The 144,179-nt window shown below is 42.0% G+C and overlaps 1 protein-coding gene and 1 long non-coding RNA gene across 3 annotated transcripts; both read left to right on the forward strand.

Annotated features, from left to right (window-relative positions):
* Positions 1 to 28,373: 28,373 nt before the first annotated feature.
* CYYR1 (cysteine and tyrosine rich 1) lies at positions 28,374 to 85,851 on the forward strand. 2 transcript variants are annotated; one of them, XM_068689873.1, is made up of 4 exons: positions 28,374 to 28,656; positions 30,278 to 30,383; positions 78,124 to 78,281; positions 83,102 to 85,851. In XM_068689873.1, exons 1-4 carry the CDS (start codon positions 28,569 to 28,571, stop codon positions 83,233 to 83,235), a joined length of 486 nt encoding a protein of 161 aa, XP_068545974.1. In that variant the 5' UTR covers positions 28,374 to 28,568; the 3' UTR covers positions 83,236 to 85,851. The 2 variants fall into 2 exon arrangements, with proteins under 2 accessions (XP_068545974.1, XP_068545984.1); XM_068689883.1 differs by having other exon boundaries at positions 28,375 to 28,656; positions 30,281 to 30,383.
* A 20,943-nt stretch (positions 85,852 to 106,794) lies between these two features.
* Positions 106,795 to 141,214, forward strand: LOC137860078 (uncharacterized). The gene is made up of 4 exons (XR_011098737.1): positions 106,795 to 106,962; positions 128,729 to 128,882; positions 129,333 to 129,500; positions 139,938 to 141,214. It is a non-coding gene; the product is annotated as an uncharacterized lncRNA (long non-coding RNA).
* Positions 141,215 to 144,179: the final 2,965 nt, after the last annotated feature.

The following is a 144,179-nucleotide window of genomic DNA, read 5'->3' on the forward strand; positions in this document are numbered from 1 at the left end:
TCATATTGCATTCATGTCTGCCTGTCAGCATATTAGAAACTGATTTTATCATTATATTTTTGCTCATAATGGCTCCAGCAGAAAATTTCAGCAGTGTTCCTCAGTTGTTTAAACTGGGGGAAGGAAGGAGAGGCAGGGGACAAAAAAGATCAGAGGGAAGCTCGATGGTTTCCTGAGAAGTGACCCATCAAAAAATAAATGATGTTATAGCTGTGATAATACTAGTTGCTTCTACTTGTTGTTTGGCAAGTGATGGGTTATTGCTGTCGTATACTTTCAATAAAATAGTTCAAATACCATGTGTATTCATATTTAAGAACATATTTAGGACCAAATCCTAATACATTTTCTTCCTCTAAGTGTGACTTAAATACATGAATTCCCCAGGAATTCAGATAAATACTTGAGGAATGAGGTATGATTGTGAATGAAGGTAGCAGGATTGGGATTACACTTTTGAAAATAAAACCAAAATATCCCGCATTTTTCAGATGACCACTCTGTGCTTGGAATCTTAAATGCAAATATCTTGATAGGAATGTTGTCTTTAACCCACAACAGAAAAATGTGGTATTTTTGCTGTTTCTTTGAATTTTTGGTATAGCACATGAGCTTACACAGGTCTATTTCTTATTAAATATATATACTTTTAATAACATAATAAATATTGTTAATAACTAGAACATATGGAGGTAACGTATTGTTACCTTGTGCAATTTGCCTGACTGGATACTATTCTGTATTTTGGTCAAGAAATGAAAATGATTCAAACTCAACCTGGTATTCACTAAATGGATAAAAAATGGCCTAAGTGACATATCTCAAAATGTAATTGTAAAAATGGATGACTCGTGGGGTTGTAGGTTCTCTCTGAAAACCTCTCTATCAATGGCCTTGGCTTTGTGCTATTTAACATTTGAAATGTGACCTGCAGGGGTCTATTAAATCATTGCTAACAAAGTTTGCAGTGAGCACAAGTGCTAGGACAGCAGCCAACAGCAAAAAAAGACGAAGTCACTGATTCAGAGTCGCCTGGGTAAGTGGGAGGCAGGCTAGCAAACAACCTTCTCAGTACAGCCTAATGCAGTCACACATCTGTGAGACGAGACTGGAGGTCACGCCGCAGTGAGAGGAGACTACCAGGAAGATAGCAGCTGATCTGCTGAATGTGCAATCATGTCACTGATGTAGCAAATGTAATCTTTGAGTGTATCATCTGGGATAGGGGGGAGCAGGAGGCATACTTGAATTTTATTTTATTTTATTTTATTTTATTTTATTTTATTTTATTTTATTTTATTTTATTTTATTTTATTTTATTTTATTTTATTTTATTTTATTTTATTTTATTTTATTTTATTTTATTTTATTTTATTTTAATTTCTTTAATGCCAAGTTTCAGTGTCAATGGTGTCTGCCAAGGTGAGGTGATTTGGCGATTTCCCAGCACCACAGCAGCACCAGGTCAGAGCTGGGCAGAGCCTGCAGCAAAAGCAAGGAGAGGCTGCAGTTCTTGCTTGGGTGCTTGGGAGGGGCATCAGCATCCCCCAGGACAGAACTGACAAACACTGACAGCAATCGAAGGTGGGTATTTTCTGCTGTGGGGCATTTGCAGTGGTTAACAATTGTGCCAATTTTCCTTTTAAAAAGTCTGATCTGCCAAAATAGGGAATCATGCAAGAGAACCTAATCCAGGATTACATTTAAAGCAGAGATGATTTAGGTCTCACGAGCATGGTATAAACTACATAAGGAACAAAGCTGGACTTTGGGAAAGCCATGGTTTCTCTGCGGTCCTTCCTGATTCTGACTTCTCACATCAGTCTGTGTGGCAGTTTTGGTTTCTTGCTCTCAAAGTAAAATTTGGTGGCCAACATGGACTCTCTTTTAAAGTTCACTAGTATTATTTGGGCATTTGCAGTGTAATTGCCAACAGGCTACTTGTGTGCTGGAATGGTCATGCATTATCCATGTGGCAATGAGAGGCACAAACTCTTGTTTCTCCTTCCCATTAACTGCTGTAAGCCAACAACAACAACAAGAATGACTTGTACCACATAATAATCCATTCGCCCCCAGTTGAGCTCTCTACCTGCAATGTTTGGACAACAAATGCTGCTAATAGCCTTTCTGTTTAAATGCGTGACAAGATCTGCTTCTATTGGCAACTTTTTCCTGCAAGTGAAAATGAAATCTCAAAACTCTTGTCAGTAAAAGTCCCTCAGATAGGAAAGTCTGTCCTATCACTTATTCCATATGGATCATTGTAATTAGTCTCACTCGAGGTGCCAGACACTTTGTGGCTGGCTCTGGTTGTTTACCAGATCATTTTGTAACTTCCTCCTCTGCAGTCTAAGACAGAATGAACCTCAGAAATTAAACCAAAGATGATATGTAAATACAGGGTATGTACATTTTGTGAGAGACACTGGGTTATGACGGTCTGGGCAGGTTCTGGAAATATGAATCTGATGTTTTAAGATTCTTAATGGCTACTTCAGAAGAGCATCAAGAGCAAACACAAGATGTATGTTTGGTGTCAAATTATGGTTACCTCAACAGCACTCTAGTCACAGAGACACAGTCCTGGATGCAAAGACACTCCTCCCCTCTCTCTCACTTTCTCTCACTACCAAAGGGGTCCACAGAGAATGTAGCTATAACATTAGGGTCCAACACACCTGAATGCAGCCCTGTGTGGAGAGGTCTGACAGGACGTCTCCTAGAAAGATATTTTTCCAGGCTTTCGGTGCTCTTCCCATACCATTGTTGCAGCCAACACAGCGGTCCCATGCTGATGGCACGAGACACCCCACTGAGGCCACCTGGCTCACAAGAACCACTATAAAGTCATGGAGTAGCAACACGTGTGCCAGCCACATCATGTGGGCACATCCAATCCACTAATTTACCCATAATATCAGAGAGCAGGGTTTCAGTTAAATGAAGTGCTCCTCAAAGTCCAGAATGGAGGATTACTCTTTCAGTCTTAACAGACAGGCCGAACAAAAAGTTGAAAGCCAGAGGGTAAGAACAGACTCTGATGACAGAGAACTGCAGTCCAGAAAGCCTGGCACCAGTGTCTTCAAGGTCTTCAGGCACCTTTGTTCATTGGGCCCCTGGAAACTGAATATACGGGCCCCCAGATGCCTACAAGAAAGCCAGAAGTTGAGACTGCATCCTCTGTTTTTCAGTCCAGCCCCTACTCAAAAGGCTTCTGTTAGAAAGCCAACTTTTACAGAAGTGGTATGTCATCTCAAGGTACGTTTTTACTAATAGCCTCTTTGATGGGCTCTGCCCATGGCAGTGCTGTGGCTCGGTCTGGCCTCTCTTGTGGCCTGAAGTGCTAGAAGTGAGTGCTACTCCTGAAGTCTATTTCCTTCAAAGTTTATTTGATACAATTATTGCAGATGTAAAACTGGACCACATGTTGAAGGGAAAGCTGAGAATTGCTTACTCCAATTAGTCTCAAAAAAAATAAAGTTACAGGGATGGAGTGGCATGGCTTTTATCAGTAGCTATTTCTCCTGTATTTCCACTTCAAAAATAGCAGAGAAGATGGAAGTATACAAGCAAAAAAATAAATTTTGTGAATGCTGGAAGCTCTCCTGAATATCAGATAAAATATCAAAGAGTTTGAAAGGTGAGTTCTAAGTTTTTTACAGTTGTCCTTAAAGTCTGCCTGCTTTGTACCTTAGTTTATGTCTCCACCAGGAAAAAAGAGAACATTAAGTAAGTTCAGCATGAGAAGATTATCTTTCAGCATTTGAGCTGAGTTCATTAACATGAATTGAGAACATAAATTACTTTCTACTGACAGCATGCCCCCGAATATATAAAACCAGCAATAAAAGGGTTTTTGTCAGGAGACAGTCTAATGGCTGTTTATTTCAAATTCCTGAGTAAAATGCTAAGAGTGTATAAATTTTAACAGAACCTTGATGATTTATGCAGAACATGAGGTGCTGAAATTAAATAGGTGCTAACAAAACTGAAACAAAAATTACTTTTAAACAATTGTGTTGAAACCCTATTTCTTTGTAATATCTCTTTTTCTTGTGTCTTGTGCAGTCATGGTTTCATTAGTTCTGCAGCAAAAAGAATCATCCAGTCCAGGCAGGATCTGAATTCCTAATGATAGACGAGATGAAAAGAAAAAACACTAAATGGCCTTAATATCAGCAGCCTAACTTTGGTCCAGTCTTGGAGAGCATTTCAAATGTAAGTAAACAATCATCCAGAACAGCACAATAATTTTTCCTCTAACTTAAATTCAATATCCCTTTCTTCACCGAACAGTTCTTAAATATAAAGCATTAGCTTTTTTTTTTCAAAGCATTACATTGTCAATACAACATGTTGCTTTTGATGATAATATCAAAACAACACATTTTACTGATGTCATGTTAGGTAAAGGAAATTTTCCAGGTCAGATATTTGTAGGTTAGGTAACTATTAAGCTATCAATGAATCAATTAAAAAGACATTTTCATATCATATGGGACAAATTATTACAGATACTACAAGGAAAAGTGTGGGGAAGCTGCCATTTTGTGATTCATCCTGTTTCCAGCTTTCCTTCTGCTTTGTATGCATCCTACTGTAAGTAGCTGCAATTGTGTTGCTACTGATACATTTTTCATACAGGCTGTATCACGGTCTTTGCTTGCAGCAGTGAACACTCTATTTGTATATTTTCTGCATTGTTTCAGAGATCAGGAAACTTTGCAGATTTACATACCTTGCTCTGTTACACAAGGCGTGCATATTTACCAGAAAAAAAAAAAAAAAGAAAAGAAAAAGAAAGTCTACAAAAAAGAAGAGACTGTCTTGTAACTTTCATGCAGATAAAAGGAACTGAATTCTTCTACATTAATTACACCAGTATTCAAGGATGAGAAGTCTCCATGGCAACCTTATTGTCATATGGCACGCATAAGGCTCCAAGTATCCTATGAAACTAATATTTACCTTTTAAAAATATTGAAGTACAGGGGAAAAGACATATTAAAGTGTGCTTCAGTAAACATCATACATAGCTGTGTCCATAAATAACAGAACAAATCTGAAGCATTTGTTGTGTTGTTTGTTTGTTTGTTTTTTAATCAGTTTTCACATGTAAAAAACTTTTATCTGTGACAGTGCAGTTTTGGATCTGCTGGAAGACTCTGAAATCAGCCATGTCCTTGGATGAGGAGCCATCTCACTCTTTGTATTAACTACATCTCACATTACCATGGTAAGGGAGAATAGCTATTGTAGCACACTACCAAATATAACAGAAGGGATTAGATATACTGGGACAGAGAACTTATCAAAGATGAGTCAGAGCAGAAAACAAAATATGGCCACTTCTTTTCCCTAACTGCTTTTAGCAGCAGCATTTTTGTTGTTTTTTCTTTTTATGCTGGCAAATGAAGACCTGTAGGCCTGATAGCAGTGTAGGGGCAACTGACAGAAAATGTGTTAAAGAACCAAATTCATAAAAGCACTGCCAAATATAGCATTGGGGAAAACCATGTTATTTTATGTGGAGAGAAGTCATGCCTCACAAATCCATGAGTCCTCTGAAGTGGACTGGGCACACTGAGTACACAGATAAGCATTACAGACCCATGCCTGTCTGCTTCCTCTCTGGAAGGCTATCAGCAAGATTTTCTCTTCCCCAAGCAGAAAGCTCCTCAAGAAACTCAGTTGCTAAGGACTCAAAGGAGAAAGTCCCCTCATGGTTTTGTAATATGCTAAGAGGCATGAAACAAAAGGTAGGAACAAATGTAATTTTTGCAATCAGAAAGAGGTTACAGAAATTGGTGCTAGGACCTGCACCATCTAAAATAACCCTAAATGATCTAAAAATAAGTAGAGAGTGTAGTGAAAATTTGCAGATGATACTAACTTATTCATGGCAAAGGTCAAAAGAAAAGTAGTCAACTATGACAAGCTGCAGAAAGTTCTTAGAAGACTGATGGGTGAATAAAACAGCATATGAATTTCACTGTTTGTGAGGTGATTCACAAGAGGAAAAACAACCCTCACTTTGCATACAAATTGAGGGGCTCTGAACTAGCAATTACTGTTCAGAAAAGAGATCTTGGAATTATAATAAATAGTTCTGTGAAAATGTCAGCTCAAAGCTTGGCAGCGGTCAAAAAGGCAAATAGAACAGAGAACAAAAGAACAAACGTCACCAGGCTGTTGTATAGATCTGGATGGTAGCTGTATCCTTAGTAGGATGTATAACCCTCACCCTCTCCATCTCAAGAGAATACCATACTGTTAGGAAAGATGCAGCAAAAAGTAACAAAGGTGGTTAAGGTGTGGGGCTTCCATATTTTAAGAGATTAAGCAGACTAGAACCATTCAGCCTGGAAGATAAATAAACTTTATGATATTTATAAAGCCACGATAATACAGAGATAAATAAAGGATGATAACTCACAGCTTCCCAGTATAAGGACAAAGGGGCAGCAAATGATTCATGAAAGTAACAGGCTGAAAGCAAACAAAAGGAGTTATCACCTGATACAATGCATTGCTCAGGAGTGGAATCCCTTACTGCTGGAGGGTGTGAGTGCCATAAGCATTCTCAGGAGTTCAAGAAGAAATTCAGGCAAATTCATATACAAAAGGCTGTTCAAGGATTATCAAACAAAACAAGCCTGAGTCTCAGACTGGAGAAGCATTGCAGTGTGTTGTGTTTTTTTTTTTTTTTTTTTTCTCTTCCTTAGGCTCTGTTCTATGCATGCCTTGTTAGCCACAATCAGAGACATAGTACTGAGCAAAGCAGACCTCCAGCCCCACCTGGACCAGGTATTCTTATTTTACCATTTGGTACTCCACCACGTTAGAAGTGGAAAAATACACACATGCAGCAAGTTTTCTTCTGCACCATGAATCTGTACTTCCTATGCAGACAAGACAACCATCTGTATCTCAGTTTTCTGTATGCTTGCTCTTAAGAGATGTCAGCCTTCCCTAAAAGGTCTTAATCCTTGCACTGCAAATTCAGTCTATACTTCTCTGGTTGGTGAAGGATATTCCTAAGCTTCTGGTACAATTCTTTACCAAAAACAAGGGAAGAGGTATTCCCTTTCAACTTTGCATTCTCAACAACTTGATTGTGTGTAGAAGCTAATCATCCTCCATCCATTGCCTTTAGCCAGCTACTGTCAGTATTGTACATGTCATTCCATAGCAAACTCTTGTGAAAAAATAGTCAAAAGCCAGCTGCAAATATACACCTTCCATTGCCCAAATGTATCTTATACTTGGCACAATCTAGATTAGGACTTGAAAATGGATTTAAAAAAAAAAAAAAGATCTTAGGGTATACATTCCTGATGATAATGGGGGGCCATTATCATCTTCCTGAGCTTCTGTTCAGGAACTCACAGTCTCAGTCATGCAGTAGTTTTTCATCAGAGAAATGACATATGTCCAAGGGTGTGCACTTAGAGAAATGTACTGAATCCACAGGAAGGGTGGCATGCTACATTTTGCAATTGTGAATTGCTACAAGAATTCTTTCTTTCTTTCTTTCTCCTCACATTCAATATAAAATTGTGGTATAGACTCCGGCTCTGTTAATATGCCAAAAACATTTATAAATTTTTATCCTTATAATCAATTTGAAGAGTATGGACTGAGTGGATGGTCTATAAAATGGGTGAAAAAGCTAAGAATATTGGGATCAAATAATAGTAGTCTGTGGTTCAAAACCTAGCTAGCAGCTGATTACTGGTATTGATCGCCACTTGCCGAGGCGATTGGCTCCGGGTCAGACGCGTTCTGCAGCGGAGCGGGGGATCGGACAGGCAGGGCTGATTTTTCCAGCATCGAGCCCACTCGAGGGAGCCGCCAGGACCCGGCAGCCCTCGCGAGGGAGGTGAACGAGGCGGGAATGAGGTGTAGCGGAGCCAGCAGCGCCCCCTCCCCGGCCGTCAGAAGCTGCCCCTAGGTGACCAGGACGGGCACACAGCGCGTGGCGCCTCAGGAGGGAGAGGCGCGGCAGTTGGTGCGGGCAGGGCAGAGCGATCCCCCCGCCCATACCAACACCTCCTCTAAGGGCGGCTGCCCTAGCTAGGCTGCAATGGGGTACACCAGGCACAGTGCTCTCCTGGAAGTCTGCAGACCGACTGCCTGCTCAACACTGCGCCTGTTGCTACCACCTGCGGGGTCAGAGAGACTGTGTGCGTGAGGTGCAAGCAGGTGGACGACCTGGTCCGCCTGGTGGCAGAACTCAAGGAAAAGGTGGAGAGGTTGAGGGATATCAGGGAGTGTGAGCACGAGATAGACTGGTGGAGCAGTCCATCAAACGGGACTTTAGGGGACTGGGACGGTTAGTGGATGGAGCGGGAGTACAGGTGGTGATTTCATCCATCCCTACGGTGGCAGGGAGGGGAACAGAGAGGACACGGAAAGCCCACCTGATAAACACGTGGCTCAGAGGCTGATGCCAACACAGAAATTTTGTGGGTTTTTTTTGACCATGGGGTGCTGTACTCAGCACTTTACTGATGGCCACAGATGGGTCCCTATCTCTATGGCAAAAACAGATCCTAGGCCCAGAGCTGGCAGGGCTCATTGAGAGGGCTTTCAACTAGGTGAGAAGGGGGACGGGGCTGAAACAAGGCTTGTTGGAGCTGTGCCAGGGGGAACAATGGCAAGGCAGGGAGAGAAGGCAATGGCCCAACTGAAGCGCATCTACACTAATGCACATAGCATAGGCAACAAACAGGAGGAGCTGGAAGCCATCATGTGGCCGGCAGGCTATGACTTGGTTGCCATCACGGAAATGTGGTGGGACCACTCTCATGACTGGAGTGCTGCAATGTCTAGCTATAGACTCTTCAGAAGGGACAGCATGGAAGGGTGGTGGTGTGGCTCTCTATATCAGAGAGAGTTTTGATGTTGTGGAACTTGAGTCTGGGAATGATAAGGTTGAGTCCCTGCAGGCTAGGGTCAGCAGGAAGGCCAACAAGGCAAGCATCCTGGTGGGGGTCTGTTATAGACTTTGCACTGTTCAGGACACTGGTTGGTAGAGTCCCTTGGGAGGCAGTTCTGAAGGGCAGAGGAGTCCAGGAAGGCTGGGCGCTCTTCAGGAAGGAAATCTTAATGGCGCAGGAGCAGTCTGTCCCCACGTGCCCAAAGACGAGCCGGTGGGGAAGAAGAGCGGCCTGGCTGAACAGAGAATTGTGGCTTGAGCATAGCAGGAAAAAGAGGGTTTGCAATCTTTGGAAAAAAGGGCAGGCCACTCGGGAGGACTAGAAGGATGTTGCGAGGCAGTGCAGGGACAAAATTAGAAAGGCCACAGCTCATCTAGAGCTCAATCTGGCTACTGCCGTCAAAGACAACAAAAAATGTTTTTACAAATACATCAACGCAAAACGGAGGACTAAGGAGAATTTCCAGCCTTTACTGGATGCGGGGGGAAACTTAGTTACAAAAGATGAGGAAAAGGCGGACATGCTTAATGCCTTCTTTGCCTCAGTCTTTAGTGGCAAAACCAGTTGCTCTCTGGATACTCAGTACCCTGAACTGGTGGAAGGTGATAGGGAGCAGAATGTGGCCCTCACCATCCATAAGGAAATGGTTGGCGACCTGCTATGGCACTTGGGTGTACGCAAGTCGATGGGGCCAGATGGGATCCACCCGAGGATACTGAGAGAACTGTCAGAGGAGCTGGCCAAGCCGCTTACCATCATTTATCAGCAGTCCTGGCTATTGGGGGAGGTCCCAGATGACTGGCGGCTAGCAAACGTGACACCCAACTACAAGAAGGGCCAGAAGGCAGACCCGGGAAACTATAGGCCTGTCAGTTTGACCTCAGTGCCAGGGAAACTCATGGAGCAGATCCTCTTGGGAGTCATCATGCGGCACTTGAAGGGCAAGCAGGCAATCAGGCCCAGTCAGCATGGGTTTATGAAAGGCAGGTCCTACTTGACGAACCTGATCTCCTTCTATGACAAAGTGACGCACTTGGTGGATGAGGGAAAGGCTGTGGATGTGGTCTACCTTGACTTCAGCAAGGCTTTTGACACTATTTCCCACAGCATTCTCCTCAAGAAACTGGCTGCTCATGGCTTGGACTGGCGTACGCTTTGTTGGGTTTAAAACTGTCTGGGTAGCTGTGCTCAAAGAGTCATGGTGAATGGAGTCAAATCCAGTTGGAGGCCGGTCACTAGTGGCGTTCCCCAGGGGTCGGTACTGGGGCCAGTCCTCTTTAATATCTTTATTGATGATCTGGATGAGGGGATCAAGTGCACCCTCAGTAAGTTCACAGATGACACCAAGTTAGGTGAGTGTGTCTATCTTCTCAAGGGCAGGAAGGCTCTGCAGGAGGATCTGGATAGGCTGCACCGATGGGCTGAGGTCAACTGCATGAAGTTCAACAAGGCCAAGTGCCGGGTCCTGCACCTGTGGCGCAACAACCTCAAGCAGAGCTACAGGCTGGGAGATGAGTAGTTGGAAAGCTGCCAGGTGGAGAAAGACCGGGGAGTATTGGTGGATAGTTGGATATGAGCCAGCAGTGTGCTCAGGTGGCCAAGAAGGCCAACAGCATCCTGGCTTGCATAAGAAGCAGTGTGGCCAGCAGGTCTAGGGTAGTGATTGTCCCCCTGTACTCGGCTCTGGTGAGGCCGCACCTCGAGTACTGTGTTCAGTTTTGGGTCCCTCGCTACAAGAAGGACATGGAGGTGCTCAGAAGAGTCCAGGGAAGGGTGACGAAGCTGGTGAGGGGTCTGGAGAAGAAGTCCTACGAGGAGCGGCTGAGGGAGCTGGGTTTGTTCAGCCTGGAGAAAAGGAGGCTCAGGGACAACCTTATCACTCTCTATAAGTACCTTAAAGGAGGCTGTAGCGAGGTGGGGGTTGGTCTATTCTCCCACGTGCCTGGTGACAGGACGAGGCGGAACGGGCTAAAGTTGCGCCAGGGGTGTTTTAGGTTGGATGTTAGGAAGAACTTCTTTACTGAAAGGGTTGTGAGGCATTGAATGGGCTGCCCAGGGAAGTGGTGGAGTCACCATCCCTGGAGGTCTTTAAAAGATGTTTAGATGTTGAACTTAGCGATATGGTTTAGTGGAGGACTTGTTAGTGTTAGGTCAGAGGTTGGACTGGGTGATCTTGGAGGTCTCTTCCAACCTAGACTATTCTGTCATTCTGTGATTCTCTTCCTCAGGGTAGAATACAGATCCCAACTGTCTGACACTTTGCCAGTGCCCCAGACGATGTGACAGAATTCAGCTTTGTGTGTAACACCAAACCAAGGGCAAGTGGTTGAAGGTTAGAAGGCAGCACTACACATGGAGAGACCTCTACAGGCTGGAGAAAGTGGAAGGAAAAAAAAAATACTCCTAAAGTTCGACAAAGACAAATGTAGTCTTTTACCTGGGACTGAACAATCCCATGAAGCAGCATGGACTGAGAATTTACCAGCCAGAAGGCAGCTTTTCCATGGCTGAGAGGTCATGCTCAAAGGGTTATAGTAATGGGGTTACTTCAGGCTGGCAGCCAGGCATTAGTGGGGTTCCACAGGGCTCCATTTTAGGGCCAGTTCTCTTCAATGTTTTCATAAATAACCTAGACCCAACACAAATATGTACTAAGTTTTCAGATGACACCAATTTAGGAGGAGCTGGTTACTCCTGTGTGGGTAGAGGGGACTTGCAGAGAGATCTTGACAAATTAGAGGCTGGGCAGTCACCTGTAGCCTGAAGTTTAACAAGTAGCAGATTCTGCACCTAGGAATGGGCAGCTCCGGATATATGTGTAGACTGGGGGATAAGTGGCTGGAGAGCAGCCCTGCAGAAAGTGATCTGGGAGATGTGGTTGATGTTGAATTGAATACGAGTCAACAGTGAGCACTGACAGTCAAAATGGCTACCATACCCTCAGGTGTATCAGGCATGGTATTTCTAGGTGGTCAAGGGAAGTGATTGTCCCACTCTGCTCTGCGCTGGTGCAGCCTTAACTTAAGAGTACTATGTGCAGTTTTGGATGCTACAGTACAAAAAGGGCATAAAGCTATTAGAGACTGTCTAAAGGAGGGCTACAAAGATGGTGAAGGGTCTGGATGGCATGTTGTATGAAAAGTGGCTGCAGCAACTTGGTTTGTTCAGCCCAGAGCAGAGGAGACTGAGGGGAGGCCTCATGGCAGCCTGCAGCTTTGTCACGAGGGGAGCGGAGGGGCAGGCGCTGAGCTCTGCTCTCTGGGGACAGCGACAGGACCCGAGGGAACGGCATGGAGCTGGGACAGGGGAAGTTCGGGCTAGATATTAGGAAAAGGTTCTTCACCCAGAGGGTGGTCAGGCACTGGAACAGGTTCCCCAGAGAAGTGGTCAGAGCACTGAGCCTGACAGAGTTCAAGAAGCATTTGGGTAATGCTCTCAGACACATGGACTGATTTTTGGATGATCCTGTGTGAAGCCAGGAGTAGGACTTAATGATTCTTGTGGGTCCCCTTCGACTGAAGATATTCTATGATTCCGTGATTTGCACGGAAAGAGCTGGGGGTGCTGGTGGCCAACAGGTTGAACATGAGCAGCAATGCTCAGCAAAAGGACAGGAGGCAATGTTTACTAGTCACATCTAAGGAAATTCCAACTATAAGCTAAAAAGATCATAATAGCAGAGTTTACACAGTGGTACAGATTGCCCTGTGAGTTATCAGAACCTCCACCCTTGGAAATATTCAAAACTAGACAGTACAGTGCCTGATCAACCTGATCTGACTGTGAAGTTAGCCCCATTTGGAGCAGGGTGTTGAATTACACTTGTGGTACTTAGCTGTCTTGGGATGCAAAGGGATGCCAGGTACTTGGCTAGTGTATTCAAAGAGAATTCAGTGTACCTCCTGTGTGTGGAACAGGTTAGTGTGGAGCTGCTTATGCAGCTGCTCAGAGCATCTGGCAATACCATCTCCTCAAGTTGTCTCTTGATGTCTACCTGACCCCAGAGAAATAAATATCTCACATCTGGCAAGCCCATGTCTTCTGTGTAGCACAATTTGTCCTGTGAGGAAGGAAATTACTTTCTGGCTCTTGGAATGTAAAGGGGATTTCTTTCTCACCTGTGGATATTTATATCTAGAAGACTGTATTTGGGAAGAGCCTGGAAAAGTGTTATTTTAATGCTTTATTATCTGTGAAATCTTTTTAATGCTTTTATTTTTATTTTTATGTAGTTATTATAGTAGGTAAAAATACCTTATTTTGCCATTTTTTCTGTATTTTTATTTATTTTTATTATTATTCTTTCATGCCTAAGTAGAATGCAACAACTCTTACACTTCATTCAGGAGACTAGGAATGCTCCATCTTGGGTAAATACATATTTATTCATACTTAATAGAGCAAAATTACTCCCACTGGAGCTATTAGTCTATCAGCTAAGTATGTAATTAAGCTTTTTTAAAGCATATTATGTACTCAGCAGACCAGAATGACAATACAGAAGTTACTCTAGTCTATCTGGCAAATCGGCAATTATACCTTTTATTCAAATTTTTATTTACCATTTGCAAGAGCCATTCAAGTCCATTACATTCTCTACAGACAGTACTCCTGTTCATCTTTACATGTAACAACAGGTTTCATTTCTTCAACTGAAGCAACTGAAGTGGGGTGTGCCTGAAGAAAAATATATGTTACCGAATATGTCATGAAAGTCTTAGTCATATAAAAAGATTACATCGAGGGTGCAAAACTTAGTTTCTTTCTGTTGCTGTCTCTCTCTTGGGGCTTCTCCAGGTTTTCCAAATCCCTTCCAAGAAGCATATAACAACATTTTGAGAGTTATAAAAATCTTCCACAAAACCAACTTGCCTTAATATGAGAATGAGGTGTAAACCTATGGTATTCCTTTCCTGACTAATGATAGGATAAATATGCAATACCTAACAGCTAATAGGAGTTGGATGTGAATGTCTTACACTATAGGAAAAGAAACATACCTGCTATTCCTCTGAACTCTTCCATTTGTTTTCAGGACCATTTGGTAGAAGGTTTTATGAATTAAACTTATCCTTATTTAGCAAATACTTTCACACATTTTCTTCCTTTGAAATAAACCAACATTAAGCACGGGTTTTCTTAATGTAGTTTCTACAGTCATTTTATCTATAAGTGACTAGCCTGGTAAATGAAGGGTGTGCTGTGGATATTGTCTACCTGGACTTCAGTAAAACCTTTGACACTGTCTCCCATACAATTCCCATAGATAAGTTGCTGATTTATGGGATAGATGGACAGACAATGAGGTGTACTGAAAACTGGCTCGTCAGCTGGTCCCAGGGAAGGTCCTCTACTCAGCACTGATGAGGCTACAATGGGAGGGCTGTTCTGGGTTGCCCAGTACTAGAGAGGAATGGACCTACTGGACACAGACCAATGAAGGGCCACAAAGATGATGAAGGGACTGGAGCACCTCTCCTACGAGGAATGCCTGAGAGAGCTGGGAGTCTTCAGCCTAGAGAAAAGAAGGCTCTGGGGGGATCTTATTGATGTATATAAATACTTGAATTGAAGGTGCAAAGAATATGGAGACTCTTTTCAGTGGTGCCCAGTAACAGCAAAAATGGAAATAGACACAAATGGGAACACAGAAGCTTCAGTCTGAACATCAGAACGCACTTCTTTACTGTGGGGGTGACTGAGCAATGGAACAGGTTGCCTGGAGAGGTTGTGGAGTTTCCCTCCTTGGAGATACTCGAAAGCCATTTACGCAACCAGCCCTAAGTAGCCCCGCTTGAGCAGGGAATGGGCCAGAAAATTTCCAGAAGGCCCTTCCAGCCTCAACCATTATGTAATTCTGTGAATTTTGAAAACATCAGCACTGAAGAATAACCTCTTTTAAATCATTTCTAGAAACTTCTGAAAATGTATTAATTTTACTATTTTCTATATATATGCCTTTATATATAATAATATATATATAATTAAAATGCCTTTAAATGACACTTAAAATAGTGCAATTTTCTATAAAACATATAAGACCTCCATTATAAAAGGAATAGTTTATGAGCAACGTGTGAAAAAAGTAAATAATCTGGTAAAAGTTACAACATTTAAGTGTTGATCCAAGAATGCTTTTAAGCACAAGCTTAACTTTACCAAAGAACTATCCCACTCATACTACTGGAAGAGGTTGGACCACCCCTAGAAATATAAAAAATAAGGCTTCTTCATATTTTTAGTTTTGTAGAGTATGCTTAAATCAATGAATGCCTAGATTCATCATATTCCAGAGACCTGTAAATGGCTTACAATTAGATAAGGCATTTCCTGTGAAGAGTAAGAAAAGTGTTTTGTTTTGTTTTGTTTTGTTTTGTTTTGTTTTGTTTTTTGACAAGCAAGGGAAATATCATTATAGATTTTTGATATTGCCCTTTTTCAGCATAACCAGCTGCATTTTTATAGTTATTTTTGAGGGGTTTTGTGAAACCTTTGTGAAACAGAATTTAAACAGGAAGCATTTTCAAAACTAGGGTAGTGGTGGTTGTCTTTGTTGTAGAATTTAAAGAAGAGACTGAGCAGAAATCCCTGGGCTCAAAGTAATATTTTTTTTTCTTTACTCAACAGAGAGAATGGCAATAAAAATAAATAAATAAAATAAAAAAAAATTTAAAAAAAAGTTCTCCCAGGAAACAGACCTTTAAAATCCAAGGCTATTACAATCTGTAAAATGACCTCTGTTCTGGAAAAAGTAGATGGTGCTGATTCTCTTTCTTCCTTCAAACAACAAATGGCCTTGGACATACTCAGCTGCATTCCAGCCTTCAGACACGGATGCTATCATGAACTATGCATTCACTTGCACAGCATATTAGTACATACTTCTTTTATGCGGATATAATAATGGAACAAGCAATAAGAAAAGTTTTAGAATCCTCATTTTTACATTCTCTGTTGGCAGGCAACCAAAATTTTTCTTCTCTGGATTTTGGTTATGATGTTTCTTGCTATAGAACAAGTTAATCTGTGAATTTTGTGTTATCATAAAAGTTCTTTTTTCTTCTACTGTCATGCTGTCAATGCTAAAAGTGTTATACATTTAATTTTATTACTTACTGATTTATTATTCCTGTAGAATTTGAGTGATAACATATAACTCACCTACTATTGTAGATTCTATTGACAGTTTTCAATGGATCCTGCAAAACAACGGAGAACTAAGAACTCTGTGGGTAGCTATTGTCCAATTTAATTTATGGTTTGATAAACAAGGAATACAAAGGTTAGGGAGCTCATGAAGGAAATCCTTGCCATTTCTGAGAAGAGCTCTCATTTTTTGCGAACTTTCAGCCCTATTATTCTTTCAATTTCTCATTGTGGCTTCCAAAAAGTTATTGGTATTTGATCTTGTGGTTCAATACCTTCTCAGTTTATGAGTTTGCATTTGTGTTCTCTGGCAGATGTACCTTCTGCAAGCTTTGTGCATAAACATCATGAGCCAGATCCTTATTTGCTGTAGAGTGGTGTAATTGCTCAGATTTTAGTGGTGCTACAGCAGTTTACAACAGAAGAGGCTCTAGCCAAAAATTACAAATGTAAATGACATGTTTCAAATAACTTTCATTAATTCAGAGTTTGTTTTTTTTGTTTGTTTGTTTGTTTGTTTTTTATCTGAATGCTAAAGTAGGATTTACCTAACCCTCAAGAACACTACTTTTATAAACCATTTTCCATTTCTTTTTTGATTATCCCAAGTGCCATCAATTCCCTGTAAGGATATCTGTCAAACTGGAGCAAGAATATCACTGTTTCCTGAAGAGGTCACTCCTTGACTGCTTGGCATATGGATACAGATAATGTTGACCAATGGTATTACCTCTAGGAAGCCAAAACAGTATTTCTTTCAAGAGTTATGGTTATGAACGCATATGTATTAATTGTGCCAGCTTCCTTCTTATATGTTTTAGTAAAATTGTATTTGGCCAGCTCGTATAATGCAGTGGTTATAATTAAGATGTCATTTTCTATTTTTGTTATAGGTAACAATATTTTCTGCTCTGAATAGAGAAAATACTCATCTTTGTGTGATAACTGTCTACAAATCCTAATTTTCTTTGACAATCACTTTATTGTAACTAATGACATTAACTTATGCATAAGCTGTGAAACATCTTTGAGATTACTTATATTCATTGCTTCTTTTTTTTTTTTTTAATCAGTATTGTATTTGTAACTGAGTACTGAGTCTACAACTAAAAAATAAGAGACCTTTGGAGATTTTCAGAAGATGAATTGATTAAAAATGACCTTTTAAAGCTTGTGTTTTCCAGCTGATTTCCTTGAAGTGACCCTCATTGGTCATCAACCAGTTACAATAATTACCTCTGATCACCACAAACAAGTGAATGGAATTTTAAACTCATGCTTTATCACAGGAATGTCTGACAGGAAGAGAAATTATGAATACAGTATAGAGGGCCGGTATCTTAAACAGACAGAGACTCCAGATACAACAAAGGAAATGGATAAGGATATGGTCATTATATACGTTGTGCCTTGCATAGACATCTGACAACATTTTCCTCTCAGAAAATCACCCATCCAGAAAATTTAGAAGTACATACATAAATTAAAAAGAAAGCAGTGGTTAACTCATAGCAGTTTCCCAGCTCTATTCACCAGGCAATCTGACCAATTCCCAAGCCAGAACAAGTGAAAGGGATACAAGGAGCAGAACAGCAGCACAGGTGGATAAAGAAGTGCCTTCATTCGGAGGCAATTGTGGTGACAGGTGTCCACAGAACAGAGCTCAGTTACAGATGTCTGTGTTGACATAATGCCACTGTTTTTCACTGGAATTGTCCTGAGCTGCTAGGAAAGTCTAGGCAGTTCTCCTGCAAGTGAATTACATGACTGCATTGGTGTGTTCTTGGGAAAAACCATACCTCCTAGGTTTGGCACATGGGCAAGCTGGGTGCCTAATAGCTGTAGAGACACAATTTTCAACACATGAATACAGAGCTTCACAGTGTCCTTTCATCCTCCTTCTCCTACCTTCCTTGCACCCTAACTAAGTGGGACGACTGTTGCTCTGATGGCATAGGGAGGACAAAGCCCCAAACTGGAACAGTTTTCATGAACTGACCCATGCTGATATCTAACAGGAGCTTCAGACTGTCTCTAGGGGTGAGGGTTGAAGTAGTCGATAAAATGTTGCCCCTGCAGCACCCAGTGCATGTGGATTAGTACAGGGGGGAAAAGCTTGCGTTTTCTGTACCTTTTATAAAAAGTAGATACTAAGTGTATACCAGGTAATCCATTGTGTGATGCATTATAACAGGATAACTCTGGATAGATGCAATTAAATCAAAACGAGCACAGAGATGCCTTCTCTTTTGATTAAGTTAGTAATCTCTTGGCTTTACTCCTACAATCCATTTTACTAAGTATTTCATCACTCTGAAAAGATAATTTTTTGGTTCCTAAACTGAATGTATTTGGCTTGATTATAACTAGCCCCCTTATGATTATACTCCTGTGTTGTTCCAGCCCTTTGCTTTTCAGTTGCACATCTTGTGTCACCACATGACGAACTCTACAGAATACAATTAACAGCTGTTGTGCTGCTGGCAAGGGGGACATCACATGCAAGCTGCCTCTCAATTCAAAAGAAAAACTTTAAAAAAAAATGTCAAGAGATTGAAACCCCTCAAGTTAAAGTATAGCATGAAAAGTGTGACACTGCTTGAAAATGGATCACCTAAACTATTATGGTAACTGGCCATTAAATCTCTAGAAATTGTTTTCTGCTTCAGAAATTATTCTTTAAGCAAACGTATCCAAGGCTCAAACACTAGAGAAGAGAGCATGACCTCCAAAGACCCGGTGTGAGAAGAAAGTACATTTGTCATTGTTAGACATTTTGTTTTTAACAGTATTTTTTAATTGTGTTAACAGCTTTTTGATTCCAGTAAGTCCTTCTTATGGCAAGAAGTCATTGTGAGATGTCTGTGGGGCATTTCTCAGAAGGGTGAGCTTTAATCTCCCATTTATTAGTCCTTGGCACTTACTTCCAAATCCCTGGACTTAATCTGTGTCTCTAGCCCCAGGACTCGAGGCCTGTCAACTCCGTCAGATCTCAGGGTTTGAGAAGGAAGTCTTTGGCTGTCTCACATAAGGGTCAAAACACAGTGCCACCATGGAAGAGCATAGGGAAAGCCTTTGGCAACTGTAGTTTTCTCCTCTGAATCCCATGGATGTTGCCTTTTAGCCTTAGCTGGGAGCACCATGTCTCCACAACAAGCATCTTGTGCTGCTCTTTATCAGAACACAGGCTCATTGCCTACTGATGTATTTACATGTATGTGTGTGTATGTGTGAATGTAAATATATATAGTATATATTTAGTGTATTACCAGGAAAAAGAAAGACAAGCTTATAGTTTTTACGAGGAGTTACAAAATCTCTGCGTTTGGAACCACAACAGATCCATAGTTCTTGAAGCAGCTTTTAAACTTTGTGTGGCCAGAGTGTGATGTGAGGTGTGGCCAGGTTTGTCCTCAGTTTCTCACCAGAATCTGTTGATTAAACTCATGTACCTAGTATTTCTTATGCTGTATGCAGGGTATCATTTATGACTGCACTTGAAGGAGGGGCTCGCGATCATTTAGGTTCAAATCTTGACTCTGTCACTGACTTCTCACATTGGGTTAGGAAAGTCATGTAGTCTCTCTACCTCCGTTTCTTACAGACCAGGAAGCAGAACACCACTGTAAGAGTATTAACTATATTTTTATTATAATGTCCTATATGTCATGGAGATTAATACAAAGATGTTTGCATACAGCATGGAAAATAGAAGACACAAGTTGTTCAGCTGAGCTTTTTTGGGAAACTGAAAAAACATCTAGCAATTTTAAGGATGGCTTTTTGTATGAATACAAAGCACTTGTTTCCATTGCCAGTTCTGGTGAACTAGAAGGCTGCCAAGGTGCTAATGAGTGTGCAGTCTGAATAGTAATTCCAATGTCACTGGTGATGATGATTAGGAACATTACTGAAAATAGATGGTGCTGCCTTGACCCCTATCTCTGCCTCCGCTTTGAATGAGTTCTACCCTGCTCCAAAAGATTTTTCATCTTCTTTAACTGAAGAGTTTAGAACATTTTGTTTTGTTTTTCAATGAAAGCATGCTGCTGCTGCTGTCCCGCTTATCAATTTATGTGAGAATTTGAGGTGTGGCCATACAGGCCAAAAGAATTTTGAAAGGTAAGGCACTGAGTCCAGCTACTGAACTCAGGGACTGTTTTTTTTCTTGTGAAAGGGTTTAATAAGTGTTAATATTTTATGTTTTCAATATTATTCTCCTGCTTCAGTTTGTGGAATAGGATACCGAAGAGAATGACACAGGGGCCATTAGCATAGGGTGTCTGCTAGGATAAAGGCATTCCACCACCATTTCCACAAGCATGCCAGACTGCTCTCTTTTCAGTCCAGCAGGGTCTGTATTGCCCTAGGCTTCAAGTGGAAGAGTTATGTTTTGTCTAGTGTAATGGTTCCTCTCAAGTCAAGCCACACTGACAATGCAAAACAGAAATGTGTATTTTTGTAACCATGAGGATTAAAAGGATGCTATAGAAAAAATAGCACATTAAAAACAGAACATAGTTATGCCTGCCCAAGCAAATATGTAAGAACATAGTATTATAGAAGACTATCTGTTGAAGACTATCTGTTTCAATCCTAATAACTGTAGAACAAGGACTAAGGGATCAGCAGAATAACAATTTCCTCTCTCCTAAATACATGTACAACAAGCTACAGTTCCTAACTACTACACTCCTCTTCATGCGCTACCCATCTTTGCTGATTTCTGCTACCTGTTATTTCATTGTTAGTCAAGTAAATAAGTGTAGTTATTTGTAATCCAGTTTATCCACAAACTGAGATGGATAAACCACAGTCTGCCATTTGTTGGCTTTTGGTTTCTATAAAATGTTTTCCTACATAGATCTGTTTGGCAAGAAAAGTAGATTTAGTGACATTTTTCACAAAGTCAAAGTTCTCTGAAGGTCAAAAGTACCAGCCAAGCATCAATAATTATAACAGACACTGATAGGAGAACTTGAGGCTACTCACCCTGCGTGCTGGATGCTACAGGAAAAGGTGACATTTGGCTGTTTACACTGTACATTCCTTAGGAAAAATCATTTTAGTAAGTTCATTATATGAGTGGGAAGGGAACAGAAAAAAAAAAAGAAAAAAAAAAAAAAAAAAGCTTTTCCTAGCACCCCTTCAATTCTACTCTTATCATAGGTGGTAAATAAAGACAAACTGAGATAACACATGATGTGTTAGGTAAACACAAGACAGAGCAGACTTTGTAAGAGAAAGTGTACAATAGAAGACAGAGCTCTTCTTTAGATACCAATGCATCCTTCACCAGCAATTGCTGAACCAATGAGATTTTCATCTACCTATCTTCAACACAAGCTTTTAAAACCTCACTCGACTTTGAATGATAGAGGCATTGTGCATGTGCTCAGAATTATTCTGTTTAGAACAACAAAAAACAAACAAACAAAAAAAAAAAACATTCTCTTTGGAGCAGAAACTTGAAGTTCACTGAGCTCATTGTCCATCCTATTTCAGTGTTTTTCTGTTTAACCAGAGTTTTGCCTGATCTGTAGAAGGAATGTGAAAAATAACAGCAACTAGGCTGTTGAGAATAAATTTTGGTTTGGTAATCTCCAGCTGGTTGCTCATCCACTTACATATCTTCCTCACCTGCTGTCATCCTAAAACCAGATACTACTCACAAAAATTTAGCATTGTCCCCTAAAAGTATGTATGGGATAAAATTTGCAAATTAAAAATAGTAATAATAATAAAATAAAATAAAATCTGAAAAAATATTCAATTAATAGAAAAAAAAAAAAAAAAAAAAGGATTATTAGTCAGATGACAAACTTCTTCTCCTAACACCTTTTACTTCAAGTTAACTCACTTTATGTCATAGACCGGTGTTTAATGGCTAATGGAAATGAAAATCTAGTTTAGATCAACTAATTATATTTCTGATCTTGATCCAGTCAAATCATACATCCTCAAATGCTATATAATTATTTAAGAAAGACTATTTATTACCCAGATTCTGAATTTTCATACTGAATTATGAAAAAAAGAAAAAAAAAAAAAAGATTGTAGAGAGAGGGTGTTTAGAAAAAAAAATCATCAATCTTAATGGTAAAACCAAGACTTCTGCAGTTAGTGAATTTTCCCCAATGTTGTTACTGTTTGCTAAGCTTCACCAAGCACTACTGATTAGTTTATTAAATAAATGTTTCATTAAGGAAAGCAATAAAGCACACAAGTGCCTGTATTTTTAACTAGTGTTGTTCAAGTCTGAATGAGAGTTAGCCTTTCAGCAGATAGATGCTGCCTGCACAGACTTATAAATCACTACCTGGTGCTCTACCTGAAATGAAACAGCATTTTGGGGACACACCTTGTTCTTAGTAGAAATAATGCTGAAGATATTCCATTATTTCCCTTTCTTTAGGCAAAAACTTGAAGTGGCATAAGAGATGGCGTGAAGAAGGGAAATGTCTGATTTGTAAATATTAAAAAACAGCCACCTATTTTCTCTACTGCCTTGAGCTTTTCTGTGTGCAAAATGTAGGCAAGATTTCTCTAGCTTTCATTCATGCTTACAAAAATAAAGAATGCATTTATACCTGCAGAACAGTTCCATTCCATAGAATATGAATATACTCTGTAAAGTAGGGATTATATCTACCTTAACACGGTAGGTGTAACTGAAGAGCCAATGTGATGTGTTGCTGCATCTGAATTACAGCATTCCTGCACCGTGCTTTCTGTGCTTCACACAGCAACACGCAGGAGTGTTTGCACATCCATCATGTGACAGAGATTGGTAGTCTGTGTGGAGAAGAAAAACAGTCTAGTAGCCCAGTCTAGGAGCTTTGTGATAAATTCTCCAATGTCACAGATAGTGGCAGAAATCTGAAACCCTGAAAGAGATAATAAAGTGGCTTGTGTGGAGATAAGTAGCAACGTAATCATAGACAACACTTTTGAAAAAGAAAGCAAGCATGTACTTTTTGTGTTAGAGTCATTAATAGTGTGAGACTAACTATCTGCCAATACTGCAATAGACCTAATGCATGCTAATGGAGTGGTCAGGAAAAGACGTGGCACTTTGTCAGAGAAGGACAGAATTTGATATTGAAAATCCATTTAAATATTGCATTTAGTGTTCATGCCATCCTCAGAAAAAGATTTAGCAGAAATTGCATCCCAAAATGGCAATGAAACTGATTAGAAGTGTGAAAAGATTTCAATTTAAAGAAGGATAAAAGATTAAGACTTTTTGACCAGCAATGAGATAAGTACAGGGAAGCAGAACATAACCAGAAATTAAAAGCCAGGTCTGGCTAATGTGGAGTCACTGGGAGGCCTTTCATTAACTTCAGTGGAGGCTGGAGTTATGCCCTTTGTCAGCTAATCCTGGTTGTACTTTTGTGATGTAAGAAAAGAGAAGGTACTAAATGAAATGCATATTTGTAGTGGCAAGGTTTTGGTAGCAGGGGGTTGCAGGGGTGTCTTATGTGAGGAGAATCCAGCAGCAGCCCCATGTTAGGTAAGTGCCAGTTTCAGCTAGCTCCAAAGAGACCTGCTGCTGCCCAGAGCCGAGCCAATAAGTGATGTTGTTTGTGCCTCTGTGACAGCACATTTAAGAAAGGAAAAAAAAAAAAAATGCTTTGCCACAGCAGCTGGCACAGAGAAGAATGAGAAACACTCTGCAGCCCCCAAGGTGAGTGCAGCAGGAGGGCAGGAGGTGCTCCAGGCATGCAGCAGCAGTTCCCCTGCGGCCTGTGAAGGGGCCCCTGGTGGAGCAGGCTGTCCCCCTGCAGCACATGGGTCCCACATGGAGCAGATCTCCATGCTGCAGCCCCCCCGTGGGTGGAGGAACCCCCGGTGGAGCAGGTGGATGTGGCCTGGAGGAGGCTGCGGCCCATGGAGAGCCCCCGCAGGAGCAGGCCCCAGGCTGGAGCTGCAGCCTGTGGAGAGGAGTCCACGCAGGAGCAGGGGGTCTGGGGGGAGCTGCTGCCCAGCAGTGAGGGATCCATGCTGGAGCAGTTTGCTCCTGGGGGATGGATGGATGGATGCCGTGGTACGGAGCCGTGTGGGAGCAGTGCTTGAAGAGCTGCTGCCTGTGGGCAGCCCTGCAGGCTCAGTTCGGGAAGGACAGCATCCCGTGGGAGGGACCCCATGGGGAGCAGGGGCAGGGAGGGACCCTGAGGGAGCAGTGGAGACAAAGTGTCAAGGACTGACCACAGCCCCCATTGCCTGTTCCCCGGTGCTGCTCGAGGGGAGGAGGTGGAAAAGGGTGGATGGCAGGAATGTGTTTTTAGTTTGCTTTCTTTGTTTCTCGATTTTCTAGCTTGTTAGTAATAGGCAATACATTTCTCTAATCTCCCTCTGCTGAGTCTGTTTTGCCCATCACGATAACTGTTGAGTGATCTCCCTGTCCTTTTCTCAGTTCTTGAGCCCTTTTCATCATGTTTTTCTCCCCTTTCCCTTTGAGGTGAAGGAGTCATCATGCGGCACTTGAAGGGCAAGCAGGCGATCAGGCCCAGTCAGCATGGGTTTATGGAAGGCAGGTCCTGCTTGACGAACCTGATCTCCTTCTACGACAAAGTGACGCGCTGGGTGGACGAGGGAAAGGCTGTGGATGTGGTCTACCTTGACTTCAGCAAGGCTTTTGACACCGTCTCCCACAGCATTCTCCTCAAGAAACTGGCTGCTCTTGGCTTGGACTGGCGCAGGCTTCGTTGGGTTAGAAACTGGCTGGATAGCCGGGCCCAAAGAGTTGTGGTAAATGGAGCCAAGTCCAGTTGGAGGCCAGTCACTAGTGGTGTCCCCCAGGGCTCGGTGCTGGGGCCGGTCCTCTTTAACATCTTCATCAATGATCTGGATGAGGGCATTGAGTGCACCCTCAGTAAGTTTGCAGATGACACCAAGCTAGGTGCGTGTGTCGATCTGCTCGAGGGTAGGAAGGCTCTGCAGGAGGATCTGGATAGGCTGCACCGATGGGCTGAGGTCAACTGTATGAAGTTCAACAAGGCCAAGTGCCGGGTCCTGCACCTGGGGCGCAATAACCCCAAGCAGAGCTACAGGCTGGGAGAGGAATGGTTGGAGAGCTGCCAGGCAGAGAAGGACCTGGGAGTGATGGTGGACAGTCGGCTGAATATGAGCCAGCAGTGTGCTCAGGTGGCCAAGAAGGCCAACGGCATCCTGGCTTGTATCAGAAACAGTGTGACCAGCAGGGCTAGGGAGGTGATCGTCCCCCTGTACTCGGCTCTGGTGAGGCCGCACCTCGAGTACTGTGTTCAGTTTTGGGCCCCTCGCTACAAGAAGGACATCGAGGTGCTTGAGCGGGTCCAAAGAAGGGCGATGAAGCTGGTGAGGGGCCTGGAGAGCAAGTCCTATGAGGAGCGGCTGAAGGAGCTGGGCTTGTTCAGCCTAGAGAAGAGGAGGCTCAGGGGTGACCTTATTGCTCTGTATAAGTACATTAAAGGAGGCTGTAGCGAGGTGGGGGTTGGCCTGTTCTCCCATGTGCCTGGTGACAGGACGAGGGGGAATGGGCTAAAGTTACGCCAGGGGAGTTTTAGGTTAGATGTTAGGAAGAATTTCTTTACTGAAAGGGTTGTTAGGCACTGGAACGGGCTGCCCAGGGAGGTGGTGGAGTCACCATCCCTGGAAGTCTTCAAAAGACGTTTAGATGTAGAACTTAGGGATATGGTTTAGTGGGTACTGTTAGTGTTAGGTTAGAGGTTGGACTCAATGATCTTGAGGTCTCTTCCAACCTAGAGATTCTGTGATTCTGTGATTCTGTGAGTGAGAGAGTAGCTGTGGTAGAGCTCGGCTGCCCACCTGAGTAAAACCACCACAACAATGAAATCATATTTGCTCTCTGCAGTACATTGGCTAATCATCTGGTCCTTGAAACAAGGAACCTGCAGGAAAACAAAGGTGATAGTTATTCTTCTGATAGGTACCAAAGTGTATGCAGGCATCAACCATGACTGAGACCCAATCACTCAAATCTTGCAGAGCCAGGATGAGAAGGAGCTCAGAGGTGGCTAATACACAGAAGTTGAGACTACACCTCAGTATATAATAACATGGGGCAGAGCTCAACAGGAGCACTTCTGGCCTCCCCTCGTTTCGGAACCAGGAGTTTGGCCAAACCAACAGCTCCACTGCTGCCACAGGGAATGTCCAGGCTTTTCTGGAGGTGCTGAGAAGCTGCATGGCTGGTTACATGCTGGAGAACATCTAGAGGACTTGTCTTTCCTCATACTCAGCCTTGCTTCAACAAGAAACATCTTCAGTATGTATAAAAGATATGCTACTAAGTGTTCTTAAGTGATTTCTCTAGAGGTAGTCTAGAGGTAAAGAAGTCTAAACGCTTGCCTTAAGCATGTGACTTTTTCTCTATTAAGTTTCCTCTAGTGCTCTATGTGTGATAATTACTGTTTCTAAACTGCTAATTAAGCTTCTGGAGACAGAAATGCCCAATTATAGTGAGTTTCAAAACACTAGTGCACTGGGAACAAGATTTTCTCCTTGAATTGTGCCTGAAGATTGACATTTCAGGGCTTGTACATAACATCGTTTTATCAATCCCACGTGCTATTCAAAACTGTCTTCCGAAAAATATTTCTGATAAAAAATAAAAAATGATTTTGTCATCATGTATTGGTGAGTTTTGTAAGAAGTATCATCACGGCTAGGGCCTCAGTTCTCATCTTTTGCTGTTCTTTGCTATGAATCTGCCTTCCTTTAAAATCTCCTTCTGAGCACATGAAACGGTTTTTGGTCCCAGAAGGCCCTCACCTTATCCCAGCTGAAGCAGAAGATACTGCCTTGGCATCGTGCTTCCTCTTCTCAGCCTTCTCATAGTTTGTGCTGGGGAGCATTAGAGAGGCTCAAATGCTGACATAAACAAGTGGCAACTACAGAAAGTCCAGAAGCTTGTTATGTGCAAAGCAGTACTGAACTCAAACATGCTATGCGGGTCTATAAGCACTGGGCAATTTTACCCAGCATTTCTGGGTAACAGTGAAATGTGACTTGCTGTGAGATCTATGAATGGGAGGGGGTTACAAGGGAAGGAACCAAGAAATAACTGAAATTTCCTTTTATTCATTTAATTCAGGCTGTTACATAACTAAGGTATACACACTGCAGGGTAGTTAAAAACATAAAAAGTTGTTTCTCTTTGTTGATGATTAGATTCTGGCATATATTAAAAAAAATAGCTGTGTGCTGATAAACAAAACAACTGGCATTCAAGTGATTTGACTTGGTGCTTTGGGGGTTGCTTTTTGTTGCCGCAGTAGAATAGCTAAATCCTTTTAAAAAATGTCATTGTATGTTTTTGTGTCAGCCCTCCCTTCTAAGCTGCCAACAGCAGGAAGCCCTTTATGAGCAGAAACACCTGTGGATTTTTCTCATTTTTGCATGCATACTTCAGTGCTTCCAAGTGCATTCCTTGACTTGTAACTCTTTACACAAGGTCAGCGCTGGCCCTATTGTTTTGTGAGAACATGGGGAAAACATTCTGGCCTCTGGGCCCTGTCGATGGGAACTCTGGCACAGGCCTGATTGCTGCAGCATTTGAACAGTTATCAAAAATCTCTCGTGAAAAACACTCTAGAGAGTACAGCTCCAGCCGGGTCACGGAACAACTCTAACAGTGGACAATGCAGACAGGTTGGCTCGGGGTGGGGGTTGCAGGCTGCCAGCGGTGCTGTACTCTGCTCTGTGCCAGCTCGGCAAGAGCTGTGCTCCCTGGGGGCAGCAGGGGACCTCGCCACGCTTGGAGAGGTCCCATTCTGCTGTTGGAGAGGTCCCATTCTGCTGTCACTCGTGTAGATGGTATCTCGTGTTCACCAGGAGGTGCCATGCTTTGATGCCTCCCTCGCGGTTACAAACAGGGCATGGTTTTAACCCCAGAGGAGAGAGAGGAAGAAATGTAACAGCTCGGAAACTGTGCTTGCTGGAGGAAGAAGGAAAACATGCGCGGCCATCCAAACCCCGTTGGGGGAACGCAGACGAAAGATGCAGCTCCCAGCTCCCAGGCCAGAAGGCAAAACTCTGCAAAATCTTTGGGAAAGGGGCACGCACCCCTGGGACACCCATCGGCGTGCGAAGGGGGACGGGGTGCGGAGCCTCCCCTCAGCACGGGGGGCCGAGGGGCTCCCCCGAAGGAGCTCCCCCGAGCCCTCCTCACACCCCCGACGGCCGCAGGGCCCGGGGCAGACAAAGGCGGGGAAGGGCCAGGGGCCGGGCCGCGACGGGGCGGCCCCGCCGACACACAGACGGCGCCGCCGGCCCTGCCCGGGGGAGGCCCCGGCTCGGCGGGGGGCAGCGGGCCCGGACCGGCCCCGACGGCGCCGCCCGGCCCCGGCCCCGGCCCCGGCCCCGGCCCCGGCCCCGATCCCGATCCCGATCCCGGCCCCGGCCCCGGCCCCTGCCCGCCTCCGCCTCCACGACGGGGCGGGCGGCGGCGGCTCCGCTCCCGCTGCCGGCATGGAGGCAGCGCTGCGGGGCGGGCGGGCCCGGGGGGCGCTGCTGCCCTCCCTCCTCCTCCTCCTCCTCCTGCTCCTCTTCCTCGCAGGTCAGCGGGACGCGGGGCGGCGGGGCTGGGCGCCGCGGGGCGGGCTGGGGTTGAAGGCAAAATCTCCCGGAGGTTTTTTTCTTTGTGTCGCAGGGGCTGCGGTGTGCGGAGGGGGCTGGAGCCCGGCCGGGGGCTGTCGGGGCTGGGGGAGGCGGTGCGGGGCAGGGCAGGAGCCTGGCACTGGCTGTGCCATGCCGTCGTGCACATGCCCTCCTCCAGCATCGCACGGATTTAGGGTGCAGGTGGGCAGCTTCACCCGCGCCTTGGTGCTTGTTCTCACGGGACCAAGCCTGAGCAGGCTCAGGGAGCTGACCTGCTGAACCCCAACCAGCGGGGTTCAGGTGTTGAGCTGCGGGATGGACCAGCAGCACCAGCAGCTCGCCACACGCTCACACGCAGGGGAGCCTCAGAGCAAGGTGGCGGCTTGCAGCTGGGGATGGGGCAGGAGGTGGCCAAGGAAGCAGCTGGGGTGAGGTGGAGTTGCCTGGGCCCGGGCAAACAGGGCCGGTGCGGGTGAGAGTGGGAGTAAAACCCACAGGGAGAGTGGGACCCCCCCAGCAAGGTCTGCTGCCTGGGGAAGAGGAGCCGCAGCTGGTTGGGAATGCAGAAGCATGGTTAGGTGTCCTCGTGTCTAGGTCTCTGCTGTAGCAGCGAGCATCTTCAGGGCTGAGGCTCCATTTGTGGTCATAGGGGCTGCAGGTGAGCCCCTTGCAGTCAAGAAGGAGAGCCCAGAATGAGACGCAAGAAATACGGGACCCGTGTGGGTGCTTTTGCAGGACGGTGCCAGCACGCTGAGGCTGTACTGTAACATTTAGCTAGGGGGACCTGGCGTGGGGCTTCCAAAACACAGAGGAGCAACAGCTGTGCCGCAAACAAGCAATCAATAGCTTCAAAACAGCTCCTCGCTACAATAAAAGGATGTGTTCTTCCATACCTCTCACTTGTAAAGAGCTCCCTTACTGTTATTTTGCTGTTGGAGTTGCTCATCAATCCTGAGGAGCATCGCTGCTGAAGCTGCTCCTGGCCCCTGCTAGGCAGAAGAGCCCTTGGGGCAGCGGGCAGGGCAGTGCTGTGCCGTGCTGGCTGGGGCCCAGCTGCAGCCAGAGCCGGATCTGGAGGTGGCACAGCGCGAGGGCAGCGCTGCCAGCTGGCCAGGGCAGCTCTGAGCTCTGAACCCCGGTGGGCTGCGCCAGGCGGGGGGCCGGGGGGCAGCCAGCTTGCAGACAGCTTCATTCTCCTCTCCCTCTGCCCGACAGCACGGCACGGGAGGCAGCCTGGCCTCGAGTTTTAATCTGGACTCTTTGTTGGAGTGTAAAAAAAGATCATCCACCGTGACTTGACATTTTGAGATGCTCTTTTTTTATTTTAAGTGATTAAATATGAGAAGGAACTGATACAGCCAGCTACAAAGTACCTGTACACAAAGCACCTAAATCTGAACTTCTTACTGAAATTTTGAATGAGTGGGAATTGGCTGCCATTTGGATTACAGGGTCAGGTCAAGCCTCAAGTGAAGTCCTGTGATTGTATAAAACTGGTAGATTGCGTTTTCTTTAAAGCTGTGCTGTACAGATTTTTGTTGTTGCTGCTGTTTGACCGCATGAATGTTATTTTTATTCAGCAGAAGATTGTCTGGCTCAGTGTGATAATGACTGCAAGGCTTACTGCTGTGATGGGACTACTCCCTACTGCTGTTCATATTATGCCTACATTGGGAATGTCCTTTCGTAAGTATATTTGCTCTTCAGAAAAGCTGATGCACTGTGTTCATGGACTTGATGTAAACTCAGGTTGCTGGAAACTACATTTTGGCAAGAAACAGTGGCAGGGTTTGGGTTCTTGGGGTTTTAGTTCTTTTTTTTTTCCTTGCTAGTAACAAATATTGTTATTTCTGTAAAGTCTCACATTGCATACCTTTTTGAACCATGCTTATACCTAAAAAGCTTGCTAAAATTGAGGGTTACATCCTTAGATTATGTACTTTGATAGAGCCTTTTGAAGCAAGCTGTAGAGATACTGAGAACTTTGTTTCAAGCTCTTCAAGTGAAGAGGAACAGAAAGCTTGTTTTTTTTTTGTTTGTTTGTTTTTTTTTTTGTTGAAATGCTTTGTTACAATACCTGAGTCAAGCCACTATTCAAATGACTTGGATTTGAGATTTGGGTACTTTTTTTTTTTTTTCTTTTTACTTACTCGTTTGTTTTCATTAAATGGCATTTTGGCTTTTGGTGGAGTTCATTGAATGGATTCTAGGTGAGGGTAATCTGATCCCTTAATGCTGTGGTACAAGTAGCACCTTTCACAGTGCCTAAAAAAAACCACAGCAGGTGAAGTGGAATGGGTATTTTCTGTCTAGAGAAAAGTATAGAGGTGAGCTGTTGATAAAAACCAGTCTCCAGTTCAAGTGTTAGCTCTTCGATCTCTATCGATGAGGAAGAAGAGAAGCCTGTGCACTAGCAGACTTGACTCCAGGCTCTGGGCTTCATTTAAGTGACAGCCCATAAGTATTACATTTGTGCATGTGGATAAACCTAAACAAAACATAAAATGTTCTGAACACAGAACATTTATGTTCAGAACATAAAATATTCTGAAGGTAGGGCATCTTAAATGGTGTCTTGTCAACCCCATCAAGTAGTTTTCTTAATCTTTAGCATGCAGTCTGTGCTGTGGTTTTGGTTTGTATTCTTGGCTAAAACCAGAGAAGGAAGGTGAGGCGTGTGATATGAACTGCTCCGTGCTTAAGGAGGAGTGAGTGCAAAGGTGGTAGTTGCCTTTTCTAAAAGATTCATCTGTTGCAGGTTTTGTTTTAGCCATGGTACCTGGGGAACGTGGTAGTGTTCCCTTCAGCATATTATATAGCACTTTGAAGGAGTAGGCATAGTGACAGCATTTTAGTACAGAATTGATCCACAGCATTTATAGCAGATCAGAGCAGTTCTTGGTTTAAGGTAAATAAAATGGTGATAGAGCGCCAGAATACTTCATTCCTCTGGGAATAAGAAGGCATGCATTCAAGACAGATTACTGCTGGAGAATGACAAGTGATTTTGCTTTCTTCTCACTTAGGGAATGTCTGCTTTGATTTTTTTTTTTCTTTTCTCGTTCCAAGATTGCTTTCCTATTTAAATGCATGGAAGGAGGTGCTGCTTTTGAATAGCTGATTCCAGCTCATGTGCAGTTAGAAATGATGGACTCAGCAGAATGGGATATTGCATCGTACAGAGGCTTCCCACAGAGCAGCAAAGCAAGTGGGTTTCGTCACCCACTTGCACATGAACATCATTGGCATTGGTCTAGCCTGATGTCAGAGCTGTACTGTGGAAAGGATCGGCCAGGGGATTCTTTAGAGTGGTTGCTGAAATGTTCAAACCACGGCCTTAATACCAGGTTCACACTTGGTCTTTTGTATGCTTATTTAACCAAGGTAAACAGCTATTGAATTAGAGCTGAAATGGGAGTGACACTGGCATGTTGGAAAGGTTTGGGTGTATCTGGATGATTTTGAACACCGAAGTGGCTCTTACAAATACTGTTTGTCGCAGCATGACATGAAGGAGACATTTGATTCTTCTCATTTTTTTATGGTTAAGTACTCCAATTCATAAACTCGAAGACCAGTCAGGAGTCATTATACTCCTCTGACCTGACATTTTGCATGATTGAGCCACACCTTTTTTTCCTCTGAAATCTGTATGGGGTGTACCTTCTACAAACATATGGAATATCATACTGAAAACTTCAGTCATTAATGAGTTCACCGTCTGCCCTGGTAAACTCTTCTGTAGTTCATTTACTGATGTTGCTGGAAAATTTTGTTGGGAAATGAAGGCTGAAATTCCTAATGTCAGCTCTTCCCTTATCTGTGAGTTTGAAATGTGGTCCTAAATAGTCGTCATGACAGCCTTCAACCTTATCGGTAAGCTGGACGTACTCTGTCAGCCTCATATGTAGGATCTGCTTTGTTTTGCTTTGCCTTGCCCAGGGGTCAATTCTTTGGCCTTCCTTTGAGCACCCTCTAGTATTTTCACTTCCTTCTGAAAATGTGTCTATCGAAGCTGAGCACAAGGTTTTGACAGAAGCCTGACTAAGATTATTTTTTTCTATGTCTGAGTATCTAGGTTTGGGTACGTATTTTGAAGCACTTGTCTATAATGATCACCACCAAAGACATAAGTGAACTTAGTGGTTTGTTCCAGGTCTAAGTCCTTAAGTCACTGCCCTCAGAGCATGTCTGCTACTTTAAGCTTACAGATTGTTCTTTGCTAGGGGTTAGCAGCTTTAGTTTTATTACAGAAGAGTGACTTTAGATTGTATCTTCAGCTATGCTCCGTAACAATAACCATCGCTTTTCATTCTTTGGCACTATACTGGTCTTTGTTTCATGTGACAGCATTTTTCCACAAAGTTTCATGTTGCCTCACCCCCAAAGGACAAACCTGTGAAATTACACTGTGAGATCTGTGGACTCTGGAAATCACCACTGGTGACCTTTCTGCTCATGTCTTTCTGTGTGTTGAAATCTTTCAAAGACCTATTTGTAATCCAACAAATGATGTGCCCTGATAGTTCCACATAGCGATATCCTTTCAATATCCTTGTTTGCTTGTATCATCATTCTTGATCTTACTGCCTGCACCAAACACCAAGTGGACTCGATCTGCACGGCTGCTTTTAGAAGTGCCTTTTTACTGCCTGAAGCACTGTTAGTAGTCCTTAGTGTTTTATTGGCTCCTCTGCTTCTTCAGAGGTTCCCTATGCTTCTTCATTTGTTTACCACTCATTTTTCTTCTCTCTCTGTTTTTTATACACTGGCACATCTTTCTGAGGTTTCTGTTCTTTATCTTCTCCAGGATGTTTTTTTCACAAGCATAACTCTCCCTTGCAGTTTTGGAAAAGCCTTTCAGCGTGTGGTAGGTTCCTTTTAAACAGCTCTGTGTTTTGCTTTACGTCTCTCACTGTTCTCTTTCTAGACCCATATGCCAACGACTGTGCAAACAGAATATAAACTCCAGGCAATAATGCACATCCTAATTTTAAAACAGAGTCACTGTGACTAGATCGTGATCGTTGATACTTAGGCAGCTTTTAGCTTTTCAGTGATTAATTAAGTCTCTTCACTCATTAAAATTAGATTCAACTCTGAGATATTCCATGTAGGGTTCTAGAGTTATCTATTTTAAGAAGCCGTCATCTTTTTAGGACACCAGGGAATTTTTTCTTTAGTCAGATGAGGTTTTCAGCAAACATCCTCCAGGCTGTGTGCATCTGTGATTAGCCTGTTTTTCTTTCTGCATATGAAAAACAGATGCAGAGTTATCAGCTCACTCTAGTGTTAGGACTTTGGGGATTTTAAGAGGTGCTCCCATAACACCCTCTTTAGCTGGACCACAGGTATAATCTAAGTATTCAAGGTCTGTGACTGAGTCACTTGTTATCCCATGAGCATCTCTAATGTAAAGTAATGCATCCTTCCTCCTCCTTCTCCCCCTGCTTTTCATGATCCCCTTTCAGAGCAAGTTGTTACAGCATTAATGTTCCAGCTATATTTCCTTTCCCACTACCTTTCGGTATTTACAGCCTGTCATTATTTCCTCTGATGCATGTGCATTTCCTCCTGTTTATCCACTAGGCATCTAGTGCTCAATACTTTGCCCTTCTAAAAATGTTTTTTTCTTGAACAAATTATAGATTTATGTTTGGACTTGTGCTATGTAATGGAGCTGTTTCTGTGCAATGAATGAAAAGATTCAGGGATGCCTGAGTGGTCAAACTGATCCTCCTGCTCAGCTTTTCATTCCTTACCAAACAGTAGAGTGGAGGCACCCTTTCCAGCCAGCCTTCAGCACCATCCCAGCCCTTTGAGGCAAGAAACTCAAATTCCCCTCCTCCTCAGAAGCTAGTTTCTATGCCTGTTGAATCAATGGTGACTGACCTTTTATCAGTTTCCCTGTGTTGTGTCTACTTCTGCAACTTGCTGTCTGGCTGGGGACTGAGAGGACTGCAGTTGTGTTTCCTCTGTGACAGATGCTCCAGGTTTGCCCCCAGCAAAAGTATCTTCATAACCAACCAACGAGCAGCGTTTTGCCTTCTGTTACTCAGAGGATCTGGAGACATCTGGTTACTGCCTTCAGCTCCAGCCTCAAACCCCTGCACTCCTGAGAGGCTCCAAATTTGCATCCATGAGTGTTTCTGCCAGCGCCCTATGTATTTGCTTCTAAGGCCCCAAATTGTCTGGTCCACATGCTTGGCCTAGTGGCTGCTGGGTTTTCTGTGGGCTAATTTCACGCTTAGTTTTCTCCATCACCTTGTGCCTTGTGTTTACAGTGGCCCACATATACCTTTGGAGCCGCAAGGAGGTCCCTGGGAGGAGATGTCAGCAGTTGCATGCTGACAGGACACACTCGGGATGCTGCTTTGCCCTTTCACTCTTGCCAGCAGCCATCAGTCCCAGACTCCAGGTGAACAATGAGGCACAGAGGACAAATAAACCAGCTCTTCTTTCAGATGAATGTTGCTGGGCCAGTTGGTTTATTCGTTGGAAATGAAGGGGCTTGCGCCCAGATTTGGCCCACAGTATTTGTGAAAAGTCACTGCTAAAATATGCAGCCTTAGTGGTTCGTCCATATTTTCCTGTGTAAGGCTTGAAGGGGAATAAGCTGGAATATTAGCTAAAATGGAAGAAAGAAGCTAAGATGCGGTGGTGCTACACTAAGTCACAAAGTACACAAAGTTTCTTGGTAAATGTCTTCACAATGACTTACTCTAAGGGAACTTTTTTAGAAAAAAAAATGGTTCCAAGGACTTCAAAAATAACTGGGGGGAAAATTAAGTAAAAACTTTAGGGAACTGTGATCTCATTACAGGTAGTGGATGGCAATTTGCAAGAGAGTAGGTGGAACAAATCTTACCAGAGATAATGAGGAAGCAGCAGCCTATTCAGTGACTGCTGAAACAGGTGCTATTTACATGAACTTAAATGTATGTTGGAAAGCATGAGTTTTTTGCATGTTTTTTTGTTTTGTTTTAAGTCCGGGAGCTGCACAATGTGGCCAGGAAGGAAGGAAGGCAGACAGAGAGAATGGGAGGAAAAGAGGCAGAGAATATATTTAGCATAAAAGTCACATGCAGGCCTCAGCCTGTAAAACCGAAGAAAAAGACGTGCGTAGTGTATGCCAGTGTGGCATTTGACATGAAGTACATCATAGCCAGTAGCACTACGAGAAGTGCAGATGACCTCAGAGACCCCAGTTTTGTTTGTGGAAGAAAGAATGTCCCTTAAGCTGATTCACTTAATATGGCAGCTTGAGTTGGAGGGTGGGTATGGAAGAGGAGTGCACTGAAGGGCAGAATTAACATTTTAAGAGTTAGGCATAGAGAGATGTAGCCTCCAGGCTTCATAGTGAATAATAAAATAAAATTAAAAAAAAAAAATCAGGAAGCTTGGCGTTTACTGTATATTCCAAATAATTAAAATTAGATATTTTCAGGCATCCCACAGTAAATATGTGAGGCAGCATATGGGTTGGGAATGGTTCTGTGTCTGCACTTCAGCTGCTTGGTACTCTGCTTAAAATAAAACTGGGTTCCTCATTGTCAGTGCAGTGTTCAGAATTTTCCCCGACTGGAGCACTTTTGGACAATATGTAAAACTGCAGTTCACCTGACAATTACCATGGCGTGCCTCTGGCTCTGCGATTTCTGATGCGACGCCGGAAGGAGAGACAAAGGCCTGCTTCAGTAACTATTTTTTCCAATTGGCTTGACTTGTGGCTTCTGGTCAGGAAAGCCTCCCTGAATGAGCACACTGAGTGCAGCCTGAAGTGTGAGGTGACAAGGGCAGAGCCTGAGGACACTTGTGTTGAGCGCTGGGGGCTGGCTGTAAACACGTCATTGGTACGGGCAAGGCTCCAGGACTAAAACTATTTCCCTTTCATTCTGTGTGAGAGGAGGATAGCAGTTCAGCCCTTCAATCCCTGTCTTCAACATCTGCAGTACCTGTGGAAGTGTGCTGTTCATGCTTCAGCTTGGGAAAGCCTCCTCCAGAGAGGCATCCAGCTTGCTCTGTGCAGGGGGTTGATTAACTACAGCTCAGAGAAAGACCTAGGACCACGTTTTCATTGTAAGATCTGCTGGAGAGGGAGCTGATATTTGAAATGTGACCTTTGCTAAGCAGTTGAACTCCCAGTTGTTTTTTGTTCCATGCCTATTGTTCCAGCTCATATCCTTCAGTGGAGAATGTGCGATCAGATTTACGACCAGAGCAGTATCTGCTCCCGACGACGGATGCAGAGGAAACCCTTGTCAGCACCAGAATTAAAACATAGGGCGTCTCTTCTTTAGCCCTTTGTGTTTTTATTTCTGACCCTGTGTTGTGACAAGCAGCTCAAAATGGAAAAAAAAAAAACTATTTTACTTGCCAAACAGAAACTCTCAAAAGATAGCTCCCACTTCAAGTTTCCCACCCCTTTTTCTTTTTTTTTTTCCTTTTTATTTGCACAGGGCATCTGACTAACTGTTTTGAAATGTTTAAGGCCAATGGGACTGGGACTGGATTCTTTTGGCTGTTTGTTTGTTTTCAGAAGTTTTGTTGTTATTTATTTATTTATTATTCAGTAAGTAGCTGTAAGAACTAGAATACCTTTTTAATGAAAACTGGAAGCCTTTGTAAACATGAAAGATCTGCTGTTCATGAGAAAAAAGGATAGCATGGTTGTGTGACGCCCTGAGTTCTTGACATCTCTGTGGATCATCTGTTTTTCATCACTTGGAAGATTGCTAGAATTTGGCCTGCAAATGGATGCATTAAGGTATAAATCACTGAAGTGCTGCCTGTGGCTTACAGAAAACTCACTGGAGGGGGGGAAATAAACATTCTTAAGGAATTCAGTGCAATTAACTTGCCTTTACTGCACTGTTTGCTTTTAAAAGATTTATTCAGTGAAAAGGTGAGATAATTTTGTATTTATCACTTGCAATTGTCTGTTTTGGAAGCTTGTAGGATTTTCCCATAAGGTTTGGTCGTGTAAAAGATGATTCTTTCTTAGCACTTAGTAAAACTGGCATAAAGAACTGGGCCTGGGAATTCTGTTGATCACAAGAACCCTGTCTGTCCTTTGTAAGAATTTTATCTTCTGTCTGTTATTTTGTACCCCTCCCCGTTTTTTTTCCCCTTTTCCAGTATGAGAAAGGTACAGCCCTGAATTTTATATAAAATTGTAACTTTGTTAAGCCATCTGTACATCCAGAGCTTTCAAGATAATTCAGACAGACTGCTAGGCACCAGTTCAGCAACTAGTTAAACGCACATGTAACTTCAAGGCAGTGAGGAGATGCAGTGTATCATTCACCCTGTTGAAATCAATAAACTAATTACTTCAGTGGGGATTTCATACACTGGCTGTAATGGGACGAGTTGTAAGCTCAAGTACCTTGTTGAATCCAGCTGTTAGAAAAAAGACACTTTTCTTTCATTTTTTCCATCACCGTGGTACCTTCCATGCTCTCTGCCACTTCGTGTTCCCTTGCTCCTACTTCAAGTGGAGGGAGGTCAGGAGATACACAGGACAAACCCCACCTCCCTGCACTGCCTCCCTGCATTTCTCAGACACATGCACATGCATGCCTTCCCTACCCTCAGCTGGAGAATTGCTGTTTTATTGGCTAATTCTGAGATTTCACTGAGCTCACAGGATTCTCAGGGGGTTGGCCTGATGAATTTTGTACTGGTTCCTCTGGAGTAAGTAATATCAGACTGACTCAGGGTAGGGTTATTAATGAAGATACTTCTGGGTCAAAAGCTGTGCGAGAGGGCCATTTGATGCTGTGCACACTGTAATTGCAGCCAGTCCAAATAACACCTGTAGCACTGGTTCAATATTTGAACAATATTCTCCTAGAAAGACAAACTCTCCAATCTTACATGTGCCTCTTTAAGGGACAGAAAGAAAGTTTGGAGTATATAAGTGAGTTATTAAAAATTAAAGGAAATGAACTATTAATTCACAGGGCAGCCACAAGTTCCTTTGAGATTTATAACCACCACGTAGATGGAAATTCCACAGTTAATATGATCTTTAGAAATTCAGTGAAGGTTTCTTAATAATTTTTCTCTATTAAAAAAAAAAAAAAAAAAAAAAGTGGTGACATTTACTTTTGGAATATTCCTTTTTTTTTTTTTTTCTTTTTCCTTTAATGATTTATTTTAGTAAAATAAAAGATTTGTCCTGAGTCTTACTCTATATGTGAGTGTTTAGTATGGGATGGCAAGGCAGTAATACCACATGCTGGGCAGGCATGTTCCATCATCCTATCTCCCTCTGTTGGCTCATCCACACAGATAAGAGGTTTTTACTGCTGTCATTAAATGAAGTTATTCCTTTTGCTCTCAAGGGAGGCTTGGTTTAATGCTGAATGTTCCAGCTTCTCTCTCTTTATTGAGGACCATGGTACAGTTTGTGACAAGCACAAGAGGATCTACTGCTATTGTTGAAACATCTGTTCATCAGCCAAGATGCAGAGAACCTTATTTTTGGATACCTTGTGGACTTCCTACACTGCTTTTGAAACATAAAGAGACTGTATAAATTCTGTGTATTTCAGCCCTTCTTACAGTCCATAGTCAAGGTGATCTAATGAAGGCATAATCTGGGTACTGCTGACCTGCAGCTATTTCCAGCTGCTAAGCAGCCCTATGGGCTGCTTTGTGTTAGTAAACTAGGAATAAGATATAAAATGCAGTCCCAAATGCATGTGCCTATGCGATCCCATTAACTGCAGTTTTGATCTGCAATTCCCTAGTACTGCTTGCTCCTATGCTGCTTGTGCATTTGAGTTTTTTGTTTCAGGAGTGGGGTGAGAGAGGACCTGGAGATAAGTAGTGCCCTATCATTCCCTCTCTTCACCACTGGTGCTCCCTGCTCCTCCCCAGTAAAAGGAACAGAATAGATACAGTCGTTTGGGGCACCAGGAAAACAGCTTTGGAGAGCAGTGGGTCCTGCCGTGGAAGGTGAGGGACCAGCTTCACCAGTGGATGTCTTGCATCCAGAAGACAAAGACCCCCAGGAGCAGATTGCAAGCCTGTGGTTAAAGTAACAACAGCTGGGGAGAACAGGAAGGTTGGCAAGGGAGGACAGGGGCTTGCAACTGCTGTCTGTTATGTTTTTTACATTATATAAGTGTTTACATATATTATTTAATTTATAAATTAATTATAATATATATATGTTGTTATATATATATATAATTTTTATATATATTATAGGATCATTTAGGTTGGAAAAGACCTCTAAGAGTATCTGGTCCAACTGCTAACCTAGCACTGCCAAGTCCACCATTAAACCATGTCCCTAAGTTCTACATCTATATATTTTTTGAAGACCTCCAGGGATGGTGACTCAGGTACTTCTGTGTGCACCCTGTTCCTGCTTTCCTGTTTTCCAGCAACACTAAAACTATTTAGAGAAGCTGCTGGCATTACAGTCCTGTTTTGGTGTTTGTGTTGCTGAAGCACAAAATTGGTGGTGCCCATCATCTGTACTCGGCACTCAGAGTTCAAGGCTCTGTGACTTTGGTTGTGATTGAGTGGGGAGAAGGGAGAAACACTGCAGAGCTCATGTTCCCATATCGTGACACCTCTACAACAGACCCCTTGGCGTGGAGCAAATGAGAAACAGAAATACTTTGATAACATACTGAGGAGAATTCAGGGACAGAAGACAAACATTGGAAAGACCCTAAATTAATTACTCACTTAAAAGTAGTGCTTATAATATTATAGCATTTATATGATACATGACAGCAGCTCTTAATTCTGTTTTTTGGATTTTCCTTCAGCAAGTCCCTCGGCTTTAAGGCCTCTCCTCATCTGCTGCTTTGGAAATGTAAAACAACAGGAGAGAAAATAAGCAGCCAGCATAAATTTATCACTTACTTTTTATTGTTGGGACTAAAGCAGTGCTACTCATACTTTATACAAGACATTGGTGAAATATATCTCATGGAATATCTGAAGTTTTCCTGGAAGAGTAACAATAATTTTGTTAGTGCAGTTTTTTGTATAAAAGACTGCAGCTTTTTTGAAATCATCTTTGCTTTCCCCTTGTGTAGCATATGACCATCCAAAGGGTCCAAAATACTTACAGGCTTATCCTGTCAGGCGAAGAAACAGTGTCTGGGTATTGCTTGCCTGTAATCCACGTTGCAGTGGGCTGGTGATGGGCTAGTCAGTTCTGAATGATCTAGCAGTGTCAATGATCACAAATAAATGTAAATAATTTGGACTCTGGGCAGAATTTTGATTATTTGGAGCCAAAGTTTGACATCTAGATGTGGACACTGAGTATGTCATGGGTGAGCACATTGAGATGAAGACCTCCCTGGCCTTGCGTGTGAGGAGCCTTTTAGTGCTATGTCCAGCACAAAAGCTCTGCAGTTTTGAATGAGATTTCTTGGTGTTGATCTAATCAGAGGAATTAGTAACCTATTCTGTCAGAGCATCCGATGTACAAATGCTGTGTTTTTCTATGGCAGCTGTTATTTTTGTCTGCCTTTCTGTTTGCCGACAGCTCTGCTCCGGGGCACAGCTTCTCCTGCACTGTAGTGTGCCAGCCGCTTGCTATGCCGCGTAGTCCTCGTCCCCACAGACCTCAGTGAGGCTGTGTCCAACAATAGCTGATATATTGACATGGCTGAAAGCTAATAATGTCTGCTCAGCCCACTGTGGTAACCCTGTGTTTGGCTTGGCAATAGATGGCCTATTTGCATGAAGTGAAATGATGAAAATGGCTGACAGGATCGCCAGGCTGCTTACCTCGCATTGCTTTCCTCATGTGGCTCCTTGCAGAGATAATGCGATATTAAATTCTGGTGGAGGGCAAAAGGATAGAGTTTCAAGGGGGCGGGGGATGGATGAAAAGTTATGGCCCTCATTCTCCATTTAAAATTGTTTTAAGTACAGCGCAATGCATCTTTGTTCCTGAGCCTTCATACTGTTGAATGAAGCTCAATGATTGAATTAGCATATTTCCAGAAATGTAATAAAATGTCAGCTTGACAGTAACGCTTTCAAAATTGCTATATGACGGGTGCTGTAAACATAGCGGCATGTCTGGTGCATGTTTCAAGTACCACGCTACATCAAGATAATAAGATAATGCGCTGAAATTAAGAGGGAAGCTGTGGTATTTAACATTTGTATTTGGTACGTTTACATTGTTGCTACCTTCTAAAATAAGCCATTTTGCATTAAGATTCCATATCAAGAAGCAGGATTTTTCCTGCTCTCTCCCCACAGCCTCCCATCACCCTTCCTTTCCAGGAAGGTGTGTGAGGACATGCAGCCTGCTCACAAAATGGCTGGGATGGTCCGGCTGCCTGGCACAGCAGCAAATGGATCTGATGACCTAGGAAGGTCCCTTTGCATTAGCCACAGAAAGAGGAGGAATTTGGGGTCTGGACAGTTCATACCATTTGAAGCTCTAGGCAAGCTGCTAGATATGGGGACCCCTCTCTTTCTTTGAAGTCACAAGCTGACAGCAGCTATTTACAAGCCAGCCTCCAGGTTGATGTCTGCGGACAGGGCTGGTACTGTTTATCTAGCAGGCAGAATTGCCTCTGAGGGTGAACTGGCCTCTGCTCTGCTCCTGTAGCAGCCCTGGCTTGTGTCACTCCTATTTAGGAAGTCATAAAGCAATTTTGCTTTGTTTTTTCAGCAGTGCATCCTTCTTTAAAGAAGTTGTTGGCTTTTTCCTCTTACAAGGGAGGTTTTGTTCTGCATGTCAATGAATAATTACCCAGAAGGATGCCCAGGGGGCATCTGAAGAGCCCTTGGTGTGCTCTGAAGGGTTGGGAAAAGGTCCTGAAGGACCCTGTGCAGGCAGGGGGCAGTGGGAGGCTGCAGGGAGGCTGCTGCTATTGCAAGCCAAGGAGGGCTGAGTGTTCACTGGATTGTCAGGTATTTAAACAAGTTCAGGAAAGTAACGTCTGCAGCTTATCTCCATGTAATTTGAAATCTGTCTTAGGCTAAAGTGAGGTTATTTTGAGACAGCATCAATTAAGTTGCTGTATACTTCTGCTTTAGTTTTCTTCCAGAGAGGAGCTATCATTTGCAGAGCTACTTGAAATCCCAAATTACCCCAGGAACTTGCAATGACTAGGTTAGGCTCCCATTAAACATTAGCTCGTCTCTTTCTTGAAAAGTTGCGTTACTTGGAAGTTCTTAAGTACTTAATATGTTGGGAGGTTACTTCTCCATGGGGACACTTGGAGGCTCATCCAGAAAGTCACCACGGTACAGCTGGACTGGCACAGTCCTGCCCCTTGTGTCATGCTCCACGGCAGGCACCGTTCGAGGCCTGTGGGCCTAGCCTGGTGCTCGGCCTCTTGGCTGAGGTAAAGGTGGCCAAAGTGGTCCCCAGGGAGGCTGGGTCCTTGGCAGGGAGGACACAGAGGCCTTGGGGGTGGCAAGGACATGCTCTCACTCTACAGGTGCCTTCTTGCACCTTCCCAGTAGCCTCCCAAAGCCACTCTGTGAGGACACAGCCTTGGCCTGAGAGAAGGCGCAGTACCTCTTCTAGCCAATGTGAAAGCAATTACTTCTCTGCGAGACCGCTAACTGGAAAGCAAATTAGGAGTTAGTAGCCGCTGTTCAAACCTGAAGGAGCTATGCCTCCCATGATGGTTTTCACTTTGGCTTTGTTACGTGTCGGTAATTTAATCTATGTTTCAGGTGCCGATAAGGCTTTGTAATGAGATGTCATTGTTTTTCTAGGCTGCATATTTGCTGCGCTCACACACAAAAAAACGTGATGTGTGGATTTGTGAAACAAGCCCGATGATTTATTGCTGCTAGCTGTCACTTGCACCAAGTGGTTTTAATAACTGCCAGAACTAACAGCTCCTTCATAACCACCAGTAGCACTGCTATGGCTGCTGCCATATTTTTGTCACTCTCGTTGCTTTTTCAACTCATGTCAGGAGATGCAAACCATCAATAAATTAATCAAAGTCATCAAGTCACTTGATTTGCACTGACATGCACTGGCTGAAAATAAAGTCCGATGTGAGAGGTGCGACCACATTGTCTTCCCAGACTAGCCAGCAGCATTATTTGGGCCATCTCTCCATGACCATAAGGATTCCTGGTGCTCCACTGCCTGCACTTGGGCTTGAGAAGCACTTTTTTTTTTCCTGGTAGTGTCCGCAAAATCCTCATACTTCACAAGAGCAACAAAAGCCCATCCATCCAGGGGCCTAAGCCATAAAACAGAGATTGGAGGCCCTACTGCACCCTGTGAGTTCAAGTCTTAGGGTTTGGATTTTGTGGTCTAACCTACTTAAGAAGTTGCTTGAGGCTGAACTTCAAACTGGCCCCTGCTCAGTAGCCAAGTGTTTTCAGTCCTGTTTTATTCTGAGGATTTTAACTGCTTCTTCCTCACAAAATAGCCACCTTATTTTACTTTTATCTCTGTCCACTTGCCTGGCCTGCCAGTGGGCTTGGAAAGTTTTTGTGACAACTGCAGTGACACAAAAACCTCGGCAGCGAGCACGTTGCTTGGAAGAGCTCCCCTCACCAGGCTTTTGTTCTTCTGCTCTAGCAGTTCCACACAGGCCCAGAAGCCAAAATAAAAACAGTTTGGGCCCGACCATGCAACTGTTCCCCAGCAGCGACAATGCTGTGCCTCTTGTGCTGCAGGGATGCACGTGGCTGTCCCAAGGCACATCAGGCCATGGCCCCAGGTGGGAGCTGTTGCTGCCTCTGCCAGCAGATCTCTTCAGAGGAAATCCTGCACTGCAGCAGTGTTACTCCTCTGCCCCCAGTGCCTGCTGCTGCTTCTCCCAGCCTGAAAGCCCCATCCTCCCAGAAGGTGTTTGGCCAAGAGCTGTCCATCCCCGTGAGCAGGATCCGAGCCCGTTCCTCCCTGCCGTGTGCCAGGGAAGCGCTCTCCGGGGACAGATCGGTGACCTTCCGCGGGACGACGCCGTTGTGTAACTGCTCCTTCATTAAGAAGTTAAAAGGATTAAGAACTGGCTGACATGTCAGAAAGTGGAGGCAGCAAAGAATTACTGTGTAATAAGGGTTGTTTGCAGCAAAGTTCGTTGGGGATTAGCACTAGCACTGAAAATTTTCCGATGCCAGACAGAACCTAGGATGTAAATGCAAAATCCCTGCTCAAAAGTGTGTGTGCGTGTGTATGTGTGACAAAGATACATCTTAAATGAACGCACTTTGGAAGTTCTCAGATTGAAGGGCAGTTCTGTGACCTTAATTTGTTCCTTTTCAGTGTATTTTTGAGGTGCAGGCAATTACATAGTTTCCACAGAGCAGCAGGATTATAACATCTGCATGGCTTTTGCAGAGATATTTTCAATGTATAAGGGCATGGACTTCTCTATACAAAGTTAAACTTAGACCCTTAATGCATATTACTCGCAGTAGCATAAAAGAGCCCCTCTCTGATCTTGATATGGGAGATTTTGGAGCAGAAAGTGTCTCAAGCCACTCATAGCCAAAATTCTTTACCAGGCCTAATTAAAAACATAACAAACTGCTTTACAGCCTCTACGTTCAGAAGTTCTGTGGGATCCCAGATCCTGTTTTCGTGCATCCAGCAAGAGGTTCACTTCCAGACAAAAAGCATTGGGAAGTCTCAAAAAAAACAGGCTTTCTGCAGGTGGTCTCCTGTGGGTAGGGGCATCCAGAGTCCCCCCTGGCTTTTGGAGCACTCACTTTCCATGACCAAACTTCCCAGTGTTGGAAAACTGAATGTCTTTGTGTACGCTGACTTCATGGTGTGCTTCCTGACTTCATAGTCTTAGCAGCATGGCTCTTTCCTGTTCCTCTTTAAACAAATAAAAAGAAAATGCACTCACAAATATCTCAAAAAGTCCTTGTACTCTCTGCTTGCTCAATTACTCTGATTCTTGATCCCTCCAGACTTTCCACTAACATTGTTACATTATTTCTGTTAAACCATGAAATATAATAAATAAGCTCTTAATCAGATGTGACTGCATTTCTATTTCTGAAAGCTGTCCAAGATGGCAAATTAAATTGGGGGGCGGGGGAGAGGGCATTGCGCTGTGATCCCTGATAGTTGAATATAGGTTGAAAACTCCTTTGAATTAGTGCCATCAGATGCAATACAAAATATCTGGAGTTTCAGGGCATCTTCTCAAATAAAGGTCAAGAAGAGAGTGAAAATAAGCTCTATCCTGTTTGAAATAGATTTCAGTAACAATATATTCATTCTCTTAAGCTACTTAGCATATTTTTCATAGCAAGTGTTATATGTAATCTATGGAACAGGATTTTTTACTTGCATTTTTAGCAAGATATTTTCAAGACTCTTTAAAAAATGAATCTGCCTTTATATGTCTGTCTCAGGCTTAATTTCTACAGTCTGAAAACAGATTTGCAGTGGTCCTGAAAATGCCAATTTGATTTATCCTTAAGTCAGTGGGAGTGTTGTTGAGGCTATAGAACCGGACGGGTAATAAATGCTTCTGGTCTGTGTGCACAGCGATGGTTGATGCATGGTTCGCGCGTGCCATTTTAATCTCCAAAGTAAATAGGCAAGAGTGATGGTTGGAGCCCATTCGTCATAGCAGTGCAGTATCAGTGTAGTGTCTTTATGCCATTCTTTCTTCTCTTTCTGAAGCAGAAGGTTGTACAATCCAACTGAGTGCAGGGCAATGGGCTGTAGCAGGTTGTCCAATGTCCATCCGCTGGAGTTTGCTCCATGATGCAAAGGTGCTGGCAGGGTTCAACATGAAGGTATGAGAAATGAGGGGTGATGATGGCGCGTATCTGCCCCCTCCAGGGGTGCTTTGCATTCAAGGAGAGGCAGGAAAGGTGTGGTAGAAGTTGTCAGCCTCCAAGAAGAAGGAGCAGTTCGCAGGGATTTTCCTCCTATGTTGTGGAACAACCTGCAGAGTGTGGGAACCGAAAGGGGTGGCAGAGGAACATCATCTGCTAATCCCTCTCCTTCTGGAAGCCTGTTCTGTTTTGGGGATGTAAGAAAGTGGCCAGAGCTGTTTTATGAATCTCGTCCTGCCAGATGGCTGGCATGCTACCTGCACGAGCAGCACGTGGTGGCATACAGCAGGGGATGTTTCCTGATGGCCCCTTGGGGCAGCTCTTACAAGGAACGGGGTGTAAGGAAAAAGCATTCACTGCTAAATACATGGTGGTGTCTGGCTCTAAATGTTACCTTTCCAACGCCAGTACAGGCTTTTGAAAGAATCTGTGGTTAGTGGGAGCTGGAGCAGCTTTATACTAAGGAGTGTTGTAGCATTTTCTGAATCGTCTTACAAGGGCCAAAGTGCTGTTTACAGTAGTGTTTATTTTGTAAGTACAAGTGGTTATGCTGAGAGTGTATGGATTTGCTGCAAACCATGTAACTTTTTTTTTTTTCTTTTCGAAAAAAAAGCGTTTTTTCTTGAAAACCGCTTGTGTTGTAACCTGTGTCCCAGTCCAGGCCCCCAGGAATTCAGCAGAAAGTTTCACACTGTATTTCATGGGCTGTGATAGAGGAGACCAGAGGACCATCACCTCCTTGGTGGCAATGCTACCCTCTCCCCCTCCACCCGAACAGCAGTGCCATTTGCTTCTCAGTCTTGCTGCTGAGCTGGCCAGTCAGCCTCATGGCTGGCACCGGTTGTGGTGGCTTAATAGCCGGTTATGGCTATTGGGAGCTGGATCCCTTTCAATTCAGGAGCAGGCTGAAGCCATCAAGCAGTTTCGCTGCTGGTCTTACAGCAGTGGCTTCTGAACTGATCACGTAGAGGTATATTTTATTATAGCTCTCTTGGATGTCTCAAGCCTCCCTTAAGCAGCACATTTAAAAATCAGTGTAATCTCCATTTAGAACCTGAAGCAAAGTCATATGCTGAAAACAAGGCTGCGGAGTTTGGCTCCAAGAGAAGTGTTTTGATGTAAAGCAGATACATTTTGAATCTATTAGCTTAATGTCAGGAAGCAGGACAGTGAATATTGCAACGTATAGTCCATGTCTAGAAGTTTCCAGCAAATTAGTTATAGTGCCACAAAGAAGGCAATGTGTAACAAAGACAACGCTTGCAAAAATAGCTAATGTGCCGTCAGCTTTAGGGCTCCATTTAAAAGGCAGGGTGATAATGGAAGCACATAATGTTGCTCAGGCATGAATATCTACTGCTGTGATCTGTAGGTCATACTGTAGCTGCTCTCTAAATTTAAATAGGTACTTACTGTGTGCCTCTGCACCAGATGGCGTAGGTTTAGCACAGCCTGTACTGCACCGAGTGAAATGGAGCCTTTTGCGTTGTTGTTGGGAAGGATACGTCCAATAAGTTAGAAATACATGAAGTACAGGCTTTTATTCCCCACAAAATGCCCTTCGCTGCAGTGTCTGTCAGTCAAACAGACAATGCTCTAAAGGAATGAGTAACCAAAGGGGGGGTCCCAGGTGGGAAAAAAAGTTATCAACTTGCGCAAATGCTTGATTTCCTGAAAAATTCCTCCTATTGAGATACAGGGTTGTAGCCAGACCAGCTACCTTTAATAAAACATAATCTTTTTGGCAACTCACTGTAGTGGTCTCCCATTATCTCTTTGGAAGGGAGACGTATATGAGCAGTCTGTGGTGCATTTATCCTGATGTTCAAACAGAGAGTTACCAACCCAGGAATTTATAATTCCACAGGCGGTCCATGTAAGTAATTTTCAGCATTCTCACTGGACTTAAGCTCTTTTTGTAATCTGTTTTATCCGGGACGCTTAGGAATTGTCCATGCCCTCGGAAAGCTGTGCCCTTAGCTGGCAGAGGCTGTGTGGCATGCTCGGTTGCTCAGCTCAGCTTCGTGCATGTCTCTTGGCTCCTGGGCTGGATTCACAATGGTTCTGGCATTTATAAGTATCACTGCACACACAGTACCTCCACAGTAGTCTATTTATAGTGCAGGCTTGAAGGAAATATAAATTAAGGCATGCACACTAGCTAGTGACTGAGACAGGACATGTTCTAGGGCTGAATGGAAGGCAGGTCAGCTGACCTTTGCTTTGCCAAATAGGAAATATATTTAAAAAAATAAAAAGAAAAAGAAAGAAAACACGTTTCATTAAAATAAAAGTAGCTAGCTATTCTCTAATCAGATGCCTTCAGAAATGCTAGGCAGTAACAACCACCATTTTCCTGCTTGCAAGGTGCTACATAACCAGCATTATTTCCTGATGTTTCAAAGGAAGCAAAATTGGGTTTGTTCTCCTGAGAGTCAATTAGTTGTCTACTGGTAAATATTACTAAATCTGTAGGTAAAAAAGAGTAATGCTTCATCTGCACTACAGAGAACAGGTCAATTGTGTAACTGTTTCTGTAGAATTCATTAGTGAGTTACACGTCGAACAGGTTAATTTGCAGAGATTTGTGCTCTTCAGCCCCAGGTCCTCCAAGCAATGAAGCTGCTGCCCTTGCTGAGGACTCCGGTGCCCCAGGGTACCCATTTACCTGCTGCTTTTTTTAAGTCCCAGCTTCCGATTTCCAGCTAAAACAGGAGTTAAATTTTACAGGTGTAATCTAGTAGAGCGAGGGGATATCCCTGTCAGAGGCTTTTTCCACTGTCTGCTCTGCATTACGGGGATACTGGTTTGACGCTTGTGTTATCAGATCTGCCTCCATCACTTCTCTGTGGGCTTCCAAGGACCAGCTTTGTGACAGCGTGTCACTCTAGACTGTGGCCACCACTTTAATTACAGAATACGAACTGCTGCTAGGGGAAAGATAATTACAGTACAAATAGTGTTGTTTCTCTACGATAAGATATGCAAGTGTAGTGTTGAGAGCTAGTGTAAAGAAAAGCAAAATTAGCCCTAAAACATAAAATAACTGCTTATTCCAAGCTGAGTTTTTAAAGAGAAGTCATTTGCAAGATGAAATCTTAGCTCCTTTCGTATGGATAAGAAGTTGGGAATTGGCTGTTAAGCCAAGGATATCGTAAGTTGCTCTCATACATTTAAAAAAAATTCATTATACTTTTTGAAGAAGGAGCCTGCCCCTTCTCTCCCATTTATAAATATTTCATGCTGAAATAATGCATGAGGTAGCAGAGCTCACACCATGCTGCAGGGCTGGCATCTCTCTTTTCAGATTCTGATTGAAGTGGATCACTGGGGAACTGAGCTTGTGCTGAAGCCAGCGTACCCAAATCTGCCTCAGTAGCAGGCAGTTTGCTTCTCAGCAGAAGCGTATTAGGGAAACAATTTGGCTAACCAGGACTGAGTGCATTTGTGTTACTCATTCTTTAGGCCGGTATAGAAGTGGAGCTTTAAGAAAATAGGGGGAAAAAAAGGTTGCGTCTAATGTTATTCTTTAATGCAATTACAAATGCATTGGCCTTTTCACCAGGTAGCGGATAAATGAAATCAGTGCGTGAGTCATTAAGGAAAAAGCTGTCTTTTTTCATCTTCAATTCTTTTCTGGCCCAGAGGTTGAGATTTTGGGCTGCTAGTTAACCAGGGTAATTAAAGAAGCAGTCACAGGAGACAGCCATGGGAAAGAAGGAGAAAACCTCTTTTCCTCTTCGTGGCTTTGGGGAGGAAAGGTAGATTCCCTGAGCACCAAGTCGGGAGTGTTTCATGGAAATGGGGTTTGGCTGCACTGGCGTGTGGTGGTAGAAACCATGGGTGGGTGAGCAGCGAGGTGGTGAGGGTGCCCGACAGCCAGTGCTCCCTTCTCAGAGCAGATCCTCTCTCATTTCACTCTGTGAAATGGAGTCTGCCAGATCTAGGCAGGACGTGGGGAGAGGTGAAATGCAATTCTGGGGATGCTGTGTAATGAATGCATGAATGCCCAGTGCAGCTTGTTATTTATCATGTAAATAAAGTGTACAGGGCACGCTATATAGTGTAACTCAGTACTATTTATAAACCCAAAGTCAGCGCATTTTATCTATGTAAAACACTTAATTTCCTGTGCTCCATCTCTCCTAATGCTCTATTTTGTCATAAACTCCACAGAATATGGGTATTCCTGGAGGTCATATGTTTCCAGTTATCTATGAGGGAAAATGTAAAAGAACTTGAGCCGAAATAAACACCCTGCCAATTAAAATATAATATGCTTCCTTTTCTGAATCACTAGCAATTTGCATGATCTGGTCAGAACTACTGGGAAAAAGTCCTTGGAGAAATATTACAAAATGCCCAGATGATTTGCATATTTAAACAATTTATTCAGCAATCTGTTAAATCTTAAACGATCTGTTGAAATGGAAAACATAAATCATGCAGTATTTTAGCACAAAGGGGGTTTCTTCATCAAAAGATAAAACTTAATTGTACACTGCGTTTTTCTCTTAGCAGGATTTTTTATCCTGTTAAACCTTTATAAGGTCAGTAATTAATTGTTTTACCAAGCCAGTGGTTTGTAGGGGATTATCGGCATCATCCCTGTTTCTAATGCGTGGGAGAGAAACACATGTTCCAGCAATACTCTAGTTTTTGTGATTCATCAAAATTATCTCAGCTAATACTGGGATCTCCTTTTGGTTTATTTTGTGGAAGTATCAAGGACAAAATGAGGGTTGAATTGCTGGATTATTGACTAGTAAAAGTCATAGGTAAATTCTTGTCTCTGGTGCTGGTGTCCTGGGTAGCCTTGGGCAATCTGTCATCAGTTTGGCCTGTAAATGCCTTGCAGGAATCGAGTGTTCCCAATTCTGTGGGCATGTGTGTATTCTTTTTTTTTTTTTTTTTCAGGCTCAGTAAGTTAATAGCCTTGGTTGAAACCCTGTGGTACTGTTAGTCATAATAAAGCATATTCCCTATTTACTAGATGCACTTTGACAGAATTTAGGAGTGAAATTAAATCAGAATTACCTCCACATTTTATATAGCTCGCAATCCCAAAGCTGCAAGGAAACAGATACTACTTTACAGCTCCTTTTGGAGGTAACAGAAAATCATTTTTCCCCCCCTGTGTTTGCAGTAAGGCACCATGAGATGAAGTGAGTTGTCTAAATATTTTAAATGAGCAAGGAGTAGAATTATATCACCATGCATAATCCAGTTCTCCTCATATCTGGTCCCTTGCTGCAATAACTGCATCTCTGTGCAAATCTTTCCCAGATGCAAATTGGCAAGGTCTTGCTCAGCTAATGTACTCAGTCCCTGATCTTACCCTGCAGGCAGTTTGCCCCAAAGTTGGAATTTGGTTTCTTTAAAACTCATTCTCATTGTTTGAAAAGACACAGGCCATTCTAGCTGCTGACCCAGGAGACTTAGAAACTGATGGGCAAATCTGAATGCAGAAAACAGACACTGGTTAAAATCCAAGTGCATATGTGATACCAGTTGTTTTAACATTACTATAATCAAGTAATTTCTTGTGGATAATTAAGTACTTGGAATTCTTTTGTCTTGCATTAGCTGTTTCAAGCATCAGGAAGAGGGTGGTTGTTCTTCTGCAAAAAAAAGCAAACACATAATTAGGTTAAGTAAAAGTACTGACAGAGTGGCAAGGACGAATTACAAAATGCAAAACTGCATTGAAGGAAGAAGGATTGCATAGGTGCTGCTGTCTCAGCAACCTGAATTGTGCCAACATTTCTTGTGTTTCTGTGTTGGGGTGACCTTGGCTGGCAGCCAGATGCCCACCCAGCTGCTCTCTCACTGTTCCTCATCAACAGGACAGGGGGAGAAAGTGGGATGGAAAAGCTCATGGGTCGAGATAAGGACGGGGAGCTCACTTACCAGTTACCATCATGGGCAAAGCTAGACTTGACCTGGGGGAAAACTAATTTAATTTATTTCCAATTAAAAATAGAGTAGGATGGGGAGGAACAAAGATAAAATCTATAAACACCTTCCCTTTGACCTCCTTTTCTTTCCAGGCTGAATGTTGCTCATTCCTGAGTCCTCCTCCCATCTTCTCAAGGAACACAGGGGGGATGGGAAATGGGGACTGTGGTCAGTCCACCTCTTCTCTGCCATTCCTTGCTCTTCACGCTTTTCCCCTGTTCCTTTGGCACAGGCTGCAGCTTCCTTCACACCATATCCACCTGCTCTGGTGCGGGGTCCTCTACAGGCTGCACTGTGGGTATATATGCTCCACTGTTCTCTCTTTCTAGATCTGATGTGGTACCTGGGGCACCTCCTGCCCTCCTCCTGCTCTCTCCTTGCTGTCTGTGCAGGGCCACCCCTCACACCGCTCCCCTCACTGCCCCCTGCCCTGCGGTGTTTGCCCTCCCTTCCCCAGGCTGCCCCTGAGGTGAGGCGCCGCCATTTTGGTGCCCTGTGGTGGGGCCGTTGGGGCTGGCTGGGGCAGCCCCGGCATCACCTCACGCAGTGACCCCACAGCACCTGGCTATAAACACCTTCACACCTACAGCCAGTAGAGTTTCAAAATCTAAATCTGTTTATGTTCTAAATTAGTATGTATCCCCAAAATTAATTCTGCAGGGATAATGCACCGTAGCTACTCAACCTTGGATAAACTGGGGTTTCAAGGATTAATGGTGTCCAGGACCTTGGTCTCTCAGGTAGCAATAGACTTGAAGGTAGTGTCGTTACTCAAGCACAAACCTCTGGCATGAGGATGTGCCTGTGGGGACCAGTGCAGTGAATGCTGTGAGCTGAGCCGCCACTCTGTGTTTTGGGGTGCCCTGACCCTGACAGGGATAGATGCAGGAGAGGAGTCTAGCAGAGTTAAAGCTTTGGGAGGTATTATGGGGTTTGTCAGCCTGGAGACAGCCATTCACTGCAGACAGATGTCCCAAATTGTGGGTTGATCACCTACCAGATCCTTTCCATCCCTGGAAGCTGCTGCCCCCAAGGTCAGACAGCTGAGCCAGGATGTGGGGACACAGCTGGGTCCAAAGGAGGAAGTCTCCTTTCAGCCTCTTTGGGGCTAAAAGTGCCTCTGTTTCCCTTCTGTGGTCCCAGGAGAGATGGTGCTGAGCAAGCAGAGGAGGTACTGAGACAAAAGTTAAAGGCCTGTCTGCCATCAATGTTTCTTCTCCAGTACCCATGTGGCTGGAGGCCATGCTCCTTCTCACCTGTCTGCATTGTAGGTAGGTGAGGCTTTTCCAGACAACCTCACTCAATGGCAGGGTCCCCTCACTATTCCAGTGGGTTGCACTGACATGGTTCAAAATTGGGGCACAGGGCTGCCTGATTTTTAATCATGACATTAAAATTATATTAATTGGATTTACCACACAAATATTCTCAAAAGCCTTTATAAGTGAAAAATTAGATTTATAAATCCTTCCATGCCTTTACAGTACAAATCCTGCCAATAAATCCTAAATATGCTTTCAAATATAAATCCTTTCTTTACCCTTGGGATGGCAATCACTGATTTATGAATCAGAACAGTAAAAATCATGAGGTTGTGTAGGGTTTGCAAATCCTGGAGTGTTTTTAAATGAAAAATTCTGGTCTTGAATTTCTGGGGTTTGTGTTACATTATCCCTGGAAAAACACTGTATGGTTTGTGTCTGCTTCTATGTTTTCATGTGCTGGCACAGGTCCTGAAGTTTTATTCCACATGGATCAGCAGCAAGAAACATTCTAGTGAATGTGGTAGGAAGGAGTTTGTCTCTGGAGACTTTAAATAGTTACAGCTCCCATGTCAACAGGAGAGTCAGTGCAGGCACTTCCTGTCAGTGGCATGGCTCCCTTTGGTTGGCACATTTAGCGGTCTCCTTCTTCCAGGGCTGACTCTGTCCAGGCCACCCTCTTGCTCCTGATCCTGAGGCAAGTGTCAGGACTGGTAGAGGTGCTGTGAGGATTAGAGGGCTGGAGAGTTCAGCAGCAGCCCTTGGCAGAAGATCAGCCTGACCAAATGTGGAAACCAGCAGGACAATGATAATCCGGAAAAGCTGCTTGGAAGACATTTGTGCCAAAATAGTAGGTGATACTGTCTTATATCTACTGATTTCTGATGTAAGACTAAATTTTCTTCTGAATGAAATTGACAGTAACTAATACATGCAAGAAGTTCTTTTCTTCTGGCAATCATGTCTTCCTGCATACTGCCCTGCTCTCCATCTCCTCCACTGATTTTCTTCTTGCTCCACAAAGGCAGACTGTTTAGACCAGGGCTAAATGAGAAGCAAATACAGCTGTGCTGGGTCATTAGAACTGTATGTTCACTCTGCACTTACACAAGCTGCTGCTCAGGGTTGTGTGGATGACCTTCTTCACAAGTCCATCATATCTGACTGTTTTCGTTCAAAAAGTTCATTCCCCCTAACTAAGGGTACAACCACAGCTCAGATAACATGACTAGGGTTACCAGCTTAGCAGCAGCAGCTTATTTTTGTTGTTATTTCACCCTTTGAAAAACTGAGTAACTTTCTGGAACATCTCCAGAGGCTCTCCATACAAAGCTACCTACTTAATTCCTTTAAGTATCTATTGTTTCATTCTATGTATTTTTTTTTTTTTTAATATTGACTCAAATGTGATTACCAATGAGGGGAAGGACCTGATAGATGTGGGACAGAGGCTTGATGTTTGGTAGGTCCATGCAAACAGCTGTTGTGAGCTTGACTTAGGCTCCAAAATTTAACTCTGCTTACTTATCATGCTATTAGCTAGAAGCCCAGAGTTTAAATCATACTGAATTTCTCAAAAGCACCTTCTTGGAAATACCTTAAAAGTAACTTTGATCAAGTGAATAGTTGCACTTCTAAGTAGCCCGTAAGACAACTTTGAAGAACTTGACTACAGGTAGTTTTTAAGCATCCCAAAGGTTGAATTTCTTTTAGATCTAACCCACTGCTATTCCCTAGAAATTACTTCAAGATACTCATCTGCCGAAGGTATCTGTAACCATTCTTCTGTCATGGTCATACAGATGAAGAGCAGGGATGGGCCATCTTAGTGTGGGCCCAATGCTGAGTCCTGGGATGTCACCGCTCTTGCATGTGAGACAGTGTGTCACACCCATTTCGTCCTGGGAACAAGTACTTATTATCAAGGTGGTTAATGAGATGCTTAGGTTGAAAAAGATGAAAAAGCAAAGCTCTAATGTGATTCCGTGTTGCCTTATAAAATTGTGAAGAATATCAGCAAAATGTAGACTTACAGCTTTCAGAGGAAAATTGCTGGCTTACTTCAGCGTTGCGTCATTTTTCACAGCTAGATTTACCCTAAAGAATGACTGATACGCACCTTTTTTATAACACATGTTGTTACTTGTACTGTGATTGTGCTTGTCATAAATGCTCTGCCTTAATGTCATTTCAAAGACGGTTTATGGACAATGCAAACAAATTCTAAACTTTATGAAAAGGAAGAACAAGAGCAACTCTTATACTGATGCCAAACTTCGAGTCAGTGCTCAGCAATGGTAAATAAAAATATAGTTGAGGGGTCTTTTTTATGCGAGATGTAAGGCATTTTTTTCTGTTCACCAGCAATTCAGAGCTTCCATGACAAAGGAAATAGGGAGTAATATAATGTCAGTAATCTTGTGTCCAACTCCAAGATATGTATTATGCATGAATAGTTTTGCCTGGCAGGCAATGAATTTCAAAAAGGGTTGGATTTACACCACACAGATAACATTGAAAGAATTACACTGCCGATGCCATCATGGCTTCCAAAGCATTTTATGTTCAGGCAGACTCAATACCGAGGGAAAATAACTGTTTCCAATCACCAGTTCCTGAGCCAAGAGCTTGCCTGGTTCCTGAAATGAAAGCAAATGCATTAATAGTTCCTGCTTTATTTGAAACATGGGAAGTTGACATAAAGATTAAAAGAACTGAAATGTTGAAAAGGGAAAAACACATTGTTGGGGGTTTTGATAGGACTTGTTCTACAAAAGCTCACTCATATTTTATTACATACCTTCTTGATTTTTCTGCCTGGTTCAAAAGTGCACAGCACTGCCATTAAGATTCCCAGGGGAACAGGTACTGTCTTCTTATATTACATTTGTGCCAGCATTTCATTCCTGGTTTTTAGGTCTGAGCATGTAATAATGATCTGAGGAATGTATGTGCTTGTCAGATAACTCACTCTCTGCTACAACACCAGTTGTGTGAAAGAAGGAGTGTCACGTAGATTTATGGGGGCTTAGGGCCACATATAGCCTGCAGGGCATGGAAGGGTCTCTGCAGAGCAAGGTCCCGGTGTAGCACTTAAAAGGCTCTTATACAATCTGACATGAGGATTTCGTGGAAGCAATACAATCTTGTTTTTCCTACCATGAATGCCCAATTTATGTTTTTTTGTTGTTGTTGTGTTTTTTTTTCCTCTCCACTGCTTTTCATCTTGCATGTTTACAGAAGAACAGTGTAATCTCCTGTCCTTATTTGCAGACCTTTTACTGTCATCTCACATGAATGTAAATGGACACACTAAAGTGTGTCCTATGAAACACTATAAAGAATGGGATGTGCTATCAGATCTTCTTCCTAATTATTAACAGCGGACCTATTTCTTTTCTCCCTGTTCCTCCTCTATCAGGAAGAGGGGAATGACTCCATTCCACTCAGCTGCTTGCCCCATGACTTAGTCCTAAATAAAAGAAGTATTCTGTATTTACCTCAGCCCCAGGACAGCTGGCGGCCTTTCCCTCACTACTACTCAACAAGCAAACCTACAGCATAACTCTTCAACATGGAACCACTCGTTCCATTCATCCTGCAGTTGAAGGGGGAGGAAATGTCTAAGAGTCGCTGTAGAAAAGGGTACAAAAGTGCCTGAAGTTGACTACTTCCATCAGCTATGTTCAGCTTGTCTGCAGCCCTCAATGCTTATGTATTGAGCACATTACGTATTCAGTAAGTGTTCTGTTTGCCACTGTGCCTGAAGCAGGAGAAGCACCCAATAAACCCAAAGTCTGACTTTAAGATGCCTGGATGAGATCAAAACTGGCTGTTCTGGGGGTGCTCCTTACCATTTGTTGCCAGCCTTGCTTATACATCAGTGCTCCCCCCTGTAACTTCATCAGCTTTGGTTTGCATTTAGCCCAAATCCAAACTAACAGATCATGGAAATTTGCTGGTAGATACAAATGGCTGCACATTTATTTATGACTGCCAGCCTACTTGGGTAAGAACTCCTTGTGAGTAGGGAAGGAAATTCAAGCCTACAGTCAGACTGAATCACTGGAGGGCTCTTTGGCTCAACACCAATATCTCAAACACATTCTTTAAGTTTAAGACCCTTTGAATGTGTACGCAAAGGGAAAGTAAAGCATCCCACAGCCTGCATCAGACTGCATTCTGCACAGATCTTTGTGCTCTGACTGTTGAGGAAGCTTCTAGCACTGTTTTTCAATATCTCCTTATCACGTGCAGTAGAACATCTGGAAATTATAAAGCTTTATTTTGCAAGTTTTCAATGTGAAGCAGCTGATACCTATGACGATTGGAAATCCCTGCTTCTTTTTCAGGAACTGCTGCAATTCAACTTCTTGTGTCTCTTTTTCTCCTTTCATAAAATAGGGCTGTTGGTTAGTTACCTGACAGGAGTGCTTTTGTAAAGCTAATTTGCTGTCCTATACAAGATTTGTAAAAGCAAGCTAGGGACACCAGCATCAACTTCCACAGCTTAAAAAAATGCGATTCCTAGTGTTTATCTTGGCAAAGAAAACCTGCTACATAGGAGTAAGTGTATAAAAATTCCATTTGTCTTTTCAGATAGCAATGAGAAGACATGTGCTGAAGGCAAAATACAGTCTGTGACCTCTAGTTTGTCCAGGCATGCTATACCTTCCACCATGACATCTCCATTTCATGTGATTGATTCAGCCAACCTTACTGAGATCCCGTCCCTAGGAGCTGAGACTAGTAGGGCAGGAAGGGAATGGGTATCATCCACTTTTCCTTGTTAGCCCCAGGACAGCAGCAAATCTTCTTTCTGCCACCATGGTAGCTTCTAGGCTATGATTTTCTTGGCTGCATTTCCCAGCTTTGCTCTTCTGGCACTGACTAATTTCTTTACAGCACCATATAATAGGAAAGCAGCACACATCCTAAAATAAGCGCCCCAGGTTTCTCTGTGGGAGGTTAATAGGGTGGGCACAGGTATTTGTGAGAAGTGTGATTTAGCTGTATTTTCATAAATTTAGAGGATGATACACGGGTGTTTAACGAGTTCACTTTTAAAGATAAGAATGCTTTTCCTTTAGTTTTATAGTACTGAGTCAGTATTTATTTTCACCCTTCCACATTAAATCATGGAGATTTTTGTTTTTCTGGAAATTATGGCTAACCAGCTACTCTCAAGTCTTTTTAAATATTATTGAACTGCGAAACACAATTTTTTTTTGTCCCTCATTCTATTTTTTCTTTCTGTTTAAACTATTGTCACTTACCTGCAGTTTTTCAGTATGACATTTTAATAAACAGCCTGTTCCCTCAGCTTGGTTCACAAAAGCTCACAAAAGCTTTTCTCCTTATGATTTTATGTCATGTCAGCTTGAGACCAGAATAGGTGAGCTCCACATCTGAGCACCTGTGTTATATTTTTTAATATAATGTATTCTCTGAAGGTCTGTGCAAGTTCTGGTATTTCTACAATGGATTGCTTCATGTTTGGTCTCACCAAGCAAAAATGTTTGGAAGGAGCAGAACTTTCTATTGCCTTGTTTTGGAGGTCATATTAACATTACACCCCAACCTGAAAGAAGAAAACAGCCTACCTTTTAATGAAAATATAAGCCTTACCACTGCCTCCTGCTTCAAAATGGCAGTCAAGCTCTGTGCAGTTAGAGTAAACTCACTCCGGTTTCATGTTTTCATAATATAGCAGGCTGTTATTTGCTGTGGGTGGGTAAGTGATTAGCAGAAACCTGAGCGGTCCCTGCAGCAGGGTTCTCTGGGGAGGTGGAGTGGGCAGCTAAGTGACAGTCCTGGGTGTTTCTAAAATAGATCCTCCCTGATAATGAGTTGAAAATCTGACTTCTCCTGGCATAGGGATTGGGTACTTAAGATATCTTAGGACATCTGTGTCTGAGAGCCTGAGTCATGCAAGAAAATAGCTCTAGTAGTTATCTGCTTGTGGTGGCTTGACCTTGCCTGGCAGCCAGACACCCACCCAGCCCCTCTCATAGTTTCCCTCCTCAACAAGACAGAGGAAGAAGAGAAAATGGCAAGGCAATGGTCAAGATAAGCGCCAGGAGATCACTTTACCAGTTACTGTCATGGGTATAACAGACTTTGGGAAAATTAGTTTATTGCCAGATGAAAATAGAGAAGGTTGTTGAGAATCAAAAACAAAAACTCAAATGCCTTCCTGTTGCCCCCTGCTCCCTTCTTCCAAGGCTCAATTTGTCTCCTCCATTACCAGCTCCTCTGCCAACACCCTCGCCCCCGACCCACCAACAAGTTCCACACAAATTAGGAAATGTAGGGGGCTGTGGTCAGTCTGTTACCGTTCCTCTCTGCCACTCCTTTCTCCTCACACTTTTCCTCCACAGGCTGCAGGGACATCTCTGCTCTGGTGCTTGGAGCACCTCCTACCCTCCTCCTCTCCCCTTGCTGTCTGTGCAGGGCCGCTCCTCACACCGCTCCCCTCACCGCCCCCTGCCCTGCGGTGTTTGCCCTCCCTTCCCCAGGCTGCCCCTGAGGTGAGGCGCCGCCATCTTGGTGCCCTGTGGTGGGGCCGTTGGGGCTGGCTGGGGCAGCCCCGGCATCGCCTCATGCAGCAGCCCCCAGACCCCTGCCACCGCCTGGGCACCCGCCCCTCATACGGGGCTGTAGGCATCGACAGAACTATTTCATCTCTCATTGACCACAGTTTTATATGGAGGAAGAACAGAAATGGTCATTTGATTGCTACCGGGGAAGAAAGTATTGCAACACCTTCTGAGCCAGGTCTTGGGCTGGTGAATACCTGCAGTAATATTTGTTAGGTTCCATAGATCTACATCTTCTCAAGCCACCTGGGAATCTGAAGCAACTTTTTTGTCCTCTGGAAAGAAGAAATGAGAAGCTATTTCCCATATTGTGAATATTTTCTTATGCAGAATTGAATAGTTCAGTTGGAAGGGACCTTTAGAGATCATCAAATCCAACTTTGTGAACACACCAGGGCTAACCAGAAGTTAAAGCATACTATTGAGACATTATCCAAATGTCTCTTGAACACTGACAGATTTGGGGCATCAGCCACCTTGCTAGAAAGCCTGTTCCAGAGTTTGACCTCCCTCCTAGTAAAGAAGTTTTTCCTAATATCCAATTTGAACCTCCCCTGGTGCAGCTTTGTGACATTCCCTCACATTCAATCACTGAGGTGTCTGGGTATAATATGTCTGGTGTCAATCAGTTAAAAAGAGATGAGGATCCTTAGAAAGCTGAGAAAGAGACTTTCTCTTTGCTCCTTGCTTTCCCTCGCCCTTGCTTACCTGAGTCCAAAGGTTGAATAGCTGGATACAAAGTGTGTTGCAAAATGGCAGTGAAATGCAGTCAGAAAACGATACCTTGGTTGGCATCTCTGGAAACAAAGCACAGCTGTAAGGCTAGGAAAAGGGGAGTATTTGATCTTGAGTTATGTATTGGATATGCATTTAAATTTTCCCTTCTTCCAATCAGACCTAACTGCTTTCTGCTAGCCTAAACTGTCATTGATTGACCATGATATACGTTTTGGATCTGTAGAGTTTAATTCTGTAAAGGGCTAAATAAGCTAAATGAAATAGCTTTCTGTGTAATTAGTAAATGAGGAAAAGGCAAAATTAAAACATGACTTTCCTTTGACAATTAAATAGGAACAAAGGAACACCATCGTTTAAATCACATGAGCTTTCAGCTAAGCTTGTCATTAGTGGTGAAAACCTTTTTTCTGAAATCTCCTGAACCCTGTTTTTGAGGAGGGAAATGGGAAAAAGCACTTTACCAAATTGCTGTTTTGAAATAGAAGGATTTAATTTATCTGTTTCTCTGCTTCCCAAAAGTTAGTCTTTACAACAGGGTCTCCAGACCACCCATAATCTGGTAATGGGTCTAGCACAACCTTGAGTCTCCAAACAGATGTTTATCTGAGCATTATCTGATTCCCTGGTGGTGGGAGAGTCTGTTCATAATCCCCAAACCCATTAAAGAAATGAGGGGGTTGTAAAAACATTTTGAAATAGATGAAACACCTTTCAAGAGAAGTTGCTGGAAAAGGAAAGCCAAAGCACCATGGGACTGAAATGATGCCGTGGATACTTCATGCTACTTCTTTGGCAGCTGCAATATTTATCTCTTACTGTGATAACTGCACTGTGTGGCACGTACTGAACAGTAGTTCTGCAAAAAATAGCTGCTGGAAATACAGTGAGGCTACTCTTTAACTTTCTTATACATGCTTTAAAAATGCAAATTACTTCTTAAAAATAATGGTGATTATTTGGTCATTGATGCAGTCCAGATAAAAGCTCTGTTGTTTTTGGCCAGTGCAGGACTTGAAGGTTGAAAATCAAGTGATAGCCTGATGTTTGAAATTGCAGTCTTATAAAACGTGCAAGCATGTATGTTTCATTTTCCATGTGAGTTCTCCAAGCAGAAAAAAAAAAAAAAAAAAGCTGTAAATCTCTTTCTTTGTACTTACCTACGTGATAAAGTAGGGTAGAAACATAATGTGGAAAAAGGGATTATTAAAGAATTCCTAAGCAAAACAACCTACGGAATCATTACAATAATTAGGTAACTAGAAGATCACATACTTTATTACTCATAAGCTGGCAGGTGATAAGAAAGGCGCAAGTGCATTTTTATAGCAGGAAATACTTCCATTAAATTACACCATTAAGTCATTTATACCATTTACTGTATTCTCTTGCTTTATGGGTTTTGTATCGACTCCTATTCAGTGCTATGAGACCAGAGGGCAGCATTAAAGATAGGCAGATAAAAATACCTTTACCTGATTGTTAAGTCATGTTTTTTGTTCACACAAACATGCATAAAAGTATGAAATAGTGAAACTGGAAAAAAAATACTTTCAAAAGTGTGTAAGCACTCCATTGTTGAAAAAAAAAAAGGCTGAAAATGAGAACTGTATCATAAAACATTATTTTCCCTTATTTTCTCTGGTTTCTTCATTATACTCAGTAATGTTTTGCTTTCTTCCTTTAAGAGGTTTTAAAAATCGTATTTATTGTTCCTGGTGGTGCTATCCTTTTGTGTGGTGATTCAGTTTGCTCAAACAGGAGTTCCTAATTTTCTAATTAACGCAACTGGCACCTTACTCACAACTGTTCTCATTCTCTGTGGCGCTTCCTGCAATTTGTGGCTGGATGTACTTTCATCTTGGGCCAAAATATAGCAGCTTCCCATGGCAAGATCTCGTTCTGTGGTGTGTGTGCCAGGTGATACAGCCACAGGTTTCTGGTGCAGTTCTCCTACTTTTGGATGCTCTCATGTCAGGCAACCAGAATTCAGATATTCCCATCACCCCCACCCTTGCTTATTCACATGATCCGCAGGTGCCATTGCTGTCACATCCCTAAGAGATGCCATTTGCAACTGCAAAACTTCAGCCCAGTTGCAATTACTTATGTAAAGGGTGGGAAGCAGCAAAGTTGCTATTTGAAAAGCAAAGCACTAACCAAAGGTTTGCTCGTAAAACTTGGTTCTGTTTTAGAGAAATTGGTGTGCCTCATTAGCTTCTCTTAACTTCAGGGTTAGTCCTTCCAGGCCATTACATCATCTGGGCAATTGGTACTTAAAAGCTTGTTAATTCCTAACTCTATTCCCAGCCTTCTTCCGTTTCAGTTAATGTCACGTATTAGATGCAGTGCATTCTGCTACTTCTGCCAAGTCCAACATACTGCCACTTACTCTTTTTTTTTTTGTTCCTCCTTTCCTCATTCCATTTAAGTGCAGGAGTCCCAGTGCAATAAAGCATTTAAACATATGTTCAGCTTGAAGTGATGAAGTGTTTTGTTGAGTCAGGACCTTTCTATTCTACTCTGCTTGTTTGAGTGCGAGTATCCTTTGAAGTTTGAAAGGCACATGGAGAGGTTCTCAGTGGCACAGAGGACCAATTAATTCTTCCTTTTATTAGTCTCTTTGGCCCTTTAATGTAGTTGCTCTTAGCTTCCCATTTTTTGCTTTCTCTGCCATATTGTATTGTCTGCCTTTTTGTTTCTCATCACTCTGCTCTTCTTTTATTTACCACTTGTGTTCCACAGAGCTGGCAAGCATGCTTCTATTTTGAACTTCAGAAAACGTAGTGAATGGTTATTTAACTGAGTTGGCACCTGAGGTTGTTTGGTCCATGATATGCTTCTGGTACCATCAGGTGGCTGTCTATACATGCCACTCTCATGCCTCAGTGAGACCGGTCTGAGGGTACTATCTCACCTTCATTTGTCCTGATGGGATAAAAATATACATGCTGGCCTAAATGTTTACTTGGTACAAGAGTGTTCCTGGGTTTTGTAAGCGAACAGTTGATGTGTGCAGCTGCTTCAGAAAGAAAAGATTTGAAAATTTGGAGAAGTTGAAAATGGGGGTTGCTAATTAGATCCTTCTCTCAATCTGAGCCCAGAGCTTTCCCAGAGTGTTGGTGACTTAGCACTGACTCAGAGAGGCACGAGTCCTTTTGATGTCTTTGCATTTTTTTTTAACCTGCTGCAGCTTAGCTTTGAATTCAGAACTTTTGCTTGCTTTGCACTCCCAGGTCACCGTGACCAGGCTCCTGCTATCACAGGCAACGCACCACATGGTTGCTTTTATAGATGTGCCAAGCTCAATATTCACATCTCATAAGTAGCTAACCCCAGCTGCATCCACCGAAAAGCAGTTCCAGAGCCATACTCTGCAGATTGTTGAAAATCTTGATTTTGCAAGCTTCCTTTACAAGTGTGTTAATTCTGGTGATACATTTGGGGATTGGTCTATTCTCCCACACGCCCGATGATAGGACAAGGGGGAGTGGGCTAAAGTTGCGCCAGGGGAGGTTTAGGTTGGATATTAGGAAGAACTTCTTTACCAAAAGTGTTGTTAGGCACTGGAATGGGCTGCCCAGGGAAGTGGTGGAGTCACCATCCCTGGAGGTCTTTAAAAGACGTTTAGGTGTAGAGCTTAGGGATATGGTTTAGTGGAGGACTTGTTAGTGTTAGGTCAGAGGTTGGACTGGGTGATCTTGGAGGTCTCTTCTGACCTAGATTAATCTGTGATTTATAAATTGACCCTGCATATGCCATGCTGCAATCTTGAAATATCCTTTTTGGTCCCTTCTTGACTGATGGTGTCTCCAGACTGGAGCTGCTCTGGAGAGCAGCTGTGGGGCAGAGTACGTGTATGTCCTCACATCTCTCACAGTGTTCCTCTTCAGTATATTAGTCAACTGTGTAGGTGAATGTGCATTTCTTGATTAAGGGATGTAATTCCTGTTTAACTGGGGTGCATGGTTTGCTTGCAGCAAGGGACATAATTCAGTCTGCTTTCCTGGGGAAATAATTCTCTATGTTACTTCACCACAGCGTTGACCAACCTGGCTGTTCTTTCCAACAGATGCACGCAGGTCTGAAGTGACTCTAATGGACTATGACACATGTTAAAAAAAATGACCCGGTGAACATATATCTTAATTTAAAACTGTATTGGTGTGTGGTTTAGCGGTGGTGGATGCTTTTGATTTTGAATATTTTGAAAGCCATATAATGGTATTCAGTCACTTCCTTCACACTGTTGCAAAACTGTGTAAAGTTTAGATTAGTAACAGGTCGTGGCATAACAGCAGTGCTTAAAGCCTCGAGGAAAACTTCAGAAAATGTTATGTTTACAGATCATCCTGTCAAAATAGCTCAGACTGTCGCTAAATCTCTATTTCCGCTGCCAGAGATACTTGTGTGGATATGAGCTCCTCTGGCTCACGGATGCCACTGTGGTTTCACAGGGTGATGCTGAACGCTCGGCCCCGTGCAGGAGCACAAACCTACTAGAGCATGCAGTATGGCAAAGGACACCTGAAGGTTGGCTGTGCTTTGGTGTTCCCGAGCGTGTTTAACTACTGTCAGATGTGATAATCACAGCACGGGAGAGCCTTCTGCCAGGCTGCCTCGCCTTTCGGGGAGGGGGAGCAGAGCATTTATTTTCAGATAGTCAAGCCAGCCTCAAAGCTGTTGTTACCTTAGGCAAAACTAAAACAGAAGGATAACATTTTAATTGTTTGACAGGCAGCGGATTTAGGCTTTTATTTAGCAAAGTACATGGAGTCTGTTGGCTTCCTTGGGAGTGTTACATTTAGACCTAAGCATATGTTTAAGTTCATTCCTGAGGCTGCCAAGCAGGGCCTTCAGGGAGGGAGCTTCTCACCTTCCCTGCATGGGAGGGAAAAGGCACCGGGCTCTGTGCCTGAAGATATCAGGGCACTTTGCAGCATCACATTGGTGTAAAAAACAAGGTGAAGTGACTCTGAGAATAGGGAGGGAGGGACCAGGAAGACAGCAGGGTGTCTCTTCTGCACAGCCCTACAAGGTTAGGCGATGAAGATCTAATCTTCAGGGATAGAGGAGGAAGAGCCCTTGGTCTGCTCCTCCTCACCCATTGTGGAGGTTTCCCTTCTCTGGGGCCCTGTAAGCAGTTGAGCAAGGATCTCTCGCATTTACAAGGGAAGTTGTTGCTGAGTGATCAGTAACTGGCTCTTCTCCAGCCCCCAGAGAGCTCCGGCAGTGGAAGAGGTCAAGTCTAGCTCAACGTTACTTAATGTAGTGTGTGCATACGGTTTTATCGCACAGCGATTTCTGCATCCTCCGCATAGCAGCCTTCAGATTCAGCAGCTTTCAACATTTTATGCAACTTGTAAGAGCCACGGAATATTTTTGTAAATACAGTTTAATTTTCAGGTTTTTTTTTAGTTTTCTGACTCATAGTCCTTTTCTTCAGAAACAGAAAATGATTCATATACCCAAGCACTTAACTCACTTTAAATTTGTAAATGGCACTTCATGCATGCTTAACGAGGGTATTCCAAACCACTAAAACCATAATTTGCTTATGCTACGTAATAAGGCTCGAAGCCTGCAAAGACTTATGTAAATACTGCAGTTCATTGTAGGTTTCTGCAGATGGTGACTTACAGCCACAACCTCCACTGGCGTGGGCTCGATGCATCTTTATCTCCGTGGCCCTCATAAACTCTGACACAGCACCTGGGAAGAAAGAACAAGAAAGAAAAATGAAATTGGTGCTATAAATCTGATGCAGAAAATAATGCAGAAGAAGCTCTTTTATTGCTTTCACAGGAGTAAGAGAGTTGAATATTAAAGTGCATTAGAAAAAGGAGATGGAAAGAGAAGATGAAAAACATTTTTTTTTCTTTCAGTCTGATCCAGAATTTCTAAAATTAAACTCTCAGTGTCTTATTATTTTTATTGGAAGATATGAGGGAAAAATCCCCCTATGCTGGATAATTCAATGCCCAGCTAGATTTATTTAGACTCAAGAAGTGCAGTACTGCCTTTTTTAAATGCTATTTCACTCAGGCAGTGCACATAAATTATGATTTCCTTTTTAAAATGGAATCAAATAATATATGAAGCTGACTAATCTCTTAATCCAGACTTTTCTCCCAGATCTTCCAAGAGCCACTTCAGATTACTCAATTTCTAAAAAAAAAAAAAAAAAAAAAATCTGCATCTTTTTGTTTGTCTGTCTACCAGGCGGAAGTCTAAAAGCAGTGAAGTATTCCATTTTGAAATTTGGCAAATTGTAAATGCATTTGGGGGGCACGGTTTATGCTGTGGGAATCAAATTTCTGAAAAGGTCAAAAGCATTTTTTTAGGTACATTAAAGGAACATTGTTGGGAGTCATCTGTTCATTTTCAGGTATTTTATTGCTTCATCTTGTATTCACTTTGTTGTTGTGAAAAGGGGGTTTTGGTTACAATCTTCCCACTCTTCATTGCATAAAAAGGCAAAATTCTCTGCTTCTTCCTTCCCTCTGTCTCCAAGGGGGGGAAAAAAAAAAGATGAAGAGTTAACAAGCGTCTGTTCTGGGAGTAATTTATAGCTCTCTAATGTCAATGAAAGAGTACAAATGAAACAGTGCTGTTACATAGGTGCTGAGGATATATCCTGGGATGCCAGAACAAGGTCTGTGATGCCTCTTGAGGGGGAACGGTGAGCTCATGAAAAATGTGCTGAACAGGCAGGGAACATTTCAGGGATGATGGTCTCTGTGATGCTCTTCCAGGTCAGTTGGCACAAAAAAAGAGCTGCCATTAGCCTTGTAATGTCTGGTCTGTGGGCATTTGCTTGCTGGCTCCTCCCTCTGCACAGCACGGCCTTCGTTCCCCTGAAAGCTCACATTTGGATTTGCTGTCTTTGTCGGGAGCTGACAGTGCAATTCTTTGCAACAATTACCAAGCGTGTATTTAGGGGCTACGTTGCATCTAGGCAGAAATCTTTCAATATTAAAAATATGTCTTACTTAGCAATTTACATAAGCTACTAGATTTGCTTCTAGGTTACTTTTGTCCTCAGAGCTGACCACAATGGAGGAAAAAATGTTTCAGTTGGCCTTCAGTTTTTCCATGATTGGGAAGAAGACCTTGAGTCAGCAGTGTGCAGTTTTGTATGAAGCACGGACCAAATGCAAGAGACCAAGTTTGGGCTTTTGCCTCTTTGAGAGAATTTTGAGAGAGAATGCTTGAAGCACAGCCTGGTTGGGTGCCCCGGAGGGGAACCTGGAAAGCCCATGGTCACATCCTGGAAAAGGCACATTTACATCATGCAAACAGGTTTCTCATTAGCAAACCAAAAAATAACCTTGTCTGGGAGTTATATTCAGTGGCTTTTTGCCTCTCAAAGACAACTCTGTCATGAAAAGCATTTAATTGGCAAGGAAAAAAAGTGCAATTTTGACTCAGTCATTGAGTTTGGGCCAGAGATGCACGGTCAGCTGAGTTTGGCATGTGTTCGTGCTTCCACTGGTCATGGAGAAGGGGAAGTCATTTCCAGTGCTGCCTTCCTAAGCCACTAGGTCCTGCTCTCTGCTCTGCCAGTATGAGCATTTCTGGGAAAGCCCGGAGGGTGCTGTGTCCAGGAATCAGGTCCCTTCAGCTCTTAGTAGCTGAAGAAAGTCACCCTGGTGCCTATCTTCCTCCACCCCATTACCCAAATGAAACACAGGACAGCACTGCTTCGTCTGTTGTTGTTTTTTTTCAGAAAGTTAGAAATGGTGGTGTGGTTGTCAGTTTAACAGGCAGAGGGTTTTTTTTTTTTCTAACAACCAGTTTATTCTCTTTCATTAGTTTCTGTTCAGCTAAAGGAAATGTGGTAGCAGAGGATGGTTAGCTCAGAGCTCTGCCAGCAACTCCAGCTTGTGCCGCGGTGCTCAGGGCTAGCGGCTGGATTGCACACGCAGGGCTGCTGAGAAAGAGAAAGCCTTGTGTGGAGAAAATTAAATAATGTAGGGGCCAGCCTTCACCGTGCACAATTTTGCAAGTGAAGTTGATCAGAATGGAAAGAGTGGTGTGAAACTATGGAGACAACATTGAGGCCAACAGCAAGAAAATGAAGTGAGTTTGCAGAAGACATCCTGGACTGTGACAGAGCTCTCTTCTGGTTTCCATATCAAGCATTTCCTTCTCTGTTTAGGCAATTGCCATGAAAATCATGGGAAACTGCTCTTTTTAATAGTAGCCATTTGAGTTCCTTGTCTTTTAAAATTCATGAATTTGTGGGTCACCTCCATCCTGCCTTGGTGCTCCTCTTCCTCATGGAGCAAGAGTTTAGAGCCCTGCCTTTTGGCCCATTCCTGTAGTGCCTGCTCACTTCTTTCACCAGCCAAGTAACAGCCCCATGCGGGATGTTCCTTGGCAGATTGAAATCCCATCAGAGGCTGGCTTTGGGGTTTGTTACAGCCTCAAAGCAGGGAGTAAGCATGCTAAGAAGTGCCGAGCTCTCAACCTTTCTGGCAACTGGGTAAAAACAATCTGTAAAACCAGGCAGGTCTGACTTCAATCACTCTGAGATTTCAGGATCCCACAGGCAAGAGGTCCAGAAGTCAGCACAGTAAGTCAGGCTCTTAGAGCAACAGCTTCCCAGGAGGGGAGCTGCAGGATTCTCCTGCGCTGAGCTCACGGAGTGTGCAAAGTCATTGTTTGCAGAAGCTGGTATAAATAAAATTGGTGTCAGAAAGAGTATGTTAAGAATTACCAGTAAGATAATATTCCTGGGATTCTCTGAAGTGTTTACACCCAGTAAACAGGTTGGTGCCAAAAGTGAGTTATTACTGGGGCTACTAGCCTTGTGATCTTCGTGGAAACCCACCACGTCATCTCAACAGCATGCACTTTGTCTCTCAGAGGGCTGCGAGCTGGGCAGCAACTTCAGCCTCTCCAGTTGTTGTTGATTCAGAAAGTGTTTTAAATGGCAGGCTCTGCCAGCAATGCAAGCTGCAGGCATAAAGAGAATAAAAAATGCCTAAAATAAGGAAAGTCTACGTTAGGTGCAGTTGTGCCACAGTTTTCTATTTCAGACAACACCGGCTTGGGCCTTGGATTCATAAACACAATGAGGAGCCTTTTGAAAAGTGGAAATTGCATTATGGCTTCTGTTTCCTTTCCAGAGAAGCATGTGAAGCACATTACAGAGCAAGGGAAGGTCACGACTTCAGGGAACAGGACAGGATGTCTGAGCAGGGAAAGGTGGAGCAAGAGGAGCTGCTGGAAAGCGAGGGCAGAGAAGCAGCAAGAGAGCATGAGGGTGGAAAATGGTAACTGGAAACTTTGGCAGCATCTTAATCAGAATTTGTTTGGATATAACGTCGAAAAGAAAAGCATTTTCTCCCCACCCCCAGTTACTTCTGTATTTCTGATTTTTTTTATTTTTTTTTTAAGTCTCTTGTTTTAATTTAAACACACGTTGATTTTTATTATTTTCACATTCTGGCAATGTTCTGAAATTTTTGAACTGCCAGACAGGCTCAGAGTTTCAAAACCAGCCTCTGCATATGTGCACAAATCAGTCTGATGAACATGCTGGGCAGGCCGAGACTGAGCAAAATGTATTTGCTTAACCATGATCAGTTAATAACACCGCTGTGTCTTAAGTGTTGTGCTTGTTAAATTGCAGCGTGCACTTCCCAGCTCCATTTCATGCATCATTCCCTCTGTCCATAAAATTGTTTCTGAGACAGCCTTGCTCCTGGCACTGACTCTTTAAGCAGGGTGCAAGCGATTTGATCCCTGCCTTCGCCTGCTTTGTACAGGGCAGCAGGAGGATGTCAGGCCCGTGGTACGCAGGCAGAGGAGTCTATGGTTTAGCATAAAGGAAAGAAGCATAAGACATCTACATATTTCTCAAAGGGCAAATTGTCCAAAGAGCCTCTCCAAGGCTAGCCCAAAACAGAACAAGCTGTAATTACTTGTCCTTTTGTTTTGCACTTTGTATGATTTTCTCTCTGGTTTTGCAAGCATGCCGCAGTTACACTTCAGTGGCGCTGCAGCTTTTTAACAAGCTGTAGTAGGTACCCTATTGCTCATGCACTGGTAGTACTAAAAGACAGAAAGTACCAGCCTTTAACCCTTTGCAAGGTTACGCAGCTTAACAGTACGGAGTAGTCTTAGATGGTGACCTGCCACAGGTAGGTGGGAGGAGGGAGGTCAGGAACTGGGATGATTACCCACTCACTACCTCTCCATTGTACACCGGGATTACTCAGAATATTTTGCTGCTTGAGTTAATAATGTCGTGAATATAGCAAGGCAGAGAGAGAAGGGCACAGAGGAAACAATTTTGAAGGAATTAAACATTAACAGCACACCTTAGATCCAACTGAACGGGAACAAAAGAAGGGAATAGCGTCCAAGTACAGTTTGTACTTAGTTGTAATAGGCAGACAGGTTTTGTTTACGGAAGCAGACAATCATTGCCTTCCTCTGTGCTATAAAACATGCCTTAAAATGAAGTACTAGTAGGAATTTTGTCTAAGTAGTGCCTGCAAAGTACAGCCTCAAAGGCAAACCTGGTCCATTTGAGTTGCTACTCCATAAACTAATTATTTAATTTAAAACAGGAGGCAGCAGACAGCAGACTATTGCACTGATTCCTGAGTTAGATGATTTTGCAGTCCACCTTACACTGTTTTCTTCATTTCACGGCTGTAAAAATGTGGCTGCAGGCTCAGCCATGGGGTACCTGGGCTGCAGATATAATCAACCATTGCTCCATCAGTTTTAGCAGTGGCGCTTTCAAGGTGCGCCAGCCATAAAGCCAAACTGCCCTGAACAGCACAGCCTCTGGAACGGGTGCTCACTACGTGGTTTTGCCCTTATTAGAACAGAGGGGCAGCTGCAAAGAGGGGGAAAGCCTCCAGAGCAGGTCTGCATGCTCAGTGCGCTCAGGAGAAGTGCATTTCTGCTGCCAGTCTGACTAAACCAAGGTTTGCTAACCAAATTAAATAAACAGCCCAACACCCCCTGCCTGCAAGGAACATCGGGTCTGATTAAGAGTCCAAAGAGTACATTTTTCAAAACGTCCATGGTTGGGTCAGAAGATCAAAGATTATTGATTTCTTCTTATTTTATTTTATCTCAAAGAATGATTTTTAAAAAATCCTTTATCAGCCTCTTTTTGAATGCCCAAAAGATGGAAGAAATTAAAGGGTATTTATTAGTATTAGCAGTAGTATTCCAAAATGTATTACATGCATTATTATTCATATTATTCTGGAGATGCAGTGCCAGCAAATCATAGATACAGAGAATTGGCAAGAAATTAATTGGAGGACTAAAAAAGTACTGGAAATTAGGAGAGATGATGAGATAGAAGAGATCAGCTGACCAAAGTGAAGACTGAAAATGGCACGTCATTCTTGCAGTAAAAGGGTAATGAAATACAGCGAAGGCAGAGTGAGAATACTGATCTTCACATGCTTCTAACCAACTTCTTGCCATACTCGGTCACATTTCTGTAAGATTGCTGACATAAGCTATTACAGAATGAAAGGACCTTTATGCCAGTATAAATGAATCTCTGGTGTAGAGCGCTACCACTTCTGCAATGATGGCTTCTAAATTGATAGGATATTACAGAGAGAGCTGGGCTTTTGAAAATCTGGTGGCTTAAGTTCTCCTGTGCTCGCTTTAGTCTCTGTCATCCAGTAGAGGACATGTGTTCGGGCACCATGGCAGGAAACCCAGGGCCTGTAAGCATTATCTAATGCATATTGGGAAAAACAGTCCCAAGTCCCACATGAAATGATGGGCTCTGAGCTGATGTTGCCTCTCAGAAATGAGACTGGGAATTATGATGAATAGTTCCACAAGATCTCAGCTCCCAACAGTTTGACAGCCAAAAAAAAAAAAAAAAAAAGATCTAATACCATGGATTATTTTAGGAAAAAAATAGAGAAGAGACAGCAAACATTATTATGCTTCTGTGTAGCACCAGCATCAGCTGCATCCTGAATGCTGTATGCAGCACTCAAAAACCAACGAAGTAGGATGAGAATAAGTGCAAGGACAGGTGACCAGAGTGATTAAAGGTATAAAGCAGTTCCTGTACACAAATCAACCAAGTTGATTTGTACAAGGGATCCTGTAGGATGGGAGGGAGCAGACTGCCAGGCATGATGCTAAAAAGGTCTGTAAAATCATGGGCAGTGCAGACAGGGAAGCTGGTGACAGAAGAGCTGAGAGCTAGGAGGCTTGGGGAAACTGCCTGTTCGGTGCAGAATAGAGCAGAGGAGGTGGTTCTTCAGGTGTGTAATTAAGCTGGGGAGCTCCTTGCCACATGAGGCTAAGGATGCTAAAATTTGCATGAGGGCAGAGAGAGGCTGGGCAGGTTTGCAGAGAAGTGCACTGAGTGATACAGTTAAAAAACAAACAGACCTGCCTGGGTCAGAGTTGCTGCGCTGCAAAGCATTGGAGGGAGCAAGGAGAGAAATGCACATTTTCTTCCGTGACTTGCCACGCAGCATCCCTTGGGCATGGTGACACGGGGAGTTTGGGGATGTGCACCTTCCTGGGCATCCCCGGGTAGGAGCAAGGGGTATAGGGGGGACTCAAGGGAGGGGCTGTTTTGGTGCTGGTGGGATTAAGGCATGTTGTATTATGGTCTGTGGGCTTTCTGGAAAAGCTGATTGAAAGTTTTTTCTTCTTTTTGTACTAATAAACGAGGCTTCCAGGCAAAGTTTTGTGCTCTGGGCAATACTACTCGTAAAGTCAGGGTAGAACCAAAGAAGGAGAAACTGCTACAGTAGAAGGATGCCAGTGGATGAGGAAGTCTCTGCCATATCACACTGCAGGCTGTGGAGACTTGGCTCACAAACTTTGGCAATACATTTAAAAATCAATGCCTATTCAGTAATCATTCTTCCTTTTGGAAACAATAACCTATTTAGTTGTAAAGTTTTTAGGCCTCCAAGATCCACTGGCCCCAAAGCGGAGATGACCACAGAGACAGTATTAACCTGTCTCTGCAAGTTTGGCATCCACTTTGCCTACCTAAATCCCAACCTTCTGGCTTTCTGAAGGGGAAAATGGTGCTAAATGAACTTGACTCCCACTCGTTAAGACCTGAAGGAACGGGGCTGCTTTTCAGTCTCCCTCCTGTTCTCTGGTCACCTCAGCCCTAGCACTGGCAGGTTGGAGCAGCAGCTGCTGATCACCAAATCACGGTACAGCTGAGGTTGGAAGGGACCTCTGGAGGTCAGCTGGTCCAACCCCCTGCTCCAGCAGGGTAAATGATGCCTCTGACACCTGAGTAAAACACCCAGCTGGCCGGTTCCACCAAGCTACGGAGTGCCTGACGCCGGGCACCTTGTCCATGCCAACTGCTCAGGCAGTGAGAGCCCTGCCCAGCTGACCCCTGCACGAGGCACTGCCTGTCCGGCAGTGTAAATCAGATTTATATTCTTTCCAGTGGGATATTGCTGAAGACACCTCCAAAGCTGCTTCTCTATCTGATTTTTACCCTGGCAATTCCTCGTGACATTACCACCAATTTAAAATTATTTTTCCCCTCTCTCTTTACTTTCCTGTGCATTGTTTTTCTCTGGTGCTTGTTCTCATATGTCTGTTGCTCCTGTAAATGACTTTGCATAATGTTTCCCTTTAAATTGTTCCGTTTCAAAGTTTTCCCTCTGTTTCAAACTTCCCAGTTGCTATGTGACTCTGCTGTGTGGTTTATAGGTCTCCTTTTGCGCTACAGTGTCCTTTATCTCTTAGGCAGCTTCCCTTGAAAAGCTCTGCGGTGGAGATAGAATGAAAAATATCATCTGTATCCCCCCGTGTCACTACATAGAAGTCTAAAATATCTGTGAGACAAAGAGACACAAAGCAAGCATTTTTAAATATAAAATAAGGGATATGCATTTGTAGGACATTATTTTCAAAAATTCCCTAATAGCATGAAGAAAAACCCAGACACTCCATTAAAAAATGCATACTTTATTTTTTTCTTCACACAGTCTAGTCATGCCATCGGCTTTCCACAAAAAGCACAAGTCTTTGTTTTTGTGTTATATCCTCAAGACCGCTACTACATGCCTGTGATGGTGCCGGGACACTCAGACTGATGCAGGACAGCAGAGTGCCCGTAGCTTTACGGGAGCCACTGCGGGTGCAGCAGGTTCCTGCACCAGGACGTGTGCCAGGGAGTGTCCCCATAAGCATCACCCCACATCCTCCCAGCCAGCTCCTTTTGAAGTGAAATACTCTGTCCCTAGTAGCAGCTCCACGTGTGTGACTCTGGCTCTGATCTGAAGCCCACAAAGGCCAGTGAATGCCTCTCTGCTGATGCTCAGGCAGGCTGCAGCCGGATTTAAAAAGTGACCTACATCTTCTGCTCCACACCTCAGGCTCTCTTTGCGTAACTACCCATGGGTGGTCTAAATTTACCAATGCAGTCTGGAAAGAAGGATCCATGAGCAGCAGTAGGTCTAGCTATTTAAACCACTTTCTGTCCTGATTTCTGAACCAAGGCAGGACTTGCACTTAGCCACGACAGAGCTGAGCTGGTGGATATTTTCTTTGGTGACCGTTTTTGTTCCTAGTTCATGGCTATGCCAGCAGGAGCTATGGTGGATACAAGCAAAAGAATGTGCTATCTGATGGGGGCTAAAACACAACTAAAGCTAAAACACAACTGTAAGCTAAAACACAACTCCTCATTTTGCTTACTGAACCTGGCAGAAGGTGTGTTTAGACTGAGAGGCCTTTTCAAACTTGGAAGTTTTGCCAGTGGATTTCAGGCACATGTAAATACTAGACAAATCTAGCTCTTTATGAATTTCAGATGCGGCAGATGCCGATGGGCTTTCCGCAGCTGTCTTGCCCTGCCAGTGTTTCCCTGCAGAGGCAGGATGGTGCCCGTCAGCCAGCACCATCCAAAGGTCACTAGGAGAAACTGCAGGACTGCAAGTAAGGCCTCAGATCTCACTTCTGTCACCCAAAGCAAGCTGACAAGTGTACAAGCATCTGCGTAGTATCTCAGGAACGGTGGAAACTCCTCTTGAAGACAACATCAGACATTTTGTCATGTTTGTTCCTTTCTTTATGAACACTCTTCCTATGAAGAGTATCATTGAATCTGCATCTGAGCAGAGAGACACTGCTTTGGAGCAATAGCTGTTCATGCAGGAGGGGAAAGTAGGCTTTGGATGCAAGCTGTCTGGTGGGCACTGGTGCATGAAGAATGCTTTCCGTGTTGCTAGTGCAACCCATCGCTTGGGGCAGATAACCAAATGGCACCCAGCTGAACGCCTGCGGAACAAACAGGGCACCTTTGCCTTTGGAGACAGCTGAGTCAAACTCTATTTAAAATGGGCTTCATCAATATTGAAGTTTTAATTTAGGTCTTGGAAAGTAATTATACTATGTATTAGCTATATGTGTGTGCAATATTGGGCATTACCCACGTCTGTCAACCTTTAGGATGGAAGTCACATTTTCCTCAGCTTGCTGCTGATTATGAGCAAGGGAAATTATTGTAGTTTCTGGGATTTAAGGAGATTTGCCTGGCAGATCCTACCTGGGTTGCAAGCGCTGTGCAGCAGTGAACCATGCACAAAGAAGAAATGCAGCCCAGGTCCTGAGGCCAGCCGTGGCTGCTTCTGTTTCTTCCACCTGGGAGTGGGTGGAAGAAATGTGGGTGTAAGAGCATTCTCTGTGACCATAGCACAGCGCTCTCAGGGAAGGTCATGTTGAAGCAGAGGCAGGGGAGGTGTTTTTTAAGTCATTCATACAGGCTAATACCAAAGCACTTGATCACAGCAGTGCTCCAAAATGACTTCTGAGCTACTGGTTTTGTGGCCAAGTGCTTGCTGCCATGAGTTAGCATTTCATAAATTCAACCTTCATGTATTCTGCAAAATATTAGCAGGTTTACTCTCCCTGCACACCCTTCATTCATTGCTACATAGCAGCAGAGAGCAATTTAGCTCCCTGGCAGTGTATTTTACTAAGACAGCAAATTGTCTGTGTTTACTTATGCTATACAATTCAGTATTACTGCAAATGTTGGCCAGATTCCTGCAAAGTTAGTACCTACAAACAAACTCTTAAATTCATATTTAGGTCCCTAAATAAAAGGTCTGGTTTTTCAAATACTGAGTCTGCTCTGACTCCTGTTGACTTTTTGGAAGCCAGTAAATGGCTTCCAAAGAGGAAGAAGAGGTGCATGAAGTAAGAATATTTCTGGCAAGTCACTGGGTTTGTTACATAAAAGGGCAGGCTATAAATACTGTCGTTCATATAACCTTTCATTCCCATGCCTGCCAACAAGCCCAAGTGAACTGCAGGGTCCATCAGAAAGGCCAATTTTGCCCTTGGTATTATTGGGAGTTTTTAGTGAGGTTTTTCTCCTGTGTGCCAGCACAACAAGGCTTCCTGTCCTTTCTCTGTATGATTTCAAGGAAAGACTGATTCATTACTTCAGGGGCTGAGCTGAATTCCAGCCCCTGGACCATTTTAAAAGAAATCATTTAAGCCTCAAATCCTTGCACTGGTTGCAGCAGCAGATGTGTGAAAGGATAGTCATTGCTTTGCCTCTTGCTGCTCATCCTCAAGAAGAGCAGGCTCTCCTTAATCTGTGGGCCGAGAAGCAGAGCAGGAGGACTTTTTGACCCAAGATAAAACAATGACACAAACATTCCTGTGGAAGCAGGCTGCACTTCTGGACGCTTCTGGAATATATTACTGGGGATAGCTTACACTGCCTTTAAAAAGAAAATCATGCCAATGCCTTCAGGAAAAAAAAGGTCTTGCGTGATGAGGAGAAAGGGAGGAAGTTATTCTGGCAATATTTAGAAGTGTTTAAATGCAGAAGGACCTGGAATGGGAGGATTTCACATACAGTAAATCAGGAGAGTGATCTGGCATAATTGCAAAGGTGACTTTGAAACAGTCTGCGTTTCAGTCTCTGAGATCTTTCATTTCTTTTATTCTAATGGGTCAAAATTTGCAGCATTTTCAATAGCCAATATGCACTTTTTCTGCTCAAATGAGGCCACTCCTGAGGAAAGAATTTATTATTTTTGTAAACATTATTCAGCTACGACTGACTGCATATTTCCATTCCCCTTGCAGAGGCACAGCGATAGCTGGGATCGTTTTTGGCATCGTCTTTATAATGGGAGTGATCGCCGGGATTGCCATCTGCATCTGCATGTGCATGAAGAACAACCGTGGGACTCGAGTCGGGGTCATCCGCACAACGCACATCAACGCCATCAGCACCTACCCAGGTGAGGGGCAGAGCGGGGCCGGCAGGAGCGCTGGCAGTCTGGGTGGAGCCGTGGCTCTGGACAGCCCCAGCCCCACAGCAAGTGTGGGTGCGAGCACAGGAGGCTCTCCTGGGCCTGCAGGGGAGAGGCAGGACCACGACTCCCTGCTGACAATCGCAAGACAGCCTGGCCTGCACAGGGCTCATTAGTGCAGCTCTCCACCCAGGCTCATTTATTCCGCTCCTCCGTGGGCTAATGAGGCCTGGCCGGGTGCCAGATCCTCAGCACGGCTGCACGGCGGGCAGTGCCTGCAGCAGCACGTCCAGGCCTCGCTGCGCTGTGCCGAACTGGCTCTCTCCACGTGCCAGAGGCTCTCCGGTGACAGATCGGTTGGTTTTCCTTTGTGCTCTGGTTCTTGTAGTTGCACTGGGTCACGTACACTCAGCTCCCTTTCATCACCCAGCACCATGGGGGCCCGGCATGCCATATGCCAAGATGGCCATATGCCATTTTGCCATAATGGTTTATCAGGTACAGGGCAGCACCAGGGGAGGCACCAAGCCAGGGCCCTGGGGCACCCCAAAAAGCAGTAGGGACCCCTTACAGTTCTGCTGTAGTGTAGCTGTGCCCATGGTGACCGGGAGCTGATACGTCTGGTGGTACCCAGACAATCCAGCTGAGGCGATCGGCTCCGGGTCAGATGCGTTCGGCAGCGGAGCAGGGGATCAGACAGGCAGGGATGATTTTTCTTGCATCGAGCCCACTCGAGGGAGCTGCCAGGACCCGGCAGCCCTCGCGTGGGAGGCGAACGAGGCGGGAACGAGGCGTAGCGGAGCCAGCAGCACCCCCTCCCCGGCCGTTCATAAACTGCCCCTAGGGAGCGAGGTGACCCAGACCGACTGCCCGCTCAACACTGCAGCAGCTCAGGTCTCCGGGTGCAGGGAGTGCCTGAGCCTGCTGCTACCACCTGCGGGGGGCAGAGAGACTGCGTGTGTGAGGTGCAAGCGGGTGGATGACCTGGTCCACCTGGTGGCAGGACTCAAGGAGGAGGCGGAGAGGTTGAGGGATATCAGGGAAAGCGAGTGCAAGATAGACTGGTGGAGCGACTCCCTGCATGGCCTGAAGGACAGGCACTGGGATGAGACACCCCAAATGGGGGTGGACCCCCTGCCCTGTTGCTCTCGGGCAGAAGGAAGGGACCTAGGAGTTGAGGAGGAATGGAGACAGGTCCCTGCTCGACATCGCAGGCGATGCCCTCCCCCACCAGCCCCACCTTCCCAGGTGCCCTTACTCAACAGGTTTGAGGCCCTGGAGATTGAGAGACCGGTAGCTGAGGACGAGGTAGAAAGTCTGCCCAGGAGAATGCCTAGGGCAACAAAGTCAACTCCACACCTCAGGACTGCCTCCAGCAGGACAGAAAGAAGGGTGATGGTTGTGGGCGACTCCCTTCTCAGGGGAGCAGAGGGCCCTATTTGTCGGCCTGACCCTACCCATAGGGAAGTCTGCTGCCTCCCTGGGGCCAGGGTCAGGGACATTGCCAGAGAGCTTCCCAACCTGGTTCGCCTCTCTGACTCTTTTAATAGTCCAGGCTGGCAGTGATGACATTGAAGAGAGAAGCCTGAAGACCATCAAACGGGCCTTTAGGGGACTGGGACGGTTAGTGGATGGAGCGGGAGTACAGGTGGTGATTTCGTCCATCCCTACGGTGGCAGGGAGGGGAACAGAGAGGACACGGAAAGCCCACCTGATAAACACGTGGCTCAGAGGCTGGTGCCAACACAGAAAATTTGTTTTTTTTGACCATGGGGCGCTTTACTCGGCACCCGGCCAGATGGCCGCGGACGGGTCCCTATCTCTAAGGGGAAAACAGATCCTGGGCCAGGAGCTGGCAGGGCTCATTGAGAGGGCTTTCAACTAGGTGAGAAGGGGGATAGGGCTGAAACAAGGCTTGTTAGAGCTGTGCCAGGGGGAACAATGGCAAGGCTGGGAGAGAAGGCAATGGCCCAGCTGAAGTGCATCTACAGTAATGCACACAGCATGGGCAACAAACAGGAGGAGCTGGAAGCCATCATGTGGCAGGCAGGCCACGACTTGGTTGCCATCATGGAGATGTGGTGGGACCACTCTCATGACTGGAGTGCTGCAATAACTGGCTATAGGCTCTTCAGAAGGGACAGGCAGCACAGAAGGGGTGGTGGTGTGGCTCTCTGTATGAGAGAGAGTTTTGATGTCGTGGAACTTGAGGCTGGGAATGATAAGGTTGAGTCCCTGTGGGTTAGGGTCAGCGGGAAGGCCAACAAGGCAAGCATCCTGGTGGGGGATGCTATAGACCGCCGAACCAGGATGAGGAGGCTGATGAGGAGTTCTACAGGCAGCTGACAAAAATTGCAAAATCGTCAGGAACAAGTCCTGTGAGGAGCAGCTGAGGGAGCTGGGCTTGTTCAGCCTGGAGAAGAGGAGGCTCAGGGGTGACCTTATCGCTCTTTATAAGTACATTAAAGGAGGCTGTAGTGAGGTGGGGGTTGGTCTGTTCTCCCACATGCCTGGTGACAGGACGAGGGGGAATGGGCTAAAGTTGTGCCAGGGGAGGTTTAGGTTGGATATTAGGAAGAACTTCTTTACCAAAAGTGTTGTTAGGCACTGGAATGGGCTGCCCAGGGAAGTGGTGGAGTCACCATCCCTGGAGGTCTTTAAAAGACATTTAGATGTAGAGCTTAGCGATATGGTTTAGTGGAGGACTTGTTAGTGTTAGGTCAGAGGTTGGACTCAATGATCTTGAGGTCTCTTCCAACTGCGAAATTCTGTGATTCTGTGTGCTTCTGTGATACCTGAGCTAACTCCGTGCAGGTCTGTCAGCTTGCTACGCACTAGGAGTGGGGTACAGGAACACCAAAGGTGAGTCTGCACCAAGCTGCAGGGGTTGTTTTTCTGGGGTCCCCACCTTATCAAAATGGCCACATTGTTGAAGAACAAAGCTGGCCCCTGGAAGCAGCATTAACAGTGTTTATGCATTTCAGCTGTGTCTCTGCTTTGGTGATGTGATTAATTACACATCCAGGAGCAACTGCCTAGGGATAACTGCGAGTTCAGTGTCATAAAGGGCAATGGCGTTTCACAGAACATGTCCCCCCATCCCACTCATGGAGATCTCCTGCCTTTATATTCCCTCCTATTTTTAAAAGGTTGCCACAAACCCCAGGTGCATTAAGTATACTCACAGGCAAGCCATGCAGTATTTGTCTCCCTTCATCACATTCACTGCTCTTAGTGTCTGTTCTCTCCCTCATCCTCTGACTTTCCAGTTAAACTAAACCCAGCTATAATCATCCTTATCATGGCGACATTGTTTTGCATAGAGAGATGAGTAATGAAAGAAAACTGCAGTACTCTCAGCCATGAATTTCTGAAGAGCTACTTCAGAATCTAACAGTGACTGCAAGCTGTAAAAACAACAGCAAAATGAAGTCCCTGGGGCTGTAGCTTCCCCAAGTTTGCTCCTGCTATGACTCACCCCCTCTCTCTCCACCTCCAGGCAGTTTGACTGCACGCTCCCTGTTCCTGGTCCAAATATTTGTTCGTGCAGTTCTTTCTCGTAGCAGCAGCACCTTTTGGAGGACGGGACAAGCCCTGAAATGGCCTCTGTGTTCCCCATTGTCATGAACACTTCTGGAGTGATGACTGACCTGGCCTTGGCTCTAAGATTTGTCCCCCTTGCCACTGCCAGTTTTGGAGAGGAACAGCAAGTGAGGAGGTGCCTTTCCTTTGGCCTCAGCCACCATGGCAGCCAGGTTTTCAGAGAGCAGGGAGTGCTTTTCCTTCCACACCGGGACTTGAGTCTCTTCCCTCCATCACAAACATTCCAGGTTTCTGTTTCCTCTCTGTTAAAGTGCTGTTTTGATGCCAGTCTGCTTGAGATACCTAAGCAAGGAATAGAAAGGCCTCCACGGTGACACGAACTGAGAAGGGGCAGACTCAAGCTTAAAATTTGTGGACTACTGTAATGGGGTTTTGATATGGGGCCTTCTGTTCCTACCATACATACAATTCTGCAACATTTACTGTCTTTATGATCACTGAATTAATCTTTCTCTAAGGTTAGCAGAAGTAATTGAAGAAAATCTTTTCAGCTGCCTCTTAATTTATTTATTTATTTGTTTGTTTATTTTTCCTAAGTGCCTGACCTGGTTTACAGACACAGGGCTCTCCTCAAGTGTCTCCTTTGGGGAGAACAAGATGCAAGCTCTGTTATTCCTCAGCCTGAGACCTGGGAATACCCTGGAAAAATGTCCAGCATTTGCCCTAGCAGGTGTGACACTGCTGTGTTGCAAGGAGCTTTCCACTGTGTTTGGCATAGTATGGCATGGCATGGCACACACCTCCTGGGGACCCAGAGAGTATTCCAATTGTCTGTAGGGATCAGTGAAGGCTACACCGTCATTTTGAGACAGCATAAGTCTATGTTGCTGGTGAAGGGGGTGAAAGGGAATAGATCTGATGAAAACCCAACCTCCCTCCTCTGAAAAAGTGTAGCTCTCTGCCACACTACCCTGGTATTTTTTGCCATATGGCCACTCAAGCCCTGTTAGCAGGACAACATGTCTGTGGCATGTCTGTGGGCATAGAGACAGCAGTGAAAGAAAGGGCAGTAAGCAAAGACTGGCATTGACATAAAGTGACTTATAACAACAGTCTGAAAACAAAACAAAACAAAAAAACACAGGTGTGTTCTCAGGAGACTTTACATCTGTTCTATGGAAATCTTAATGCCAACAAGAAAATACTTAGGTGCCTGCATATGAAAAAGATTATTTTTTAACTCTTTCTTCCTTCTCCCTTTTTAGTGGCTCCACCACCGTACAGCTATGAATATGAAATGGAATACCCCGTTGATCTACCTCCACCATATACTCCCACTCCACAGACTTCAATACAGTATCCTCCACCCCCTCCTTACCCTGGATATTCAGGGAAATAATTACATGGCTTCACCTGGATATTAACTGCCTGTTGAAACAGCCAGCACCATTGGAACAAATATTTTTGGCTCAGGGACAAGGAGAATGGGGTCTGCATCAACACATCTGGTCAGAGGTTGAAATAACCAAGGAGGGTTGATGTGGCTCAGGGCAAAGAAAAATACTGTCCACTCTGGACCATCACATTTCATGGTTAAACAGTGTGTGACCAAAGTTCCTCTAAGTCAGTGCCTGATGAGTAGCCCTTAATACCAGTGTTTAGCCTCAGCTGCAGCCTGTTACAGCACACGGGAGCCATGGTCTTCCCATTTAGGAACACGCAAATGTTGCAAATGGTTCAACAAGGTCTGTTTCAAATGCACAAGAGGCAGCTGCTGGGGCTTATTCTGGGAGAAAATTCCAACTGCGGTCTTCAAACATGTGATACGCCTTTCTGTGAGACAAGGGGAATAAGGAAGAACAAGGAAGACTGAAGCTATTTTCAGTTTCTACTTCAGGATGATGATAACTGATGATCAGCTGTGCATATTGACCTGATAGGTGTATTACAAAGAGAAGTGCTGTTGGGAGTTACTCAGTAACCAAAAAATGATGGATGGTATTTTTGGCCAGGTGCAGGCTGTTTTAAGTGCCTACTTTTAAACAAGTTGAGACTTGTTTGTGGCCTAAAATGTAAACATAAAGAGCATTTTTATATGTGAATTACACTAATTTATAGCTGATTAACTTTTACCTGGACTTAAATACTGTGGACATTGGACAATGCCACAATGCCTTTTTTAAGACTAAATGATACTTTGATTTTTTAATAAAATATTAATTCAGGAAAACTCACAAGTGGGAGAAGAAAACCAAATCAATTACTAAAACATCATAGATCTGTGTTTCAATTGGATTGCTTAAAGACCTTTTTTAAATAATAATAAAAAAATTGTACTGTTTTCCAGTAGTAATGAAATTCAGCCTAAGCAAAGAGATGAGAAGAGAGACTGTGAGCATCAGATTACTTTTGAATGTTGCCTTGGCCATTCTAAAAGTCTAAGATGCCAAGTAGTATTTTTTGCATTTGTCATGCATATTGTTCAAAATTGTTTAATCTCTGCTATGTAAAGTACAGACCTTCATGATTTAAAATCTTCCATATACTTATTGGCCTAACTGTAATTCAGCAGCAGCTATTTCAGAACAGAGTATCCAGTTACCTAACACATCGTTCATCCTAAAGCATCGTCTTTCAATGACGACACTGGTTTTACATGCAAACCAAAAGGCAATGGTTCTCTTCAGGGATTTAGAAGTGTTGAACTCACTTAGTTTGAGTTGGGTAGCTGGGCAGTTGGAGAACTGTGCAGCCAAAATACTGGAAGGTGACAAAATAAGACACCTGGTTCAAGACGGTTCAAGACAGCTGTGGCATCAAGTTCATTTCAGAGGAGAAGCTTCAGGTTACCACTGATTCCTAGAGATCTGAAGGTGTTTAAATGTTTTCCAGTATAGCCCTCATCTTTTCTTTTTTTTTTTTTTTCAGAAGTTTCAGCGTGTTAATGAACTGAAAAACAGCTTGCAAAAGGTGGTATCCATATCCCTGTGAAGCCAGATAACAAAATCTCTGATCAACCCCTAAGTGAGATATTTTTGGCATTCAGTCCTGATTCAGGGAAGAACTCAAGCAACCTTTTAGCTCTGAGTACAAAACTTATTCAGAAGCTTTCTTGCATCCAAGACCTCATTGACTGTTCTTGCTTAGATTTTGTAATTGTATTTGTCCTTTCCAAGATGACTAACTTTACCCTTTTGAAAAAACACACTAGAAAGCACAAATGGCCTCAGTCCTTACCATTCTAGGATCAGATCTGTGTTGTGGCCTTTGGCCAAACTCAGCCTTGAATCACCAACCCACTAGCTCTCCAGGCTTTTGTAACCTGGTCAGAGGAAAACCGAGCTGTGTCACTGATTTTGGTTACTGCTGGTTCCTTGGAGCCTTCCCCAAGGAAGGAAAGTTACGTTCTCATTTCTGATTTGCTTTCTGAGATGAAAAATCCTGAACTAGGTTATCTTTACAGTTACTTCTCTGGGCTTTGTCCTGTGACATCTCTGCTGCTAACATGACCTCTCCTAAGAGACGGATGCTCCTCAGTTGCAATCTTCCTGTGAATTATTACCTTCTGGGTTTTGGCACTCCCTTTGCAAACCCATCTCTAGGGGTGCTGGTGTGCCTGCCAAACTTCCCATCTGGGCTGGTGGTCAGTGTGAAGGAAAGGATGAGCATGGTGTTCTGTGTGGGAAGTCCTGCTTCTACATCATTCTACGCTACTACCTCAGCACTTTACCCTTGATTGCATTGGATGATATTTCTGTGCCAAAAACTTACCTGTAAATAATGAGTATTTGTCATTTCCCCCATTTGTGTATTTCATGTCTTTGTATTGAGCATGTGGACACACCAATCAAAAAGTAGTTTGTATTTGATGAATCCGGTCTCCTGAAAAATACAGAGAAAGAAAACTATCCTAAATCTCCCCTGAGAGGAAGAATTTCTTTACCTGTGACATTTGTCAGAACAAGTGACCAAGCAGATCTCTTAAATAAAAAGGCATTTCAGGAAAACAATTAAACATCTTTGGTCATGGAGTCCTCTGTTTTTCAGCTTTGAGACTGCATGTTGCCTCTGATGATATTGCATAAATGTCATGGTGACCTAAGTAACTGGAATGTATACATGACTAATTGCAGGGGAAAATTATGGAAATAGCAATTTGAGAATTTCATGGTGATAGAGAGCTATTTGTTTGATATGAAAACGCTAGTGAGGAGATTGATTTTAGTATGCCAGTTAATGTTCTGCAGACCCATATGTATTGGGCCATACCAGACAATTGTTTTACTTCTCAAAGGTCACCACATGTCTTGTCCTTACTAAGAAGATAAAACATACAGGAGCTGCTCTTCCAGGAAATCAGGTAGAAGTAGTGCCAAGTCACCTCTTTTCAAAATCAGGTGAAGATTGCTTCAAAAATAAGAAAATAACCAAAGAGGAGGAGGGAGTTTGAGAAATGTATAGAAGTGAAGAAATAGCACATAAACATAGGCTGCACAAACAAATGGGAGTACTTGCTAACACTGAAGTTGAATCCTGTTGAAAAAGTTGAAGTGTTTTTATACCTTAGGTGTTATTTTCGTTGTGTGGAAACATGTAATTTATTCAGCATCTCAGTATTCAAAGTTCCTGCAGTTCGGATATTGCTGGCCAGTAGTCATTTATTCTGTCTCACATGAATAGCTTGCAGATGAGTGGGTTAGTACAAAGAGTTTTTACTTAGTCATAAAGATTTATTTCGGCACTGCATCATATCACAGAATCACGGAATCAGAGAGTGGCTGAGGTTGGAAGGGACCTCTGGAGATCACCAGGTCCACCCCTCTGCCAGCTCCCTGTGTGCAGCCTGACCACCCAGCTCTGCAGTGGTGGAGTCACACCACACTCCTGCAGGTCCAACACGACAGAGACGTCCCCATACTCCCACGCTTTGGAGCAGGGCTGTGCACCACCCAGCATGCCTGATCAGCACAGATACTAAAAAAGATCACTACTTCGCAGATAATACATTATAAAACCACTTTAGTCCTACCATGAGTAGATCTCTTTTCAATGCAGTGAGGACATCAAGACCCAACAGCTGTCGTCCATGCAGGCAAAATAAGGCAGCATCAATTGTAAGTGATTATTGTAAATACCAAAATGATCTTTTGCTTCTCTTGCTTGGCAGTGGACAGAATAACTAATTTAGTTAATGAATGTAGCATTGCCTTGGGTGATTCAAATACTTGGACTATATGCTACTGACTGGCTTGTGCTCTCAGTTTGCCCTGCCTTTGGCTCATGATTTCTGGGCTGGATTGAGAAGGCAGAGGGAAGGTTATAATATCAGGAGTACAGGATTTGTTCCCATGAACCTTTCTCCTGGGTTTCATAGTTTAGCATGTTAGAAGATTGCCTGGCTGCGTGAGTGTTATTATGGACTAGAAGTATCAGGAGTTACAAGTACTTCCAAGAGCACATATGCTTGCATATGTTCTGATGCCAGTCCTCTTTTGTGAAAAAAAAAAAAATATATATATATATATATATATATATATATATATGTAGCATCTTAGATAATCACATATCGGGGATATTTCAAGCCATGATTCATTTCACAAACTTAGTTTTAATCTGGTATTTTGTTAACCTTTTTTTTTTTTTTTTTTTTTTTTCTCGGAATAAGCTACTTCTAAAACAGTTACCTCTCTGACAGTCTACTTTTTCTAGGATATATAACAAACAGCAGGAGAAATGTATTTAAGAGCTAATGTCCCATTTGGGAGACTTTACAAATTAGTTAATAATCAGTTGGAGGAGTTACAAGGCCAAGGCAAAGCCAAGGGAAGTTAATATGCTAGGCTGCCATTACCTAAATGACACACTCCAATGAAAGGATCGTTAATGCAATTGTAAGCCCTTTTTAATTAATGTAAGGATTTACTTTTTCATTGTTGCTAACTTTGAAAGATGCAGTATCACCGTTGTACAAGACCAGATTTTCAATAGTGCCGCAATGAAAAGATTAGATTGCTCCACAGAACACCCGGATCGATATTAGCAGTGTTCTTGGTACTGTAAAAATACATTCTTTCAATTTAAAGCAAATGTTCTCAAGACCCTTTGTTAAGACACAATGATTTTTTTTTTGATGTAATGGAATAGTTCATAAGGCACTGATGGCTATCTATTTGAATAGTAAATGTTCTGCATTTCTGTATTCATTTTCATCCTGGAAGCTCGCCAAATGCTTTAGTAACTAGCAAAAATATATATATATATTTTAGTCACCTTGGAATAAAACACAACAGGTATTTAACAGCAGACAATAGCAGTATATAACACCTTGAGGCAGAAGTTGCAGTAAAGAATTTGGAGATATTGAATATATTTCTTCAGTTTCACTTAAATGGCATTGCTCAGCAAAACACCTTGAGAAAATAATGACCAGGACCCTTTATCAAAGTGGTTCAAATTGCTACTTTCCAATGGATACATCCAGTCTAGCAGCTGTTTTTATATTACAGCAACTTCTGAGGTCCAAAAAGCTGAACATCAGCCCAAGTGTAAATTATAATACATCTATTGTAAAAACACCTCTCCCACTCTGCAGTGATTTTGGTGTGAAGTCAAACTAGATGAACAAATGGAGGACTAGAGGAAGAAGGGGTGACAGTCCCTCATTTTACAGAGATGGAAAAACAACACGATAGAGACATTTTGCTTTTCTGTGACCTGCGGAGGATGGATTGCTACTGCTGTGGACAGTAGCTATCACTGTGGGAAGACTGAGAGGTATGAGTAAGAAGTGTGCTAAGGAACTGACGTGCAACCAGGAGGAGAGCCCATAGAAGATCCCAGGAAGCTCATACTTGGGGATAATGCAATTCAAGGTGCTGTCGTCAGTAACTAGAGAAGAGGTGTTGGTCTGTCTGGTCTGCTGTGAAGATTAGATGGTCAATATTTGCACAGCACTGGAAAGGGGAAACATTAATTAGTTTTGTTATGCTGTGCATGATTAGTATTTTAGTGGAGATTAGGAAAGGGCAGCCTTTGGATGCCATTGCAATCACAACAATGACTAAGAATGAAGTAAAGCCAACAGAAACAACAGGAAAGCCAAAGACTGAGGTGTTTCTGAAGAAAGTGTTCTTTTTTGCTAGCATGTAATATGGAGCTGGCTCCTCACGGGAGGCGAGCTGGCAGGCCGCCTGCTCGGGCAGCTGATGGTGAGCAGCTGATGCCAGAAGGAGCGAGGCTGAAGCAGGAGCTGCATGGTGCTGTCTTCCCAGAGGCCTCAGTCTTTACCTGAGCTGCCTGCCCACTTGCAGGAAGATGTCTGTGGGTGAGGGCTCAGGGCAGTGTTTGTTTCTTGCACTCTTGCATAAATGCAGAGTTGGCTATCTTTGCCCATAACCTTCACAACAAATCTAAGACACGTTCATTTTCAGTAACATGGGCAAAGCCACTTTTACATGGCCAGGAAACAATCCCCCCACTTTCCCTCAATAAATGCCATATTCTATTGACAGAAAGTCCTCCTTCACAGAAATGAATTTGCACACCGGTATCGCCTTTCACCAGTTTATCCAAACTGCCCGGTCTTTTCTTGTTACAGCATTTTTACCGATGACTCCTCTCACTGTCCTTGTTATACATGCTCCCTCAAGATCCCTCAGGCTGTGTCCTTATTTTACCATCGCTTGCCAAAGAGCTTTTCTGAAGAATACTGATTGCAGGAAGACTTTTTATTCCCCTGCCCCCACCGTGTTACCACCTTCAGTGTGGGAAGATCAGGCTCTACAAGAGTAATCCATAGCCCGGTTTTAAACATCACCTCCTCCACAGGGGAGGAATGCCAGCTGTTCGCCAGCTATCCTGATGTCACCCTCAGCCCAAGAGTTAGTCATGATAAACCTACACTTTCTCGGTTTTCCCAAAATCTAAATATGGCCATTAAATTTAGAGAGAGTAAATGGCGGTGGAAAAAAAAAGTCACGCACACATCTGCCCTTACCTTGGCTCTTAGAGATGCCTTTTCTCCATGTATTTCCAGCTATCCAGTTGACAGGATGCTTCCTGATTTCTGAAGAGGGGTCCAGCCCCTTTCCTGTACAGCGGCCTTTAAGAGAAGAGGAGGGTGTGCTTCAGCAACCCACACGGATGTGAAACCCAAACCCTACCTGGGATTGCACTCTGAGTTTGGCACCCGTGTCCCTCTGTTTTGTATCTGGATCCTTGTGAACAATCACTCAACTGGGAAGTTTTTGATTTGTTGTTGATGATAATGATATATAACACTCTTCAGGGCTTACTTTTTAGATATCTCATGTATACCTGTGGTAACTTGGTGACTAGGCTGCATTTAATTGCACAAAATGTTAACCTAAGGCTGACAATCCAGTCAACCCATGTAGTGGGACTCAAAACTTCACTGTACATTTCATTATACCCTGAAACTTGAATAATAAATCGACTACTACAGATTATATAGCTTGTATGATGGGATATGCATAACACACATGCAGATTAAACCTGTATACTTGTGACTGGCCCCTGCTTGAGACAGGCTGTCATGGCAGTGAGCTGCTTTGTTATGATAATAGGCTTGGGGTGGTTGATTACTTGCCAAGGCATGAAGGGGTACCACGGTACCTGCCATTTATTGACAGCTTAGAGACAAGGTTGTTTCTAATGCTGCTACCTCACATAACGAGAATTTATGAAATCATCTGAGGCTGCCCTTGTCAATTATCATCATCATTATTTCTGTGCTTAAAAAAAAACAAGGCAGGGTTCTTGTGGGCATTCATCAAAGAAGCGCTGTGGTACTGCAGTCTCCACTGATGTGCCTCAGCCAAGACCTAATCAGGTAAATTCGTGAGTTTTAGGAATAAAAATAAATACATATGTGTTGCATTGCTGTTCCTCGTTTGGTGGTGCTCTTCCTCTGAGGTCAATGGCAGGGGATCAATGACCTGATTCAGGATTAGAAAATCAGCATATATGTTTGTGCATAAAATGATGAACTGAGAGGTAAATCAACCCAGCTTAGTGATAAATTTTGGTCTCCTTACTGACAAATTGTCAGTATATGTTTAAGATATTTACCACTGTCCTAGTTAAGCTATCGCTGTATATCTATCTTCATAATCTACCGGAGAATATGGAGAAGAATGAAGAGTCCCTGTCACAACTGAGAAACTGGTAGAGTAAAACAAAGTTACCACCAGCTGTCACCATGTGATTACAACCAAAATGGAGAAGTTTAGTAAGCCTTCCCTACTCGACATGTGTGGTGGTTTCGCACTGATGGGCAGCTGAGCTCCACCACGCTGCTCTCTCACTTCCTCTTCTCAAAAGAACAGGGGGAGAATGATGAAAAAAGGCTCATGGTTTGAGATAAGGACAGGGAGATTCCTTACCAATTATAATCACGGCCAAAACAGACTCAGTATAGGGAGATCAATGTAATTTATTGCCTAGTAATAACAGACTCAAGCAGTAAGATCTAAAAACAAACTAAAAAAACCTTCCTCCCCATCCGCCCTCTTCTACCTCCTCCCCCCAAGTGGTGCAGGGAAAGAGGGAATGAGGGTTATGGTCTGGCTGACAAAAAGAATGAGGCAAGAGCAAAAACTTATATTAATTAAAAAAATCTTGACATTAAAATCCATGTTTACTTCTGGTGCTGGTGTTTATTGTTGGCTATAATTTTTGGCCAGCTTTTGTGAGTGAAATTGAGGACTAGCTGTGACTAGCGATGTGGTGCAGAGGTAAAACTGTATGTCTCAAAGGATTGGAGTCCTGCAGAAAGGTAAGATTGACTTGATAATCAATAACCCTGGAAAAGTCCCAACACAAATATGAAGGTTTATTGATGCTTGTCTTTAAAGCCTAAAGGGTAGCATCCTGACCTACCCATCCCTTACATGCATCATATTCATTTAAAAAGGAGTAGGAGCCCAGCATATCTTCTTTCTCTAGCTGATGAGTGCAGAGAATTTCCTTTCTAAGCCTGATATACTCACTGGTAAGCTTAGACAGTGATCCTTCTGATACCAATAAGGATAATAAATGGGTTTCATTCAGATCTTAGATCTAGGCTTGTGGGAAGTGAGGGAAAACAAAGCATCCCACTAGTTGGAGCTCAAGATTCACTGAAGTTTTAAAACAGTTTTCCATCTGTGGGTTGTTTAGATCATGATAGTCAAGGTATCTGATGAGAAGTCCCATAAATGAAATAGGACAACAGGCATCAGTTCTGTCTGCAGCAGCAGAATAACTCTCCTGGTCTAGAGAGTGTCTGATTTTCCTGTGCCCTGTACACCATGACCCTCACATAAGACATGCATGCATGATGCAGGTGGATTAAGCAAAGTGGGATCTACATCTAGAAATACAGCTATGCATTTTATATCAGTATGATGAACTGGTATTTTTGACCATAGCAATGTAAAAAGACAAGTAAGGCTTTGCCATTCACTTCTTCCATGCCTTCAGACTGAGAAAGTGGGGTTAGCCCCTGGCTGTAGCTCTGCCAGTCGCTGCCCACCGGCAGAGCCCAGTGACAGCGCAGAGAGAAGGAATGGATGCAGCTCTGACTTCTCCAAGGGGTGATATTCTGCATCCAGTCTTAGGAACTGTTAGACTGGTACTTCGCCAACTCTGCAGTCTCTAGACTGCTAACTTTTGAGAGGTAGTATAGCTTCTTTGGGCAAGTTTTCTTCATATCTGGGTGCCTACAGGAGAAGTGAGAATATTTTGTTCAAGCCTACAGGAGAAGTGAGAATATTTTGTTCAGATTTCCAGTTTCTAAAAAAATTCTTCCTACACAAATGTCATACTCCTATGAAAGGCCAATTCCACTAAATCTAAGGGCAAAACAAAGAAAATGATAAATTTTCCCTGGACTTCATCTGAAGACTTCTTCACTTGGAGGTAATTAGTTCCAGTGCACTCTGGGTATGTTTTCTGAGCTGGAAAATGACATCCAAAGATTTCTGTTAAGGGAAATTTCTCATGCTGGGCAGTATGAATGGGTTTGTTGCTGCTTCTTTAGAATACGCTTAATGCAATCTGTAATTTAGCAAGATTTCAGTCATCCTTGTTTTGAAAAAGAAATAGAACAACAGGAGTTAAAGGAAATTTTCAAATGCAGATAATTTTTTCTGATCTTCGTATCTTGGAGGTCAGTGTTTAAAAGTAAGAAGCTGTAGATAAAGATCTTCAGTAATTTTCAGTCTTCTCTTGCTTATGTATTTCCCAAGTGGCTGTCAAGTGTTATTTCTTCCTAATGTTGTCACCTTCTATTGCCTGGGACATGGTATATATTTCAATTGACAGCCAGGAACAGCCATTCCAATCATAGTGAAAATGGTGTTTTATAGCCAGCATAGATGGAAGTTGTAACTTGAGGATGTGTCAGTTACTTGGTGAAAGTGTGAATAATTGATACTGAATGTAATTCTTTTTCACAGTTCATATTTATTAGAGACAATGTAATCACAAAATAGCTTTTTTTTATTGTTTCCTTTATATATGATTTGCTAGTCTCTATGTAATTCAGGAAGAAAATTATTCAACATCTAGGTAGGGTCTGGGAAGACTTGAACTTAGAAATTTTCTCAAGCATGATGAAATATTCAGTTCTGCCCATGGAAGTATTGAATACAAGGTCAACAATTACAGCGTGTTTCTAGCATTGTTCATTGAAATGTGCCAGCAAGACTTTGGGTTAAGTCTGCATGGTGACATGGGAGTGTGATTTTATGGACATGCAGACCAGCAATCAGAGGATGTACACAGAAGCTCTGGAGAGGTTGTACCATGCCCCAAGACTACTGCTGTAAGTTCCTTGCTCCCATACCTTTGTTGCTGTCCTTACTCATGTTGTTACTGGTAAATTTGAGTTGGTTATGTTGAACTGAATGAGATCTAGTAACCCACCAAAAGCAAGCATTGGAACAGAGGTAGTGCTACTTAAAGAAACCTTTGGTCTGAGCATCCATTCCTATGGAAGGTGAAGCTCCCATGGCGTATTTGGCTTCACTGGTGATTAACATGTTTTCTGTTACCTGTGCGGTATTTCTGAGCATAGCTAAGGCTCATCAATGGCTCTCCTCACAGATCTTGAAATTTATTTTTTGCTGAGATGGAGTGCAACACAGAGACGTAACTATCTAAACTTTTTGCTAAGATCATCCCACTATTATCTCTTGTGATGACTACAGACTACCAAACCTGCCTTAAGTCCTTTAGTGAAAGGAAATACTGTTACCCTTATACATGTTGCAGAGATGTTTTCAAACCCTGAGGAATTTAAAACCAAAAATTAAAAATCAAAGTGATTTGGAAGGCACTTTTTTTTTTTTTTTTTTTACCTTTCTACCTGATGCTGTAATTTATAATTTGCCTTAGAAGAGACAGCCTTGAAGAAGTTTGTCTTGATGAATGAAGGATGAATATCATCTGGAGAGAACAGTTTTCTTTAACTGGGTTTGTATACCCTGAAGTGAGCAGCTGACTTGTTTGGTTTGGCTTTTTTTTTTTTTTTTTTGGCAGATTTTGAGGATTTTCCAAGTTTTTTTGGGGAATACACTGCAGACCTGTTGGTGCCATCATACAAGAGTTGTTTAGTCCTAGGCAGAAAGGCTGCTGCTGTTAGGAACAAACACTGTTGTCTGTTGTATGATTGCCCACATGCTGCTGTAGGCCTGATGGGTCTGGGAAGGGGCAGACAGGTCTTCAGGTCAGATGGTGCCAATTGCCTGTTCACTGTGGTAAATTAAGTTTATATTTGAATTAGATTTAAAGCATCTTCACAGAGCTTTCTACACAATTCAGATTTATTGTGCATGCATTAATATTGCTGTCCAGAAAGTCTTCAGACTTAAATGAAGGGTATTGGGGGGGTAGGAGGGGTGAGGATGGATGGGGGAGTGGGGAAGAAAAATTAAAAAGGTGTTTTACCACAGGCTAAGCTAATGGCCAGTCCTGGTTATCTTACTGAAAAATCAAGTGTAAATTAAAGTCGGGGTTGGGTGGTTGTTTGTTTTAATATTGACAGCAACTTTCCTTTTCTCATCCCCACTGTGCAAACAGGAATCCAGCCCCCTAAATTTTTTAAGTAAGGTATTAGATGTCTCACAGCTTTAAAATATAGGCAAAACCCCATCCTTCACATAAGGAAGATAGAGTCTTTTAAAAATCTCTAGTGACTGGCACCTCATACCCAGCTGGGATATGCCAATTTCTTCATGAAACACTGCCAGAAACATGAGTTTAATGACACTGAAGGCAGCAGGTAGTTTGGCAAGTTATCTTTTTATGTCCATAGATGAATTTCACACACCAGTGCCCTCTCGTTTTTCCTCTGAAGGCTGCCTCTTGAGCAGAAGTTTGGGTAAATAAGTAACAGTCCCTTGGCCCCAGCCCTTTTGTTGTTGAGTGTAATTCCTCTTCTCTGTAAGGTGAGCAGCACTGAGCCCTTTGTTTCTCTTTCTTGTGAGAAGCCAAAGAATAATGCCCTGACAGGTGAAATCCTAACACAAGATGGCTGGATCATCCATGGGTACAGTCCTTCACTGTGGCGCTTCAAAGCAGGCAGAAGAAAGCATCAGAAAAATTTACAGCTGGAAACATTATGCTGTGAGACCTGGGGTCATTTGCTGTCACCAGGCTGCTTGCTCATGGGTTCCTGAGCCCAAGTTGTGGCAATCCCTGAAAGTAATGACAGCCAACATGTTTGCTATGGCAAAGAGCCACCCCCTCAGTGGAGCAGGGGCCCCTGGTCTGTGATGTGAGGGCTTCGTGGAGTCCAGCATTCAGTTCTTCATGCAATCAAGTATTTTCTTTCTGACTTCATGCTTCATCTGGAGCTGAAATACTCCTGTTTTATTTTAAACTGCTTTAGTAAATGAGATTTTTTTTCCTCTTCTCTCTGCTCCCCAGCATATTATTAGGATTTTTAAGGACACGGTTATATTGGTATAAGGACGCTTCATTTGGCTACTTCACTCTTTTTTCCTGTGTGGGAGTAACTGTCTTGGAATTAAATACCTTATACCATAGTTATATTAAAGGAAAGTCATACTGCTTCAAATGTACTGTCTACCATGTAGTTTTAAATGCTTACCAGAAAGACCATGAAACTCTGTACATCCCTTATAAGATACACTCCAAGGCAAAGCTTTTGTCCTTTTTTTGGAATCTTTCAGACACAAACCTAAAAAACTACAAGCTAGCACAAAGTCCATCTCATTGCCTTAAAGATTGTTTGACTCTTCTACTGGGGAAAGAAAAATAAACAAATAAATAAATAAAAATGAAGAAATAACTGGGAACTATCAGAGTTTCAGAAATAAAGCACAATTACTAACATATTATTACTAATAACATATGTTATTACTAACATATTTTTTATGCTTTTGCTTCTTTTTTAATGTAAGTTCCCTGTGTTTCTGGAGAGTGCTGTGAGAGGAGTTTGTTGAGGGACAGGGCTGCTGGGGGACAAGGTGAGTAGTGAAGCAGACAGAATTTCTCCATTTCTCTGGATGGGTACTTCATTTTTTCAAGTGTAAATTTAAGTGGATATCTCTTAGAGACAGATCAGCCTTCAGTGGACTTGGGTTGATATATCCCAGATGAAATATTGTCCCCAGATACAAGGTAGGGCACCCCTGGAAGGACCATATAGGCCAGACTCTTTCTTAGAAGGGTTTTGAACATCAATTTAAAAAATAAAAAGTCTCAAAACTGTTTTCTTACCCATTTTTCAAATACTAGATAAATCCTTATTAAATGATATTTCCTAAAGGGCAATGTGTTATGTCATTATCTCTAGGCAGTAGGAGTTTCTGTGTCACATGAAACTCTGGAGTATGCCTAGGGTAAATAACAGCTCTTAACAGAAAAAATGTGTCGCAAATGGGCATAGGTAAGCCTCGCCACCTGGAAGGAGTTCCTTCTACAAGGCAGAGAACAGCACAGCCTACCCAACAGCTCTGAAGAGAGACACAGCACATTCGTTCTATTCATCTTTCGATGAGGAACAGTTAAATCCAGGCCTTTAAAAAAGCACGTCTAAAATTTAGAGGTTGAACTTGTTCAACACAACGGTGTAGTTCAGGATCTCCACGCAGCTCTGCAAAGCAAACATTTTTTCAGCTAAGAAAAAGATGGACAAAGATTTTCATGAACATCATATAAGCATGAGGTGGTGTAACCTCACTACACTGTAAGGAAAAAGTATTTCAGAACATTTCTTTTTTTAAAGTATGGATTCCCTCCAGGTTTCTAGGATAAGAGGCATTCTTACAAATACACTGTGAATGACAGGCGTCCTTGACTCAGAGCATGTGGGCAAGTGTTCTTGGCATCCAGGGTAGGCTGGCAGAGTGGTGCTCATCTCCCCAGCCCTGATACACAGGAGCCCTGGGGCAAACATCTCTTGCTCCCTGCATCTGAGTCATCATTACATCTGGGGCTGCCTACCTGCTTCTGTTTGGGCTGGTGCTGCTGCTTCCTTACCCGTTCCCTGGGTGACAACCCATGCTCCAAGAGCATCATGCTCTTGGTGGGGTGTTTCATCTCTCCTCCCTCCCACCACCTCACAGCCCCAGCTCTAGCAATCCTTCAGGTACTCCAGCTGGCCTGGGATGTGTCTCAACAATGTGGACCCCTCTGAGCTTTTCTAGTCTGTTCCTCAGGAGGGTGTAGAAGATCATTAACTTTAAGTGAAGGTTGAGGCATCCAAAGGCATGAAGCTGGGGGAACTACTGGGTTATGACTTCAGGAGAGGCTTGTGAAGGTGCCTGCAGGCTGACAGGCTCAGGCATGACAGGCATTAATAGTTTTCCTGTCACCTCAGCAGGAAACAGCTCTCTCCAGAGGCAGCCTCTGATAAATTCCTCCAGAACCCAGGACCTTCACAAACTTTGTTTCCATTAGGAATGAAATGTGTATAGGTTATTTAAAGAGACAGCTCCTAAGAAGAAACACAACCGGATGAGCAGGAGAAGGGCCCAGCCTCCGCAGCACTGGGGGGCTGTGCTGCCAAGGGCAGTGGCCTGGCCTGGACGAGATAATGGCAGGGTCCACCAGACCAGTGGAAATAGTCTCAGTACAAAACATAAAGCATGTACCTTGGTCTTTCACGTATTGGAACCTGTGGTTATTACACAGCTTTCTTGATGGTGACCTTACTTTATGTCAATTCTTTGAAATTCATCATTTCTCCAGCAGTAGCACATGAAGCAACCTCTTCTGTATGCCATTTCTCTTTCTTTCATATCAGAACAGCTTTTGTAATAGGCAATTATTTGTTACATACACATTACATTCTGATGCAAACTCTATTTTTTTTCTGCAGCACAAGGAAGAGGTGGAACAGTTAATATCCCCCCTTTCTGAGAAAGACTGCAGAGTAATAACACAGGAAGCTGAAATAATCATTCTGCCATCAGTTGTTCTCCCCTGGGCCTGCCCACAAGAAGTCATATGGAGAACTATTAGAGGCAGGCATAGCTGAGGATTGTTTGCTAATTTAACTCTCTGTAACATAATCTGTTTATTCAGAAGATGCACTGTATCTTCTCTGCTGTGATTCAGAAGAATCTCAATCTGACATGATTTCTTCCGTTCTCTCTCCTTGGTAATTAATATTGCTGCACCAAATCTGAGGCTTACCCTTTATTGCAAGCAATATATTATGAAGCAATTCTTTCTACCCAAGAAAACATAATCCATATTTTATTATTAACTCTCTAAATCTGCTGCTTTTATTTTATAATAATAATGTTGTCTTGGGAAATGGTAGTTTAATGCCTAGGTTTTTGTTTTTATTGCAAAAGAAAATTTGATCAAAATGGAAGCAGGAATAGTAGGAAACACTAGTAGGAATATGGGAACACTATAAAATTATAGTGTACATAATTATTTAAATACAGCCTTTGTTTGAGTTTCAAACAGCTTCCCAAAGGTGAGTGTCTGTTGATTACCCTACGTGTGAGATATCCAAGGGAGAGTGGATATCTCATTTTTCTCACTTTGGAGAATGTGTGCTTTTCCTTCCCTCCTTCCCACCCCTTCCTCCTCCCCCCCCCCCCCCCCCCCTTTTTTTTTATTTCTGTTCAAACTGAGTTTGGCCTGAGTTTCTGAAACTTGAGTTCTTGAAACTCTGAGCCAGTTCCTCAGAACAAAAATCTGACCCCAAATCGCCTCAGTTTGAATAGTGAGCATCTAGTGATATATTTTATTACAGTGTTGAGAAATACCTGGCCAGTGGTCAGTGTTTAACTTATTTGTGAGGTGTTCTCAAAACGGCAACCTGGGGTTTTCTTCTCACTGTCCTGCTTTTCTCTTTCCTGCCCTCCCCTAGGTTCCTGGGTCCAAGCAGATACTGCTCCCATTGTCCTTTGTCATTGCAAAAAATCCCACACTCACATGAGCAACAACTGAAATATGAAATACGGAGTGAACCTTCAGCAAGTTTACTGAAGACACAAAGCTCAGAGGAGTGGCTGATACCCCAGAGGGCTGTGCTGCCATTCAGAGGGACCTTGACAGGCTGGAGGGTTGGGCCATGACGAACCTCATGAAGTTCAACAAGGACAAGTGCAGGGTCCTGCACGTAGGGAGGAATAACCACAAGCACCAGCACAGGCTGGGGGCTGACCTGCTGGAATGCAGCTCTGCAGAGAGGGACCTGGGAGCCCTGGTGGACAGCATGCTGGCCATGAATTAGCAATGTGCCCTTGTGGCCAAGAAGGCCAATGATATCCTAGGGTGCATTTGGAAGAGTGTTGCCCCCAGCTCAAGGGAGGTGATCCTGCCTCTCTACTCAGCCCTGGGCTACAAAGATGATTAGAGGACTGGAGCATGTGTCACAAGAGGGCAGGCTAAGAGAGGTTGCCCAGAGAGGCTGTGGAGTCTCCTTCTCTGGAGACGTTCAAAACCCTCCTGGATGCCATCCCACGCAATGTGGTCTAGGGTATGCTGCTCAGCAGGAGCGTTGGACTAGATCTTCAGAGGTCCCTTCCAACCTCGGCCATTCTGTGATTCTGTGAAATGTCCAAAATGCCATTTTAGTTATGTGACAGGGGACATTCTCAGGCAGTCAAAAATGGAAAACATTTGCCTGTTCCATAAAATGTTAATGATAAATCTTTCTTTCCCACAGTTCTTTTCTTTCTATTTATGTCTACTTCTCTCATTATTCTACTCTCATTTTCCTTTCCAAATATATAACTGTTAATAGGATGGTTGAATGAATAGGACACTAACATAGGATGTACTTTGCTTTTGCTCATAACTCCACTGCAGCTGTGATTTTTCAACATTTAATCTTTGCTGTGCTTTAGTTCACTGTAAGGTAGAGATGGTATTTTTCTGTTACACAGGGGTATTGTAAAACAGAACCACTTAAAGTCTGCAAGTGGCTGAGATAGGATGCTGGTAAGGGTGTTAAAGGACTTGAATAGATTAGGGAGTGGTATGCCCCTGTCTGCTCTGCAGAAAGCTTTCAGGAAACTGACAGTCACATCATCTATACAACCTGTAACAACCAGGGAAAAGGATGTGTTTGTGTATTGATGAAAGAAAGACTGTACAGAGGTCCATGCAAAGCAGAAAGGGCCTGTGTCTTCAACCACAACAGTGAGTTATTCTCCATAGAGATCGGTTTGTGGGTACAGATGAAGTCAGAATGATTCTGAGAATTTTTGAAAATTCCTTTTGACAAAAGAAACAAAAAATAGAAAGTGAATTTCCCAGTCGTGGTTTACAGATAGAGGAATTTTGCAGGAGAAATAATGATTCCCAGTGAAAAATGAACCATACTATACAAGCTCCCTTGAAGCTCCCTCTTCTCCCAAGGTACTCCATATAGTATGGATGCTTCTTGCCTAAAGGAGTGTAAGAAGACCAGAAGAGACTGGGTCTAAAAAGGCTTGCCTAGGTTGTGCAAGTAGACAGTAAAATAAAAGAATTGAGTATCAGTGTTGGAAGAAATAAATGAGACTTGCCCAGTGAAAAACTTGTAGCCTAAGGAAACCCATCACCAGCAAGGCCAGAAGTCCCTGTCACGGTGAGCTGTCCTCTCCTTCACTTGAGAACAATATGGTCATTTACCTCCTAAAAGTGCCCTTCTCTCCTTCTCAACATTTGTGACATAAATACATACCTAAGCTGTTTTTGTTTTACATTTGCTCTATGTTCTGCAGAAGCATTGCAGTGGCAACACCAGGGAGCTAGTATTTCAGCCAATCCAGGAATAAATTACTGTTTGGGACTATAAAAGGGACAAACGTCGGTAGTTTAACAAAAGATGGTACAGCTCTGTACTATTCTGTATTCTTTTGGGAGAATTGCTTGGAGGGCAACCAGAGAGATCTTTTTTTTGCTTAACCTTAAGAACCCTACTGGGGAAAATAGTTCCCTCATCTCTCTAGTTCTATGCCAGTGCTTTAATTTTCTTATTTTCCCTAATTTTCCTTCAGAACTAAAGCATTCTGCATAAATGATGGCAGGGTGGATAATAATAAAATTGTATTTTGTAGAACATATGCCCTAGGGAATTGGGTATTGCTCTCTAACAGTGTATTAACACTGTAAAATGGTTTGCCACATGACTATATTGGATTAAATCACACAAAGAGTATGAGGAAGCAGGCAGAAAAGGGATAAAAATGTCTCTGGATACTGGCTGAGTCTCCTTTGAACTTGCAGGAACTCATTACTTGATGGCCCAGAGAACAGAAATAAAGAAGAATACGAGGGCTCTGGCAGATGCTAAAAATTCATCTTCCCTCAAAGGTGGCCAGTTATGGGACCAGACTGGTGCATCGTCTAATGATGAGCTCCTAAACATGAGAGCAATTCATGTGGACAATTTGTACTCAAATCTTCTCTTTGTGTATCAAGATAGGTGATTCATACTTTTTCAAACTGTTCTTTGAGTGATACCAGACTGTACACGGATTCTTGTGGGGAATATGAGGACATGCCTGAATTCATTCAGATCCAGTGGATCAGCACAGTGAATACACACCACACTCACATCAAGAGCAAGGCCAGAGTGGTGACAGGTGTGAGATTGCTCCAGGAGACAGACCTTGACAGCTGAGTGGAGACGAGAGACCCACGTGAGTTGACATTGCCGTGGTGGAGTTACACCTGCAGCCATGCCACATGGGTCTGCATGGGTCAGCATAACTCCTATGGGATCTCATTTGCAAGATGAATGTTCTTGACAGGAAATATGAAATTCATGGAAGGCAAGCAGATCAGTGTAAGCAGCTGAAGTTCTGGAAAATATGAATGAATATTCTTGAAAAAAAGAAAAAAAAAGTTTTCATCATATTTTCATCATTCAACTCAGCTAAAAACCTTGCTCTGACTTTGTTGTTCTCCTTGTTGAGAAAAATGGGCTGCAGTAAGCACAGCTTTTCACACTACAGTTTCCTACATTTGTGTCATTCTTTGGGCTTGTAATTAAATATTGAAGAGACAAAGGAGACTTGGCAGCAATCATACTCACAGCGGTCTAATGTCATATGGTTTGTCTGAAAGGAAAATGTTCTGAAACAGATGAGATAATGTACTTAACTTTGGGGGGAAAAAAGCCATGAAGCACTCACTGGACAAATACTCTCATAACATTTTATCAACAATACTGGAAAGTCAACACTTCCAAAACATCTGACTGTGATGATGGCAGCCAAAGGTCCATGTTAACATTAGAGCAGATTTGTGCAGTGCAACATTGAGTTTGAAAGGGCCATTGTTTTTCTGTTTCTCTGCAACCAAATTAGGTTCAAAGCAGTGGGAGACCAGCTTGCAGACATCTCTTGAACAGTGCATTCCTTTTATGCAGTAATAAGTAATAGTTTCTTCAGGGTTTCCTAGCTATTGGTGAAAGGTAATCTTTTATTTTCCCTCCTGTTATGATTTTCAAAAGAATCTCCAAAAAAACCTTGTACAAACAGAACTCCAATAATTACTTCTGTCTCAGTAAAAATAACGGGTTACTTGCCTGCCTTTTCTGAGAAACGGATAAACTTGGTGTTTTCCTAGAAGCTCTTGGTTGTTATTTTCATGTAGCCCTGACCTCCCATTTGCCTTCATCTGAAGACCGTGGAGACTGAAAGAATGAATAAATAAGTATAAAATTTTGAAAAGTTTGCAGTTACTTAAAATGATGTTGTCACAAGCTGTCCCCATATAAAACAGCCCATTTATTCCATTTAATTGGCCTAATTCTTCACACAGCTTAATCAAGGAGTGACCAACTCCAGGAGCTTAATGCTAAGAAAATATGACTTATATTTACATAAAACTTTCTTCCCTGGGATTCAAGGTGTTTGTCTTCCTGCTGCTTTTATGCCTTTTCTCAGAACAGTTTTCCTTCTTTTTTTTGTTTTTTCCTAGTTCCTAATCTCAGGAACCAGAGTCTGACCTGCACAATCACACAGCTGAACTGCAGTTCGTATAGCTAAATGCCTTCCCAGTACATGTCTGCCTGATCCTTTCCAGGATAAATACTACCTTACAGGTAACGCTAGAGGAGAAGCCTACTTCTTCCATCTCTTTTAGATCCTCATTAACCTCATTAACCATGTTCATTAACCTGAACATTATTTAACGTCTTGTTTATATGTTTACTATGAAAAATGCACGAAAGTTAAACTACTAAAAACTCAGCTGAATAGAACATTCCTTACATTGAAGCTACCATTTGCAACATTATAATGACTAGAAGATCAATTGCTTGCTATAGCAAGGGTAATTAGTAGCACTGCTGCCAATGAAAGTGGTGATAGTGCAGACATTCTGATTGTCAAACTTGCAAGTCTTCCTTTTATCCTTCCCTTTTCTTTTCCCTTTTCCATTTCCCTCCTCTAGTCTCTCTTTTTTTTTAATCCATACTAAACCACAGACCAAAGTCTGGTCTGAGATTTATCTTTGTGGATCCAGAGGGCATGGATGTCATTAGAACAATTCAGCAATCATGATTCGTACGGTCTTCGATCTCTGTATGATTCCTTTGGTAGAGCTGACATAATGTGTGAATGATTTTCTCATAAACTAAGTCTAAATTTGAGCTTCTTAAACCCTATCATTTAAACTGTCATCTGAAGAGAAGACAGTGTTTGTGTGACTTCTGTTCTCTGCCAGAAATTAAAACAAGACAAAGCTCAGATTCCCATAGCCAAAATGATGTGCAGTATTTGCAATGCTCATCAGTAAAGAAAACTTTATTTCCTCATTTTCTCTTGTCTTGTCTGATTCAGTAAATTCCATTTCAGAAGCTAATCATATTAAGTAGCTTAACTTATAGGCATGATGGCAGGCAAGCACACATAAGTCTAATATCTAAATTATTCTCAGGGAGACAATCTATTGTGTCAGTTAGTGATCAAAGTGTCCATTTATATTCACAATGCTATATACAAAACAATTTAATTCCAACATCTAATATTTTTTTAACCATAAATGATTATGTGATAAACAAATCATTTGGAAACTGAAAGAGTGGTATCACTGTAAATCTCTCTCCATGTCTCAACGTGCTTAATATGGGTTGTCAAAAATCTGAGAAAATATGACCCACAGGGGGTTCTCTCAGCTGCCTGAAATAGGGAGAAGATACAGCATGTCTTTACTACATTTTCAAAGGCAAAAGAGGGAACACTATTAGAAATAAGCCTGCTGTTCTCTGTCCTCCCTGAAACTGTACTCCAAACATAGGTACTTCTATATTTTTGCTTTATACTATAAGCCTTATTTTAAATAAGAAGCACAAGGAACCAAAAGCTCTTATGGTGAGCCTTCGCTTTGTATTGTCTCTAAAATAAATAATTGGCCTTCTTTTCTGAATGAGATTCACATTTATTTCAGAAAGGGCATCCTCTTTGTGGGACACAGTGGAATTTATTCATGTTTTGGAGGTAAAGAAGACAAAGTTTCTGTGAATTCTGGAATTAATGGTCATAAAAGAATATTGACTCTTTCTCAGTAGTTTCTTAGTTAAATAAAGCATCATCTGTGCTAAACAATTGTGGCATTTCTTTAGCCTAAGTCAGCATTTGCCCAGAATCCCAGTCTCAATGAGAAAAAGATCACTCATACAAAAATCTTTGGCAGGTTTGGATTGATATCCTCGTGCTCCCTCCCATACAGCAAGAGTTAGGAACCCCAGGAATTAGTAGCGTTAAATGGATGAAACAGCTACAGAAAGACTCATGTAAAATGCTTAAAACAACCAAAGGTGTTCCTGAGGTACTAATACTTCCAGAAAATATTGAAAAGAACCATGTGGTTCTTTCTTCAACCCAACCACAAATTTAATTCAAAACTTCAATTGCCTTATCTCATTTGTCATCTTTGGCCACGGGTAGTATCTGTGATCTTCTTTGCTGGCTTCCCTTCAGCTGGAGCTAATGCTGAATGTCGGAATACTCATATAGATTTTGGGTAGTACCCTGCTGACTCTCAGGGTGTGAAGAACCTCCCATTTGCCCAGCATACAGCTCTCTACCAGCTTTGCACAGCTGGATCCACATCTCCACCAAGAAAATCTCAGCACTCTCTATTTTCAGATGCTCCAACAATGGATCCCTGAGGTGCTCCCACTGCAGGTACCTGGCTCTCCTGGCACCAGGGTTCATGCAGTCTGGTTCCTCTTCACCTTTGCAGTCTTCCCTTCTTTGTGGTGGTCAGAGGAGCACCGAGCTTCACACTAGCACCCAGCAAGTAGTGCCAGATCAGAAGTCTTGTCCCTGAGACTGCTACTGAGCCACTCTTAAGAGAGATGCCTGGCATCAGTGCTGCAGTCAGGAAGGACATGTAGGCCCCTGGACACTGGGACACAGTCCCATACTGGATTTTTGAACAGTTTCAGCCCAGATGAATCAGCACATTGCCAAACAATTCCTGGGAATGACCGTGAGACTCAGCATGGCCCAAGGACCATGTTGGCACCCTGCCCACAGCTAGGCCAGCTGGGGGTCAGGGTGCTTGGTGGCTCCTGGCCCCAGAGCCAGGAGCAGTCATGGTTATCTTTAATTTACTGCCTCCAAGCTATGCATGCTGGTTTTGATTTCAGTAGGGCCAGAATTGCCATAGATTTGTGGCTTGTGACAGATCTTTTACCATATATGTAAGTATATATATGCACTGGAGTCAACAGGTATCTCTTTTCTTCTCTTTGTTTGAAAATCTCTACAAAAAATGAAGGTTTAGGTACCCAAGGATGTATAATAACAAAAATATTGTTTGACACTTGGTAGAAGAATAATTGGTTCCTGCAATTTCTTCAGACCACTGTCAATTTACCACCTTTTTTCTTTTAAAGGCCAATGGAGTGGCCCTCACGCAGACAGTAAGTCATGCCATTAAAGTAAACAAGAAAACAAATAAAAGCTATACCTGTCATGTTGTTTAAACTATATTGATGAGAAGGGAAAACAGGCCATAGAACTGATTATGTTTATTAGATAACAGGCAGCCTATGCTGTCATTGTGCTCTGACTTAAGGACTTGTCTAGCAAGAGGACAACGTTGCCTCTTAAAAACAGGAATATCTGAAAAGGAAGGATGCAATGCTTTTCGAGGGCCTGCATTTATTTATTTTTTTCCTTAGATTTTTTTTTTTTCTAATTACTATCTTTAAGGTAGATAAATTTGAAATTCACTGCCCTTATAAAAATAGCAAGTATTGGCACATCTCCTTTTAAATATACCTTGTTTAGGCTAGCTAAGACTTTGAGCTGCTGAAGAAAGAGCTACCCATTGCATGATAGCTGTTAGATGTTGGATAGCTGTTAAGTTAGATGAATCACCTGCTGAAAACACCTTGTTTTCCTAATTGCCTACAGATGGATCCCAGATGAAAAGTGTAGTCTAAACACCTGGGGTGGGAATTCAATTGCTTAAATATAAGGTTTCAAAGCAGTTTAGCTCTTTTGGGTTACCTAGAAGGGGTTGTGCACGGCTGGCAGAGATGACCTAGTATCTGTGGCTTCCTTTGACATCTAAAGTTGACTGACAAAGAAGATCAGGTAGATTAGGCTGATGATACCTAAATGATACTGGGTATTTGTGGTTTTATTTTTGAATTGCATCTGGAATGCTGTGGTTAGCAGAGGTGAGTGTTCCCCTGGTTTCTCCCTGTATGCTGTTGGGAAAAATTACCTTGATAAGAGACTTGCAGCTCTTGAATTTTTGAGTATTGGTCAAGAAAAGCAATTTAGATCTCTTTTATGTATGCCAATACACTGAAAAGGCCTTTATTGAGTATGTGATTAAAAAAAAAAAAAGGCTTTAAGCCACAAGGAGTTACAGCTACTTCAAGAACTGTTCATAGTATGCTGCATAGCTGTCGTGGTACCCATTGAGTCCTACTGTTGTGATAGTGATGAAATCAGCTGAAAGGAGACTGGGGAGAGGCATCTATAAATTACAGCTATTCTCAGGCACTATTGTAGCTACAGGAGCTCCATACTGAAGAAGTTCTTGAGATCACATTTTCTATTTCAAGAAAGGAAGAAAACTCTTTCAAATCTGACCTTTTGCTGGAGCAGTAATGGCAGTAATATCCTACTGACCAACACTTATTTCTGAAGTTCCTCAGCCATATGTACTCTTTGGCTGTGGCACACTTTGATGTTTCTTAATTAGACACTAGTATGGCAAGTCATTCATTTAGCTTTAGACCTACAATTGTCTAATTGTCAGCTTTTGTTGTCTGATATGTAACTGCATCTTGCTTTAGTGCCACGGAAACAAGACTTGCTTTGCGTGTGAGCATGCATTTATTTACACATATGTACTTCTGTGTATGAGTATGTGGAAAAAAAAAAAAAAACTTGTATGGGGAAGACAGGAGGGGAGGCACAGAAATAAATGATTCCCCATCACAGCAGTACATTAATTCAAATCAACAGGACTATCCTTATGCCTGGGAGGTGAATCATTTGCCAGCACGCTCCTCAGGCTGTAAGGACCAGAAGGTTGTATGAAGTGTCCCCAGCATGCACAGAGGAGAAAAAGTTCAGAAAACAGGGAAATTTAAGGTTTCTTTGCTGTCAATGTCATTCTCTAACATCTTTTTCATGCATTTCTAATGTAAACAATGTGAGTGATTAAAAATGAGAACAAACAAAATCAGAGGGGGAGAAAACTGTGGAACAAATCCAGCTGTATCTCACAAAATGGGGAAGGAAGATGTATGCTGTGGAAGGTCTTTCTCCCTCTCCTTTTTAACTATTCAGCTGCCTGGTATTGGCCCTAAATATCCTTAATACTCCCACAGTCATCTATTTAAGGGAATATCTACTGTGTGGTACAACTCTGACAACCTCCCAAACGTTTCTGTGATGTGCCCCTGTTTCAGACAGCTTTGTGGGCTGCAGCAGGGAACTGAATTCAGGAAGAGGGGTGAGTCCTTAGCCCTAAAGCAGCTTCTGCCTTAAGGATATCTGAAGTGCTGGCTAATTCAGACCCATGTCTGATAATCACATTTGGTTGGATATCACTTCTCAATTCTACCATAAACATGTGAGGAATCTACTTGTGTTTAGAGTATGGAGATTAAAATTAGAACTGTTTTCTCTGTTGTGTGGGTGTCAGTTTAACAAACTAACATGGCACAGACAACTATCAACTGAGATGTTGAATAAGGCAGTCATTACAGCAGCTGTAAAGGCTGCTATTCACTTCACTGCTGAAGGAAATCCTTGCTTAGTCTGTGTCTGCAGGTAACAATGAATCTATTAAAATAAACTCTGGATTCATTTCCTGGCACTTCACATTGCTTGAATGCCTGATCTTCCAGTACATAGAAAATATGTTCATGTCTCAGGGCTGAAATAGGTCTCCAAAGATGTATTTTGTAAATATTATGTGTATTAACACTAGCAATGAGGGTACCCTTACATCTTCCATTTGCTTTTCTTTGGGTCAGCCAGGAAATGGTGTAAAGAAATTAGATCTAAATTGTTTCTGAAAGCCAGTTACTGCATGACGACTGCAGTTTCAATTCTTCTGTTATTTCTTGGATTAAGAGGAAAACTTATTCAGCTTAATCCTTCAACCTTATTGTTCTGAAGGCAGTAATAAGTTAATTTGTGCACAACAGGTGTGGATGGTAACTTCATTCACCAGTTCAGTGGGGGGAAAAACAGTGAGGTTTACTCATGAAAAACAAAAGGGCAATACAGTAACTCGATGTATTTTGGAGGCATTACCTGGAAGGCAAATAAAGACATAAACTTGCGTCAGCTGGCATTAAGCAGCACCAGTTTCACTTATGCTTTACTGGTTAGTACTTTGTATTTTCTTTCATATAAGAATGAGATGTAATTACGAGATTAATTAGGGCAAATACAAAGCATTTCATTAGAAATGCTACATGTTCTTAATGTAATTTGTCTTAAAACTAGCCAAACCTTGTTTCTGAAACACCTCCAAAGCACCAGACTGTGCTTGTTATGGGGAGTGGGTCTTCTCATTCTTGACACCCAACTGTTAGTCTGGAGAGTTCCTCTAAATCAACTACTGGAATACATGAGTTTGGGATATAGTTTGCGTTAGTGGAAGGTAAATCTTCCAAAGGCTTGAAGTTCATACCAATTGGGTTTTCTGTACTGGTTGTGAATGAACACATGTTCATGTTCTGGAAAATGTACAAGCAGCCAAGAGTACTTATCTTCTCTAGTCAAAGTGCTGCATATGCCCTGAAGTACAAAGGTGAGGGTCGTGGTCCTGCAGATCACAGAGGAGGAGGCATCCTGATCTGCTGAAGCCCTCTCACCAGCCATCCCTACTGCTCACTGGTGAAGTAGTGAGGAGCATGACCCAGGTCCTGCAGGGTTTTTCCTTCAGCTGCCTCTCTTGCTCTTGTGCAGCAGGGTTGCTAAGCCCTGAGTGCTCACTGCTGCCCAGCAGCTGGAGGTTGCACATGACAAGTGGATGATTTATCTGGTGCTAATGGATGCACTACTTTCTGGACATCATCTTGGAATGCTTTCTTCTGGCTAAAGGTAGCTTTTTACTTCAATCCCTCTATATTTAGCATTTCACTGTTTCAGACCTTGATAATGATTTATCCAGTTTCGGCCAATTTAGTACCAAGATTAGTACAAATGCATTTGTTTTTAACCAGAAATTGTGGAAGTGGGTTCTGGTGTGCAAGGCATTAACCATCTTTAATCAGATACCAGCTAGGTCTGGAACTTATTATCTGTTTGAGAATGTATCTTTTTGTCATGTAATGGTCTGTGATGCTTTCTTATAATGGTGTCTCACTGTGCACAAAGTCCCTTCCAACATGAGACCCAGTGCAGTCCTCTGTTTGCAGGGGAATATCTCTTGTAGATAAGTGAAGTCTCTGTACTTGACTCTTATATTATTCACTTCAACAACTATAACTACATTTATAGATTACATGGCTTGCTGTAAGAGACAGAAATAAGTGCAATGAAACTAACCATTGGAGTACTTCAGTAAAGTGGAATAAACTCTTTAAATACTATCTATATACAATGTTGATAATTATGGTTATGCTTAAATGAGATGCATATTGTGAGTCTCAGTTCTATCTTAGAATAAAAATGAAGGATTCTTTTTTGCTGCAGGAGAAATCTATTTTCCAAAAACACATTTCTAACTTTACATATTCTTTGTGTTGAATAGGTATATAGCATTGTAAGTTTGGTGTGTTTTTAAGTGTGTGGGTAGCTCTTTTCCCAGACACTGGTTGAAGAATTTTTGTCATGTGGCTTTAGTGTTCACCATACATGCAAAATATGGCTTCAGGAAGACATTCTAAACGTAATGCTGGTAGGATGTATTGGTCAAGTGTACTTGATGTTACGTTCTCTCAGAAGTGAAAGACAAACAGTATGCTGATTTGAATGACTTTACCAGGAAATATTCTGAGACATAATTTCTATTTATAGAAACAGCAGAGTTCATGATACTTAAGCATCTACACAAACTGTATGCACAGCTGTTATAGTACGTTTCCATAATTTTTTGCTCTGTTCATGAAGGTTTTTAGTCTGAACTTGAAGTTTACCAGCCAGGAGCAAAATGAGGAGAAAAAAAAAATACTGACTTAATCTGAAAGCACCATGAAATATTAAGGAAAACTTGGAATTGCAATTTCCTGGAGGAAACACCAACTCTTTAGTAGTTTAGTCAAAGAAAATGACATGTTATTGGAAATATGAGAGAATACCTAAAATAATTTTAAAAGCTCGTCTTATATAAAAAGGGATACAGAGATGACCTTTGTATTGAATTGATTCTGCCATTGGAAACTTTGTGAGAACTTGATCAAGCTTTGGAGCCATCATAATACTGCTTATGCCTCCTCTAGAGCAGTCTCTGATCTGTAAATTTACAGTGATTTATTTTAGACCAGGGTAAAGACCATGTCTTTAAGACCTTAACGCAGTGTTCTCACGTACAAACTTGATATTGGGAGATCAAATTAAGAGTTCAACAGACTTTTGTACAGATTAAAACCATGGTACCAGCATGACTTGCTCCTTTCCAGATGAGATGAAGAGGTATTTCAATTAACAAAGTTCAAGAAACAGTTTTCTGAAATACCTTGTTGTCGAACCCTTGCAAGCTCTCATTAAAACTTAAATCTTATTTAGAGATTAAAAGCAAGAGAAGTTGCTAAAGGTTAATATCGTGTATCATAACTTTTGTCTTCTATGTTTCCAGTGCTCATGAGAAGTACAGAGGCTGGAACTTCCAGAGGCAGATTAAAAGCAGATGTTTGATTTAGAAAATCTGAGTCCCCCTTGGAGGACCTCTGTATTTCTAGAGGCAAAAGTTTGCCTCCAAATTCTTCCGAGGTTAAGCTTTATCAACAATCAACACTGCGATTGTAGCCCTTAACACTGGTATAACCATTCAGGAATGAAGACCACTGTTTTATTTGCTGTCAAACTTCCAGATGCTGAAAAGGAGATGGTGAGGTTTGCTATTGTTACATCTGGATTATGAGTTAATGTATTCAGCAAATGGGGGAGAAATTGAGCACAGCATGTGTGATGGTTATTTTGGTGTACTGTTGAGCTGTTATCCCAGGCTTTGACTGATTGTTAGATGCTGTCTTCAAGAATGATAAAGATGGCTGACTAACGGCTGATTTGCATCCTCTTTCACTCTGTATCAAAGTATTGCATTTAACTGTTCTTCTTCATGTTAATTTACTTGAGGTAGAAGGGGGGGGGGGGGGGGGAATTGCTTCTATCTCTCTACCACTATGACCTTTACTTATTTTATTCTGATAACTCTTGTTTGTGGGAGTTGATAGTGGGAGGAGATACTGTGACTTTTATGTGTCAATGTATTTTTAACTAGAGGCAGATTTAACACTATATTAATCTGGCTGTACAGCTGTGCACTGCAACTTGGCCTCAAGCCCTGTTTCCCAAGCAAAATGTCAGGGGGAAGGGACCACCACGTGGTTTTTCTTATTGTGCCCACCACAAACACACCAAATACTTATCAATGAACTACACTGAACCCCAGTATTCCTTGTGAACATGGGATGCAGATGGGGTATGGCCTGGAAAGAGCTTTGATAATTTCAAGCTAGAATAGCTTGTTCATAATTGTCAGTTTGACTTTGTTTATAAATAAAAGTGAATAGATTTATCCTTGCTTAGCTTAGATGGGGGCGGAGGAGGGGGGGCAGGGATGTCTGATAAACTCAGAGGAGACTCAAATCTATTTATACTATTCCATTTTAAGTTTACTTCACAATTAGGCAATAAATGTAACAAACTCTAATGCACAGGCTGGTTTAAACTTTATTCCTTTGGCAAGAAACAAAATGGATTTTGTGGTAAACTTTATATGCCTGAAGTCACAAGATAACAAGAATTGAATGTAGTGTCACCCCAGACTTGGCAACAGCAGTGTCTTGTTGGAGAATGAAAAGGATATGATGTGTAAAACTCAGAAGAGGAAAATGGTTACAACAGTCTGGTGTCTTGTTCTAGGAGCTGGGGGAGAAGAGGCAGAGCTTCTGGTTTTAATTCATCCTTAAAAGATAAAATGAGGGTAGTTAAGCAAGGATAAATATTAAAATACAGTAAGTACTGGGAGAAGATAGGATTTTAGGAATAAATCCAGGACACCAATTTATTTTAGGATCTTCCAGGGAATCTTTAGCATGTCCAGCTCTCAGTGATTTTTGCCCCACTTCCAAGTGAATTCCTCTGAGTCTGAGGCCTGGCAAGTGCAAAACGCAGAACTGTTAGTAGCAGGCTGTAAAGCTCCCCATTGCCTCCTTTTCATCGGCCACTTGTGATGTTGTGCTACATCTTTGCTGCTGTCCCTTTGGCTGATGCTGTGAGGAGCAGCTCTAGTGAGATGGGCATAAACAACTACAGATTGACTTCCAAGTGATTGTCAGACACCTGGAGACCCACAGCTTCTGTTTAATGGAAGCACAAAGCCAACTTTGCCAAGCCCTCAAGGCAGCTGTAATTACAAATGTGACTGATGTAGCTACTCCATGGAGACATAAAACCACCACATTCACAGTCAGACCTGCCATCGAATTCACAGCAGAGCTGAGTGTTTGAGTTACAGTTCAGAGGATTTGGTCCTTCTGAAGGAGTATTTGTAGGGCTGCAGAAAAGAGAACTTCCCATGTTTGTTATATGATGTTATAAATAGCTCCCCAGGAAACAGAGCTGCTGTTGCATCCAGGAAATATAACAAATGCAGTATTTTAGTCTTTTTGACACAGCGTGACTTGAGCCACTGATCAGACCTGTATCCTGCATATGTATGTACAGAACACAGTAGCAGAGAGATGTTTTCTCAGTTGAAATAATATTAAGTTTTCAACATAAAATTCTTTATTTTAAGCATATGGTACAATGTTATTTGGTTAATCTTAATTGTAAAATAAACAGATATGAAATGTGTGCTGACATCTTCCCTTATTTGTTTATAGAAAAGTCCCTTGGAAGATTAATCTTCCCACTGGCCATGTCTGCAGCTTTTCTCTTGAGCTCAGCATGAAAGTCAGATGCCTGCTGAAGGCCTTGTAGGATCCAAAACTGCAAGTTTTGAAAATGTCAGTTTTACTGAAGACTCTCATGAATTCTCATTTCCCATAAAATAATCCTGGGAGAAAGGAGGAGCACTGAGGGACTGTGAGACAGCCAAGTCACACTCCAGCTTTTTCAGTAGTATTCATAAAAGTAACACCTTAAAGAAGCATTTGACTATTATTGTGTTAATCACTTTTACATGTTCTTTAATCTATTTGGATTTTTTTCCCACAACTGATAACCTAATTTAAAAATAAAAGACTCAAAGTATGCAAACAGTCTTGCACAAGCTGATGTGATTTTATCTACCACTTGATAATCTAATGTGTTATGTGGAAGACCTATTTATAAATTCATAGAAATGTTTTGCATTTAGTGTTTCTGTTTTGTTGATGCCTTCTTGCTAAGAAGCAAAAACTTAGGTTAAAAACATTGACACACTTTAATTCAGCATGAGGGTGAACATATACCCTTATGCACTAGTGTACCTGGATTGGTTTCAAATCCTACTTTAACCTGATCTGTGCCAATTTGCTCTCAGCCTCATATCAGCTATTTCTAGAGGTGATCAGGAGAGAATATTTTCTTCAGGAATGCATTGCATTTAATGATCTGAAAATTCTTCATTCAAATATGTATAAGCCTTCTAAAAGTGTATTTGCCAATATAGTGTTATTAGCTTTTTATTAAGTGTAAACTCTTTACAAGCTGCTACAAAGACAAATCTGATCTGTGTGGAACTGTTTGATGTGAGCTCAGTACCGTTGCTGGGTACTTTTGAGGGAGAGAAAGTCATACTACCCACTTTCAACATGCATGAACTTCATCTATTCAATGTCTAGTGCCTGCCTGATAAGCATGGGTTTAGTTTCTCAGTACACTTATGAAGTGGGAATTTCTGACAAGTTTATGTTAAGAAAAGCTGAAGAACTAGGAGGATGTGACTTAATGTTCCTGGAAATCTCTATTGGTCAGCCATCAAAAGCAGGATGTCCAGACCTTAAGAGAAAGCTGACTGAGCTTCTGCAAGTCTTACTGAAGGGACTTTGCAGGACTTCAGTAAAATATTTCTTGCCTTCTGGTCAGTTTTGCAGGATGTTCCTATTTGCATTACGTTTTCATATGACCATCCTATATTAATATTGCTTAGAAGGAATACATGCATGCAAGAGAGCTCTTCAGAGCTGTTGGAAGATATACCTAAAGGAATACCAGGGTAAAATGGATTGGGGAACACTGCTGCTGACAAAGCTGCTTCAACGTGTGACCCTACAGAAGTAAGAAATCAGCTGAATATCTTAAACTTCAAAGAAGGAATCTCGATTTGGGACAGGAGTTGAGCAGAAGACTGCAAAGTAACAGCTGACCTAGAAGTGAAGTATATTGTACAAGTATGTAGTCTCTACTCTAAATGTATACCTTTACTCATAAGTTATTTCATTAGTCCTGAAATACAAGGATGTGAATGGTGTCCTTGTAGCACAATTGCTATTTTATTTTTTTTCTGCTGCTAGTAATATGTTCTTGTATCTATGCCTGAAGAAGAGGGCCTTGGACTGCTTGTGGTCTCCTGGGTCTGAGATCATAGCATTCTTCCTGGAAAGAACCTAGAAGGAGCTCTGGCCTTTCCTTTGCCCATGTAGAACCTCAGCTTCCTCTCAGACTTTGCCTGCAGTTGAAAGGGAATAACTTTGTCAGTCAGTTTCTAGATAAAACCCCAAGACCCTTCACAGCTCTCATCTGCTGCTCAGGTGGACCTGCTCCCTGGTCTATCAGTGTGTTCATGAGAGAATTTACGGTGTTTTATGCACCATTTAGCTCCTGACTAGCTGTGCTCAGAGCTTCACTCTATCTCCCAAAGACGCTGTCAGACAGCCAGATATAATACAAAGCCAGAAGAATACTGATAGCTTGTCAAAACCTGGGAAAGATGGACTCTGAACTGCCAGAGGGAGAGCTCCTGGCTGTTGAGATGTATCTTGCTTAGGGGAAGTTTGTCACAAGTTGCTTCTGCTTTTCCTGGAAAATGCTCAGGTTGAACTTGCACTGGGTTGTTGCTTTGGGATGTCACTGGCTGTTGATACCTGCTCTGCTACTGCCCTGCAGCAACCATGGTTAATTCATCTCTTGAAGATGGGAATAAAAACTCACTGTAGCCTAGGAACGCAGTGGACCTGCATGATCAGCCCCTCTGTGTTGGCTTTGGGAGTCTGTTTTTTGTTTGCTGAGATGGTAGCTGATCTTTGACAGATATCTAAAGGAAATGGAAGTATGATTTAGGAGGCAGGATGTGGCTAGCAATAATAAAGGGCTTTTATTTGTCTCTGTTTTTAAATGATTTTTATCTTCTCTCAAAAATAGGTGTATAAAAATGGAGTAATTGGCCTGCTTTAAATAGGAACAAGGTCCTTTTAATCTGTGCTCTTCCCTACTACCCTTCAGCTCCTGGTGCATTGCTCACATCTGTCAAACTGAAATCTGGAGCAAAAAAATTCCCAAGTAAAATTTGTGATCATGTTTCATTAAGTGCCCTTTGCTAATCAGAAGTAACTGCGAAGTTAGAAGGGTTTCACTGATAGCCAGTTAAATGATTCTGCAGTCAGTTGCCATTCTGCAGGATCATTCTCATAAGGATAATAAAAGCTCATTAAAAATGGAAATACCAGATTTTTGGAAGATTTGTTTTTTTATTTTTAAAGTATCCTAATCACAGAGCAGAAAACCTCCCTCTTACACAGAGGGAAGATAATTTATACCAAACATTTGATGTTCAATAATCAGATCATTGATATTTGATGATGGGATTACATGCCATGGTATGTTTAAGTTAGAGCAAAAAAAAAAAACTCAAGTCATGAATTTCCTTTTCTTCTTACAGTGAATGCTTTTGCCATAGAAATGAATTCCAGTATATCTGATTGCAGAAAGAAAGTAGGACTGTTCTGCTAGTAAGCCAAGTACATAATGTGTAGGAAGCTTTTGATCAGAATTTACTGAAATAAACCAAAGAACTACAAGGTTATGATTTTTGTATGCGTTCTTGGCTTGAAATTTGTAGCTTTCAGAGATTTGTTTGTAACTTGCTGATTTTTAATTAAAATGACTTCTTTAGTCAATATCACATTAAAAAACAAAAGGGGTATGTTTTTTACTGCATGATAACCTAGTGTATGTTTTTAACTATTAAAAGATAATTAGGAAAACCAAAAACCTTTACAACTCTCCTTTAAAACACCAAGCTAATAAGGTTCTCTTTGGGATGAACATTTCTGGGACAGCAGAATGCTGACATTGGCCTAAGGGAGTACTTAACATCAGAGCCCACTATGAAGATGCAGTATGCTTGACTTCGTTCACAAAGTGAAAATCACACCCACTTTATAAGTGAAGCTCATTAAATTTTTCCTTTTTTCATTAAGCATAAGGACTACATATTTTTATTAAAAGGAACTGCTCGCTTGGATGAAATGAAATTAACTGTTTTTTACTTTTATTAATTCTGTTCAGTGTTTTGCAAATCTCAGGCTGCAGGGGATTATTCACTATTTTAAACGTGAGCTATGGAAGTCAGCTGTGATTGATCTCAAAACTTCCTCTTGTTTCATGACCAACCAAAGACATTTTATTTCTTTTGCCAGCTGCTAGAATAGTAATTCCTGTAATCAAGATAAGGATACTGCCACTGTGTTTTTGTTAGGGAGAATATCAGAAGATTAGGAACTCTTAAAATTGAAAACCACTTCCTTTGAACTTCCCCAGGTATTGTTCCTGTGTTGGTTAGGCTGTTTTAAGATTTACTGGCTTGGGTATAAGTTTTAAACCTAAGGAGTTTCTTCACATTATGATAAAGATCTTGGTATGTGTGCTTGGGGACCTGGAGACAGCTCTTGCTGAGCTGCTGTTCATTTTGTGGGGTTGTGGGAAGGGGCTTGCGTGAGCTGCCAGAGAGCAACCCTGCTGAGAAATTCCTACTAATGGATTCTAGATTTGAACCTTTTTTTATTTCCCTCCCTCTTCAAGGATAACAGGCAGTTCATTCATAACCGTTTTATGTTGTCTAAAGGATGTAAGTCAGGAGAGAAACAGCAAAAAAGATTCTTGGACGATTTCTTCAGGAGCTCAAGTCCATCAGGAAGTGGACAAAGTTGGCAAAGGTTTTATGACATGCTTCACCAAAAGTACTCATCAGCAGTGTTTATGCTGGGAAGTGCCAATAACTATTCCTGATGCTGGGATTACATTGGCTAGATTAAATGAACCCTCAATCATCTGTTATCGCATAATGGTGTGAGGTGAGCATCAAGCACAGCAGTTTATTTTTATAGCACAGCCACCAGTCTGCAGCTCCAGAAGCTCCTAGAATTGAATGTGATCCTACGTTATTTCAGAAACATAGGGTACTGAAGTCGTAACAGCATAACAATGGCTATGAAAGAGTAACTTTAGTGTCAGTTTTTCACTGTTTAAATCACATTATTCGATCGGATAAAGCATAAAGCACCAATATATTGCATCTATCAGCAAGATTTGAATATTTGCCTTACCGCAGAAAAGTTATCTGTTTTCACTAATCTTGGTGATCTCTGGTAGTATTTCTGCAAGTTTGTTTGGAAAAGTGTTTTGTGAGGCATGATATAGCTTAACACTATCAAGCTTTCCTACAAGAATATTTCGCGTTGATGTGATTTTTACATCTTTATTGTGAATTTGTTACTGTTTTGGGCTGCTTGATAGCACTGTGCTCTTTTAGAGCCACTGCGCCATGGAATTGAAGAGCAAATAAAAAAGTATTGCACTTCAGGCATCCTCATAAAACCACCCCAAACTTGTTCAGCCTGCTAACCAAACAAAATAAGGAGTGTCTCAATTACTTCCTCTTAACACAGTAGATTTTCTTGTGGGCTTTGCCTATCTTATTACCCTCACACAGATATAGATTATCTAGATTTATTCCAAGCTGTATTGATTTGCAGAGCAGTGGCCCATCTGCATTTGAAGTGCCATCCCCTGAAAAACTGCTGCATCTGGTGGAATGGCATTGGGGAGTGCAGTAGTGAGAAATTTAAAGAGGAAGACAAGCACAGCCTTGTAAACTTTTTATACACAACTACAAAGCAGCTTCCAGTTTTGCTAATATTGTTAGACATTTCTGACCTCCTCTACAGTCACTAGCTATTCAGCTGAGGGAGCTGGGTGTATACAAAAGCACAGCTGAGGTCAGAGTGTAGGCTTATATCGATGCAACCTTACTGACTTAACTGGATATGATGGAGAGCAGCATGTGGCCTGCTAGGCAGTTCAGAAAACAGGCCGGGCATATTCTCTTATTCTTTCAATGAATAACTGTAGACCTCTCCCTTCAGAAGCTGGCTGGAGATTATAAACAGGTGAGAGGGAGAAAACTCTCTGTAGTCACAACTCAGGGATGCGAAACCAAGAGGGGGAGAGGACTCAGAATAGAAATACTTCGCATACCTGATCTTTGGATCACGTTTGAAGGATCTGAAATGCAAACAGGGCAACTTGTGTTAGGACAGCAGATGATGCATTTGCCCTTACTGTATAGAGGCTGTGCTGGCCTGAAGCAGCTCCTGTGAAGGTTTTGTCTGAACACATCGCATCACAATCTGCAATAGAGAAAGTTCAGATGCTTCATGAGCAACTTGTCCTTCCCTGTAGGAGGAAGAAGTTGGAATTTATGAGAGAAGGGCACTGTGTGCGGTGGGAGGCCCATCATCGCACTGTAAAGTAGGCAACCCTACCACCTGAATGGAGACTTCTGCAATTGGTAGATACATGGTGCTTGGTTCTGGATCCTCCTCTGGATTATAAATCCCTAAAATCTGCTTACATGAATGAAAAAAACTATATATATTAAATAAAAAAAAAAGTGCTAAGCTAGGTTTTATCAGCAATACCTGACTAGGGAAGAAGAAAAAATAGCATAGCCCAGCAGCCTGGTAGAGATTTCTGCTCCTGTGGCTGAGATAATGGAATGGCTTGTCAAATAATTCAGAATTACCACCTGAGTATTACGGTGGGGTGAAACTGATGTTAGGTAAGTGTAAAAAGCCAAGAATGTAGCAAGGCAGATATTTTACATTAAAGTGCTTTACAGGTACAGGACGGAATATACAAAAGCTGTGCGTGAAAATGTTTTTAGCACTCTGCTGCTCATACACCTGCTTGGGTTCTTAGTTTAAGCTTTCCAAGTTAAAGACACCACAGTGATTGTAAAAGACATGCTGTGTTTTGTACCATCATTTATGGTTGTGGATTTCCTTCCATCTCTAAACTGCAATTAAATGTTCCTATCATCCTGTAAATTAGCCTTTCTCTTTTAAACATCACATTTGCAACTCTATGTTCATATAATCCTGTAATTATGTAACTATTTTCATTTCAGCACTGATTCAGCAATGTACTTAAGCATATGAATGATCTCTTTGAACCCAATGGGACTCCTCACATGCTTAAAATTAGGCATAGTTTAATTACTTTGCTAAATCATCAGCGATACTGATACAGAGATGGAAACAAAGGAGGTGGTTTGCATCTACTTTAGAAGTGTCCAGTTCAATAATGGTGTTTAAACTCTACTTTAACTTTCCTGTTTTAAATGTTTTCAGCTGAATCATAGTATTGGAGCCAGGTATGCAGATTGAATCATATCTTTTAAAACTACAGTTTCTCTAGAAGCAAAGCTTCTGAGGCAAAAATTCTGAATTATTTGACAAGCTTTTAAGAGGATCAAGATCTCTCCTGCCATCTGTGCTCTCTTTATATCGGTTGCCTTTTCAGGCATGTCATTGCAACTGGTGGCACACCTGCACCAGGAAGGGCTTTTTGCACAAAAGGGGATCAGTGTGCTCTTCAGGGTTGAAACATGGTCTTACCCATTGCATGGGTAATTCTGAGATGGTGATAAACCATGATGCATGAAGAGGAAAAGGTGGGGGGAGGGGAGGAGCTGGGAAGATGCAGCAATCTCAGTCTGTTATGCAACTTTTATACTATTGAAGAAAATACATGTACGTCTGCATCCTCATAAATTTCTACTGTCGTCATCTATCCTAAAATTGTATATTTGCTAGGATCTATAATGTTAATGGTTTAAACCAAAGCATTTCTGTGAGATCTCTAACTTTTACATTATATTGTATGAAGTAGGAAACTTGAAGCATGACCACTACATTGGAATTACAGCTCTTCTGTATTCAGAAGTAATGGGACAAGAAGTACTCTTGAAGAAATTGGGAACACTGAAGAAAAGAATTAAATGAAACACTGCAAATTGCCTTTTGTAGCAGAATATGAAAGTCTGCACCAAGTATCTCCAATTTTCACATTAGGAAACAGAGGCACAGACAAAGTTCTTCAGAGTTAAGTACAAATAAATGATTTCTATGAGGCTTAATGTTGTAATAATTGTAAAAAGCTCTTGTTGCTATCGCAATAACTTGCCCTAGCACAGAAGAGCTTTCAGAAAGCATGTATTTGGTATTTAGTGCTTATGTTACAAAAATATCAACATGCAATCAAAATTCGCTACAGCAGGGCAGGTGGAAACAAATTCTGCCCCAAAGTTAGAATTTAATCTTAACACAAAAAGCACTAAAATAAAAGATCAAAAATACACTTAAAGACTCTCTTAGAAGCAGAAAAAACATATAAAAGTTATTAAAGTTCTGTTTGTGGCTTAACGTCCACTAATGAAGATGGACTTAACCTAAAGCTATGAATAATGAAAGTCTGCCCACACAAAAGTTTTTGCAACATGGTGAAAGTCTGCAGGGAACCTGGATCTCAATAAGTCAGCGCATGGTCCCATAAAATGAAGACAAAAAGAAATCAGAAGAAGGTTATTTGTACTGCTTGGTTAGGAGACCTATTTGGAGATGCCCACTGACTGAATAGGAAAGGAGCTCTTACAAGGAAAAGAGGGCTTAGAAAGAATTGGACATGTAGCAATCGATCTATTTGTTTCAGCGCTTAGGTTTAAAAAACAGATCAGTCTGTGAAGAAAAGTACTGATTATTGGTTTCCAGCTGAAGTTCCTTGTCATGCAGGCTTCAGTGATAGTGGCCAAGAGGTGTTAACACTGCAGCTAGCAAAATGACTAATGCACTGGGAGGCATTACTAGCATAATTTGCTATCTTGCACAGTCCAGCCCACAAGTTAACCAAAGGGTTTTTGCATGAAAACCTTACCTTCTGTCTGAACGTGTCTTCTTAGTTTTAAATGTTGATTTACAGATTTGCTTGGATGGAAAATAAATACCTTTCACTTAGTACTTAGTGAGATATTTTTTTTTCTGAATTTCTCTAGCTTCAGCTACCAACCATGATATGAGTCAGTTAAATAGTTTTTTTTATATCTCATTCCAAAAGAAAAGGTCACTGAGGTGCTATATATTACATAGAAAAGCTGCTTTACCTTTTGATTTTCCAACAGTAGTCACCTCTGACTCTAGAGCTAAGCTACAGTAGGACAGGGAATCCAATTAAATAGCATATCTATAAGAAAAGCATAGCAATGTTTAGCACACAGAGCATATTTCAGCTACCTAGAGGCTATTCTGTGCAACACAAAGTGGGGTAATTAAACTCCAGTTCCTACTTACCTATGCAGACTAGAAGTAAATGCTGTTTTGCATTAAAAACTGAGTTTTGCAGGTGGGAGGATAGAACATAGTTTGTTGGTATTAGTGTTGCTGTCATAAAGCACTGAGATTGCAGTGTCCCCACAATCTGGATGCTGCTACAGTGGATTTCTAGGCACTTGACCTCAGTGGAGTAGGGATACAGTCTGGCTTCTCACACGCTGCTGTAGGAAATGCTGGATACCACAGAGGGGATGCAAAAACTATACAGCTCCTCAGTCTGTATTCTGTCTAAACATGACCTTAAATAAAATAACAAGGACATATCAGAAATTCTGCTTTTCTTTAGGGCTTTGGGGTTTACTCACAGCTGCGTGTCTTCCTCCGGTTAGGATCCCAAATTTAATAGAAGTTCTCTCTGTTACCTTGCAAGAATAGAGCAAAGAATTGTTTTTTTGTTGTTGATGGTTTTTTTTGTTGTTGTTGTTTTTTGTTTGCTTGCTTGTTTTTTTTTTGTTTTGTTTTGTTTTTTAAAGAACTGCTCAATAGGTGTTTTTGTGTGTTTTGTTGCAAGTTTTAACTGGTGCGGAAAGTTTTTGATAATGAACGTGTACTCTCCTCTTTTTCAGAGAGACAACTACTTTGGTTATACAGTTACCTATATCCCTTGCTTTCTTAGATCTTCCACAGTTCCATCAACAGGGATAGGGATTGTGGCTCCTTGCCCCTATGCTTCCTTTTTCGTGGAATCTCTCAGGTGAGGAGACGAGCTCTCAGGAGTCCTTTGCAGGACTAGTTCTGGGATCAGACCAAGCTGCTTGGGACTCTCTTAAGACAGATCCTGAAAATCACCATAGATTCCAGATGGAGCTTTCTTTCCCTTTTTTTTTCCCTTGGATAACAGCCATTATCCTGTTGATCAGGCCTTTCTCTTTCTTGTGAAGCAAACAGGCTGAAGAGGCCCTTGCAGAACTGGATTATTGGTAGTTTGTGTGACAAAGGGTGGTAGCAGCATCCCATTTTTTACCAAGCCTGCAGATGCTACAGTCTTAGTACATCCAGGTCTGCTCTTGGCTGTCAGGTGCCTTCTGAGAGTGTCTAGTGGGGTAAGGGTATAAGATGCAAGTAAGGATGGATTTATAGTTGATTTAATGGCAGTACGTAAAATAATATCTGTTGATATTTTGCTGGGTGGTTGTCTTTACAAACACAGGTACATGTCTTCTTTGTAACTTATTCTTCCTTTCTTTTCAGTGCTCTTCTCCTATTTCAGCTCCTTAATGTTCTCAAAACATCCTTCAAAATTGTACTCAAGTTATATTATGGGCAAACATCTTTATAGAAATTAAAGGACAAAAGTTTCATTAATATTTATGAATAATGAATCACTGGGATGTTGCCCTTTGATAAATCATCTATAAACATTAATACAAGTGACCATTTAATGTAAACACAAGTATGATATTCTAATTTATTTTCCGTTTCCCTCTGTTTGCTAATTCATTGATTTATTAAACTGCCTAACTAGAAAAAAAAAGTCTCTGCAAATAACAATTTCATTTATAACACACTTATAAATGTTTAATACTAATAGTTTAGGAATTGGAGGATGAAGTTCTGTTAGAAAGATGCTATTATCTGTGTGAGATGATTTTCCCAGTTTGCCCTTATCCTCCCATTGCTTGAGAGCAATAATTTTAGCATGATAATCTCTGACTTCCATGTGCAGGCCAGGGATGAAACAGCTCACAACAGCCTCCTACACACCATGTTTGCTACTTTTGACTAACCAGTATACTCTAGGAAGAAGAAAAATACTCAGGCCCCTAATGTGCACTGTTGCCCTGGCAGATGTGGCGAGACATAATTAATGTAAGGATGGCATGCATCAAAATTTGTTTGTTCTGCTGAATTGTATACCTTGCAAGGTACAGGAAATTTAAGCTCAATGCAGCTATTAGAATCCTGCTGGCATTGCTCTGATTCCTTACTGCTTATTATGAAATTATTCAGACTTGTGAAAAACATCATATAATGATGACTCAAACAATGACTTGTTATGCTAGATCTTCCCAACACTCACGAAGCTGTTTGTTTTTGCTTTAAAAAAGGGAAGTGAGTCCAAGTAGTTGTTCAGCTCCTGCACTTTATGGTTGCTTATTTTTTTTTATAATCTAAGTTTGCTGTTGTTGGTCACAGAATTATGGTGAAATTATAGTAAATATTTTGGTAGCCTTTGACAATAGGAGGGTGGTTTCTATTTGGGTAGCTTCATAGTGTGGCAAGACTGCAAGCGACAGCTTCTGTTTTGCTTTGCTTATGGAACACACGGGAGTGGAGAGCTGGGACCCAGTGATGGGGGGTTTATGAAGCGTACACAAGCAGATTCTACCATGATCAGCTCCCAAAATAAATCTGTTTTCCTATGCATCCAATAAAAAAGAAGGGATGAGCTTTTCCCACTCTGAGCCTCTTCATTCCATTCATTCTCAACTAAGGATAGTCTGCTTTTTCCTTTTATTAAAAATATGAGACCTAATTTTCCTCATCATTTGTGTTCAATGAGCCACTCCATTCCTGATGTGACTGATCTTAACAAAGTTATACCAGTAATATATCTGTTCCAAAGAGTTTCAGTAGACTGTTTTCTCCTTTTTCCTCCATCCACTTTTTTTTTTTCCTTGCAGCTATTGAAGTGGTAGCATTCCTATTTTGTGTTATAAATACATGGGTATTTTTCTTCATGTGCTTCAGAAGATCTGTTTACAACACACTGATACACAGCCTGATTACTATGAGATCTTAATTATAAACCATTAGCAGTATATTATCTTCAATCTTCTGAATAAGAATATACTTTAGTTTCGCAATACTATTAAGAAAAACAGTGTTACTTTCTTTCATGTGTGTGTGAACAAAAGCATTCACTTGTTAGTAGTCAGTTATCGTCCCTGCTCTGTGGTCAGTATAGTTTGCCTCAAGGGATTTATATGACTTGGTTAAATCTTTTAACCATTAGAGCCCCAAACTGCCTTACTATCATTTGTGAAAATACCTTCCACAGGTCCAAATAAGCCCTTGTATTTGATAGTCCCCTGGCTGAGATTCTCAGTGGAAGCTGATGAGGGCTTTTAGCAGGAACACCTGTGTGCTCAGAGGCACCAAATATTTGTGTCATGAATGCTACAAAAACACTGGTATTTTTCCAGAGGCCGTCTGGTAAAGATTAAGAACTCATTTTAGTCTTTGTAAAACTTACAAATAGAATTAAAAAGGGACAATGGATGATTCTGAAAAAAGCTTGCAAGAAAAAGAAAAACAAACAGCCCTGAAATATTTCTTGTTCATACTTAGCTGTAGCCATTTGTTCAACACAGTGGAAAGCGATAAAGGGAAAAGTAATGTTCTTAGGCTGTTGTCACATAACAGGGAGGAGCCAAAAAGAGCAAATAAGTGAATTGCATACTGCCCACAAAAGAAAGAAATGACTCGGACATTTATATAAATACACTGGTATATGAAATGAAGAAAAATGTGCCAGTTGACTTTTGTTACATACTGTTTCCTTCTTAATCCAAGAAAAGTTTTTTTCAAAAATTGTAAGCCAGCTACCAGCTGCAAAATTGACTTTTCTACTTAAGAAGCTGTTGCAACAAATGTGAGCTTTTTTTTTTGCTTTTTTTTTTTTCAATATTATGGGTACTGCTCAGGCATTCCATACAAGTAACTTTCTATTTACCATCAGCACTCCAGTGAGGTTCAAAACTGCTGCCTTGTAGCATAGCCACAGGGGCTCAGATTTTCAGACTACGTATGCGATGCATTTTCCTTGAAAAATAATGGAAGATTTCTGTCTTTTGTCTAGAGAGCCTCAGCCAGGACATTTGTTTCACAGGCGTACTCAGTAAAGCACTCTAGGCATGCAATAATCCAAGATGTCTTATAGACAAGGGATGATGTAAATGTTATTACACAGGTGTTTTGCTCACATTGACGGGCAGATACTAATCGCATTGCAATTAATGGGACAGTGATGTACACTTAAATACACACCTGAAGAGTGAAAAGCAGAGAGTGATGAAAGAGGGTTTTTATAACACCTGTGCTGTTTAATTAAATTATTAAGGGTGCTCTCAGCTCGAGCGCTCCGGGTGTACAGCACTGACTGTCCAGAGGGCTCCATGCACACCCTAGAGGAGCACCCTCTGGCTGCCACCCACACCCCAAAGCCTCCACCACGGCTGCCCCCAGAAAGGCTCCTGGCATTGTGCTGCTGCTCCTGGGTCCACATTTACTCCCTGACAGTCTTGCAGTCCAACAGCGAGGCCCCAACCTGGCCATACCCCAGCCCACCACAGGCCTCTTCTGCCCTCCCTCCTCAGACTCGGGTGCCCAGGGCCTTGCAGTGATCTGAGGCTCTACCAGGAGCCTCTGCCACTTGGGGCACACCAGGATAAGGGCATTGGGTCCCATAGTCAGCCCCAAATCGTGCATGTCCTGTGCTGGTGGTGGCAGCTTGGGTAGGGGAGGACATGGGCTGCCATGGCTGCTGACAGCAAGCTGGTGCTGAGAGCCAGGAGGAAATTCCTGTCTCATTCAGAGTCCCATACTGAAAACCTCATGGACCTCTGTGAAAGCAGATGGTTCGTATGAGAGGCTGTGTTTGGCCATGTGGGCTCTTACAGCCCCTGATAGGGGATCGCCGCTCCCCACATACATGTGAATTTGCACTGGCAGGAGCCTCAGCCTGTGGCCTTGGCTGGCAGTCTGTCTGTCTGTCTGTCTGTCACACAGCTGGCATGCTCTGGTGGTTTGTTGGTATTGGGAACTCAAACTGAAGCATATGCTGTCTGCTATCTCCTGATCCTTGAGCTGATCTGTAGACATAAAGGGAGGGGAAAGAGAGGTAGAAATGGAAAACTGAAGAAGTAGATTTGCAGACCCGAGGGTAGTAGTAGTGTTGTTTTTGTGCTCCATGGCTCAAATCCCTGTTTGAATGTTCCAGCCCTCGGCTTCTGGGAAGTATGGAGTCAGGGATACCGTCCCCAACAGTCCGCGGATTCAGACAGTGTCAAATGACATGTCATGATAAATAACACTAAATAACACTAAAATTTTGGAAGATTTTCCATCCTGTAACACAAAGATCTAAATATCTTAAATTTTATCTGAATTGTATGTGCATATGCAACCTTTTTCTTCTTTCACTACCCAATTGAAAGAAAATGGCTTTTGCACATCTCCATTGTAGACCAAATAAAAGGGAGAGATGTCGCTAGAGAGGCTTTTGATCCTCAGACTTTTTATTACACATAATAATATATAATACTTTACAATACCAGTCATGGTGTGCCTCTTTATGCAAATGTTTATGAAGTGCCTGATGTACATCCAAAAGGATTAGCACAGAGGGATGCTATTCTTTGAGTATCACTTCATTAGGGCTTCTGTAAGCGTTATGACTCAGAGGAAAAGTTGTTGACAATGGCTGCCTACAGTAGCATCCTACTTTCTTTCTGCCTGTAAGCTGTCCAAAGGGAAAGAGGATTTAGTCTGTTTTTTGAAAAATAAACTAAAATTTTGGTCAGGTAAATTAGTAAAAATGTCCTTAGATTGTGTCTAGTGGGCACCATGCAAACAGGACTAAATTTGCGCCTATTCTAGAAGCATGAAGATTTGGAAAATATTTCAGTGATAGCCTTCTCTGCTCTGATGAAAATAGATGTGAATCTTAAGTTCTCAAACTGCTGTTATAAAAATTAAACAATAAAATTATGGTAAAAGTGAATAACTTCAGATTATTAGTAATGTTTAAAAAAAAAGGCAAAATTTAGTAGTAAAAATTCTGCCATCCCACTTAAACACAGCATAAAACGTTCATTTTCATTTTTTTAATGGTTATGGTGCTTGCAGCTGCTACCTATTCATAGGCATTGTGCCTTACTCTAAATGCTCCTCTCCAATCTGAATCTGAAGCTCTGGAGAGCAGGCAGCAGCAGAACAAGAGTTCAGTCCATTGCTATATACACAAACATGCTAGGACTGAACACGCCGAAAATGTTTCTTTGTGTGAAACATCAGGGGAGAAAAGGTTGCTTTTCACATGGATTTCTTTTCTCCTTTGGGATTTTTCTAACAGTTTGTTTTTAATTCAGATGGAAAAATCTATCTGCCCTTCATTCCGGTTGCTTCTAATTCCCCAATCACTTAACTCTAGGAAAGCTGCAGACAGAGGAAGGAAGTAGAGGGCAAGAAAGACACCGAGTTTACTGAATACAACAATTGTTTTTCTAACCCTGTGCATGTGTGTGGATGCTTGGTTTGGAAGGCGCACCAGAAGGAAGACAAATCAATAAAAGCTGTTCTCACAGGTTTGAAATTAAACATTTATAAAGCACTGGTATAAGGGAGGTTTTGACTTTATCTGTTTTACATGTTTTCACTCACAAAAATTCAGTTTTGATGAGACCTTTTTCCAGTTTACAATAGAAGTTATTTTTTAGAATTTCTTTGTGGTTATTGACATGACTTTCAAAACTGACCAATGATTTTGATTGAGGAAAGATTTTTATGTAAATATTTTAAAGAACCAGCTTTTTATTGCCATCACAAGGCAGATAATTTGATGATTGGTCTTTCTGTGGTTCAGGAAAAATAATGTAGTTGAATAATGTAGTCAATATAGTCTTGGAATGCATTTCTTCTAACATCTGTCAGATGTCAACTAAAATGTTTTAATTCATGCAGTAATGTCTTTTTTATCATGTAAATTGTATTGAGTCTACTTTTGATTAACTTAATTAAATATGTTCATAAACTAGAAATCTGAGGAGCTTCAGATGACAAAATTATTTGATGAGCTGCCCTTTGAGTCAATCAGCATTATTCCATTGGAAAAAAAAAAATGTAAACAAGCAAGGATCAAATTAATACATAAGGCAAAAGGAATGGATGTTGCTGTAATTACGTTTAATACATCTGGACAAAAGGTGAGTTCCACATCTGCCTTAGGTCTCTACAATGGCTCAGCTCCACATGACATAAAGGGAGAGGCATAGATTTAGGCAGCTCTGCCACATGTCAAAATAAATTTCCTAAAACAAAGCAAATTAAAAAGGCATGACATTGTAAGGGTGACACCAGCTCTCTGGGTGTGAGCTTCAAGCAGTGCAGGAGAGGAATTGTATTGCGTGCATATATGGCCAACACATTCTCTGAAGTGAACATAAAGCTCCAGAGCTGAGCTTTGCCCTGGACACTAAGGCCCCTGGTGTTACACTGATGTGCAAGGTAGAGATGCCTGACCCGGTTCTGAGCAAGAAAGCTGCAGGAGGTGGATAGGGGAGTATTAGTACCCAAACCCCAGAGAGGCAGGGCATCATGTTCTCCATCTTGCCCTGCCTGTCATCACCAGAGAGCAAGCGTGGTCTTTCTGAGCTTCATCTCTGTCAGTCATGGCACAGGGTATGTCAGCTAAGTGCTTGTAGCTCTTAGCTGGCCATCTGCATACTGAATGTTTCTAAACCAGACAAACATGAGGGAGGAAACGCTGAAAAGCAAAGGAAGAATGTTGTGCTTCAGAGATGCTGCTTACTGAATATGCTAAGGAAGCATCCTAAATCAGACAAAAGGATGTGAAATATAAAATGGTCTTAACATTGTACTGCCTCAAGGAATAGAGGTACTTTTTTTTTTTTTTTTCCTTTTTACTTGGTGTTCAGTATGCCCAATGGAATTTGGGAGCATTTAAGCTAACTGGTGTTTTGCCCTAAAAACAAAAATATAGTAATTATTGAAGTTGAAATATCACTTTTGAGGGGAAATCATTAAAGAATGAGCATCTGAAAAGAGGATATTTTAAGGCCACCTTGGCAAAGAAAACATGCTGTTCTTGGAGAAAGGAGGACGTTTTTTGTTTTCAGCAATAGGTACTTTAAATGTCTGATAGACTGGTAACAGTACAGGTACTTGGTGTGAGGAGTTCTTGAATGATCCATCTGTTGATTCGATTCAAAACAGCTGTAACATTTTCTTTTTTTTTTTTTTAATTCTGCTTATACCCATTGAAGATCATGTCCCTTGACCTTGCTAAGTGGAGATATGTTTGCAAAGCAGCAATGCTTTAGATTTTATTTTGACAACAGAATTTATAAGTCATACCAGCATTAAGATGAAAAGCACCCTGCTCAGTCTTGTTGACCAAAAATTCTTTTTTTAAATTGCATTCCAAAGTAGAAGATGAATCCTTGAAGCATCTGGTTACACACAAGAAAATATCTTGTGACTCAGTTCCTTTGACTTTCAAATATGCACCCAGGTAAAAGGCGTGCCCAAATTTACTTTCATTGGTACTGCCACTCTTGGTGTTCTGACTGCACGTACTGCATATGCATCCTTTTAAATGTATTTAAAATTCAGCCTCAGATTTGAATACATACAGATTGAAATTCACTTATGATACAGAAAATAGGTGTGCTAATGAATGTATTATGGTGCCTAAAGATGAATTGAGTAGATAAGTAAGGAAGAACATAGAAGATGAAGGGTTAAGTGATGATGTGAGCAGAAACTGAGCTCTATATTGTAGCTGTTATAAACTGAGAAACCAATATAGCTGCAAGGTGTTTTATGACTTGAAAAGCTATTCATTCTTTACATAGCATTACCATTAGTTACCTATGTAGGTTGTATTAAAATAAAGCCAGGAGTTAACTGAACCTTACATTTTATAGGTGCACGTTTAATTAAATTGTATGTTTTATCTGTAGTAATAAAATACGAAACTCATCTGAGTTAACACACAGCTTTACACTTTTAAGGTCTGAAACATCTCCAGCATCTCCATTTCAGGCTGTTTGGTATATGAGCCATAACATCCATTGGGGGAAAGTGCTAATCTCTGAACCTTTTCATTTGCAGCTAGAAAGCTATCCTGCTCATCATGCTGATGCTGTATTAAGCAAGTAAATAAAACTGCTTCCTGTTCTGGAATGAAGTGAACCTACAAACTCAAAAGAAAATTCCCCTGCTAATCATTGTAGAGCACTCAGCTTTGCATATTATTTAAATCTAAAAGCACCAACACAGGATAGTACTGTGAAAATATAGTCAAGTGATCCTGACAGACACACAAATATTTCCTGTTGATGTTGGACACTTTTACAAAGGCAACATTACATGAAAAAAATCTTATTTAACCATATGCATGTTTTTTGCAGTGTTTTGTTTCTAGACTTTGTTTTGAGTTAAAAGTCTTTCATATTTCCCCCTATTACAATAGACCACTTTTTTTTTTTTTTTTTTTTTTTTTTCAGGTATAACCCCAGAAAAGGCTTATTTGTAGGAATCAGCATGTCTTATTGCCTCCTACCACATTTTTGTTTACAGAAGAACTCAGCTTGCTTGATGGGTACTTCTAGAGCATGATTTTGCAAACTGAATTTCCAAAACTTTAGGAGGGAAACCAATGACCTGATCTGTCACTGCTCTCTTATCATAGGGCAATCACTTGTCCCTTACTTCTGAAAATTATAAAGTCTATTTCCTATTTAAGTTGCTGTTGAGTCCCCCTTCAGGGGGTTGTCTAATGAGGTTGCCTCAATTTGGCAAAGCTCTGCATTCAGCTCCAGAAGTATTCTGGTGGTATCACAGTGTTTACAAGGAGCAGGCTGGGAAGTTGTGTACACTACCACTATGTCTGTCCTTCGTCTTTGAGGAGCCTGGGCTGGACAGGCACCTGCCAGGCCCTGTCTGCCATTCCTCTGATCCCAGCTCAGACAAAACGCCTGCTCTGACCTCCAAGAAGGATTTAAACCCAGAATGTCCACTGATGGGCATAGTTATATTGTGTGGAGGCCACTGCTAGACCTTGTTTGTCCAGGCTTTGTGACAGAGAGCTGGGTTGCACCCTGAGTACTGAACGTCTTAGTTTTAATAATTCATTAGAGTTTGGCCTGTTTTCGCTTGCACATAGACAAGTCAGGACTTACAAAAGCATTCAGATCACTGCCAGTACGTCCTGGTAGATAACCCTACTTGACGCATCTGTTGAGCTCTGGCAGCAGAAACTGTACAAAACTTTTAAGGTAGAATAGATGTAGGTGAAAGTTATTTATATTTCACTTAGCCAAATGTGTGTGAATAAGGAGTGGTCTGGACAAAACAGACCAAGAAGTATTTCTTCTGAAATTGGATGTGAAACATCTTTATAGTACCTTAGTGTCTGTGAGAACTCAGGAAGATTTTCATGTCTGCTTCCGTTGTTGAGGTCCAAGATGATTTATAGGGACAGGTCAGCAGAAACCAAGTTATCTCATTTTCTCTACAGGCCTGCTGTATTTTGTATACCTTTGACTGAGCTGGGAGAGAAAGAAGGAAATAAGTTGTTTGTTTTTATTGTTATCTTACGATTAATTTTCCAACTATAATGGGTTAGCAGTGGCTTCACAGCAGCCATGTAGCTGCTAAGCTCCCCAGAAGCCAATGGAGCCAACAAAAACCTCTGCTGAAAGAAAGCACTGCCTGTACCCTGGAGATCATCCATGATTAAAACCAGTAATGATTTGTGTTCATCAGAGGGCAGAACACATCTATCACGCAGATAACCTTTCTCTTCTGCCTCTCTGGAAGAGTGCTTGTAGGTGTGAAAGAGATTGTTGAGGACTCTGTTTTGGAAAGCCTGGGCAAACATCTCTAGCTGAAGCATAACTCTTAGACCCTCATATACAAGTTTTCATTGCCTAAACTCGTTTACTGCGTAGATAGGCAAAAATGTGTAACTTTATAACTTCAATTGTAATACACATCAGTATCACATCATCAGTCTATGGCACTGATGATTATTTCACTTTGGGGATGTGGAAATATAATAAATATATTGATATTTCTTTTTAAGGCTATTAGCCTTGTGAATCTTTAGATATATTAAAACGTAACCTGACTCTTAAACAACTACCTTTTATGAAGCAAACACTACTTCACACAATCATTCCCAAGATAAACAGTATTACATTGGTAACAGGAAATCACAAGTCATTTATGTTAAGGTTTGGTCCTTGACTGTAAATTATCTTTCAGCAAAGATTGTATTCTTTCATCTATCAGTAATTGCATACTAGGTTTGAACTTGAGACTTTGGGTGTCTGTAATAGTAATGCATTCCATGCATTTTTGGTGGGCAAAGTTACATCTGGGATTACGTATGGCTTTCAATTTAGTTTACACTCAAGAAGAAGAGAGGAAGCAAGGATTATTTGAAGAAGGAATATTTTGTTATTGTGCCTGACCAATCTGCTTGCTCTCCATGATGAGATCATTGGCTCTGCAATGAAAGAGAGAGTAGTGGGAGTTGAATACTTGGACTTTAGCAAGGCCTTTGACACCGTTTCCTGCAGTGTTCTTTTTGCCGAATTGGTGAGATCTGGGTTGGGTAAGTAGACAATAAGTGACTGGACTGGTGGGCTCGAGGTGTGTTGATCAGCAGTACAAGGTCCAGCTGGCAGCTGATTACTAGTGGCATGCCTGAGGGGTAAATAGCAGGGCCAAGGCTGTTACTGGCTTTACTTACAACATAGACAATGGGATTGAGTGTGCTCAGCATGTCCCTTCCAGTATAAATTATTCAATGGTTATTTTCATCTGGGGATTCACAAAATATTTAGGGTTGAATGTTGAATACAAACAGATGTAAGGCATGGTGAATGTGTAAGGAGCACTTATTTCTGAGCAGTGCTCAACAGCGTAAATGTGGATTCAATAGCATGTTGGTTTCGTGTGTACAGTAAGTATGAAGGAAGTGCTGTAGGACCAGGCTAGAAAATTCCATCCTGAGTTGGCATTAACCCAGGTGGCTGAGTTACTCCAGGGACTGCCTTTTATGTGTAAAAGGAATCAGTAAATAATAGTATTTTTCCTTGTATCTGAAATGGTAAGAGCAGACAAGGTGGATAGCCTTAGTGTTGCTTCAGACACTGCTCTCATGTGGTTCAGCACCTCCTTGTAGAACTCTGCTTGCTCTTTCACTGGCCAGCGCACATTTCTCTAGGACCGGTTCCCAAACCTCGATCTGCCATTCTTTCTCAGGACAAAAGTGGTACAAACAACACTTGCAGGTATTTGCATGAGGACAAAAATATTGCCCTGTGATAGACCAACAGTTTAGCATTTGTTCAGAGAAGAAAAACTGAATGCCCAGGGGACAGGTGTCAGCTGGTTTGTGGCTTTAACATTCTGAGGTTTGGATTTTTATTTTTTTGTGTGTCTTTGGCCCTCTGTACCAAAATAGCTGTATCTTAACTAGTAAGCAATATACAATTTGCAAACATACAAACAATAACAAAAAAAAACAAACCAAACAAACAAAAACCCACCGTGGCTAGTTATTTCTAGACACCAATTCCCACCTGCTGTTTTCTAAACTATAGATTTAAAACACTTCAAATAGACCCCATGACATTCATCTTCCTATTTTGCCATTTGTATCTTCTGTTTTCACTGTGCCTGACGTACGTGATATGAGTCATCCCTGTCACTTTTATATTTCCTGACTACCAGCAGTTTGGGATGAGACAATTTTTCCTTTCAGCTGACATTTTCTTTGGGACTAAGGGGCAAGGAAGTATTTAAAAGTAAATTTAGTGTTTAAAAATGTTGACAAGCTAGCATGGGAACTTTTCAATGAAATCCAAAAAGGCACAAGTCTCATCAGTTTCCTGCTGGGATTCTTCTATCCTGACCTTAAAGAAAAGCCTCAAGGAGTAAGAGGGCATTTCATTTTCCATACAACCCATGTTTCTCTACCCCACCATTTTCTTTGTCTTTGCCCTTCCACTTTTTACTCCTGATGTTTCTACTTCTTTATTTCCTAGTCATTTCTTGATTCCACCTACTCTGCCTCCCTTATGTACCTTTCCCACATCTACACTCCATGCTCCATTTTAATTTTTCAGCTTCCTTGTGATTTCACTATTCTACCTGCTCCATTCTGTCTTTCTTGGGTAGTAGGGATCTAAACTGTATGCTAAGAAAAAACAAACTTCCCATCATATTGTCGAACCATATTGTCCTTGATGCTTACAGGGAAAAAGAAAATACGTGTTTTTTTAATTCACTTGGAGTTTTTTCCGCTATACATCTTCTTCTGTTGTTGTTGTTACTTTTTTAGATGGAAGTGTCTTACCAAGATAACCTACTATAATTATAGTAGATACAGATTCACAACATCAAATCCTTGCCATCTTGTCCGGTTTTTGACACTCATTTTCAGCTGCGGTTGCAGCTGAGATGAGGTTGGAGCACAAGACCCACAGTGAAGAACAGACGCAATTCATCTTAAAATGATGCAAAGCTAACATATTTGTAAATCCTTAGGACAGGCAGTAAAATACTTTTTATCACTCCATATTTAGTCATTGTGTTACATTTCCAAAGGCACAGTCCACAGAAAAGACAATTATCTCTTTCTGATGTCAGAGGAATGGCTCATTAAACACAGAAACTTAGCAGCAACATAAAGAAAATGACATCATAAGCAGATTTGGTTTGTCACAACCAAAGATCTCCAGGTTTTCTACAAGCTATTTAAGTCTTACAGTCTTATATAAGGTAGTCTTATTTCAGAGCAACACTTCTTCCTGTAAAATAGTACTACTGTTATTATTTCCACCCATTCCTATTTTTATATATATACATTTGTAAAAAGAGAAAGGTTGGGTTTTCTTCTTTTCCTTAAGCCATGATTAATACTAGGCTTTTTTTTTCTTTTTTTTTCTTTTTTTTTTGAGTCATTCCTTCTTGCAGAGGCAGAAAATCAATAATCACCTTCAAAAAGAATGCATGTCAGAACCTGACAGAGTAAAATATATCCCTACCACGTACATGCCTCAGATTGACTCCACAAGTCTACTACCATCCCTTGTAGCTTTGGAGCAAGAGAGAGAGAAAGAAAGATTGAAATCCAGAGATTCTCACTCTGAATATAGGACTTCCGATGTACTTTGGAGTTAGCCATTCATTATGTGTACCATTCTGGTACTGGAACAACCTATAAAATATTTACATTCTGTAGAAGCATGTATCATGTAATGACAAGAACAATGAAATATGCCCATTTTTAGCATGCCATAAAAGATCAGTCTTCACTTCAACACCCAAGCATGGCAAAGTTTTATGGTACAGATAGTGCTACTTCAAATAAGGAGTTGCCAAATAGATAAAGATCCAGCTATAGGAGCTCAGGGAGACTTTTAGTAAAACAGTTGTACTTTTAAAAGCTAAGGGAGGGCAGGGGAAATGATTAAATGCCCTCCCTGAGGGTATTTAACTACCTCTTCTCCAACAATCAAGCAGTCTTACTGAGTCCAGCAATGCTCATTGTTTTGTTGTTCACGGATAGTTGTAAGCAGATGGATTTACTCAAGTGCTTGGAGTTGTGCACTTCTAAAAGCTTTCCTGAATCAAAACTTTGATATGACATTCTTTTGTTTGACTAGTTCATTTCCTATTTGGCACTCCTCCTCCTCACAAAAATGATTGGGTTTGCTCTCCAGTGTCTTGGCAAGCAGTCAGAAACATCTCCACAAATCTTTGGATGCCAATACAAATGCCAAAAGTGTCAAAAAAGTGCCAAAATAAAGGTACTCCATACCACTTTAAATGGCATTTTCACTTTTATTGACAAAACCTTGCTCTTTTCATCAACCATGCTTGTCCATTCTGATTTATTTTTATATACGTAGCTTTTAGAATCACAGCAAAATATGATTTACAGAGTTAGATCCAACTAACTGTAGGAGGAAATAACTGAAAAGCAGGAGCACCATTCAAAGCAAGGGTTTTAAAATATTCATTATTTTTGAGAAATATATATTATTTGGGGCTTGTTTTTGTTCTGTCTGTTCAATTCTTTTATTTAGCTCAATGCAGAACTTGCTTCAGTGTGAACTGTCTGTCTTAAAGAAAAGTCTAAATAGTTTAAAATATAATATCACAGTAGCAGTAGGAGATGATACCTCCAGTTTGTTATGCCTGCAAAAATATCTGGGCCGACAGGACTGCCAAGACTCATAAAACTCTTGCGTCACCATCAATTTATTGGCATGAATCTATCATATCTTTATATGATGTTTACTGTTTTGATACTAGCTCATGCCAACGTTAACTTCCTTTAATTTTAACTCTCTCCATGTGGTTGGATGTCTTTCGGTAGTGGAAATTTTTTTGGTTTGGGATGTTGGTATGTTTTTGTTTTGTTTTTTTGATGATACTGGTGTACAAGGTTGTCTTCAAATTTGCTGTTTTGAGAAAGGGAGGGTCTGATCAGGCTGATAAGCTCTTTTCTTTTTGAATATTAAGATTTATGCAGATTGGAGCCTAAAGAGATATGTTTTCTTCCTTGACATTGTCAATACTTCACACAGTCTTTTTATTTTTATTTTTTTTTTAAAAAAAAAAGGCAGTGAATCTTATGCTAAGATGAGACCAAGCTCTTTATAGTACAAAATGTAATCAGCTGCCTTCCATTACTATATTGTATGATAGTATGACTTCATTCCTAACACAATTTACTTAAATTGAGCATTTTGGCAGATGTGTGCATGAGACTAGAGGAGCAGAACTTCTATTAAATCATATCCCAAAACAATAACAGATTGTGCTGTAGCTCTAGCTATGGAGAAGTTTCCAGCTCTTCTCATAACTTACTGCACATTATAGGAGACATTAGGAGAGTGCACACAGCAAATGACTGAAAAATATTCCATGATCTGGCCAGAAATGACATACATAGATAAACAATTTGATCTGTGATAAGAGGTTTGCATAACACTGCTACCTAGTCAACAAAAGTCAGTGAACATGTCCACTTGTAGTGATTCCAGTGAGGCAGATGCGAGGAAATTAACATATTTTTAGTGAATAATGCCTTCTTCCACTTTTTTAGACCCACCTACCGTCTTCCTCAGGATTAATGACAAACTCAAAACACAATTCTTCTCTCTGCAGGTAGTGAACTCTTTGAGCATGGTGGAGTTTTTTATGAGTTATTCATGTGCATGTATGTGTGAATGTGTTGCTGTTTGCTATATAGTAATGAAGGCAGGTCAAAGAAGTTCTCCTATCACTTGGATAAAGTCCTATGAGTGTCTGAGGAGTCTCCATTAACAAATTCAGAGCAGCCCCCATCAGCTCTGTCTCCTGCCTAAACACAGGGGTACTCTCACAGCAGAATGCTCCTGAGGATGCAGCAGGGCAGTCAGCTGCAGAATTCAAGTTAAAAGCCAAGGAGTGCTAGGGTAACGTTTTAGATAAGTTGATTTGAGGGACAAGTGCTAGAGCTTGATAAAATATTCTGAGGAAAGTCAAAGGGACTAAAACCTGTATCAGTTTTCACATTTTGCACTTCTAATTTCTTTTGCATCTTCTCATTAGGTTTGTCTGGTCTAGATCTAACAGCTTTGGCTAGGATAGTTTCAGCTTGAACTGAGTCAACTTTAGACTGATCACAGGGCAAAATTATTCCAAGTGAAGCATTAGACATGAGGCTTTCTGTACTTCGGTCAATTACTGGCACTAACTTAAAAGCTGGTTCTATAGCATCTGAAAAAAAAAAAGAAAAAGGCAAAAGTAATTCAGTTCTGTAGACCCTGATTCTGCTGTGAGATTCATGGAATTTTCAAAAACAAAACAAAACAAAAAGACAGTATGCTCAAAATGTGTGATCATCAAGCTCTGAGCACTGTAAGAAGATAAGCTTATCTCATCTTCAGTACTATTTCCACTTTTCTTGACTTTCTGATCTCTTTAAAAGACATATATATATATATTAAAAAAAAAAAAAAAAGTACCATTGGAGGTGCCACCTGTGTCACCAAATCAATAAAGGGCGTGTTTCAATTCCATTGATGTAAATCTGAATCATAAAATGTCTTATCAATATTAGAACAGGAATTTGTATTCCAAATGCAAACAGAGAACATGTGAATTTTCTAAGTAGGTTGAAGCATATGAATTTTCTAAGTAGTTGAGCTGCAACAAGTAACAAAATACCTGCAAAAGTAATTGGCAATAACAATTGCCATCCTAGTTAGGATAGAATGGGGACTTAGCTTGACCTCACATGCATTAAACATTACAGAGTAGCTTTAGCTTCTTTATTCTACCACTGAGATTCAATGAAAAGTTAAGGACAGACTCTTTGTCTCTGGGCTTCTGTCTTATTTGTGAAAGATGAACTTCGACTTGCAATTCTCATTAGGGGGAAAAAAAAAAGGCAAAAAAAAAAGCCCCTACTTAAACATTAAGTTGTGACTCTGTAAAGTATAAAGGATGAAAAAAATAAATGGAAAAGCTGATGTTTCCTCTATTGCCTGTTATATTTTAAGCTCACAGATCGCAAATCAGAATACTGCAGCTGTACTTTTGATTTTTAGGTGTTACTGAGAAGATTTGCTGGGGCCACCGTTGTGTTGACTTGGAGTCTTTATTCTACATATAGCTTCGCCTAATCAGAATTTGAGAGCAAATGAGTGAAGTGTTGGTTGTAGGCCTGTAGCAACCCCTCCTATTCCTTAGTCAAGAGGTAGCTAAGGAATCATCTCCTCTAGATGCAGCTTCTTCCCGCTACCTCCTGAGAGCAGTGTGGAAGATGTAGTCCTTCCCTTCCCACACGGCTATTCAGAACCGAGCCTTCAAGGCTGTAAGAGCTGAACTTGCAACGAGTGAGGCTGCTGCCCAAGTGCCTCTGGCCCACTTGGTTCTGTTGTCTACAGTGGCACACAAGGGCGTAAGAACCCCAGATGACCTTGCAATCAGTAAAACCTGCTCAAAGCACAACGAGGGTGGAAAGATCTAACCTGACCAAATCTCAGAGGACCTAAAACACTGAATGTGGCATTACCACATCCTGCTAGCCCCTGTAATAGTCAGGCCACGAGCCAGCAAAGTGCTTGTATAGCTGTTTAACTTCAGGCACACCAGCAGCCTCACTGAAGTCAGTAGGGCTATTTGTATGTTATATATTGACTATGGTAAATGTTCTGCTGGCTCAGAGCCAACAGACATCTGTCATGGCTATTCGTTTAAAGAAAGCAACAGCATCTAGCAGCAAAAGAAAAGGGCTGCTTTGGGGCTTTGGGGAAGGGGGAGGTAGAAATCTACCTGAATGTAGAAAAGGGTGGGTTTAACTACCTTGGCCGATGAAATAATTTTTTAGGGGGGTTAACTACCCAAGGCTAACATAGAGGCAGTTCTCTTAGTGTCTTTATCTGCCCACTGAAAGCATGAAATGCCATTACTAAAGAGTGTCTATGTCAATGGTGTCTAATGACCTCAGAAATTGTGTGGCTGTGTCACCTGGGGCAATGGAGCTGTTCTCCATCCCTTTGTAGCATAAATGAGAGCACAAACTGTTCAACTTTGTCTAGGTATTCTTGAGTTTTAGTTTTCTAGTGGAGTAACCTATATTTAACTTCATTTTTTTTTAAATTAAAAGCCTGATCTTTTCAGTTCCTATTTCTACTACCAGTCCCTATTCATTTAAATAAATATACAGATGGAAAGCTATTTTCAGAAATGCTCGGCATTGGCTTATATTCTGTGGAAGTCAGCAGTAAAACTCCTACTGATTTTACTTGGGAGTGGAACTATGTCAATACTGAATGGTTTTGAAAAGCACAACTTAAGTATCATTTTGACTAAATGCTGCCCAGGTATTATAATCTGAAGATATTAAGTCAAAACATTTAATTAAATATGTCACAATATTTTCCGTCCATATTTTCTCCTTAACATGGGTGCCTTGTCTGCACAGGCAGAGACATACCACAGAATAAGTCAAATGCTTCCTACAGAGACTGCTGCCTAATTCAAGCTGCTGTTACAACATGTTTTGTGGCTTACAAAGTTTAGCTGAAACATGTATTTGAAATATACCAGCTATTTGCATCCTTGCTGCTACACACAACTCCTTTCCTTTTGCCTATTTTCTCCTTTTTTAACACTGACATCTGCAGAAATTTAGGTAATCTGTATTTGAGCTTGAGCACTATGCCATTAACACCTAGATAATGACAGTAGTTGATGCAGTTCCACAAGAACAGAAAAAATCATCCTTAATATGGTGATTCCCATTCAATATATATATATATAAATATATGTAAAATATGTATTGTGGTAATTTCAGCACACTGATTTCTAATGCCTCTTTTAGGATTTAGGATGTTTTCTGAAGAATGAGGCTGTGGTTCCATGCCAATTTAAGGCTACATAGTTTGGGGTGACTGCAAAAACAAATTTTATAAAAACAAACAAACAAAACCAATAAAGTATATATTGCAACCAAATCATCTTCTGAGTGGACTCATTACAGAAGCACTGGTGCTGGAGTAAGACAGAAGATGGGAAAGTCTGGCTGAAGGCAGAGTCATGGATCGCTCTCACACAGGTTGGTTTAAATGACCATGGAATTGCACCAGAATATCTTCAGTATTCCTTGACATGCACTGGAGACTGTAAGACTGTCCCCTGAAAATCCTGTCCAATATCTGTTAGTTCATAGAAACTTTTTTGTTGATCGTGATGAAAAAGACTTGGATCAGCCCGTAAGCATGTCATAAGAACAATAAACATCCCGCTTTCTTAAATTTTTTCTTAAGATTAAGTGATCAGTGATGGTTCAGTCAGTTTTGAATGTCACCAACGCTGTTAAAACACTAATGTGCTGTTTCCACTAGCCCACGTGATTAACGGGGACCAGGGCTGTTTTCCTCATCTCGATATATAGCTATGCCAATAACTACCTTAACAGATAAACAGCTATAAAATGCACCATAGAGAGTGTATCATATTAAATATAAATTTATGTAAGTGCGTATTACATATTTAATATAATTGTGTATGTAAAGAATTTCTGGCTCCAGATATAATGTTTAAGTGCAAGGAGGAGGGGGAAGGAATAAATGCCTTCACAGTGTGATGGTGAGAGGTGTGTTACATTCGGTATAAAAAGCATAAGAAACCAAATGGAACAACTTAAAAATTGTATCCAGTGATTCTGGATTTATCTGCTTAATTTCCTGCTTTTTTAATTATTTTTATTTATTATTTGAGATTTTGGAAACTGAGCATCATTATTTATGCCTGCTTATTATTTTCAATATGTTTAGGTTTATAGCAATGGTATAGCACGTATACTGTATACTTATCATGATAGAAATATTTGCCCATTATGTTTTGAGATGCTGCTATTTTCTGTATAGCTTTTCATTAATTTTCTCTATGATAAGAATTTATCCTGTCTCTGAAAACTGACTTTGAGTGAGGTTTCCTGAATGTATTATATGCCAAATTCAGAGCAAATGACAGAGATATTTGCCACTTCAGCTATGCTGTGTAACCCTCTGCCTCTTTTTAAAAAACGTGGTGAGTGGTTATGTTTGCTTAAGTTGAAAAATAATTGAGGATCCATTCAGGTCAATGAATGTGCAAGTAAAATAAGTCAGGTGGTATATTCGGAATAACCTGTGTGATTTCAGCAACATTTCTCACATTTTCAAAAGTCCCTTTAAAAGAAATAATGTCAACTTCACACAAATCACTGTTGAAAGCAGGACTAAGCAAGCTTTAACTGGATATTAGCTTTCACGATTTGATCTGATTCACTCTGATTATATAGTGCAGTGGCTCACAGTTGGCTGAATTGAGAGTCAGTTCCCAGGGCGGTCCTTCTTTTGTGTACAAAGATAAGCTTTCATATGCAGGTGTCAGAGCCCGTTCTCTCTGCTGCACCGTGTTGATGTTTTGAAAAACTGAATGGTTCTTCAAATGTCTAACATGACACTGATCCTCTTTAACGCTGCGTATTTCCCTGCTATTATAAGGGCAGCCCTATTGCTTTCAGTGCTTCACTAGTAGCTCATTAAAAAAAAATGCAAGGAATAATGTCAGCATCTCTGTTGTGATGAATGTTTTGACATTCACACCTCTGCTGATGGGTGCCTGAATAAACAAGCTATGTGAGCCACACAGGTGCGGGGTGCCTGGGACCCTGCCCTAGCCCGAAGGCTCAAGGCTCCTGCTCCACCGAGCGCCAAGGTGGAAGGGAGGGCGCGTACAAGCCTCTGCAGTCAGCATGATCGGGTGGTGATGCTGGATCCGGGTGTTGGCAGCTGGTGAGAGGAGCCTTGCTTTATTCTGCCAGTACACAAAGTCTGGTTTTGTGGCTGTTTTCAGTGGAACCAATGTTGTCTGCTCCAGTGGGTGCCATTCAAAAATCCTGCTGTGGGGGAAGGAAATTTCACCTACTCTCCTACTCTCAGCATGTTCTGGAGTCTCTGCTCTAAGACAGGGAATTATATGCTTTTTTTTTTTTTTTTTTTTTTTTTTTTGGTAAGGAAATAAGGCAGATGTATGTCAAATCAACATGAACAAATATTTTAAAATCCTTTTGCTGAAAGAAACTTCAGGGTGATTACAAAACACAGAGGATCTAAGGATGGCATTATTCTTGTATACAGAACAGTCTGCAGCTCTTCATTGCAATTCCACCCCCCCACATCCTTCAACACAAAACCATCCATTACAAAGCTACTGCAGTCATTGATTTATGTGCTTGTGATCAAACTTCCCTGCTTCTGATACTGTGAGCATTTTATAAAAGATGCCTGCAATTCCTA

The sequence above is a fragment of the Anas acuta genome, chromosome 1 (assembly GCF_963932015.1).
Source record: "Anas acuta chromosome 1, bAnaAcu1.1, whole genome shotgun sequence".
NCBI lineage: Eukaryota > Metazoa > Chordata > Aves > Anseriformes > Anatidae > Anas > Anas acuta.

Coding starts and splice junctions, on each gene's coding strand:
- CYYR1 (XM_068689873.1), top strand. CDS start 28,569: ATGGAGGCAGCGCTGCGGGGCGGGCGGGCCCGGGGGGCGCTGCTGCCC. Junction 28,657..30,277: donor CCTGCTCCTCTTCCTCGCAG/GTCAGCGGGACG, acceptor ATTTTTATTCAG/CAGAAGATTGTCTGGCTCAG. Junction 78,282..83,101: donor CGCCATCAGCACCTACCCAG/GTGAGGGGCAGA, acceptor CTCCCTTTTTAG/TGGCTCCACCACCGTACAGC.